This window comes from Oncorhynchus mykiss, chromosome Y, assembly GCF_013265735.2.
Source record: "Oncorhynchus mykiss isolate Arlee chromosome Y, USDA_OmykA_1.1, whole genome shotgun sequence".
NCBI classification, from domain to species: domain Eukaryota; kingdom Metazoa; phylum Chordata; class Actinopteri; order Salmoniformes; family Salmonidae; genus Oncorhynchus; species Oncorhynchus mykiss.
Window position 1 is genome coordinate 3,040,214 of NC_048593.1, and position 144,179 is coordinate 3,184,392.

General features: G+C 42.5%; 3 protein-coding genes across 6 annotated transcripts; 2 read left to right on the plus strand and 1 right to left on the minus strand.

The window, feature by feature from the left end:
* Nucleotides 1–25,381: 25,381 nt before the first annotated feature.
* LOC110509519 (TBC1 domain family member 13) lies at nucleotides 25,382–40,007 on the minus strand. Of its 3 annotated transcripts, none has more exons than XM_036967654.1 (12): nucleotides 39,941–40,007; nucleotides 37,023–37,096; nucleotides 36,895–36,935; nucleotides 31,678–31,739; nucleotides 30,886–30,985; nucleotides 30,634–30,716; nucleotides 30,239–30,398; nucleotides 29,563–29,773; nucleotides 28,075–28,238; nucleotides 27,681–27,838; nucleotides 26,629–26,686; nucleotides 25,382–26,517 (listed from the first exon to the last, which is right to left on the minus strand). In XM_036967654.1, exons 1-12 carry the CDS (start codon nucleotides 39,988–39,990, stop codon nucleotides 26,452–26,454), a joined length of 1,227 nt encoding a protein of 408 aa, XP_036823549.1. In that variant the 5' UTR covers nucleotides 39,991–40,007; the 3' UTR covers nucleotides 25,382–26,451. The 3 variants fall into 3 exon arrangements, with proteins under 3 accessions (XP_036823549.1, XP_021446109.1, XP_021446110.1); XM_021590434.2 differs by having other exon boundaries at nucleotides 27,681–27,841; XM_021590435.2 differs by lacking the exon at nucleotides 39,941–40,007 and adding an exon at nucleotides 39,499–39,827 and having other exon boundaries at nucleotides 27,681–27,841.
* Nucleotides 40,008–47,825: 7,818 nt separating this feature from the next.
* LOC110509521 (protein zer-1 homolog) lies at nucleotides 47,826–102,149 on the plus strand. 2 transcript variants are annotated; one of them, XM_021590437.2, is made up of 16 exons: nucleotides 47,826–48,034; nucleotides 49,153–49,494; nucleotides 49,812–49,962; nucleotides 72,984–73,429; nucleotides 73,800–73,967; nucleotides 76,789–76,903; nucleotides 79,124–79,270; nucleotides 79,590–79,763; nucleotides 85,922–86,137; nucleotides 86,266–86,307; nucleotides 86,608–86,727; nucleotides 86,929–87,044; nucleotides 87,366–87,554; nucleotides 99,263–99,360; nucleotides 99,667–99,769; nucleotides 100,019–102,149. In XM_021590437.2, exons 2-16 carry the CDS (start codon nucleotides 49,328–49,330, stop codon nucleotides 100,074–100,076), a joined length of 2,310 nt encoding a protein of 769 aa, XP_021446112.2. In that variant the 5' UTR covers nucleotides 47,826–48,034; nucleotides 49,153–49,327; the 3' UTR covers nucleotides 100,077–102,149. The 2 variants fall into 2 exon arrangements, with proteins under 2 accessions (XP_021446112.2, XP_021446111.2); XM_021590436.2 differs by having other exon boundaries at nucleotides 47,829–48,034; nucleotides 49,150–49,494.
* Nucleotides 102,150–125,097: 22,948 nt separating this feature from the next.
* On the plus strand, nucleotides 125,098–130,423 carry LOC110509522 (glutathione S-transferase theta-3). The gene is made up of 5 exons (XM_021590438.2): nucleotides 125,098–125,366; nucleotides 127,922–128,009; nucleotides 128,188–128,338; nucleotides 128,825–129,001; nucleotides 129,439–130,423. The coding sequence occupies exons 1-5, from the start codon at nucleotides 125,255–125,257 to the stop codon at nucleotides 129,634–129,636; spliced, it is 726 nt and encodes a 241-aa protein (XP_021446113.1). The 5' UTR covers nucleotides 125,098–125,254; the 3' UTR covers nucleotides 129,637–130,423.
* The last annotated feature ends 13,756 nt before the right edge of the window (nucleotides 130,424–144,179 follow it).

Here is a 144,179-nt window from a genome sequence, read left to right on the forward strand (position 1 = left end):
AGATCTGCCAGTCGTCCAGACTCTTCCAGATCTGCCAGTCGTCCAGACTCTTCCAGATCTGCCAGTCGTCCAGACTCTTCCAGATCTGCCAGTCGACCAGACTCTTCCAGATCTGCCAGTCGACCAGACTCTTCCAGATCTGCCAGTCGACCAGACTCTTCCAGATCTGCCAGTCGACCAGACTCTTCCAGATCTGCCAGTCGACCAGACTCTTCCAGATCTGCCAGTCGTCCAGACTCTTCCAGATCTGCCAGTCGTCCAGACTCTCTCAGATCTGCCAGTCGTCCAGACTCTCTCAGATCTGCCAGTCGTCCAGATTCTCCCAGATCTGCCAGTCGTCCAGATTCTCCCAGATCTGCCTGTCGACCAGATTCTCCCAGATCCGCCAGTCGACCAGATTCTCCCAGATCCGCCAGTCGACCAGATTCTCCCAGATCCGCCAGTCGACCAGATTCTCCCAGATCCGCCAGTCGACCAGATTCTCCCAGATCTGCCAGTCGACCAGATTCTTCCAGATCTGCTAGTCGACCAGGATCTGCTGAAACCGCCAGCCAGCCAGGTTCTGGTAGTTTCTACTACCTGCCTGGGCTTCCTCTCAGTGCTGAGCTTCTTCTCAGTGCTGAGCTTCCTCTCAGTGCTGAGCTACCCATCTGTCCCGAGTTACCTCTGTCCCGAGCTGTCCCTCTGTCCCATGTTATCATTGTGGTGGGTAACCTATTTTGGGACGTTTAGGAGGGGGATTAAAACTGTCATGGAGTGGGGTCCACGTCCAGCGCCAGAGCCGCCACCGCGGACAGATGCCCACCCAGACCCTCCCCTATAGGTTCAGGTTTTGCGGCCGGAGTCCGCACCTTGGGGGGGGGGGGTACTGTCACGCCCTGACCATAGTTTACTTTGTATTTTCTATGTTTTGATTGGTCAGGGTGTGATCTGAGTGGGTATTCTATGTTTCATGTCTTGTTTGTCTATTTCTATGTTCAGCCTGATATGGTTCTCAGTCAGAGGCAGGTGTTCGTCATTGTCTCTGATTGGGAACCATATTTAGGTAGCCTGGGTTTCACTGTGTGTTTGTGGGTGATTGTTCCTGTCTATGTGTTTTTCACCAGATAGGCTGTTTTAGGTTTTCGTTACGTTCATCACGTTCTTTATTTTGTAGTGTTTGCATTGATTCGTGTTTTACGTTTGTTCATTAAAACATGGATCGCAATCTACACGCTGCATTTTGGTCCGACTCTCCTTCACATACAGAAAACCGTTACACAATGCTACCAAATACTAATTGAGTGTATGTAAACTTCTGACCCACATGGAATGTGATGAAAGAAATAAAAGCTGAAATAAATCATTCTATTATTCTGACATTTCATATTCTTAAAATAAAGTGGTGGTCCTAACTGACCTAAGACAGATCATTTTTACTAGGATTAAATGTCAGGAATTGTGAAAAACTGAGTTTAAATGTATTTGGCTAAGGCGTATGTAAACTTCCGACTTCAACTATATATATATATATATATACACAAAGATTCTTTAAAGTGAACGGGGCTGCACAAAAATACATACACGATTACATAGATACAGACACATTACAGAAATGCTAAATTAAAGTACAATTTTTATAATTTTTTGGTGGGGGGCTACTTTCCTAAAACAATAATTGTCCACCTCACGGTTCAGCTGTCTGTCACGCCTGCTCCAGCTCCCCCTCTCTGGCACTCCAGGCTGCTCATCATTACGCACATCTGTCACCATCGTTACGCACACCAGCGCCTCAGCGGACTCACCTGGACTCCATCACGTCATTGATTGCCTCCCCTATATCTGTCACTTCCTCAGTTTCATCCCTGTGTCTGCATTGATGTTGTTTTTTTTCTCTTGTCCAGATTCTGTTTTTGCTTCTTTTCATGTCTATTTATTATTAAATCCTCACCCTGTACCTGTTTCCCGTCTCCCAGCGTCTGTCGTCTCAAGACCTTTACATTGTCAGCAATTAGGGCATTGCATGCAAAGGGCTATAGGCTTAGCTGTCCACTGTATGATATTCATATTTTAATAAATATATAAAGCCTATTTAAAGGAAGAGAAGCTTAGGCCTAACCCCAGAGAGACAGAGATATGCCAGTGGCATGCTATGAAGCATTTCTTTATGTCAGACGGCTATAAAGATGTAAACGTTCATACATTTTCGATCCTGCATTGCAGAGGCGGTTCCTCCTGCAGGCAGAGGAGGGTTGTTAGTGATTGGAGCCACCTGGGCTCATGGTATTTAAACTGCATCACTAACCACTCTTGTCTCTCTCTCTCTCTGCTCCTCCATGTATGATCCTGTTTTGTTTGTTCCTTTGTAGTTTTGCATAGTTTTCACTCAGTCATATTCACACACACAGATTCACGCATCCCTGCACTTTACATACACCCTACATTATGATACTTTCACACCTCATTCCTTTTTCTTTGTTTAAAGTTAATAGTTTTGGTTTATAATAAAGAACCTTTTTTGGCCTATACCTGTTCGTGTACCCTCATTTTTGCCACAGGCTATGAGCCGGCCTGTAACAATATGTATAATGATACGCATTATATTGTTTGACTATAGGAGTAACTCTGGTAGGCCTGAAACAGTCTTCCTCACGTTAAGTTCAACTGTCAGAGTCCGTTGGAGCACACGGGTGCACTGCCTTCATATCATAGGCCTGCAGTACTTAAAGCTTAATAATAGCCACACCATACCAAACCTTCACAAACGTTTCATAACTTTATTGGGGTAATATAAAAAGTAAGTCAAGCCATTGTTTATAGGGAAAATATGATCAGAAGAGTGATATAAACCAGGGAAAAAAATGCAATTCCCTCCCCTGTGCCCTCCCCCCAAAAAAACACACAACCCTCCCCACAGCACAAAGAAACGTTTGACAACTTTCCCCTATTTTGGACCACCCCTCCCCCCAGTAAATTTCAATCTGTCTTAGCTAGAGATGGAATGGATTCACTTTTCCAATGCTAGTTTAGGCTACTATAGGCATAGCAATCAGTTTCACATTGGATTTATTAACTACAAAAAGGTAAGAAGTGTTTTTAATTCTGGTGCCGGTCTGTACACACAAGCTTGTTAGCTAGCTAGCTCAAAGGACATTCAAAGTTCCTCCATAGTAGCCACTCCTCTTAGGTATAATTCTGTGGACCTAATTCAGATAATGCATGTCATTACAAGATGCCCAGCGATTCAAGCCTTCTCAAACCTCTCTTGCATCTCTCCCCACCTGCAAAATTTCAGTCGTATCTTGCGCCATAGGCTACACTCTTCTGTCAATCAGGCTTGTAAACAACTAGCTTGCCTGCTCTATCCTCATCGGTGAAGTAATTTAATGAGCTAAGTGTAAAAAACAGTTGATTCCACAGGTTAAAAAAGGAACAGAAAGGAAAAATATACAGTGCATTCGGAAATTATTCAGAACCCTTGACTTTTTCCACATTTTGTAACTTTACAGACTTATTCTAAAATAGATTAAATTGTTTACCCCCCCCCCCCCCCCCCCCCCCATCAATCTACACACAATACTCCATAATGACAAAGCAAAAACAGGTTTCTATACATTTTTGCAAAACGGAAATATCACATTTACATAAGTATTCAGCCCCTTTACTCAGTACTTTGTTGAAGCATCTTTGGCAGCGATTATAGCCTCGAGTCTTCTTGGGTATGATGCTACAAGCTTGGCACACCTGTATTTGGGGAGTTCTCTGCAGATCCTCTCAAGCTCTGTCAGGTTGAATGGGGAGCCACTCAAGGACATTCAAAGACATTCAGAGACTTGTCCCGAAGCCACTCCTGCGTTGTCTTGGCTGTGTGCTTCGGGTCGTTGTCCTTCTGGAAGGTTCTCCCATCTCCACAGAGGAGCTCTGGAGCTCTGTCAGAATGACTATTGGGTTCTTGGTTATCTCCCTTACCAAGGCCTTTCTCCCCCGATTGCTCATTTTGGCCGGGCGACCAGCTCTAGGAAAAGACTTGGTGGTTCCAAACATCTTCCATTTAAGAATGACGGATGCCACTGTGTTCTTGGGGACCGTCAATGCTTTTTTTGGTACCCTTCCCCAGATCTGTGCCTCAACGCAATCCTCAGACAATTCCTTTGACCTCATGGCTTGGTTTTTGCTCTCCCATGCAGTGTCAACTGTGTGACCTTATATAGACAGGTGCCTTTCCAAATCATGTCCATTACTGTTATAATCTCCACCCGGCACAGCCAGAAGAGGACTGGCCACCCCGCATAGCCTAGTTCCTCTCTAGGTTTCTTCCTAGGTTCTGGCCTTTCTAGGGAGTTTTTCCTAGCCACCGTGCTTCTACACCTGCATTGCTTGCTGTTTGGGGTTTTGTACAGCAATTTGAGATGCCAGCTGATGTAAGAAGGGGTTTATAAATATATTGATTTGATTAATAAGACTGAACTAGATAAAGGGATTTAAATAATACATTTTGAGTTGCACCTTTAATCAATAGCCTAAGAAATGAACAAATTGGACAAATATAAGACTTTTGATTGTCTTTATTAAATTTCAGCCAGACCGACCAGCCAGCCCGAGCCGCCCAACACAATTTCCTTCCCAGTTCACACCTTTCATTTTTTTATTCCCAAGGGAAAGGTTTGGAAACAACAACAAGAAAGACATACACCTCAAATATACATTAACACACAGAAACAGCAAATCCTCCATATAATTAATCTCATAGGCCTAATAGTACTGTGGAGCTCTTTTTCCTTGCACACAATATAGCTGGGTCGCCCTGTCCTGTCCCTAGGAGTCCACCACCCTGCAGAGCCCCAATCCAATACACCACACTCAGCTTTAGGATCTTAATGAATCATTCATTGGTTTTGAGTGTGTTAGGCCAAGGCCAGAGGGACAACCCACAGGACGTCAGATCCACCAGGGCCAGGACTGAGCAGCCCAGCAGCTAGAGACAGCCTAAATCTGTATCTCCACTGACATGGACATGTTTTCAATACAGACTCCTTTAGTCGTACTGTATTCCTTGTAAGGCATCCAGACTTTATGAAAGTCGACCAGTATACACTTAATCTTGTAATAAATCTAATCTAGTGATACATAACTTGACATTCTTGAAGGATAACCAATCTTCCAATTAATGGCAATGCATTTCTTAGCCGCTATACATGCTTGGTTACACAGTTTCTTCAGATAACATTTCCAAGCAAACAAAAACAGGGCGAAGGGAGAATCTGTAGACATACTCTTTACCAGAATTCAGCCAGTGTTCACAAGACAATAACATATTCAAATATGTCTCCTTTTGTGTTTTATGCCTCCTAATCCTCCTAAAATGAGGCATGACAAAGAATTACCTTGGTGTACAGTGGGGCAAAAAAGTATTTAGTCAGCCACCAATTGTGCAAGTTCTCCCACTTAAAAAGATGAGAGAGGCCTGTAATTTTCATCACACTTCAACTATGACAGACAAAATTAGAAAAAAAATTCCAGAAAATCACATTGTAGGATTTTTAATGAATTTATTTGCAAATTATGGGGGAAAATAAGTATTTGGTCAACTACAAACAAGCAAGATTTCTGGCTCTCACAGACCAGTAACTTCTTCTTTAAGAGGCTCCTCTGTCCTCCACTCGTTACCTGTATTAATGGCACCTGTTTGAGCTTGTTATCAGTATAAAAGACACCTGTCCACAACCTCAAACAGTCACACTCCAAACTCCACTATGGCCAAGACCAAAGAGCTGTCAAAGGACACCAGAAACAAAATTGTAGACCTGCACAAGGCTGGGAAGACTGAATCTGCAATAGGTAAGCAGCTTGGTTTGAAGAAATCAACTGTGGGAGCATTTATTAGGAAATGGAAGACATACAAGACCACTGATCTCCCTTGATCTGGGGCTCCACGCAAGATCTCACCCAGTAGGGTCAAAATGATCACAAGAACGGTGAATGTGAGTGACCTGCAAAAAGCTGGGACCAAAGTAACAAAGCCTACCATCAGTAACACACTACGCCGCCAGGGACTCAAATCCTGCAGTGCCAGACGTGTCCCCCTGCTTAAGCCAGTACATGTCCAGGCCCGTCTGAAGTTTGCTAGAGAGCATTTGGATGATCCAGAAGAAGATTTGGAGAATGTCATATGGTCAGATGAAACCAAAATAGAACTTCTTGGTAAAAACTCAGCACGTCGTGTTTGGAGGACAAAGAATGCTGAGTTGCATCCAAAGAACACCATACCTACTGTGAAGCATGGGGGTGGAAACATCATGCTTTGGGGCTGTTTTTCTGCAAAGGGACCAGGACGACTGATCCGTGTAAAGGAAAGAATGAATGGGGCCATGTGGCGTGAGATTTTGAGTGAAAACCTCCTTCCATCAGCAAGGGCATTGAAGATGAAACGTGGCTGGGTCTTTCAGCATGACAATGGTCCCAAACACACCGCTCGGGCAACGAAGGAGTGGCTTCGTAAGAAGCATTTCAAGGTCCTGGAGTGGCCTAGCCGGTCTTCAGATCTCAACCCCATAGAAAATCTTTGGAGGGAGTTGAAAGTCCATGTTGCCCATCAACAGCCCCAAAACATCACTGCTCTAGAGGAGATCTGCATGGAGGAATGGGCCAAAATACCAGCAACAGTGTGTGAAAACCTTGTGAAGACTTACAGAAAACGTTTGACCTCTGTCATTGCCAACAAAGGGTATATAACAAAGTATTGAGATAAACTTTTGTTATTGACCAAATACTTTTTTTCCACCATAATTTGCAAATAAATTCATAAAAAATCCTACAATGTGATTTTCTGGATTTTTTTTCTCATTGTGTCTGTGATAGTTGAAGTGTACCTATGATGAAAATTACAAGCCTCTCTCATCTTTTTAAGTGGGAGAACTTGCACAATTGGTGGCTGACCAAATACTTTTATATATTATATTATCCAAAAATATAATCCGTGGTTGAATAATTGAAATTACCATTATTCCCAGATCCCAGACTGTAGCTTTAAGCTGCTGTCCTGTAGCTACTGTAGCTCTATCTATCTTCTGTATCATTCACTGGTAGTGTTAATATTCTGCAAAATTCCCCTGAGCTCTGTAGACTGGTCTTCCCTGGCTGTCTGACCCTGCTGGAACCCCTGTCACCATCTTATCTTGCTAACACATGATGAGCGTAGTGTTGTGTACTGACTGCACTAGAGGGCTGCATTCCTGCGGGTCCCGACAGAGATCATTGCGGATCATTTTTCATGCTGCGGATGGTCAGACAGACAACTTTGGGATTCTAATATTTTTGTTGTCCCACAGATTATTTGGAAACAGTCCTCTTTCTGCTTTGTATGCGTAAACCTACCTATTGTATTAAAAGCACATATTTTTTGCATTATTCACACACTCAGAATTTGCTGCATCAACTTCAGTAGCCTACCTCTCCTAGATGGGCATGAGAGTTCAGGATTGCCTAGTATGTGTGGTCTCATTGAAATAGAGTAGGCTGCATACGTGGGTGGAGAATCAAGTGGCAGTTAACTTATAATACTTATATTAACTTACTAATACCAACATGTTTCAAGCAGACCACCATAGTCCCTGTGCCCAAGAACACTAAGGTAAATGACTACTGACCCATAGCACTCACGTCTGTAGCCATAAAGTGCTTTGAAAGGCTGGTCATGGCTCACATCAACACCATTATCACAGAAACCCTAGACCCACTCCAATCTGCATACAGCCCCAACAGATCCAAAGGTGATGCAATCTCTGTTGCACTCAACACTGCCCTTTCCCACCTGGACAAAAGGAACACCTACGTGAAAATGCTGTTTGTTGACGACAGCTCAGCGTTCAACACCATTGTCCCCTCAAAGCTAATTACTATGCTAAGGACCCTGGGACTAAACACCTCCTTCTGTAACTGGATCCTGGACCTCCTGACGGGCCGCCCCCAGATGGTAAGTAGGTAACAACACATCCGCCACACTGATCCTGTCACGCCCTGGTCTTAGTATTTTGTGTTTTCTTTATTTATTTATTTGGTCAGGCCAGGGTGTGACATGAGTTTTTTATGTGGTGTGTTTTGTCTTGGGGTTTTTCGTAGGTATTGGGATTGTGGCTTAGTGGGGTTTTCTAGAATAGTCTATGGCTGTCTGGAGTGGTTCTCAATCAGAGGCAGGTGTTTATCATTGTCTCTGATTGGGAACCATATTTAGGCAGCCATATTCTTTGAGTGTTTCGGGGGTGATTGTTCCTGTCTCTGTGTTTGTTTTGTACCAGTATAGGCTGTTCGGGTTTCGTTTATTGTTTTGTTAGTTTGTTCATGTGTAGAGTCTTTATTAGAGTACCATGAATAGAAACCACGCTGCATTTTGGTCCGCCTCTCCTTCACCGGAAAAAAACCCTAACAGATCCTCAAAACTGGGGCCCCTCAGGGGTGCGTGCTCAGTCTCCTCCTGTACTCCCTGTTCACTCATGACTCCGACACCATCATCAAGTTTGCTGATGACACAACAATGGTAGGCCTGATCACCGACAACGATGAGACAGCTAATAGGGAGGAGGTCAGAGACCTGGCCGTGTGGTGCCAGGACAACAACCTCTCCCTCAACGTGATCAAGACAAAGGAGTTGATTGTGGACTACAGGAAAAGGAGAACTGAGCACGCCCCCATTTTTATCAACAGGGCTGTAGTGGCGCAGGTTGAGAGCTTCAAGTTCCTTGGTGTCCACATCACCAACAAACTAACATGGTCCAAACACACCAAGACAGTCGTGAAGAGGGAACGACAAAACCTATTCCCCCTCAGGAGACTGAAAAGATTTGGCATGGGTCCTCAGATCCTCAAAAGGTTCTACAGCTGCACCATCGAGAGCCTGGTTACATCAATGCCTGGTATGGCAACTGACCGGAAGGCGCTACAGAGGGTAGTGCGTACGGCCCAGTACATCACTGGGGCCAAGCTTCCTGCCATCCTGGACCTCTATACCAGGCGGTGTCAGAGGAAGGCCCTGAAAATTGTCAAAGACTCCAGCCACCCTAGTCATAGACTGTTCTCTCTGCTACCGCACGGTAAGCGGTACCGGAGCGCCAAGTCTAGGTCCAAAATACTTCATAACAGCTTCTACCCCCAAGCCATAAGACTCGTGAACAGCTAATCAAAGGCCTACCCAGACCCCTCTTTTAAGCTGCTGCTACTCTCTGTTTATTATCTATGCATAGTCACTTTAACTCTACCTACATATACATATTACTTCAATTACCGCACATTGACTCTGTCATGACGTTGGCCTGTGGGTAAGGTTTATGACCCCCCCATAAATACCTTTCCCCCCCTCTCTCTCTTGACTCTACACAGTGACTCTTGAATAGCCCTTGTTAAACATAGAGAGTGGGAACATCAAACAAGTGGAGAGAAATTAACCATATTTCGGTAATAGAACCAGTTGAAAATATGCCTTGGTACTTAATGAATATGATGTCAGTTCGGTTGTCATCTGAGACATTAGGACTGATGACAGGATGACATAAACTGTATCTGGGAGTCTACACATTATAGTCTACACATTATAGTTATCAGATTCACATGGAATTGTTGTGCAATTCAAATGTTTAAATATACATTATTTGTGAAAATATTTAATTTAATTTTAGCTTCCAAATGAGAGATTTGGGTTTTCATAAGGTTAGGGCTCTGCTCAATCAGTGGCCTGCCCCTGTGAAGAGACATGGGTTATAAACTATGAAACACACCCTTTTCTCCCTCCACTATATAAGCCCTTGACGAAAATGTAACCTCCTGTTCCGAGGACGATAGAACGACAGTCCATACATTTAAAAGGACTAACATGTCAACTACAGATCTAAGCCAACCTCAGCGTGAGCTTTAGTTGCGAATGGTATGAACTTTGAACTCTTATTCACAACAGAAGTGATACCTCCTAGCCGTTGAGTTAGCAGAGGCCCCTGTAAACGTGGGCTAGGAAAGGACGGCCCGAGTATTCCATCTACCACACAACGACGACACTACAATGTTTCCCGTTCACCACCAGAGACACTCTTCAAAGGACAAAGGACTCTGTTGGGCAACACAGCATTCCATCTACCACCAACCTATTGAAACGCAGCTCAGAGTAAATATTTATTGCATTTTCCTTTTCCAAATGGGCGGTAATTTAGAATGCATAAGATTCTGTATTTTACGATAGAGTAGCTGCCTACAGCCTGATAGAGACATCGCTTCTCCCTTTGTTCTTCAGTCTTCCCGCTCTTTCACTCACACCCAGCCCCCTTTTCTTTGTGTAACCAGCTGTCATATCTGTTCCGTCCACTCGGGACGTATTCCTTTATGACGTCATTTGTAATCAAGGTATGATTCATTCTATGTATATGTAATTCTGTGTGATTAATTAGGTATGTAGTAAATAAATAATTAAACCCAATTTTGTATTGCTGATTCAGGGTTCGTGAAGATAACCAAGAATTTACAACTTTCAGATGAGACTGAAATAAGGTGACGATTAATATTGACTGCTATTGATGTAAAATATTACTAGGTCTTTAAGAGTTTATTCGGAAGATAACTGCTCTATAAATATTATTTTGTGGTGCCCCGACTTTCTAGTTAATTACATTTACATGATTAGCTCAATCAGGTAATATTAGTTACAGAGAAAGGATTTTATAGAATAGCATGTCATATCACTTCATCCGGCATAGCCAACTCTATACCGGTACCCCCTGTATATAGCCTCGCTATTGTTATTTTACTGCTGCTGTTGAATTATTTGTTAAATTTATTTTTTCACTTAACACTTCTTAAACCATTGTTGGTTAAGAGCTTGTAAGTAAGCATTTCACTGTAAGGTCTACACCGACTCTTTGTATCACATTGCAATGATAACATTTGTGAGGCGGGGGGGCATGCGCCATGCGCCCCCGTCTCCAGTGAAAGTTGCTTTCCAGTGAAAATTATTATTTGGTTCCAACCCCTGGTCTTGTTGCACTACATGCAATGAGGACATGAACAAGTGGTCCATATTGTATAGCTGACCATGATGAAGTTGACCAAATCTCTGGACACGTCTTTTAGGAATCATAGTTTTGTGACATCCACCACGCTGGCCATGACTAGCCATAATCTGCCTTGTCACAGGCCCTAATCTCTTTTGTAAAGTCCATACAAAGAGCATCCCCCTGCCTGGGGTGATTATTTGAATAGTGAATTATTATGATAAATCTATTCCAAAACATTCTAGCAACTACATCCAGGTTGTTTATATTCGTTTGTACTCTGAATGCTGTTTTTGCATTCATCGTGATAAAGCAAATAAATAGTGATTAAATAGCAAATCAGACCATACATTGATGTGTTTTGGTGACAAATGATATTTTCTCTTTAATGTCTGTCCAGATAGCCTAGATCTACAGATGAAAACACAATCACCTTTGTCATCAATAACTTCATGCAAACTATAATGTTTTTGTTACCTGTGTATCCAGCATCATCATCACCTTCTCGGATTCATCTCCCTTTCTTGTTCTTCTTCTGTTGCGAGGCACTCCTACAATACAACTCTCCACATTTTGAGCGAAACAGACAAAAACTTGAACTTGCACTTGAATTGTGTCGAATTTCCAGTGGTAGTGCTCCTGGCTTGTACCGTGCAATATCCTTGGAGTACAACAACGGTGTCAAGATATGTGTCATCAATTCCACCTCTGTTAATGTCACTCACAAAAAATCTGACTATAAGCATCAAAAAAGCTTATCGCACTTGACAGTAAGACTATTGTCTGCGTTTGAAAAACATGTTCAGCAATGGGAGAAAAAAAAACACTTGTTTCAAATCAAGTGGGCCACCTATGGTTTCCATTCAGGGTAATACATTTTGAATCCAGAAATTAGTGGAGGGTGTACAAATAACATTGGGAATAAAGACCATCATTCACTTGAGCATTGGGAGGCCATCTGTTCATATGACAGCTATAGACCTACTTATTTTCTGTGTGCCATGGGATGTTTCCTTGGATTGTAACATTAGTCTCAATTATATCGAGGTTGCTCCCTTTAATGTCAAATTCCAATGTCGATATTCATTTCATTTGACACTTGGAATGGATACGCCCCCAACAGACAATAATTCAACGTTTGCCTTGAAATAAATATGCAAAAGGAAGTTGTTACATTATGAAATAGGCCTAGTCTATGATAAAATCCCATATGCCTACAAATCGGCAATATTTATGTACAATTTAGTTTATATTCTCCGGCAGCCACTCCACATTATAACATGAAGCTGAAGGCACTGGTGGATGACAGGGTCATCACGATTTCTGGGTCATCTTTTCCTATTGTATTTTTCCCAACAAGATGGAATCAAATGTAATGATGTTTTATTGGATATGATCCAGCCATTATCATATAGCCCTAGTCATTGTAATCATACAATTAATAGGCCCAACATGTATTTTCACAGCTGGGTGCTCCCATGTCGATGAATGTATATTCAGAGGCTTCTGTTTCTATAATTATGCCTATCCCAGTGTCCCCTTCCTCAAAATCTTCTCCAGACACAAAATGGATGGTCTCTCCAATGTCTTGCTTTTTCATATTCTTCTCTGAGCAGCCCCCCTCCTTCGATGTGTGGAATCCGTGTCACATCTCTTTCATATGCCTCTGAGCTGTTGGTCTTTACGTGGAGAAGAAAATACAAATCGCATAAATAGCATGACGCGAAGCATGACGCGAATCCTGTCTCAGCCGAGACATTTAACTGCGCAACGAGAAGGGGGGAAATGTCAAAATAAACGACAAAAAAATAACTGATATCCTCAATGCACTATGGTAGAAAATGAAATTAGAATGGTTCGGTACCCACGAGCTGTTATTGACGAAGCTGGGATGCCAATTGTTTAAGCTTTAGCCTACATCAATTTCGCAGCCTACCCTGAACCCACAGCGCGCACCTCCGCGAGTGGATGGTCATTTCTGACCCCGAGGCCGGCATATAATCCATTCATTCTCAAAGATGTGTTGTTCCTTGGTGTATTCCCGGTCGGGGCAGAAACCATAGTCAGTCGTTCTCACCAGCGGGTTACGGAGGAGATGAAGAACAGAGGGAAACTGCCAGACCACACGACGCGCTCTGGTTGAATTCTGCGTGCGCAGCCAGCCAGGGCAGAGTTAAACTCAATCAGAAATTGCTACATTACAGACATGAATATAATCTATATTGGGTGCCTGGTTTAGTCTACTGTAGCTGTCACCAAAAGCTCAAAGGCGGTATTAAAAACAAATGGGATCACATAGCCTAGTGATTATAAAGCCTTGATAGGCTAGACTGGTAATTGTATTGTCATTAAATGTAGTCTATTTAGTAAAATACCACACTGAGCCACACATTGAACCATAGTGAAAATAACTAATTCATTTGAGGGAAATTAGACATTTTGGTATTCCTCTCTTTAGAGCTGTTAGATCGTGAGACGGGTAGGCTCTGAAATGGGCACGCTGGGCAGTGTGGCAAAACTCGAAAGACTAGCCTAATTTCACTTTCAACTCACACGGCATTACTACCATTGACATCCTCAGAGGTACATCATTAGACGAGATCAGTGGCACCCGTCATTCAGGGCACCTGTTTTGAGCCCCGTAATTTTGGCCTTGCCTGTTTTGCATGTTATTTAGGCACTAATACCTGGCGCATATCAGTTTGCAAACAATGTACAAATATATATAATTGACTTAATAAAGTTGCATACAAACATGGCCATATTGTGCTCATTGGCCATTGTACATAAACATTACACAAAATCGTAAATTCAACAATGAGTGGTTTGGAAGGAATCAGTGACAGTGGCTGTGTTGTCCCAAATCTGGGATTAAGGGGCTATTTTCCAAATTGAAAATGATGAGCATTCAACATTGGCCATGCTGTTAATGGAGCATGATTTGTGCCTTGCACAAAACAACTGTTAACTCTGAATGGAGAAAACTTGACTTCAGTGAGTTCAAGACAACTGGGAAGTCGGGAATAAACGAGCACCTACTGAGAAAATATGTTTTGAATGGTCATCCAACTCGGAATTGTAAATCCGGCCTCGTTATAGAGTTACAACCTGAAGATCAATGACGTCATCATGATTCAACTTTTTTTTTTGAGTTACCAGTTGTTTTGAAAGCACCATAAATTCAGAGAATGACAGACTTTGATGACAAAATTTGCCCACAAAGGACTGCTGCGCCAACTTCCTGTTCAAGTGAGCACAGCACAACAAGGTGAGTCCAAAAATGTCAAAAATGTATTGTATGCTGCTGCAAAGGCCAAAACCAAGGAAGAAACCTAGAGAGGAACCAGGCTATGAGGGGTGGCCAGTCCTCTTCTGGCTGTGCCGGGTGGAGATTATAACAGAATATGGCCAAGATGTTCAAATGTTCATAAATGACCAGCATGGTCAAATAATAGTAATCACAGTGAACAGGTCAGGGTTCCATAGCCGCAGGCAGAACAGTTGAAACTGGAGCAGCAGCACAGCCAGGTGGACTGAGGACAACAAGGAGTCATCATGCCAGGTACTCCTGACGCATGGTCCTATGGCTCAGGTCCCTCAATAGAGAGAGAGAAAGAAAGAAAGAGATAATTAAAGAGAGCATAGTTAATAAATTCACACAGGACACAGGAGAAATACTCTAGATATAACAGACTGACCCTGGCCCCCCGACACATAAACTACTGCAGCATAAATACTGGAGGTTGAGACAGGAGGGGTCAGGAGACACTGTGGCCCCGTCCGATGACACCCCCGGGGGTGTCATCGGACGGGGCCAGACAGGGCCAAACAGGCAGGATATAACCCAACCCACTTTGCCAAAGCACAGCCCCCACACCACTAGAGGGATATCTTCAACCACCAACTTACCATCCTGAGACAAGGCCGAGTATAGCCTACAAAGATCTCCGCCACGGCACAACCCAAGGGGGGGCGCCAACCCAGACAGGAAGACGACGTCACTGACTCAACCCACTCAAGTGACGCTCCCCTCCTAGGGACGGCATGGAAGAAAACCAGTAAGCCAATGATTCAGCCCATGTAATAGGGTTAGAGGCAGAGAATCCCAGTGGAGAGAGGGGAACCTGCCAGGCAGAGACAGCAAGGGCGGTTCGTTGTGCCAGTGTCTTTCCGTGTGAACTCCTGGGCAAGACTACACTTAATCATAGGACCTACAGAAGAGATGAGTCTTCAATAAAGACTTAAAGGTTGAGACCGAATCTGCGTCTCTCACATGTGTAGGCAGACCATTCCATAAAAATGGAGCTCTATAGGAGAAAGCCCTGCCTCCAGCTGAGGCCTGCGTCTTGTGACCGTAGCGTAAGTGTAGGTATGTACGGCAGGACCAAATCAGAGAGATAGGGAGGAGCAAGCCCATGTAATGCTTTGTGGGTTAGCAGTTAAACCTTGAAATCAGCCCTTGCCTTGACAGGAAGCCAGTGTAGGGAGGCTAGCACTGGAGTAATATGATCATATTTTTTGGTTCTAGTCAGGATTCTAGCAGCCGTATTTAGCACTAACTGAAGTTTATTTAGTGCTTTATCCGGGTAGCCGGAAAGTAGAGCATTGCAATAGTCTAACCTAGAAGTGACAAAAAGCATGGATTAATTTTTCTGCATCATTTTGGACAGAAAGTTTCTGATTTTTGCAATGTGACGTAGATGGAAAAAAGCTGTCCTTGAAACAGTCTTGATATGTTCTTCAAAAGAGAGATCAGGTTCCAGAGTAACGCCGAGGTCCTTCACAGTTTTATTTTAGACGAATGTACAGCCATTAAGATTAATTGTCAGATTCAACAGAAGATCACTTTGTTTCTTGGGACCTAGAACAAGCATCCCTGTTTTGTCTGAGTTTAAAAGTAGAAAGTTTGCAGCCATCCACTTCCTTATGTCTGAAACACAGGCTTCCAGCGAGGCAATTTTGGGGCTTCACCATGTTTCCATCATGTCGTCCCCTTATGCCATAGTTGGTACATTTCAATTGTCACCGTTATAGTGCAATTAAGGTATTGTTTAGTGTAGTGGCTTTGCTGGCATATATCCCACTTTGTTTTTTTTCCCTACCAAGATTTACATGCTAAAATCGCCATTGGGCTTGATGTAGGTTTGTAGGTCTGGCAGGATAGTTGGTACGCTTTATACCTATACACATGGCTGGAATTCAAGAGTCCCCTGCGCTTTGGGAAAGGTGACAGATGTGTCCATTGCGCACACAGCTACCTGCTCTGGCAGATGCTTGGGCAGATGCCACGCAATTTCTCGTAACACTCTACAACTACTGCTTGCCCAAGTCAAAACATAAGATTGCCAATTTTACAAAAATATCAAAGTCTACATGGGCCTACTCCTGAGGTGCGCTCAGTTCACTTGCACGTTTGCTACATTGTGAAACAGTTTGTAGCCTACTGAACAACAGCTTTCCCCAAAACGTTCTTGAACACGCTTTTAGGTACGTTGGTTCCCATTTGGTGGGTATGGCGAGGTGTGGCTTGAAGCAACAAGTGACATTTTTAATGGGCAGAGGCCATGCTTACATTGTTCCACAACCCAGCCCCTCCCTGTTTTTCAACTGGTCATTCAGAACAGCGTCGTTTCCTTTCAAATGAACGTACCAGGGTGTAAAAATGTACTGAACGCAGCCCTGGAGCAGCACTTATGGTGCTTTCACGATAATTGGGAACTCTGAAAAAAACTGTTCAAATCATGATGTCAGTGATTTGAGGAAAGTCTAATCTCTAGAAAGATACCAGAGTTTCAAACTTGGAATTATGAGTTGGATGACGGTTCTAAATGATTTGTCCCAGTCTGAACTCATTTTCTTCCGAGCTGCCAGTTGTCTCGAACACACTAAAGTCAGATATCAGAGATTTCTGAGTTCCCAGTTGTTTTGAACGCAGCATTAGGCACTACAAGGATGATGTGAAGGACAGTGGTGGAAAAAGTAACCCATTTTCACACTTGAATAAAGGTAAAGATACCTTAAAAGAAAATGCCTCAAGTGAAAGTAAATGTCACCTAGTCACCTATTACTTGAGTAAAAGTCTAAAAGTATTTGGTTTTAAATGTACTTACGTATCAAAAGTAAAATTATAAATAATTAAGCACAATTTTCTTGTTTTTTAAATTTAAGGATAGCCAGGGACACAGTTCAACACTCAGACATAATTTACAAACAAAGCATTTGTGTTTAGTGAGTCTACCAGATCAGAGGCAGTAGGGATGACCAGGGATGTACTCTTGATAAGTGTGTGAATTAGCCAATTTTTCCTGTCCTGCTAAGCATTCAAAATGTAACGAGTACTTTTATGGGTGTCAGGAAAATGTAAGAAGTAAAAAGTATATTATTTTCTTTAGGAATGTAGTGGGGTAAAAGTAAAAGTTGTCAAAAATATAAATAGTAAAGTAAAGATACCCCAGAAAACGACTTAATAGTACTTTAAAGTATTTTTACACTACTGGTTAAAGGTAATGACAACCATGACGATAATCTATCATCGACTACAGAGGAACAACAATCATGGGCACATCAAGACATCATATTGCGCTTTCAAAACAACTGGGAGCTTGGAATTCACAATTTGTACATCTCTGACTTCCGACTTCATTGCGTTCAAGAACAACTGGGAAATCGGATTGAGGCCTCTTTCTAGAGCTCAGACTTTCCGACCTGAAGATCATTGACATTTCCCAGTTGTTTTAAACACAGCATAAAGTAACAGATTATCCATTATATTGACCAGATACTAGTGGCTTCAAAAATGGAAGTCACTGGCGGTCGGGACGAGGCAAGATCAGGTGGGACCATTCTAGCCATTGAGAGGGCTAGTTATCACAGCCACAAAGTCAACATTGGCTATACAGTAAAACAATTCGCCAAAACAAAAACGTTATGTTTTTTAAGGTCAGGGTTAATGTTGGGTTTTAAATCAAATTGTAATAAGACAAACTGTATAAATAGGCAGGGTTTGTGACTTTGTGGCTTGCTAGTGAAGACCAGGCACAACTCCGATATAAAGTATTTTTTCTCAAAGTTGCAGGGATGTCACATCGTACCTATATTAGTACACTTGTAACAAACTAATAATTGCGAAACTTATATTTGATTAAATAAGCCACACGTAGAAAATAAGCCATTACATGATAACCAAATTCGACACTAATTGACCTCAATACAAAAACTCCTCACTTGATGAGCGAAAAAAACACCTGCTGGAGAAGACAGATTTTGGGCCCTTTTATCCTCTCGCTTTGTCTCTTCCTCTCTGCTATGGTGCAAGTGAGGGAGGGGTTCAGTCCCGGCGGCAGAACGAATCAATTGGACAGGCGGTTGATTTCCATAGAGAGGCACGTTTTTTCACGGGACCTCCTGTGTGCATGTGCTAGCCCAGTTTGCAATATTTTTAATGGCTGTAATAATAGCCTAAAGACCATAGGCAGCTCATGAATTTAAGGAAGCTTACAATTTATCCTACCATTTCTACCATCTGCGTGCCAGTTATTGTTTTTATATGCGCATTTTCGTGGAAAAGTTTAAATTCAATAATAACGTTTTGTTTCTCAAAATCATTGTCACGTGGTTAATCATAAAATCTGAAGTAAAATGATAAAAATCTAGGGTTTCGGTGACTTCATTGGCTGTGGTTGCTGATGCAATATGGTTGAATCATCAGCATACATGGATACACATTCTTTGTTTAATGCCATGTTAGCAAGTTATTGATTTCATGAACCTTATTTCTAAGGCTACATATATTATAATGGGCTATTTTCAGCCCTTTCCTGGGTAGCTTATCAGGGATAGATATCATATTGAAAAGAGCAGACAAAGCAAGAGAAAAAAATATATACATTCAGCAGTCCATTAATCAATTGGTGTGTGTGTGTGCTGCCGGGGGCTACGAACCCATAGGCTTGGCTCTCTCATCCCTTCCAGGCTTCTGGGAGGGAGGGTGGACAATGAGCCTGTCGTAGCGGATGTAAGCAATGTCCCCAGGTGCTCTGGCAGCTTTCATGGCTGGGAACAGTTCTTTCCTCTTCTGGCGCACAGCTTCAGAATAGTCCTCGTTGAGGAAGATATACGTTCCTCTCAAGTTCTTCAGTCTTTCCAGAACAGCTACCTTGCCCTTGAACCTCAGGAACTTTAGCACTATTGGCCTGGGCCGGTGGTGGGTTTTCCAGTCCTGTGGGCGCACTCCACTCCAATCTTCCTGTGGTCCATCTTCAATTTTTCGGCGATCATTTCCCTCACTTTGTCCTCAGACTCCATCCAGGTCTCATGTGGAGATTCTGCAATTCCGTCCACAACCATGTTGTTTCGCCTTGATTGTCCCTCGAGATAGCAATGACAGATACATCAGACTATCATGGATTCACACACAGAACTGATGTCCTCTCTCAGTGACTTACAGATTTCTGTCATCTTGTCGTTCTCCTGTTTCAACTCGTCGAGCGGACCCTGGGAGAACTGCAAACTGTTCTTCAGGTCCTGGACCTCTCTGGTCAGGTCGTCCATTCTTTTATTAGTAGAATCCACAAGCATTTGGGATCTAGAAAGCCACAAACCCGGAACAATCCGCGGTCCCAGCCACAACAGCTAACCCCGTTGCGGACTGCGTTCAAGAACACCTCACTAGCTTGATGTCCAACTAGCTAGCAGCTAGGCTAACTGCGATGCTAAATAGCTCCTCAGGATCACTGGAAAGATACAAGCAGTCCCAAGAACTGATGACAACTGCGTCGCGGGATCCAACATAAGAAGCTAGGTCATTGTATGGGCAGGCATAAGCTACGGACAACGAACACAATTTAATTTTAGCGATGGCAATTTGAAATGCACAGAGAAACCGTGATGAGATCCTGAGGCCCATTGTGAGGTCCATTCTTTTTTAAGGTATCTGTGACCAACAGATGCATATCTGTATTCCCAGTCATGTGAAATCCATAGATTAGGGCCTAGTGAATTTATTTAAATTGACTGATTTCCTTATATGAACTGTAACTCAGTCAAATATTTGAAATTGTTGCATGTTGTGTTTATATTTTTGTTCAGTGTGTGTGTGTGTGTGTGTATGTATATGTGTATATACAGTTGAAGTCGGAAGTTTACATACACTTAGGTTGGAGTCATTAAAAATAGTTTTCAACCACTTCACACATTTCTTGTTAACAAACTATAGTTTTGGCAAGTAGGTTAGGACATCTACTTCGTGCATGACACAAGTAATTTTTCAATTGGAGGTACACCTCCAATTTACTCAAATTATGTCAATTAGCCTACCAGAAGCTTCTAAAGCCATGACATCATTTTCTGGAATTTTCCAAACGGTTTAAAGGCATAGTCAATTTAGTGTATGGTAACTTCTGACGCACTGGAATTGTGATACAGTGAATTATAAGTGAAATAATCTGCCTGTAAACAATTGTTGGGAAAAATACTTGTGTCATGCACAAAGTAGATGTCCTAACCGACTTGTCAAAACTATAGTTTGTTAACAAGATTTAATGACTCCAACTTAAGTGTATGTAAACCTTCGACTTCAACTTTATGCATGCATTTATGCATGTATGTGTCACAGTGTAAATGTCAGGTACACCTCACAAATATTTTATTTAAACCGTAAATTAAACATTTATTGTGCATTTGCAAACACTGTAAAAACATATAGAATTTCCACACCCATACAAAAATGTATAATCATGCAATCATTTTTTTTGAGAACACACACACATGAAAAAGAACGCTTCTGATCCCTGCTTGAAAAAGCTACTTCAGTTTACGACATCCCTTCATCCAATGATGTCCAAGGCTCATATTTAATAACATGTCAGCAATAAAAAATAATTATTAGAAAGAGACAGAGTAAAGCTTGGCTTTAAGTAACCAGAGACGCTGGTGTTTTCCACCACACAAATACAAAACAATCAAGAAGAAAATGTATTTATATGCTAGAACATTCCTTCCGACTCACTTTCTCACTCATCCCACCCGCCTCCCTAAAAAAAAAAAGAAGAAAAGACTAAAATCATTCTCTTGCACTTTTTGTCCAGGCACATGTGAGATGAGCACCAAAAAAAAGCTACAAAAAAGTACTGCTACAAGTTTACAAGAGCCTGCATGCGTTTTTGAATTGAGTGAATTGAAATTCATGGTTTTGTCCTTTCAGCTCTGTGAACACAGACGAGGTAGGAGATAAGGACAGAAAATGAATAATGCTGAACCAAACATAATGGGTGTTGACTTGCTTTGCCCTTCAATAAATTCCTCTACAACAATTTGAGGGTCTTAAACCACTTCCTTTGTTCAGTTGCTTCCTTTATCTCATTTCCTTCATGTACACTGATCTGAGGACTTCTTAGAAGAAACAATATTGTGGAAACCTATCCGGTCTGTTCACCGATCAGCATAAGGAAAGAAGACATTACATGGCAAGGAAGGGATTCAACTCAGCCAATCCCTCCAGTTCGCCAGGGAAGATGTAGCTGGGATTAAGTCTCCCTTAGCTAAGAGCACTTCAAGCACAAATGATCAATCTAAACATGACATCCCTCTCTTCTCCAGTCTCTCCAATTTCACGAGCTATTAAACGGAAGGGGTGGGAGGAAGGAGTTTGTTTCAGAAACACTGGTTGTACCAGGACACCAACTCTTGTTGTTGGGTGAGAGAAGTGGCCATTTTGTCTGCATCACCCAGTTAGTCAACCAATCAGAATGATCATGACTGTAAACAAAAATAAAAGGTTGCTACGGTTTTTCACTGGACACCCTTTCGACTGGTAGCGCTTCTCTTAAATAAAGGATTTTAAAGTTAGCAGGAGAGCAGCTGAACTTTCTGACTGGTCAGTTGTCTGAAAATGGGCCATAATGTCATGATGCCCATCACCAAGAACCAGATGGACAAAGTTCACATGGCTTTTTTAAAGTCATTTTTATTGTGAAAGCAAATTACTCCCAAAAACCAAAACCAACTTTGAAAATGGTTGAACTACTAGTGTTCTACTTTTCCTAACCCACTTGTCTGCTATTCTTATACTTTGTATCGACTATGCATACTCTCCCTCTCTAGCCCTGTTATTCCACAATTATAGGAGCCTTTTGCCACATATAGGCTATACTGGCTCGCATCAAATGGTTGGCAGAGATGAGAGACCAGAGGCCGCGAGCTGCCTTCTGAAACTCGTCTCCATATTGCTGTAAAACAGATTTTGTTTGAAGTCCAGAAAGGCGAGAGCCATGGGAATGATGAAAGAAGGGGGGGAAACAGAAAAAAATAAATCACAATGGAGCAAGATAAGAATGAGAAAAAGATGGAGAACAATAAATCATTAAATCGTTGACAACAGACGTTTGTGAATTACAGGAAGATGAGACTATCCTTCTTTGTCATTCGTGAATCTCCAAGGGGGAATGTGTCACTGTTTATATACACAACGCCTTCAGAAAGTGTGCACAGCCCTTTACTTTTTCAACCTCGTATTGCTTGACAGCCTGATTTGAAAACAGATTCAATGTAGATTTTGTGTCACTGATCTACACACAACACCCCATCATTTCCAAGTGGATTTGTGTTAATAGAACACTCAATGAAAAGCTGAAATGTCTTGAGTCAATAAGTATTCAACCCCTTTGTTACACAAGCCTAAATAAGTCAGGAGTAAATGTGTGCTTAACAAATCACATAATAAGTGGCATGGACTCACTTTGTGCAATAATAGTGGTTAACATCATTTTTGAGTGACTACCTCATTTCTGTACCCCACACATACAATTAATTGTAAGGCCCCTCAAATCGAGTAGTTCATTTCAAGCACACACTCATCCACAAAGACCGGGGAGGTTTTTCAATGCCTCGCAAAAATGGTCTCCAATTGATAAAAAAAAAATCTAAATAAATACCCAGATGCTGAATTTCCCTTTAAGCATGGTGAAGTTATTAAGCTTTGGATGGTGTATCAATACACCCAGTCAATACAAAGATATAGGCGTCCTTCCTAGCTCAGTTGCCGGAGAGGAAGGAAACGGCTCAGGGATTTCACCATGAGGCCAATGGGGATTTTAAAACAGTTACAGAATGTAATAGCTGTGATAGGAGTAAACGGAGGATGGATCAACAACATTGTAGTTACTCCACAATACTAACCAAAATTACAGAGTGAAAAGAAAGAAGCCTGTACAGAATAAAAATATCCCAAAACATGCATCTTGTTTGCAACAAGGCACTTAAGTAATGTGGCAATAAATATGGTAAAGAAATTTACTCTTTGTATTCAGAACAAAAAGTTATGTTTGGGGAAAATCCAACACAACACTGAAAGCCACTCTCAGCAAAGGGTAAGCCAACTCCATATTAATAACCATGATTTTGGAATGAGATGACCAGGTGTCCACATACTTTTGGTCATGTAGTGTTGTATCCCTTAATAACTCACTTTAGTTCAATAATGCTACATTGAATTATAGTTAGTCACAGACTGTTAATTTGTACCAATTCCTGCCTAGGGGATTTGTCAGTTGGAGGATACCATCTTGCCAATTAAATAGTGTTAGAATGTATAGTGCCTTCAGAAAGTATTCAGATCCCTTGACTTTTTCCACATCTTGTTACGTTACAGCCTTATTCTAAAAATGGATTAAATAAAAATAAATCCTCAGCAATCTACACACAATACCCTATAATGACAAAGTCGAAAACAGTTTTTTAGAATTTTTTGCAAATGTATTACAAATAAAAAAACAAATACATTATTTACTTAAGTATTCAGCCACTTTGCTATGAGACTTGAAGTCCTGTTTCTATTGATCATCCTTGAGATGTTTCTACAATTTGATTGGAGTCCACCTGTTGGAAATTCAATTGATTGGATATGATTTGAAAACACACACACCTGTCTATATAAGGTCCCACAGTTGACAATGCACGTCAGAGCAAAGACCAAGCCATGAGGTCGAAGGAATTGTCCACAGAGCTCTGAGACAGGATTGATCTAGGGAAGGGTACCAAAAAAATGTATGCAGCATTGAAGGTCCCCAAGAACACAGTGGCCTCCATCATTCTGAAAACGGAAGAAATTTGACCACAGAGACTCTTCTTAAAGCCGTCCGCGCGGCCAAACTGAGCAATCGGGGGAGAAGGGACTTGGACAGGGAGATAACCAAGAACCCAATTGTCACTAACAGAGCTCCAAAGTTCCTCTCTGGAGATGGGAGAACCTTCCAAAAGGACAACCATCTCTGCAGCACTCCACCAATCAGGCCTTTATAGTAGAGAAACAAGACTCTCTGGTCTGATGAAACCAAGATTGAACTCTTTGGCCTAAATGCCAAGCGTAACATCTGGAGGAAACCTGGTACCATCCCTACGGTGAAGCATGATGGTGGCAGCATCATGCTGTGGGGATGTTTTTCAGCAGCAGGGACTGACTAGTCAGGATCGAGGCAAAGATGAACAGAGCAAAGTACAGAGAGATCCTTGATGAAAACATGCTCCAGAGTGCTCAGGACCACAGACTGGGCCGAACGTTCACCTTCCAACAGGACAACGACCCTAATCACACAGCCAAGACAACGCAGGAGTGGCTTCGGGACAAGTGTCTGAATGTCCTTGAGTGGCCCAGCCAGAGGCCAGACTTGACCAAGATCGAACATCTCTGGAGAGACCTGAAAATAGCTGTGCAGTGTCGCTCCCCATCCAAACTGACAGAGCTTGAGAGGATCTGCAGAGAAGAATGGGAGAAACTCCCCAAATACAAGTGTGCCAAGTTTGTAGCGTCATACCCAAGAAGACAAGGCTGTAATCGCTGCCAAAGGTGCTTCAATAAAGTACTGAGAAAAGGGTCTGAATAGTAATGTAAATGTGATTAAACAAATGTATTTGCAAACATGTCTAAAAACCTGTTTTTGCTTTGTCATTATGGGGTATTGTGTGTAGATTGAGGGGGAAAAACCTTTTAATCAATTTTAGAATAAGGCTGGAACGTAACAAAATGTGGAAAATGTTAAGGGGTCTGAATACTTTCCAAATGTACTGTAGACCGAAATGGATGGCGATACTAGGGAGTGCCAAAAAATCTGAAACGCAAACAGTAAAAAGGTAACTTTCGTGAGCTGTATCATAATCATAATGATTAAATTATCATTACAAAGCAAGAAAGCATTCTCTGTGTACTTAACAAAGTATCACATTATTATGTAGGTCCTACAGTTTGAAAAGGTACATTTCAATGGTGTATTAACTTTGTGGTAACTGGTAACTGAGACCAAAAAAACAATAACACATTAAATGTTAGTGATTTTCAGTTGTCAGCTCTGTTATCTGTCAATTCCATTATCTGAGTACAGAAATGTTATCATAGCATTTTAATGTCATTAATTATACATATTTAGTTATTATCATCAATAATTTGTTCTCTCTAATTATCCAACAGTATGCAGAGCAAAATGTGTTATTCTTCACTTAACATGCCATTAATGTTCAATTTATTATGCTTTACATGTGAACCACTTTTTTAATGCGACCAGAAATTACTCACAATATATTAAGAAATTACTCAAAATATATTAAAAACTTGAATGCCCAATTTAATCTGACTGTTTTGTTTGCAAAGTAATGCCCTTACAATAAAATAGACCATCATCATCATCACTGTATCAATTTCCCCCTAAGACTAGATTTAAGACAATCAAGGGTTCATTTGTTTTTTCATTAGCTTTTGGGCTAACGTATAAGCATGCACTTTGGGTTAGTGAGTAAGGTACAGGTTTCACACCCCATTCATTTGATACCAACATTTTGCAAACATACATTAATATTGGAGATTCAAGTGGCTGGCTTTAAACTGGCCAGACTGAGTTTAACCGAAAACAAACAGAGGACCTTCACGTTTCAATTGCCCATTACCAAAGGCATATGATCCTAGTTACAATCTATACTAATTTTTTGTTGTTGTTAGACTTTACACGATAGTATTACATTTCGTCTTTCGTAAGAGCTCCACAATAAAAAATAACCATGTTCAAAAATAAACAAAGTGAAAGAAAAAAAACATACTATTAAAATAACCTAGGAGTGTTATAATAGCACTGACAAACGTTATAATGACGCTGTTGTATGGGTAACTGGTTTCTCTGCTTCATATATGTAGATTGTCATTTTTTTCAAGTGTTCAGTGCAAAAATAAATAGCTTGAGCCCACACACCCTCTCTGAGAGAGTGGAAATACTGTCGGGCCGTGAGAGTGAGACAAGAAGACTAAGTATTACGTTTGGTTGCTTTGAGGAAACCGTGCACCACCACGGCACCAGGTGGCTTCCTCTCCCTCCCAGGGTGAAATGGGGCCTTGTTGTCACCTAGGGTTACCAGTTTCAATGGTGCATCCCCCAAATCCAGGAAAGGGAGATAGGGGGAGGGGTGGCTATGAGCCACCCTGAAGCTCCTTGGCCTTGGCCAGGATGGTGTGGACATCTGAGATGGGGTAGTCCTGAAAAAGAACATGGACAATCAGTCAAATGTAAAATAAAACCTCCTTAGTTGCCCAAGCATGACCTATATTGGCCCCACTACTTGGATAGAGCCTTTTAGATGGTCTTACCTGCAGCAGTCTCATGTTGACCGTGAAGTCTCCTGCCAGCAACTGATCTCGAATCAGTCTGAAACCACACAGGACAAGCATGCCAATCAGGACAGAAATAACAAACATAACACATTATATGGTAAGATCAAATTCCTATCCAAATCCATCCAAATTCAAGTCAATTCAGGAATTGCATTGCATTGCATTCCTAAATAAAATCAACAGACTTAGGGAATTGGGTATGGGGTCCATCTGGAGTTATGGACACGGGTTTGTCCAGGGGGTAGTGGTTCATTGCTGGGCAGGACAGAAGGGGGAACTGTTAGGAAATTTATGAATAATGACTAAACAATGTGTACATTTAAATAGAACTATAACTAACTCAACTCTACCCTGTTTTACAATATCTGATTAATAATGTTAGTTCATAAGAAAGAGGTTATGTAGCATGGATAAGGGGTAATTGGAAATGATAACCATTGTGGAAGAAGGAATGTATGTGTGTGTGTCTAAAGTAAGCAAAGAGGGTCATTAACCTATGTTTGAACCGACTCAGCTATAACTCTGTGGCGATAAAATAAGACAGCGAGAGCCCCTCCAGGTTTTCCCTATCTGGGGGGGGACTGGAACTGTCTGCTAAGAGGTAATAAACTATGGTGAGACTTCAGGAGTTAATCTAGGTATAGTGTGTCAGGTATGTGCGCTAGTGAGTTGGAATGAACTTTTGAACCTGCTTTGTCCTGGTCGAGAGGAGGAGAGACATTTTATAACCTATGACGTCATATGTGATATATAAACTGTTGTACATGGTTCTATGAGCAGCGCTCCGAGAATAAATACTATTGGCTAATTTTGATAGACCTATGACGTCATATGTGATATATAAGCTGTTGTACATGGTTCTATGAGCAGCGCTCCGAGAATAAATACTATTGGCTAATTTTGATAGACTCTGTCCATTTTATGCAAATAAGGATCTTACAAATTCTTAGAAACAGACAGAGTGATTTCAATTGAATTGGTTAATGAACACATTTGGGAATTATTAAATTCCTTTAACAGGAACTCACACGAGCATGGCGCAGCAGACCAGGATGAGGAAGTCGAAGCGGTCCTGGTCGGAGAAGAGCGTGTCCCAGATGCGGATGACGTCGGGCAGGAGGAACTCCTGGGACAGCAGCAGGGTCAGCCAGCGGAAGGTGAAGTACTGTGGCTTGATGTTCTGCTCCTGCTGTTAGAAAGAAGGGAGGAAGGGAGAGAGAGAGGTTGAAAAATTTAACTAGCCTCCATCATTATTACAAACAAAACATTATCCCACTAAATGAAGTCATTTAACTAAATCCAACACACTTTTTGTAATTACATGAGAAAAATAAATAAATGTGCACCTTATACAAAATCTACCCCCCTAGGGAAAGGGCCTAGGGATGGTTTTGGGACTGGGCCCAAGAGGCCTTTTCTCACCAGTTTCATATAGAGGTCCATGTCCTTCTCCTTGAGCATGGAGTAGACGCTCTCCATCTTGTAGGTGATGCCGCACTGCGAGTCGTCCAGGCTCTTGATGAACATGTCCCGGTTCTCTGACATCAGGTTGGTGAAACAAAAGAAGGTGTCTGCCTCGGCGTGCTCTGATTGGTTGGACAGGCAAATCAGTCAGTCGATCAATCATGCCCTACCTAGTGTCAATTGTGTCTGTCTGTTCAACGCCTGCCAGTCATTCAAATATACTATAGACAGTAACCATGTTTCCATCAACAGTTTTTTTGCAAGTAAAGTAATACCATATAAAAACAAATCAAGACAGCCGTGATGGAAATAGGAAGTGTCGGTACAATTTCAAAAATGTCAGTCCTCCCGAGTGGCGTAGTGGTCTAAGGCTTGGCTGGGTTTTGGAGGACGCATGGCTCTCGACCTTCACCTCTCCCGAGTCCGTATGGGAGTTGTAACGATGGGACAATTGGATACCACGAAATTGGGGAGAAAAAGGAGTAAAAAAGGACAGAAAATGTGTTCGTTTGACATTGTGGGATCGTTTTGTGTCTGTAAAATTAATTATGCGACAAATTGGGGTGAAAACAATTTCTTGTGCAATTGTTGATAGAATAGTTGAGGTAGATTTGCAGTCACGCGATGCTATGTTGTGTAGTGGTCCGACTACGACTTGAAAAAGCATGCCGTTTATTAGGCTACAGATGAAATAAGTTATGACGTACATAGAATGGTGAATGTACACAGTGATGAGCTCGATGCTCAATTCCAATAAATATCCCGGGTCTTAATTTGTATGTTAGTGACATGATGGTCGGTGATTAGCATCCAATTAACAAATAAGAATGATCTTGATCTTATCCATCTCATCATACACCCTAACCTGTCCACTTTATCAGTGAACTGTTGTCTAGAGAGAAGACTCGGCAAGTTTGCCGTTTAATTGCCAACAATTTGTAATAAAACCATAGATAGAGTGGAAAATGCCATGGAAACATACTGAACTTGTTTTTTATTCGTTGAGAACTTTAGAGCAAGTGGTTTTTATGTGCATTACGTCATCACACATAGCCTTTTTAAGAATATTTGCATGAAAATCTGATTGGACTGAAATCTAGCTAGTGTGCCACCTCAAAAAAAAAAACTTCTTTAGAGGTGGCACAATAAATATCTGTAGATGAGATGGGAAGCATATGAAATGTTGGCCATCCCTCATTTGTCCTGTAGGTGGCAGTGCTGACTCAGCTTGATCCATTGCGTCACAGAACATTCGAATTCTGTTGCAGAAACCAGGGGAATGGGACTAAAATAGGGAAGTAGATGCAGGCAGCAGCAGATTGGGCTGATGTTTGTGTTTAATACAATAGGAATTTATTTGTTCATCTGCACTAGAGATGAAAATGTGCCTTCTGCTATGCTCCCAAAATAATACACACGCACGAACACATCCCCTCCCGCACCCACCTTTCCACTCGTTGTTGGGGTCGGTGGCAAAGGTGTAGTAGATAGGGCCCACCACCTCGTTCATGCCCTGCACGTAGGCGATGCCCGGGTTGAGCTTGGCGTAGATGAACAGGATTCGCTCCACCACCTCCCAGTGTGCCTCGCAGCCGCTGGGCAGCACCTCGTACTCGTTGGACGGGTACAGGTTAAGGGCCTTGCCCGGGGAGCTCACCTGGAGATGGGGAGCGGAAAACAGAGGGAAGAATTAGGACCGGATGAGAAACCAGTCCTAGTTCTGAAAGCAGTTGAAGCACTACAGCTCTCGGCCATAGAAGACCATTGGAGGGGCATCCAGTCAATTGTTATGGGATGGAAGTGGACACAAACTTAAAACACCCATAAGTAAAATAAAGGTTATCGACCCATCATCGTCAAGCCAATACACTCACCTGGACCTTGCAGTACACACGCACCACTGCATGCACATCATGACTGCATTGCTTAAAGCAGGAGAGGGGCATTGAACATAACACAGGGTGGTAGAGTCAGCCCATCTGAATAGTGTTTCCCCTGGCATTACCGAAACAAGGTTACCCTGCTGCCTCCGGAAGTGGAGGCATTAACATTGACAGACCAATATGTCTGTTCATACACATAAAAACCAAAAACGCACACGACTCCCCCGCCTCTCACTCACATTGGTGACCCCGCTGCGGTTGCGGTCCACAGTTTGGGCCTTGAGGGTAGTCTGTTCCACACGGCGCCTGAGTGTCTCGTAGTCGTTCTGGGGGTCCAGGATCAGCTGGCAGGGGTAGCCTGTTGGCCGCTGGAAGAACGCCATGTCGGGGTACAAGCGCCTGCCGTCATGAAATACACTGGTTAGTGTATTCCTATGTGGAACATAAGGCTTCCACGAGAGAGCCACTGCTTCCAATCTTCTGCTTTTTTGGAGATGGTATTACATGACTGGGTACTGGAATACATGAATAGACTATAATCATCAGTTAAGATGCTCTAAAGGATGAGTGACTTAAAATACATGGAGATGCACCAAAGAACTACCTAGCTGGTTGCCCAGGCAGTCAGACCTACCGAACATCTTTATCAATCTGTAGCAGCACCTCATTGTCTCTGAAGTAGTTGTTCCACTTGCTGTCTGGGTTGGGGTTGAGAGGCTGAGAGAGCGGGACAGATAGAAATAGAGCATGTTTAATGAATGTATGGGAGACTGATCTGTGAAAAATCATATATCCATTGGCTCAGACAGTCCAGTAGTGTGTATCAGAGTAGGAAATGTTAATATGTTGAGGGCAAAAAAATAGGGAGAGGAGAAGGGAAACTCACGTGGTCCTCCATAGTCACGTCCTCTCTGGAGAGGCCCAGGTTGGCCTTAGCGATGCCTGGTTGGATGATCATCTCCTTTAGGAACTGGGAGTACACCTCCCTGTGGGTCACAAATACATACAATCATCTCTATGCCTGTGGGTAACCGCAAGAGACTGAAACGCCTAGTAGTTTCCTTTAAGGAGTTCAATTTGACTTGATTTTGACTTTGGGGTGAAAAGTCCTCAAAGATACAGCCATGATATCATGGAGACACCAACATATTTCTTATACTGACCCAATTCGCTCTGGTTTACATGAATTGACTAGGGGCTAGGCATTGTTTCTTGACAGGGCCAGTAAAGGCAGGATCAACCAAACACTTGAAGTATTTGAAGTATTTGAATAATGTCAGGGATGAGCCAATAGAAGCAGCAGACAAGCATGACTCATCATCACCATCACTGTTTCCCGGGCCGAGCAGACCTGATATAGCTGACCGGTGCTGGGTGTTGTGTTTTAGAGTGAGATTTTAAATCGGTCAGGTTCCATTATGACTCAGCTGTTTGTCTAGAAATACTCAAATCTGAGGGATTCAAAAGTAAACTCCAGTGGGACAGGAGGGATATACTTGACTAAGAACTGGTTAGCTACCAAGTTATAATTCAGGCAAAGATGGAAGGACACACACAGTGGCTAAGTCTTGAGCAGTAGATGTTTTCATGCACTTTATACACAGAGTACAAAACATGTCCATTAATCTCCTCCTGTTGATAAAGAGGAGTCCACCAGCACTGTTGGAGACATTTGTACCTCTGCTTTTTGAGGAAGGACTCCCATATCATCTGGTCCAAAGGCAGGTAATTGAGCAGGACCTGGAAACATTGAAGCAAGTCATTAGAAATGTGAATCCCAACCCTTCACAGAAACGGTTAGAACAACAGGCTTAAACTAATACTAAATCTAAGGCTAATGCAACATACTGTAGATCAGGTGTCAAACAAAAGGTCTGCGGGCTGAATCCTGCCCGTGACACATTTCCATCCAGCCCGTGCAATTACTTGGGTTGTCAATTCATTTTGGCCCGCCTCCATACCACCCCGATGCACTGCATTGCAAACGTGCTGCACGCCAAAAGGCGTTGGCCACAGACACACTCCTCCTCCCAGATCCACACACAAGCCAGTGCGCTGCATCATATCGTCACTAATGGCACTGACCAAAAAAAGTGATAAAATAAAGCATTCACACGTGGGTACACCTTACTACTAAAGGACAATGAGTCAACAGTTGAGTCAACTACTTCAGGAAATTACAGCCTGATGCACTCGCATCCGTGAATTCAATGTTAATAGAGCTACTTTTGTGTGTCCCGTTTACAGCGGGCAGCGGAGGGAAAGTGTACATAAACTGTACAGACACATGCCATGGTCCTAGGCTACTAAAATGTTGCAGTCTGGCTTCGGTTTTTAAAGCTTGACAATGAATTCCAGAAAACTAAACATGCAACACAACACCATGCAATGAGAAACATTACAGCAACATTTGAACAGTAGCCTAGACTCAATTACAAGAAGTCAATGTGCGGGGGTAAAGGTTAGTCAAGGTAATTTGTACATGTAGGTAGGGGTGAAGTGACTATGCATAGATAATAAACAGTGAGTAGCAGCAAGGTAAAAACAAATGGAGGGGGAGGGTGTCAATGTAAATAGTCTGGGTGGCCATCTGATTAATTGTTCAGCAGCCGTATGGCTTGGGGGTTGAAGCTGTTAAGGAGCCTTTTAGTCCTAGACTTGGCGCGCTGGTATTGCTTGCCGTGCGGTAGCAGAGAGAACAGTCTATGACTTGGTTGACTGGAGCCTTTGACAATTTTTTGGACCTTTCTCTGACACCACCTAGTATAGTCCCTGGATGGCAGGAAGCTCGGCCCCAGTGATGTACTGGGCTGTAGACACAACCCTCTGTACCGCCTTCCGGTCAGGATGCTTTCGATGGAGCAGCTGTGGGACTTTGAGGATCTGGGGACCATTGCCAAATCTTTTCAGTCTCCTGAGGGGGAAAATGTGTTGTTGTGCCCTCTTCACAACTGTCTTGGTGTGTTTGGACCAGGATAGTTTGTTGGTGATGTGGAATCCAAAGAACTTTAAACTCTCGACCCGTTCCACTTGAGTCCTGTCGATGTTAATGGCGGCATGTAGGGCCCTACTTTTCTTATAGTCCACAATCAGTCGGTGATCTGGCCTATGACTGTTGTGTCGTCAGCAAACTTAATGATTCGAATTTGGCCACGCAGTCGTGGGTGAACAGGGAGTACAGGTGGGGACTAAGCACGCACCCGAGGGGCCCGTGTTGAGGATCAGCGTGGCAGATGTGTTGTTGCCTACCCTTACCACCTGGGGGCGACCCGTCAGCAAGTCCAGGATCCAGTTGCAGAGGGAGGTGTTTAGTCCCAGGGTCCTTAGCATAGTGATGAGCCTTTTGGGCACTATGGTGTTGAACGCTGAGCTGTAGTCAACAAACAGCTTTCTCACATAGGTGTTCCTTTTGTCCAGGTGGGAAAGGGCTGTGTGGAGTGGAATTGAGACATCTGTGGATCTGTTGGGGCGGTATGCGAATTGGAGTGGGTCTAGGGTTTCTGGCATGATGGTGTTGATATGGGCCATGACAAGCCTTTCAAACCACTTCATGGCTACCGAAGTGAGTGCTACGGGGCGTTAATCATTTAGGCAGGTTACAGTCGCAATTTTGGGCACCTGGGACTATGGTGGTCTGTTTGAAAAGTAGGTATTGCAGACTCGGTCAGGGAGAGGTTGAAAATGTCAATGAAGACACTTGCCAGTTGGTCTGCGCATGCTTTGAGTACACATGGCTTGTTACGAACTGTGTGAAGACCATTTCTTCCTAACAAAGACCGTAATTCATTTGCCAGAATTTTACAAAATGATGACATAACATTGAAGGTTGTGCAATGTAACAGCAATATTTAGACTTAGGCTTGCCACCCGGAACGGTTCCGTATTTCACTGAAAGAATAAACGTCTTGTTTTCGAGATGAGAGTTTCCAGATTTGACCATATTAATGACCTAAGGCTTGTATTTCTGTGTTTATTCTAATTAAGTCTATGATTTGATAAAGCAGCCTGACTGAGCGGAGGTAGGCAGCAGCAGGCTCGTAAGTATTCATTCAAACAGCACTTCAATGCTTGAAGCACAGCGCTGTTTATGACTTCAAGCCTATCAACTCCAGAGATTAGGCTGTCAATACTATAATGCCTATAAGAACATCTAATAGTCAAAGGTATATGAAATACAAATGGTATTGAGAGAAATAGTCCTATAATAACTACAACCTAAAACGTCTTACCTGGGAATATTGAAGACTCGTGTTAAAAGGAACCACCAGCTTTCATATGTTCTCATGTTCTGAGCAACAAACTTAAATGTTAGCTTTTTTACATAGCACATTTTGCACTTTTACTTTCTTCTCCAACACTTTGTTTTTTCATTATTTAAACCATATTGAACATGTTTCATTATTTACTTGAGACTAAATAGATTTTGATGTATTATATTAAGTTAAAATAAAAGTGTTCATTCAGTATTGTTGTAATTGTCATTATTACATATATAAAATCGGTATCGGCTTGTTTTGGTCCTCCAATAATCGGTATCGGCGTTGAAAAATCATAATCGGTCGACCTCTAATCTGCGTCATCTGACCACTTCTGTATTGATCTAATCTGCGTCATCTGACCACTTCTGTATTGAGCGAGTCACTGGTACTTCCTTCTTTAGTTTTTGCTTGCAAGCAGGAATCAGGAGGTTAGAATTCTGGTCAGATTTGCCAAATGGAGGGCGAGGGAGAGCTTTGGATGCGTCTCTTGTGTGTGGAGAGTTGTATTTCTCCTCTGGTTACACATGACATGCTGGTAGAAATGAGGTCAAACGGATTTAAGTTTGACTGCATTAAAGTCCACGTCCACTAGGAGCGTTGCTTCTGGATTTATCTTTTTCTTGTTCGCTTATGGCCTTATACAGCTCGTTGAGTGGGGTCTTAGTGCCAGCATCGGTTTGTTGAGTGCCAGCATCGGTTTGTGGTGATAAATGGATGGCTACGAATAATATAGATATGAACTCTCTTGGTAGATAGTGTGGTCTAGAGCTTATCATGAGGTATTCTACCTCAGGCGAGCAATACCTCATGACTTCTTTAATATTAGACATGGGGCACCACCAGCAGTTACTGACAAATAGACACACACCCCCACCCCTCGTCTTACCAGACATAGCTGCACTGTCCTGCCAAGAAAAGGAGAAGCCAGCCAGCTCTGTATTGTCCATGTTATCATTCAGCCAAGTCTCGGTGAAACATAAGATACAGTTTATAATGTCCCGTTGGTAGGATAGTTTTAATCGTAGAGCGTCCAGTTTGTTTTCCAATGATTGCACGTTGGCCAATAATACGGAGGGTAGTGGTGGTTTACTCACTCGCCAATTAATTCTCACAAGGAACCCAGACCTCCGCCCCCTGTATTTCCATATTTTCTTCACATGAATGATGGGGATTTGGGCCTTGTCTTGACAAAGCAGTATATCCTTCGAGTCAGACTCATTAAAGAAAAATTCTTCGTCCAGTGTGAGGTGAGTAATCGCTGTTCTGATGTCCAGAAGCTCTTCTCGGTCACAAGAGACGGTAGCAGCAACATTATGTACAAAATAAGTTACAAAAAACTGGAAAAACAAACAAAATAGTAGTTTGTTAGGAGCCTGTAAAACAGCAGCCATCCCCTCCAGCGCCATTATCATCTACAAATTGAGCTCAGGTGCATCCTGTTTCCATTGATCATCCTTAAAATGTTGGACTTGGAGTCCTGTGGTAAATCCAATTGTTTGGACATGACCTGGAAAGGCACACACCTGTCTATTTAAAGCTTCACAGTTTACAGTGCATGTCAGAGTAAAAACCAAGCCAAAAAAAAAAACCAACCAAGAGGTCGAAGGAATTGTTTGTAGAGCTCCGAGACAGGATTGCGTCGAGGCACAGATCTGGGGAAGGGTACCAACATTTTTCTGCAGCATTGAAGGTCCCCAAAAGACAGTAGCCTCCATCATTCTTAAATGGAAGAAGTTTGGAATCACCAAGACTCTTCCTAGAGCTGGCCGCCCGGGCAAACTGAGGGGAGAAGGGCCTTGGTCAGGGAGGTGACCAAGAACCCAATTGTCACTAACAGAGTTCCAAAGTTCCTCTGTGGAGATGGGAGAACCTTCCAAAAGGACAACCATCTCTGCCGTACTCTAATCCGGCCTTTATGGTAGAGTGGCCAGAAGAAAGCCACTCCTCAGTGAAAGGCACATGACAGCCCGCTTGGAGTTGGCCAAAAGGCACCTAAAGGACTCTCAGACCATGAGAAACAAGATTATTTGGTCTGATGAAACCAAGATTGAACGTTTTGGGCTGAATGCCAAGCGCCACATCGAAGAAACCTGGCACCATCCCTACAGTGAAGCATGGTGGTGGCAGCATCCTGCTGTGGGGATGTTTTTCAGCGGCAGGGACTGCAAAGTACAGAGAGAGATTCTTGATGAAAACTTGCTCCAGAACGCTCAGGATCTCAGATTGGGGCGAAGGTTCACCTTCCAACAGGACAACGACCGTAAGCACACAGCCAAGACAACAAACAAGTGGCTTCGGGACAAGTCTCTGAATGTCCTTGAGTGACCCAGCCAGAGCCAGGAGAAACTCCCCAAATTCAGGTGTGTCAAGCTTGTAGCATCTTACCCAAGTAGACTCAAGGCTGTAATCACTTCCAAAGGTGCTTCAATAAAATACAGAATAAAGGGTCTGAACACTTATGCAAATTTGATATCAGTTTTGTTGCTTTGTCATTATGGGGTATTGTGTGTAGATTGATGAAAAATTATTTCATCAATTTTAAAATAAGGCTGTAGAGTAACAAAATGTGAAAAAAGTCAAGGGGTCTGAATACTTTCCGAATGCACTCTGTCTATTAAAGAGCTGGAGTAACTCACTTTCCAGCAAAGTGCACGGATGCCTCCTTCAAACGGGATACCTGGAGAGAGATAGGAAACATGAAAATGTGTTAAAAACAATGTAATTTTCCATATTTTATTATGGTGAAAGCAAAGTTCTTGCTTACCGCTGAAGCAAAGTTCCCGAAGCACCTTTAAGTCAAGCTTATCTTCACTCAAGGCCACCTTGAACTCCTGGATTCTTCATTTGCACAAGAAAGGGAAAAATAACATCTCAAAGTAGGTTGTGTTGAAAGAGGCATATTGTTTGTTGCATTCATGGTAGATCATAAAAGAATGTCTCCCATCGAGAATGAGGAAGGTAACATTCCTATAATGCCTTGTTCAGATTATTACACATGCAGCAGACAGACATAAACAATATAGGACTGGGTGTTCTGATTGGGTAGACTAATATGTTTACTGTGACAACCACAAATAAAGGAGGAGGAAATGTTTCAAAAGATTGCAAAACACATTATTTTGTGTCACAATCTACAAAGGGCTGCACGGTTCCATTTGTTTACCTTGTGCATTGACTGTGTGTGTGTGTGTGTGTGGGGGGGGGGGGGGGGGGGGGGGGGTCAAATCATGTGCCCAGAAAAGGGGGGGGGGGGTGATCAAAATACCCTCCCCCTAACTTGGTACCTATAGCCATAGACACCCATAGCAACATCGTTAAGTAGTTCAACTTCCACCCTAGACAACTGCTAAGTATACAATCTTTGACTTTCTGATTTACCAACACAACCTGCTCCAACTGTTCTTATGGTACAACATAACATACTCAATGGAGGGACTTGGTCAAAGTACCCCCTTATTGTTTTGTAACAGTGCTGAATTACTCGTTCAAACTGCAGTACTGCCACTAGCCTATTCACTGAAATATCCATCTTACAGCTGGACTGCATGGAGACAGTGACACCTATGTGCTCCCATGATCAATGTGGGCTGTCCTGCTGTTATGATCAGCTGACTATCCAGCCAAATAACAGGACCCATTGATGTGGTGGTTAGGCTACATTACCACTACCAGGAAAAGTATTGATTCTCCCAGAGGAACTCAAAATAGATCGGGCGGACTGATTGTGAATGATTTAGCCTTAAAAAACTCAAAGGCCTAGACTATACAGCAGACAGTAGGTTATAGGCTACAGCAGGTCTTATAGAAAGAAGTGTGTGTAGAACTTAAAGGATTGGCTATTCAGCGATTCAACATCAGAGAGTTGTGCCCATTCTTAAATACACCATATCTGTGATATTCAGATTTTGTTCTAAACTACAGAACCAAATAAAAAGTTACTTGATTTCAATCTAGTATGCCTTTCTCCTGTAATAGCAATTTCTCTTTCCTATTCTCTTTCCTTGACTTCACCGGCAGCTACATCCTGTTTGTCATGGCTCTCTGGAAAACTGCAGATGATCAGCAAAGTTACTCAGCTTGGAGCTATTCAAAGGGAAAACAGTTCATCTGTTTTTTTATCAAACACCAGTGCTCGCTCACGAGACACCAACCCTGACCTCAGATCATTAACAAACACCAGGCAAAAGTGCTTTGCTGTCACAGTTAAACCATAACTTTGATTGCCCTTCATAACATTGGATCCAGTCTTTTCCTGGAACAAGAAAGCCCAGAAGCATGAGTGAATAGTAGCCTAAACGCCAGGGAAGCTTTATAATGAGTAACCTTCAGCTTCTTGCAACTAAGCCTTGCAGCAAAATTTCAGCCATCAAAGAAAATAGGTTACTGTAGTAGGCATTTGAACCGTTTTATTTACAAAGATTCTGCATTTTCTTGGCTACTGTTTGATACTGCCAAATAGCGGAAGTGTAAATATATTTAATACAAGTGAATTAGTGCGTCCTGCTTTGAACTGCCCTTGTCTCTCAAGAATTTCAAAGGATGTCCTGTTAGTATGTCCATTGCATAGGCCAAATGTTATGCAATAGGCTATATAGCAACACTGCATCTTGAGTAGACTAGTTTGTACTTCTCCCTGTATTTGGGGCTTATAATTAACATGAAGTACAATACAACGCACAGGTTTGACTGTCTCCAGTTTGTTTTGATCATTTGATCAGTGGAGAATGTGTGCATGATGTTAGCAACATTGCTTAGTTGCATAATTGCATATGATGAATTAGGTAGCTAGCAGCAGTTCTGCATTATCTCTTAGTCCTTCATAATGTTTGCCACTACATCGTTCATTAACACCTCGAATGAAATGCTCCTTTAGGGAGTGGACTGCTTGAGCCTATGAATGAGCCAGCTAGCTTGAGCAGATAGCTAGGAAACATGTTTTCCATTCAAGCGGATTGGAATTTAAAAACATTGTCTGCAGTGTAGTACAGGTCAATGAAGCTGACATTTTCCTCGATGTTGCTAGCAGATGATTTCCCATTTCCTCGAAACAACGCAATGGGCAGAGGTGGCTAGTTAACGTCAGCCCACAGGGCTTTCAGAGTCCACCACCTCATAATCCACGACCAATTACAGTGAACGCATCGCATGACATTTACGGTAGACAAACATAGCTAGATCACATTTAATCGAATGTGTTATTATGGCCTACTTTCCACGTATAAATCAAATCTACAGCTCACCTGATTCTGTAAGAACTAGACATGTTGGATGAATCCAAAAGCAAGACCCGTGTGCCACAAGAAAAATACTCCGGTGGTGAAACATCCGCAACGAGACTTGGGAAAGATTACTTTGCTGTTTGCTTTCAGATCTCAACTGCCAATTTCATTTTTAAAAAAGCAGGTGTATTTCTCTTGCAATCAAACTTCTAAAAGTTTGACTGAAAATATGAACATTAATATTTGAAAACCACTATTTCCGACGGTTCTCTCACTGTAAACTACATCAGCATTTGGAAGCGAGGGATGATCTTAGTGTTTAAGGACGCAAGGGGGCTGGCTCCATGTGACCTACAATCCCGACGCTCTGTTTTGACGTTTAAAAACGTTAATAATCCTCGCTTGCGATACGGTTTTGGAACCCTTTGGAACTTAACTTTCACACTTACTTAGATACACTTACTGTACGCAGTTTAGCAAAGTTGCACCCAGGATGTATTTCAATTGGACCATTCCACATTTTCGGTCGGAAGTGTGAGTTACTCAAAACACAACCTGTTGCAACTTCGCTAAACTGCATATAGCGTGCAGAAAAGGGCTAGAGGGGCCCACATATATAAAAGTACTCATAATGTCTCTTATGCAGAGGCTGCAAGGCAGAATGGTGAACTATTAGGCAGAATGGTGGAGATAATAGGGTTACTCCTGGAATAAGTGGAATAATAGGGTTATTCCTGGAATAAGTGAAATAATAGGATTACTCCTGGAATAAGTGGAATAATAGGGTTACTCCTGGAATAAGTGGAACAATAGGGTTACTCCTGGAATACGTGGAATAATAGGGTTACTCCTGGAATAAGTGGAATAATAGGGTTACTCCTGGAATAAGTGGAATATTAGGGTTACTCCTGGAATAAATGGAATAATAGGATTACTCCTGGAATAAGTGGAATAATAGGGTTACTCCTGGAATAAGTGGGATAAAGAGTTACTCCTGGAATAAGTGGAATAAAAGAGTTACTCCTGGAATAAGTGGAATATTAGGGTTACTCCTGGAATAAGTGGAATAATAGGGTTACTCCTGGAATAAGTGGAATAATAGGGTTACTCCTGGAATAAGTGGAATAATAGGGTTACTCCTGGAATAAGTGGAATATTAGGGTTACTCCTGGAATAAGTGGAATAATAGGGTTACTCCTGAAATAAGTGGAATAATAGGGTTACTCCTGGAATAAGTGGAATAATAGGGTTACTCCTGGAATAAGTGGAATAATAGGGTTACTCCTGGAATAAGTGGAATAATAGGGTTACTCCTGGAATAAGTGGAATATTAGGGTTACTCCTGGAATAAGTGGAATAATAGGGTTACTCCTGAAATAAGTGGAATAATAGGGTTACTCCTGGAATAAGTGGAATAATAGGGTTACTCCTGGAATAAGTGGAATAATAGGGTTACTCCTGGAATAAGTGGAATAATAGGGTTACTCCTGGAATAAGTGGAATATTAGGGTTACTCCTGGAATAAGTGGAATAATAGGGTTACTCCTGGAATAAGTGGAATAATAGGGTTACTCCTGGAATAAGTGGAATAATAGGGTTACTCCTGGAATAAGTGGAATAATAGGGTTACTCCTGGAATAAGTGGAATAATAGGGTTACTCCTGGAATAAGTGGAATAATAGGGTTACTCCTGGAATAAGTGGAATAATAGGGTTACTCCTGGAATAAGTGGAATATTAGGGTTACTCCTGGAATAAGTGGAATAATAGGGTTACTCCTGGAATAAGTGGAATAATAGGGTTACTCCTGGAATAAGTGGAATAATAGGGTTACTCCTGGAATAAGTGGAATATTAGGGTTACTCCTGGAATAAGTGGAATAATAGGGTTACTCCTGGAATAAGTGGAATAATAGGGTTACTCCTGGAATAAGTGGAATAATAGGGTTACTCCTGGAATAAGTGGAATAATAGGGTTACTCCTGGAATACGTAGGAAATGTTGCTTATGTTGGTCCAGACACAGATACGCAGGTGTGAGATTTTAAATGCTCACGTTAATGTGTTTAAGAAAAGGGACACTGTTGACTCTTCTTTAGATGCTGTCTTTACCATACATGCGATGGGTTTAGCCTTAAAAGGCTGTGGATATACAGCCCCAGGTCATGATCGGTCGTGTAATGTTTAAGCATCTACCTGATGAGGTCATACATGTTCTCCTGGGATTATGTAATACAATTTGGAGTGAGGGGTTATACCTTCTGGTTGGAAACGTGTAGTAATATTACCTTTTGTAGCCTGGTAAGGACCTTTCATGTGTTGATAGTTATAGACCAATAGCACTGACCTCTAACTTGTGTAAAATTATGGAAAAGATATAGTCAATAGATTGTAATATTTCCTGGAACATAGAGGTTTATTGATTCAATGTCAAAGGGTATTCCGTAAAGGTAGATCTACTTTGGATACATTAGTAAAGGTGAGTAATGATGTTGAAAAACTCTGATCATAAAATAAATAATGGCTACTGTCTTTTTTGACATTGAAAATACTTCTGACAATATGTGGAGAGAAGGCCTACTGATTAAGATGGAAAGACGTGGTATTGGTGGGAGATTATTTAACTGGGTTTTGGCCTTATTTAATCACTCTTTTCGAGTTAAAATAGGATCCATTTTATCTGATGCCTATGGAGATGACAGTGGTATTCCTCAAGGCAGTGCTATCACTCCTATTTTGTTCAACATTATGATTAACGATGTGTATATGCTGATGATGGAGCTATTTGGAAGAGGGGAAGGAATGTCTCTCATGATCAAATCTATTCAACAAGCTATAGTGGATGTTGAAAGATGGTTGATTGACTGGGGTTTTAAATTGTTAGTGGCAAATTCTTGTTGAATGTTCTTCTCCATTTGATGTTTGCGATAAAAGTTGCCCTCCAGTGGGTGGAGGACATACAATCTGTTAGAATTATAGTATGCTCAGATTCTCTGTATGTATTAAATGTTTATAATATAGTAAATCTAATAGGAGTGACCTACTATTGGAGGTATTAATGTTATGGGTGTAGTAGTGAGATTCTGCAGGGTCTCAGCACATTCGGGTGTGGAAGGGAATGAAATTGTAGACCAGTTAACCAAAAGAGCTTTGAAATGAGATACAGTGCCTTGCGAAAGTATTCGGCCCCTTCGAACTTTGCGACCTTTTGCCACATTTCAGGCTTCAAACATAAAGATATAAAACTGTATTTTTTTGTGAAGAATCAACAACAAGTGGGACACAATCATGAAGTGGAACGACATTTATTGGATATTTCAAACTTTTTTAACAAATCAAAAACTGAAAAATTGGGCGTGCAAAATTATTCAGCCCCTTTACTTTCAGTGCAGCAAACTCTCTCCAGAAGTTCAGTGAGGATCTCTGAATGATCCAATGTTGACCTAAATGACTAATGATGATAAATACAATCCACCTGTGTGTAATCAAGTCTCCGTATAAATGCACCTGCACTGTGATAGTCTCAGAGGTCCGTTAAAAGCGCAGAGAGCATCATGAAGAACAAGGAACACACCAGGCAGGTCCGAGATACTGTTGTGAAGAAGTTTAAAGCCGGATTTGGATACAAAAAGATTTCCCAAGCTTTAAATATCCCAAGGAGCACTGTGCAAGCGATAATATTGAAATGGAAGGAGTATCAGACCACTGCAAATCTACCAAGACCTGGCCGTCCCTCTAAGCTTTCAGCTCATACAAGGAGAAGACTGATCAGAGATGCAGCCAAGAGGCCCATGATCACTCTGGATGAACTGCAGAGATCTACAGCTGAGGTGGGAGACTCTGTCCATAGGACAACAATCAGTCGTATATTGCACAAATCTGGCCTTTATGGAAGAGTGGCAAGAAGAAAGCCATTTCTTAAAGATATTCATAAAAAGTGTTGTTTAAAGTTTGCCACAAGCCACCTGGGAGACACACCAAACATGTGGAAGAAGGTGCTCTGGTCAGATGAAACCAAAATTGAACTTTTTGGCAACAATGCAAAACGTTATGTTTGGCGTAAAAGCAACACACCATCCCCACTGTCAAACATGGTGGTGGCAGCATCATGGTTTGGGCCTGCTTTTCTTCAGCAGGGACAGGGAAGATGGTTAAAATTGATGGGAAGATGGATGGAGCCAAATACAGGACCATTCTGGAAGAAAACCTGATGGAGTCTGCAAAAGACCTGAGACTGGGACGGAGATTTGTCTTCCAACAAGACAATGATCCAAAACATAAAGCAAAATCTACAATGGAATGGTTCAAAAATGAACATATCCAGGTGTTAGAATGGCCAAGTCAAAGTCCAGACCTGAATCCAATCGAGAATCTGTGGAAAGAACTGAAAACTGTTGTTCACAAATGCTCTCCATCCAACCTCACTGAGCTCGAGCTGTTTTGCAAGGAGGAATGGGAAAAAATGTCAGTCTCTTGATGTGCAAAACTGATAGAGACATACCCCAAGCGACTTACAGCTGTAATCGCAGCAAAAGGTGGCGCTACAAAGTATTAACTTAAGGGGGCTGAATAATTTTGCACGCCCAATTTTTCAGTTTTTGGTTTGTTAAAAAAGTTTGAAATATCCAATAAATGTCGTTCCACTTCATGATTGTGTCCCACTTGTTGTTGATTCTTCACAAAAAAATACAGTTTTATATCTTTATGTTTGAAGCCTGAAATGTGGCAAAAGGCCGCAAAGTTCAAGGGGGCCGAATACTTTCGCAAGGCACTGTATAATTGGTAGTAATGTTTCACTGGGTAGAGGTGAGGCTAAATGTAAGATCAGAGCCATTTTGATAGATGTGTGACAGAAGAGATAGGACTCTGAGCCCAAGGGCTGTCATTTATATGCCCTCCAAATAAAGGTTGGTGGACCAAGATTCAAAAGTCAAATTATGGAGGAAGAGGTGGTGTTTGTTCGATTGCACTTAGGACATTGTACATTGAACCTGTTATTACATCTGGTTGGCAAGTATGTGAATGGTTTGTGTCTGGATAATATGGTCGATGAAACGGTGGAGCATGTGTTGTTATATTGTTGTAAGTATGTTGAAGAGAGGTAAAGATTGAAGTGTAGGGTCATTGAAGTGGGACGGGGTTGGGGGCATTTGGAAGGGATTTGGGGGATGGGGCTATTAGAAGTTAGTTGGGCTCTTTTTGTTGAGTTGGGTAGGAGGATTTATAAATGTTGTAAACTGTGATTTACCACACACTCCACCACAGTAGGTGGCAGCATGCACCTTTAACGTTGGTTTGCGGACCGCCATTATATCATAGAAAAAGAAGAAAATGCATAAAGTTAGTAAGTGTATCTTTTTTTGTATTTGAAAAATAATTTATCCTTTAAATGAAAGTTATGATCCAAACCATTACAAAACTGTATACCGTGCAAGGCATATTTGCGTTTGGACAGAGCATTTGGGCATTGTTGAAGTGTCGGGGCAAACCTATATCCATCCTGCCCTGCCTTTCTAAAGTCTTCGAAAGCCAAGTGAACAAACAGATCACCGCCATCTCGAATCCCACCGTACCTTCTCCGCTATGCAATCCGGTTTCCAAGCTGGTCACGGGTGCACCTCAGCCACGCTCAAGGTCCTAAACGATATCATAACCATCATCGATAAAAAAACAGTACTGTGCAGCTGTATTCTTTGACGTGGCCAAGGCTTTCGACTCTGTCAATCACCGTATTCTTATCGGCAGACTCAACTACCAGACTGCCTCGCCTGGTTCACTAACTACTTCTCAGACAGAGTTCAGTGTTTCAAATCGGACAGCCTGTTGTCCACACCTCTGGCAGTCTCTATGGGGGTGCCACAGGGTTCAATTCTAGGGCTGACTCTTTTCTCTGTATATATCAATGATGTCGCTCTTGCTGCAGGTGATTCTTTGATCCACCTCTACGTAGACGACACCATTCTGTATACTTCTGGCACTTCTTTGGACACTGTGATAACAAACCTCCAAACAAGCTTCAATGCCATACACTTCTTCCGTGGCCTCCAACTGCCTTTAAATGCTAGTAAAACTAAATGCATGCTCTTCAACCAATTGCTGCCCGCGCCCGCCCGCCCGCCTAGCATCACTACTCTGGACGGTTCTGACTTAGAATATGTGGATAACTACAAATCCCTAGGTGTCTGGTTAGACTGTAAACTCTTCTTCCAGACTCACATTATGAATCTCCAATCCAAAATTAAATCTAGAATCGGCTTCCTATTTCGCTACAAAGCCTCCTTCACTCATGCTGCCAAACATACCCTCGTAAAACTGACTATCCTGACGATCCTCGACTTTGGCGATGTCATTTACAAAATAGCCTTCAACACTCTACTCAGCAAATTGGATGCAGTCTATCACAGTGCCATCCGTTTTGTCACCAAAGCCCCATATACTACCTACCATTGTGACCTGTATGCTCTCGTTGACTGGTCCTCGCTACATATTCGTCGCCAAACCCACTGGCTCTGGGTCATCTATAAGTCTTTGCTAGGTAAAGCTCCGCCTTATCTCAGCTCACTGGTCACCATAGCAACACCCACCCGTAGCACGCTTCAGCAGGCATATTTCACTGGTCATTCCCAAAGCCAACACCTGCTTTGGCCGCCTTTCCTTCCAGTTCTCTGCTGCCAATGATTGGAACGAATTGCAAAAATCAGTAATAAGTTGGAGACTTATATCTCCCTCACTAACTTCAAGCATCGGCTGTCAGAGCAGCTTACCGATCGCTGCAGCTGTACACAGCCCATCTATAAATAGCCCATCCAACCAACTACCTACCTCATCCCCATATTTTTTTTCTTTTTTTTTCTGCTCTTTTGCACAACGATATTTCTACTTGCACATCTTCATCTGCACATCTATCACTCCAGTGTTAATTGCTAAATTGTAATTACTTTGTCACTATGGCCTATGGCCTTACCTCCTTACTTAATTTGCACACACTGCATACAGATTTTCTATTGTGTTATTGACTGTACGTTTGTTTATCCCATCCTATGTTGTTGTTTTTGTCGCACTGCTTTGCTATTTCTTGGCCAGGTCGCAGTTGTAAATGAGAACTTGTTCACAACTAGCCTACCTGGTTAAATAAAGGTGAAATAAATAAAACATATATTTTAAAGTGTACCAATGGCCTAATGGAATTTGACTTATGAATTAGGGCTAGGGTCACCACTGCTATTTTTTTTGTTATGCCATCTCACCATAATCAATCGTTATTCTTCTACTTTGCATTATTTAATGTAAATAATAATTAGAATAGCTTATTGCAGTAACTATGCACATATTTTGTGTAGTGTATGCAATGCCAGACCTGGCTACAAGTTCATTAAAACTCATCAGTTTGAGATAGCTAATAAAAAAACATTAAACAAATTGTATTACCATGAAATGCTTACTTAGGAGCCTTTAACCAACAATGCAGAGTTTAAAAAAAAAGTTAGACAAATTTGCTAAATAAACTAAAGGCAAACTAGTAACACAATAAATATACATTCACGTAGATATTACCTCAATTAGCCCGACTACCAGTGCCCTCCACACATTGGCTTCCCGGACTATTTGTATTCTGTCCCCCCACCCGCCAACTCCCCCTTTTACGCTGCTGCTACTCTCTGTTTATCATCTATGCATAGTAATTTTAACTATATCTACATGTACATATTACCTCAATTAGTCCGACTAACCGGTGCCCCCGCACATTGACTCTGTACCGGTACCACCATGCTACTGTTATTTTCACTGTCTTTTTACAGTTTTTATTTATTTATTTTCTTTTCTTTTGTATTTCTTTACTCATCTATTGTTTACCTAATACCTATTTTTTTACTTAAAAATTGCACTGTTGGTTAGGGATTGTAAATAACAAATAAACTTTGATTTGAAGTAACAGTAACGAGTCTATATAGAAGTGGTACCTGTACCAAGTCAATGTGCAGGAGTACAGGGTAGTCGAGGTAATTGTACATGTAGTTAGGGGTAAATTGACTATGCATAGATAATAAACAGAGAGTGCGTGTGTCTGTGTTTCCGTGGAGGCTGCTGAGGGGAGGAATGGTATCAAACACATAAAAGATGTGGTTTCCATGTGGTTGATACCACTCCATTGACTCCATTCCAGCCATTACTATGAGCCGTCCTCCTCTCAGCAGCCTCCACTGGACAGTGTGTGAGCTTAGAGTCAAGTGACTGTACATCGAGTCAGCGTAACAAAATAAGAATAGATAAGAATAAAATAAGGGTGTCAATGCAAATAGTCCGCTACGTTCCTTATCCAAAATGTGGAGAGAATTTAACTAACAGTGATCATGCAACAATATGCTTTCTTAAAATTAAATGGGAAATAATTAACATAATCTTCCCCTGAAGCAGGAAGCAAATCATAACAACACAGATGAACCGGAAGAGGATGTTGTTTTGTTGACATCAGACGAACACGAAAAACAGAGGAAAATATAAATGATTAAACAATAAATGAATTGAATCAACCAAAGAACTACCCGTGTGCAAAGCTAAGGTATGACAGTGTCCGATAAACTGGAAATGAGCAATGTTGACAAATCCTGTCTAAAGCTAGCTAGATCGCCAAACATTTATTCACTAGCTAGCTAATGAATCTAATTAATGCGAGTTACAGTAGCTGACCTAGCCAGCAATGGATTTGATGTAGCTAACTAACGTTATTTAGCAAAATAGCTATATGTCATGGTTGAAATTCATACTTCTAATAAAATATGTTATCGAATACAAGCACCGACTTTTTTTCTAATTGGTTGAGACATAACGGCTTGAAAGTTACTATGTAAGCTGAGATTCAACAACACAAATGAGGATAAAGTCGGCGATTGTAGTATTCTATACATTTTTATTAAAAACCTGAATTTCAGGCCGCAGTTGTACAGGTAAGCGTTTACAAAATTGACGTTTTTACAAGTATCAACCGATGGCGACCCAATAATATCGCTAGTAAATCGCGCGGTCAGTTATCAACAAGGTTACTCAGCTCCGCCTCGACAGACGGGAATTGAGTTGAGCGTTCCTCAGTTAGTAAACACCTTCCATGGCGTGGCTAGCCACTAGCTACTTGACATACTCATTTGTACTTGATCGATTTGTCGAGGTGTTTGTAGTTCGGTAACTTAGTTAACTACTGCCATCAAATGTAGCTAGCTAACGTTAATGATTCAGAAGTAGCTAAGCAGTTAGCTATCTAGCTAAATATTTAAGCTAGTTTCCGCAAACATTCTTGATTGAAAGAACCACATTAATGTTATGGAAGCGAAGCCTGTCATTACATATTTTGCCATTTGGATTATCCTAAATCCATTTAGTTTGGCCATGTAGCAGACAAACTGGTACGGATTTCACCTGCCAAGTCCCACTTGTTTAGATCTCGCTCAAATGGAAACGCTTTCTTTATTTAGCCAATTAGCTAGCCAAATACTTTGTTTACAGTCTTAATCATACTTTTTTTCATGACGCGATTTACAGTGTTAACAATGAGTTTATGATAATAACTTGCATCATTAGACTGTAATTGTCATTTCCTTAAACATGAAGTATATAGATGTTGATATTTCTATCAAAGCAATGTCAAGTATCCTAATGACAACAACTTGTCTTTGTCTCCAGCAGCTTCTTGTAGACCTAACCCCGGAGTTAGGGAGGTCTTGAGCACACTGCCTCTTCTGTGACCACCTCATCTATCCCGATGCCTACCCTTTGAGAGCTTCCCGGCACCTACCTCCTGAGGCCACCTGCTTTGCCCTGTTGTTGTCAAACAGAGGGGAAGTGAGAAGCAGCAGCCGGCATGGAAGCCAAGGCAGGGGACAACCCCGACAGCCTCATGGCACTGACCACAGCCTTCTGCCTGAGGAACCTGAGGAGGACCATGTGCTACCTGGGAGAGAGGAACAAGCTCTGCCTGCGCTCAGACGTCTTCCTGCCCAGCGAGATCTGTGACAAGCTGGTCAACACGTACGTATAATTGGGATTTGTAATGGGTGCTAATCCTAATGTTCAATTAAGCACTGTCAGACTGGTTTTGCTTGTTGGTTTGTCTAATTTTTCACATTATATTGCAATGGTCTTATGAGGTGTCAAGGATGCTTTCATGATCAATCACTTTATTAGCAGCAGCTCATGAGCATTGATTTATGATTTGCTTCAAATCTCAATGTATAATGTATGTAAATTCATTGTCAAATGCCAACCATAGTTTGATACTGTATATCAATTTGATCTTATGTCTGGAATAATTATTTGTCTGCTGTTTTATGTATCCATCTTCACAGATACACGGAACTGGTCCATATGGACAGTAACTTTGAGCCGCAGGACGGCTTCTTCCAGCTGTTCTCGGACCCGCACAGCACCAGGCTCACCCGGGTACAGCTGAGGGAGGACTTTGTGCGTGACAGGGACCTGGAGGCCATTGGGAAACAGGTGGGACATTGTGGAGGCAGATTAGTCTGGTCCCAGTTCTGTTTGTGTTTTATAGCCCCTGTGGACCATAGGAGTTGGCTAGACAGTACAAACAGATCTGAGAGCAGGCTATAGGTAGACTCGAGTGGTAGACTCAACAGGACCAAAACAACAGCAAGACGCACTAATGCAAAAAAAGTATAATAATGTCCAATGGCAAAATTTTGCTAATTGAAAAAAAGCACATACAATGAGTGAACAAAGCATTAGGAACACCTGCTCTTTCTATGACATAGACTCACCAGGTGAATCCAGGTGAAAGCTATGATCCCTTATTGATGTCGCCTGTTAAATCCACTTTCATCTGTGTAGATGAAGAGGAGGAGACAGGTTAAAGACATGGTTTGTGTATTCATCCATTCAGAGGGTGAATGGGCAAGACAAAATATTTAAGTGCCTTTGAATGGGGTATGGTACAGTGGTTCCTCCTTTAAAAGCTGCGTCATACTGCGGCACACCTTGCGTGCTGCTGCAGAATTCTGTAGCACGTCATTAAATTTTCAGCCATTTTTTGTTACTGCAAGTTATTTCTAGTTTGAAGCATTTGATAGTATTCCGTATTGGCATTACCAGAGAATTTAAAACTTTTTTTGTGATAACATAGTATATGGGATTGATTTGAATAAATTTTGCTTAATTAATTTGATTAAACTACCCATCCCGGATCCGGGAGAATTGTCATCAACTAACACTAATTAGCATAACGCAACGGACAAAAAATATTACTAGAAAATATTAATATTCATGAAATCACAAGTGAAATATAGTGAAACACAGCTTAGCCTTTTGTTAATCACCCTGTCGTCTCAGATTTTGAAATTATGCTTTACAGCCAAAGCAAGACATGCGTTTGTGTAAGTGTATCAATGTCCAGCTAGCAGCAGGAAGCTTGGTCACGAAAATCAGAAAAGCAATCAAATTAACCGTATACCTTTGATGATCTTCGGATGTTTTCACTGACGAGACTCCCAGTTAGACAGCAAATGTTCATTTTGTTCCATAAAGATTATTTTTATAGCCGAAATACCTCCGTTTGTTCTTCACGTTTGGTTGAGAAATCCACCGGAAACTGCGGTCACGACAACGCCAAAAAATATTCTAAATTAGATCCATAATATCGACAGAAACATGGCAAACGTTTTTTATAATCAATCCTCAAGGTATTTTTCAAATATCTATTCGATAATATATCAACCGGGTCAGTTGGCTTCTTAGTAGGAGCGAGAGAAACAATGGCCGCATTTGTATATTACGCACAAATCGCTCTGAGAGCCACTAGCTGACCACTGACGCAATGTTGTCGCCCACGCTCATTTTTCAAAATAAAAGCCTGAAACTATGTCTTGTGATACTAGACACATTAGGGAAGCCATAGAAAAAGGAATCTGGTTGATATCCCTTTCACTGCTCAATAGGGACACAGAGGTTTCTAAATAAGAGTCACTTCCTGATTGGATTTTTCTCAGGCTTTTGCCTGCAATATCAGTTGTGTTATACTCACAGAAAATATTTTTACAGTTTTGGAAACTTTAGAGTGTTTTCTATCCTAAGCTGTCAATTAAATGCATATTCTATTATCTGGTCCTGAAAAATAGCCCGTTTACTTTGGGAACGTTATTTTTCCAAAAATGAAAATAGTGCCCCCTAGTTTCAAGATGTTAATATTATGGTGTTTCTATTCAGAGAAAAAATGAAACCCTCAGGGTTTCCGTTAGGATGGAATGGAAAATATCCCGCTGTACAATGTGACGGTAGGGAGTAGGCTACAGGATTGGAGGATTCTAAATTGTTTACCTTCAAGAGACAACTTTTTTCCAATATTTCTGTAAATCAGTTATATTTATTCCCATAGTAATTCGTTATGGATCCATAACTAAATCAACCTCTGCAATTTGAAAGAGTATTATTTTACGAAATGTGTTTATTTTTTTATCAGGCTACTGTGTAGTCTACAAAGCATACTGTAGTAAACATGGGAAAGTGCCTAATTCCTTACATAAGGGAGAGCAGGCTATGTCTGTACTACAGAATGCAGGGCACGCGGGAGATCGGTGTTATTTCGTAGTTGTGATGTCTTCACTATTATTTTACAATGTAGAAAATAGTAAAAATAACAATACTGGAATGAGTAGGCGTGTCCAAACTTCTGACTGGTACTTGCTTAATTAATATGATTAATATTACAGTGATTCTATTCTATGAAAAATGAAAAACCCTCTGGGTTTCCGTTAGGATAGAACAGAAAATATGGCACTGTACAACGGCCATAAATTCTGAGCATTGTCAGTTTGTAAATTCAGACTGTTGAGTACACTGGACGTTCAGGCCGATGAGTAGTGTTGATTTGAGCATTCTGGCCTTACAACGGCAGTCAAGCACTCAAGGTAACGTTGGCTAGCTACTTCCAGACACACATTTACTTGCTCAAGCAGAGCTAGTCAAGCAGTTTTCGTGTTACCCGGAGCATTGGTGACTGTGCTGCTGGAAACAATTTAATTACGCATTTTTGCCGACTTTACTGACACTGGCCATATTCAACCGGTGTTGAGTAAGTTCATTATTCTGTGCTCTGGTACACTCAGGCGAGAGTGCTCTGAAATCGGTGTAGATGGCCAGAGCGAATTTATGAAAGCACCCAAATGTCCATTGAGAACGCACAATGACTATACCATTTAGCTAAGCTAAGAATGATGGGAATAATCAAGTCAATAAACGTTGGGTAGTCAGATAGCCTATAGTTAATATTCTGGCAAGTTTGATGTATAACTACTAACATTAGGTAGATAGCTAACATACCAGTACGTACTGCTGTAATGATGTGCTATGTGGTTCGTAAGGACAGCGTAGCTAACAAATTGTCAGCCAACATAACGTGTAAGGTAACTTATTTGAAAAGTCATTACTTTATTACATTGAGTAGCAAGCTATCCCTTGGTCATTAGGGCAAATCTGTTTCGTTTTTTCACACCTACCTCGGAAATTAGACTATTCTTTAGTAAAGGTTGCATAGTCTATTGTTCAGCTATTAGCCCCCCTCCCCAACTTGCAACAAATTGTTGTTGTTCCCATCTCGTTCCTTTCCCTCTTCCACGCATCATCATTCTGCACCTGAGTGGCTCACTTGTGGGCGTGCTGGCAGGATATGGCAGCATCTTCAGTTGTGCGTGAAGAATTCTACATACAGTAGCAGGTTTATATGAAGGTGTAGTTATTCACAGGCAAACTGTTATATGCTATGGGGGTACATTTGTGTCTTAGTTTTGAGAGCAAAACTTTATTTTCAATAAAAAATAATTGTTCTGAAAGCAACTTTTTTCCGACACAAAGGAAGTCATAGCGGACACCTACGAAGGACTGTGTGATGAAGGCATCTCAGGTAAGCAGCACTGGGCGTTCTTCCATCCAACTTTTACATAGCTAGTAGTTAGCTCCTACGATTCAGTGTATGTTCATAACATTCTACTATATTACATACATGCATACCATAGAATGATAAATCATGCAATTATTATTCTCAAGCTAATCAAAAGCATTTAACTACGAATGTTGAATTATTCTAACTTTCTTTCATGGCAACTCATAAGCAGGCCATGTCATATTTGTTTCATAGTCGATATATTATCATATTTCATGACAGTGTAACGGTTAACTTTTTTTTACAGGAGGATGAAAGAATACAATATTTCTGTCACGAAGAGTTTTTGCAGCGTGTAGATGGTGCAGGTATCATTGCATATTTCCCATCACCTAATGAACAACCACAATACCAGTCTGGTGTTAAGCTTTCTGTGCTGTATTGACGTATCCTGAAATATGACATCTGCTGCTTTATATCTCAGTTATTGTTTTCATATCTACAAAAAATAAGACATTTTCTTTACTTTCAGAGAGCGAGCTGATCAAGGGGTCGAAAATGTAGATATTTCCAGATGTTCACGGTTCGAGGAACAGGCCGTGGAAGCTTTACTGTGGCAAAAGTGTCCATAACCAGAGGTAATTGAAATGTTCTGTGTTATTTTTCTCCATCTCTGCCTGTCTTGTTGTACATGGAACCTGTCTCACATGCATTAATTTAAAAACCCTTAAGATGTCAGCTGCTAATTTTCAGATTCACACCACATAAACACAGCCATTTTCACTGGACTATATGTGTTGCTGCCAAGTCATGATTTCCCTGGGGGTTAGCCTGGCAATAACCAAGTGGTGAGACACATAGGCCTCTATATTTAAATGTTTCAGGTACACTCCGATAGATGTCTGTCTGCATCACATACAGTATCTTCTATTGACATCATCTTCTATTGTTGTGTCTGTTTTTCAGCATAAAGTACTCTGTAGCCACTTAGTGTGGACACCAGGTGAGACAACACACGCACACGCCCTTCTCCCTAAATCCTCTAGGTAATATCAGCTGTCTTGATGAACCCCTGCCGCATCTGAACTGGCTGACACAGAGGGCACAGCATGATCCTAGGTGAGAGGTCACTTGGTCGGGTCAACAGGAAGTATTATTAAAAAGAGATGCTTTACATTGAAATACAGACAGAGATGTAGTAGTCCCAGAGTTAATGATCCCAGGTCAGTTTATATTATACAGGAAGTATTATTAAGGAGATGCTTTACATTGAAATACAGACAGAGATGTAGTAGTCCCAGAGTTAATGATCCCAGGTCAGTTTATATTATACAGGAAGTATTATTAAGGAGATGCTTTACATTGAAATACAGACAGAGATGTAGTAGTCCCAGAGTTAATGATCCCAGGTCAGTTTATATTATACAGGAAGTATTATTAAGGAGATGCTTTACATTGAAATACAGACAGAGATGTAGTAGTCCCAGAGTTAATGATCCCAGGTCAGTTTTGCATTTCACCTCCTGATGATTATGATGACTGGCCGTGTTAGAATAAAAACACAAGGCTTAATCATGCTCTCTCTCTATCCACCTGTCTCTCGTCTGCAGGGGTGATTTGATGTGAGAGAGGAAGCCAGTCCGGTCATCGACACCTCACCCGCTCTTAAGATAACCTTCGGGCTGACTGGGAGCCCAAGGCTGGTTATGAACTGAGAGAATATTAGGGTAGCACAGTAATTCATTAAACATATGCTGTCTGCCGCTGTTCTTATCTATTTCCCTTTCTGTCTTCTACACCTCTCTCTTCCTCGTTTTATAATGCACACCATATGTGCATTGAAGTACAGAATGAACTTGTATTTATAATATAATATTACAAATATCATAATTATAATGCATCTATGTATTTATAACACCTGGATAATGGACTTCTTTCAATAAAGCATTTCACACTCTCCACTGGTTGAAATTAAGTATTTAATTGAAATACTATCCTGTGTCCTCAGATCAATGAGGATGGAGTTAGATATGCATAGTTTTTTTTCTGTATATATGAATTACAAATCAATCATGTTTCTAGTCTATTACATAGTTACAATGTGTAATCATTGATGTCCCAGGAGCAGGAGTGGTAAACACTGTTGAAGTGTATAATTGTAATACATACAGTGCCTTGCGAAAGTATTTGGCCCCCTTGAACTTTGCGACCTTTTGCCACATTTCAGGCGTCAAACATAAAGATATAAAACTGTATTTTTTTGTGAAGAATCAACAACAAGTGGGACACAATCATGAAGTGGAACAACATTTATTGGATATTTCAAACTTTTTTAACAAATCAAAAACTGAAAAATTGGGCGTGCAAGTTTTGCACATCGAGAGACTGAACTTTTTTCACATTCCTCCTTGCAAAACAGCTCGAGCTCAGTGAGGTTGGATGGAGAGCATTTGTGAACAGCAGTTTTCAGTTCTTTCCACAGATTCTCGATTGGATTCAGGTCTGGACTTTGACTTGGCCATTCTAACACCTGGATATGTTTATTTTTGAACCATTCCATTGTAGATTTTGCTTTATGTTTTGGATCATTGTCTTGTTGGAAGACAAATCTCCGTCCCAGTCTCAGGTCTTTTGCAGACTCCATCAGGTTTTCTTCCAGAATGGTCCTGTATTTGGCTCCATCCATCTTCCCATCAATTTTAACCATCTTCCCTGTCCCAGCTGAAGAAAAGCAGGCCCAAACCATGATGCTGCCACCACCATGTTTGACAGTGGGGATGGTGTGTTCAGCTGCGTTGCTTTTACGCCAAACATAACGTTTTGCATTGTTGCCAAAAAGTTCAATTTTGGTTTCATCTGACCAGAGTACCTTCTTCCACATGTTTGGTGTGTCTCCCAGGTGGCTTGTGGCAAACTTTAAATGACACTTTTTATGGATATCTTTAAGAAATGGCTTTCTTCTTGCCACTCTTCCATAAAGGCCAGATTTGTGCAATATACGACTGATTGTTGTCCTATGGACAGAGTCTCCCACCTCAGCTGTAGATCTCTGCAGTTCATCCAGAGTGATAATGGGCCTCTTGGCTGCATCTCTGATCAGTCTTCTCCTTGTATGAGCTGAAAGTTTAGAGGGACGGCCAGGTCTTGGTAGATTTGCAGTGGTCTGATACTCCTTCCATTTCAATATTATCGCTTGCACAGTGCTCCTTGGGATGTTTAAAGCTTGGGAAATCTTTTTGTATCCAAATCCGGCTTTAAACTTCTTCACAACACTATCTCGGACCTGCCTGGTGTGTTCCTTGTTCTTCATGATGCTCTCTGCGCTTTTAACGGGCCTCTGAGACTATCACAGTGCAGGTGCATTTATACGGAGACTTGATTACACACAGGTGGATTGTATTTATCATCATTAGTCATTTAGGTCAACATTGGATCATTCAGAAATCCTCACTGAACTTCTGGAGAGAGTTTGCTGCACTGAAAGTAAAGGGGCTGAATAATTTTGCACGCCCAATTTTTCAGTTTTTGATTTGTTAAAAAAGTTTGAAATATCCAATAAATGTCGTTCCACTTCATGATTGTGTCCCACTTGTTGTTGATTCTTCATAAAAAAATACAGTTTTATATCTTTATGTTTGAAGCCTGAAATGTGGCAAAAGGTCGCAAAGTTCAAGGGGGCCGAATACTTTCGCAAGGCACTGTATGTGCAGTGAAAAAACATTACAAATGTATCATTCACATAAGATTCCACCTAAAATGACATGAACTTCCTCGCTACTCGCCTCCTTCTCAAAACCCATTGGAGGTCTGAGGGGAGGAACCTTGGGTCCTCTCCGATGGGGTTTTAGGAGAAGGCACAAAAAAAGGCAAGGAATCGAGGAAAGATAAAATGGCACAGAGCTGTTGCATGTTTGCCTCAATATGGAATGGCAGATGCCACTGTGTGTTAAGGCAGGTTGCTTATTTTAGAATGCACTGGGTGACGTAGGAGCTGATACAGGTTGCAGGTGTCCCTTTCAATAAGAGAACAAGGATAGGGAGAGAGACTTTAGGTTCCCCTTTAGAGAGATTTAGCTCCCATTTGTTTGATATTGGACACACAGATAAAGGGGTAAATGCTTGTTCTTCCAAGGCATGGCTTGTTTGACACGGAACTAAAAGACAAAGACCTTTGGTATTTATTAAGGGAATTGGCTGCAGGTGCGTTTAGAGCATGGAGATGTATAGAGGTCTCTAGTGCCCAAAAGCATATCTTAACATGGACAGCGTTGATACCATGCGTTCCCCACACATCTCTATGGCTCAGAGGTGCCTGCATTTTAAGGTAAAGTTAACCAAAAAGTTGAATTAAAGTGACAGTTCCCTAAAAAGTATAAGAAAAATTAGAGCCTTTTCTACAGCCGCCTCCAAAAAAAACGGTCTTTGCTGGTTTTGCCCTCAAAGACTCAAAGCGGCCTGGTTTAATGCGCGTCATCCTTGACCTCAGGCAAGGGAATCAGACAAGCCTCTGGTCTGAGGTGAGTATGAAGTTTAAAAGGAAAAAAATTGGCACCATCCAGTTCCTTATGTCTGAAACACAGGCTTCCAGGGAGGACAATTTTGGGGCATCACCATGTTTCATTGAAATGTACAGCTGTGTCGTCCGTCATAGCAGTGAAAGTTGGCTTTGTGTTTCCGAATGACATCACCAAGAGGTAGAATATATAGTGAAAACAATAGAGGTCCTAAAACGGAACCTTGATGAATGCCGACATTTACAATTGATTTGTCAGAGGACAAACCATCCACAGAGGCAAACTGATATCTTTCAGACAGATAAGATCTAAACCAGGTGAGAATTTGTCCATGTAGACCAATTAGGTTTTCCAACATCTCCAAAAGTATGTGGTGATTGATGGTTTCAAAAGCAGCACTAAGGTCTAGGAGCATGAGGACAGTTGCAGAGCCTTGGTCTGACTCCATTCAAATGTGATTTACCACCTTCGCGAGTGCAGTCTCAGTGCTATGATGGGTACTAAAACCAGACAAGTGTTTCATATACATTGTCTTCAGGAAGGCAGTGAGATGCTACGCAACAGCTTTTTAAAAAATGTTTTGAGAGGAATGGGAGATTCTAGTTGGAATAGGGTCCAGTATGCAGCTTGACGGTTTAGAGGCCATGACTATTTTGATGAATGTTTCAAGAGATACAGGATTAAAAAAAAACTTGAGTGTCTCCATTAATCCTAGGTCCTGGCAGTTCTCTTTTACTCGGGAAACCTGAGCTTTGGAGAAATATGCAGATTCAAAGTGGAGTCTGTAATTTGCTTTCTAATGATCATGATCTTTTCATCGAAGCAGTTCATGAATTTAGCACTGCTGAATTGAAAGCCATCCTCTCTTGTTGAATGCTGCTTTTAGTTAGCTTTGTGACAGTTTAAAAAATAATTTTAGGATTGTTCTTATTCTCCTCAATTAGGTTGGAAAAATAGGATGATCGAGCAGCAGTGAGGGCTCTTTGATATTGTGTGGTACTGTCTTTCCAAGCTAGTCGGAAGACTTCCAGTTTGGTGTGGCGCCATTTCCGTTCCAATTTTCTGGAGGCTTGCTTCAGGGGTCAGGTATTTTCTGTATACCAAGGAACAAATTTCTTGTGACAAATGTTTTTTGTTTTTAGGGGTGCGTCTGCATCTACTCTATTACGCAAGGTTACATTTAGATCCTCAGTTTGTGGTTAAACGATTTTCAGTGGGTGGAGGGAGTCTGGAAGGGCATCTAAGAATTCTTTGGGTGGTCTGATAGCACGACTTTTAATGATCCTTGGTTGGGGTCTGAGCAGATTATTTGTTGCGATTGCAGATGTAGTAAAATGGTGGACCGATAGTCCAGGATTATGAGGAAAAACATTTAGATCCACAATATTTATTCCACGGGACAAAACTAGATGCAAGGTATGACTGTGGCAATGAGTAGGTCCAGAGACATGTTGGACAAAACCCACTAAGTCGATGATGGCTCCGAAAGCCTTTTGGAGTGGGTCTGTGGACTTTTCCATGTTAATATTAAAGTCACCAAAAATTTGAATATCGTTTGCCATGACTACAAGGTCCGATAGGAATTCAGGGAACTCAGTGAGGAACGCTGTATACGACCCAGGATGCCTGTAAACAGTAGCTATAAAAAGTGATTGAGTAGGCTGCATAGATTTCTTGACTAGAAGCTCGAAAGATGAAAACAGTCATTTCTTTTTTTTGGTGTAAATTTTTATTTGCTGTCATAAATGTTAGCAATACCTCCACCTTTGCGGGATGCGCAGGGGATATGGTCACTAGTGTAACCAGGAGGAGAGGCCTCATTTAACACAGTAAATTCATCAGGCTTAAGCCATGTTTCAGTCAGGCCAATCACATCAAGATTATGATCAGTGATTAGTTAATTGACCATGACTGCCTTAGAAGTGAGGGATGTATCATTAAATAGCCCTATTTTGAGATATCACAATCTCTTCCAATAATGACAGGAATGGAGGAGGTCTTTATTCCAGTGAGATTTCTAAGGCGAACAACACCATGTTTTGTTTTGCTCAACCTAGATCGAAGCACAGTCACGGGTTCAACAGGGATAGCTGAGCTGACTACACTGACTGTGTTAGTGGCAGACTCCACTACGCTAACGCCCTGCTGCCTGCACCTTATCTCATTGTGGAGCTAGAGGAGTTAGAGTCCTGTCTATGTTCGTAGATAAGATGAGAGCACCCCTCCAGCTAGGATGGAATCTGTCACTCCTCAGCATGCAAGACTTGGTCCTGTTTGTAGGTGAGTCCCAGAAAGAGGACCAATTATATACAAATTCTATATTTTGGGAGGGGCAGAAAACAGTTTTCAACCAACGATTAAGTTGTGAAACTCTGCTGTAGAGCTCATCACTCCCCCTAACTGGGAGGGGGCTAGAGACAATTACTCGATGCAGACACCTTTCTAGCTGATTTACACGCTGAAGCTATGTTGCGCTTGGTGACCTCTGTCTTTTTCATCCTAACATCGTTGGTGCTAACGTGGATAACAATATCCCTCTACTCTCGCCAGTTTTAGCCTTAGCCAGGACCATCTTCAGATTAGCCTTAACGTCAGTAGCCCTGCTCCCTGGTAAACAGTGTATGATCGCTGTATGATTATTTTTAAGCAGCTCAGACCCCGTAACGGGTGGAGGAGAGACCTGAGAAAGCTAGGCCTCTGACTCCGATTCGTTGCTTAATGGGGAGAACCGGTTGAAAGTTTCTGTCGGCTGAATGAGCGACACCAGTTGAGCATGCTAAGCTTTCTTTCCAGAAGAGGCTGCGGGGACTGTGTGGGGGGATTTATACTACTATCTGTACTTACTGAGATGCAGTGCCTTAGACCACTGCACCACTTGGGAGCCCAGATAAAGTGTCCGGGGTGAGAAAGTTGAATGAAAAAAGTTTAGCGATGAAATAACGGAGATGTAGATGAATGTTTTAAAAGTAAAAAACGAAAAGTTTGGCAGATAGCCAAGTAACAACAGACAGAACGAAGACAAGTCTGGAACTAGTGATTTAAATCAAATCCCAAATAAAATTTTATTGGTCACATACACATGGTTAGCAGATGTTATTGCGAGTGTAGCGAAATGCTTGTACTTCTAGTTCCGACAGTGCAGCAATATCTAACATGTAATCTAACAATACCACAACAACTACCTAATACACACAAATCTAAGTAAAGGAATGGAATAAGAATATATAAATATAAATATATGGATGAGCAATGACAGAGCAGCATAGGCTAAGATGCAATAGATGGTATAAAATACGATATGTACATATGAGATGAGCAAATGCAAGATATGTAAACATTATTAAAGTGGCATGAAAGTGACTAGTGATCCATTTATTAAAGTGGCCATTGATTTCAAGTCTGTTTGTAGGCAGCAGCCTCTCTATGTTAGTGATGGCTGTTTAACAGTCTGATGGCCTTGAGATAGAAGCTTTTTTTCAGTCTCTCGGTCCCAGCTGTGATGCACCTGTACTGACCTCGCCTTCTGGATGGTAGCGGGGTGAACAGGCAGTGGCTCGAGTGGTTGTTGTCCTTGATGATCTTTTTGGCCTTCCTGTGACATCGGGTGCTGTAGGTGTCCTGGAGGGCAGGTAGTTTGCCCCCGGTGATGCGTTGTGCAGACCTCACTACCCTCTGGAGAGCCTTGCGGTTGAGGGCGGTGCAGTTGCCGTACCAGGCAGTGATACAGCCCGACAGGATGTTCTCGATTGTGCATCTGTAAAAGGTTGTAAGTGTTTTATGTAGCAAGCCAAATTTCTTCAGCCTCCTGAGGTTGAAGAGGCACTGTGATAATCAGCTAGCTAGCTATGTTGCTATGTTGGCGCGCTAGTCTCTTCCTCCCAATGAGTCTCTCGCGCCAGACGACTTACTTCTGCACGTGAGACTATATCTGCTTTATCAGGTACAGATGGCCCTAAAGTATAAAGATAATTGTAAGTAACTTGTAAATAAATAATCATAACAGCCATGAGAGCTTGGGACCTGATAAACGGATCAACTACATCCAACAAGAGTCCAAGGACAGAGGGATACACTAGCTAGAACCTTCTCATCGTGGATCTGGTAGAACAAAAAGTTGTCAATTAGCTCCTATCTAATATCTTAGCACCATGTTTATCTAGCCAGCTAGCTAGCTAACACAACAGATTAAGGGGTTAGTTATTGTAATCTTTACTAACAGGTCACATAGCTATCTGCTAAGCTAGCTTGCTTATTGTATGCATGTCCCGGGACGTCGACACGAGCCTTATTATTAGTGAAAAACTAAACTAATATTTTCAACAGGAGTTTGATTTAGGCCACTGTCAATTCATCCATTTCGCAATACTGCTCCTTTCTGTTGGAGAATGAGCTAGCTTGCCTCTGCTGATGAAGATCTTGTGCAGTGCTTGTGGCTCAGGGGTTGAGTGGCGGCTGTCATAGCAGCTTCTTCGCTATGTAGAGGGACTATCGGCTAAGCCGATAGAGAAGGGCCGATAGACTAGAAAAGGCCAATATCGGGCCTGATATATTGGCTTGGCCAATTTATCGGTCGTTCTCTATTCCAAATGTCTCTAACGGTCCCCCCAGAGTGAGGATTCTAATGCGTGTGATGATAGAAGTAATTTACTGGATGCAGACATTTGCACATCTCCAGTCAGAACAGATCCTGCCTAAACGTTTTCCCCCTGGTGCCCGCTTTGCCTCATTGTTGTTTTCCTTACTAATAATTCCTGTGTGCCAAAGTGTCAAAGTAAGTGCATTATTACCTTGTCATCCAATTTCTGTATATCGTGTTATGTCATTTCTACTGTAGCACACCGTATTTATGTGTGTTCCTTTATAACTGCGGCCACACAAGGTACTGATTTCATAACTTCTATGGTGTTATACTCATTTGCGCTTATATAGTTACGTTTTTCTATTAGTTCTGTAAAACAATGTTAATGCTAATGGCATCAAATAAGTATTAGCTTGTGTTGTATCCTGAAGCTGCCCAGGCTGACCTTATCATGACCATAGCATTGGCCTGTATTTGGCCTACATAGCTCTGCCCTGCCCCCTTGTGGAGCTCTTCAATTATTATGTTACTTATAATATTGTTTTATTGCTATATCCTGATATTGTATTCTAATTGCTAATAAGTCCTCTTTTATTCTGTACTTTCAGAAACCACACACACACAGTATTGAACATAACTTGCCATCATAAGTGGAACTGGACATATTTTGTGCCGAAGATTGAAGACATCTTTTGTATGCTAGCAACATACTGTTTGGAGAGGGAGTAGGGAGTGGAGAGGATGATTAGGGAGTGGGGAAGTGGATAAGATATTGTCCATATAATTGAATAATGGAACTGTATTTAATTTATGTGAACTGTCTGTCCAATTACAAAAAAGGGGGCTTTGAACTCCAGACTGGGACTCATCAAAGCCAACAGCAGGGCCAGGAGGGATGAAATGGCTAGAGGTCTTCCAGCTACCGCCAACCTACTGTACTTCACCGACTGTTGATCTGCCTACATCACCACCAGCATCTTCAGAGGGACCTGGGACTTTGTCAGTGGGCTATGTGTCACACCCTGGTCAAAGTATTTTGTGTTTATCTTTATTTATTTGGTCAGGCCAGGGTGTGGCATGGGTTTTTGTATGTGGTGTGTATGTGTGGGGATTGTAGCTAGTGGGGTGTTCTAGCTAAGTCTATGGCTGTCTGAAGTGGTTCTCAATCAGAGGCAGGTGTTTATCGTTGTCTCTGATTGGGAACCATATTTAGGCAGCCATATTCTTTGAGTTTGTCGTGGGTGATTGTCCTTAGTGTCCTGATGTCATTGTTCTGTGTTAGGATACACAAGTATAGGCTGTTTCGGGTTTTGTTAAGTTTATTGTTTTGGTAGTGTTTGTGTTTAGTGTGTTAATTCATTAAACATGGATTGCAATAGACACGCCGCATTTTGGTCCGACTCTCCTTCTCATCAAGAAAACCGTTACAGAATCACCCACCACAAAGGGACCAAGCAGCGTGTCAACAGGCAAGAACAGCCCAAAGTGGAGTACAGTATGGACTATACTTCTTGGGAGGAGATAGACAGGTGGGCGGTCGACCCAGGGAGAGTGCCGGAGCCCGCCTGGGATTCGATGGAGCAGTGCGCGGAAGGATATAGGAGAATGGAGTTTGCGAAGCAAGCAAGGCGGCGCGGACGGAGGCCCCATAGTCAGCCCCAAAAATTTCTTGGGGGGGGGCTCAGGGAGAGTGTGGCAGAGTCAGGAGCCAGACCTGAGCCAACTCTCCCTGTTTATCGTGAGGAGCCAAGGAGGAGACCAGAGCCGGTGTTGGAGGTGAGCGAAACAGAGACTGTGAAGGAGTTAATGGGGAAATTGGAGGAGAGAGAAATGAGGGAGTTGCTGTGTTTGTGTTTTAAACATGGAATTCGCCCGACGGAGCGTGTCGGGGATTTGATGGCACCTGGGTCAGCGCTCCATACTCGTCCTGAGGTGCGTGTTAGTCGGCTGGTTAAGATGGTGCCAGTCTCACGTACCAGGCCTCCTGTGCACCTCCCTAGCCTTGCACGTCCTGTGCCAGCACCGCTCTCAAGATCTCCAGTACGCCTTCACGGTCTAACCCATCCTGTGCCACCTCCACACCCCAGCCCTCCGGTAGCAGCTCCCCGCACCAGGCTTCCTGTGCGTGTCCTCGGCCCAGTACCACCAGTGCCAGCACCACGCATCAGGCCTATAGTGCGCCTCGCCTGTCCAGCGCTGTCGGAGCCCTCCTCCTCTCCAGCGCTGTCGGAGTCTCCCGCCTGTTTAGCGCTGTTAGAGCCTTCCTTCTCTACAGCGCTGCCGGAGTCTCCCGCCTGTTCAGAGCTGCCAGTTAGCATAGAGCTGCCAGTTAGCATAGAGCTGCCAGTTAGCATAGAGCTGCCAGTTAGCATAGAGCTGCCAGTCTGCAAGGAGCTGCCAGTCTGTAAGGAGCTGCCAGTCTGCAAGGAGCCGCCAGAGCTGCCTGTCTGCAGGATGCCGCCAAAGCTGCCAGTCTGCAAGGAGCCGCCAGAGCTGCCAGTCTGCAAGGAGCCGCCAGAGCTGCCAGTTAGCATGGAGCAGCCAGGGCCGCCAGTCAGCATGGAGCAGCCAGGGCCGCCAGTCAGCATGGAGCAGCCAGGGCCGCCAGTCAGCATGGAGCAGCCAGGGCCGCCAGTCAGCATGGAGCAGCCAGTCAGCATGGAGCAGCCAGTCAGCATGGAGCAGCCAGAGCAGCCAGTCAGCATGGAGCAGCCAGAGCTGCCAGTCAGCATGGAGCAGCCAGTCAGCATGGAGCAGCCAGAGCTGCCAGTCAGCATGGAGCAGCCAGTCAGCATGGAGCAGCCAGAGCTGCCAGTCAGCATGGAGCAGCCAGTCAGCATGGAGCAGCCAGAGCTGCCAGTCATCATGGAGCAGCCAGTCAGCATGGAGCAGCCAGATCTGCCAGTCGACCAGACTCTTCCAGATCTGCCAGTCGACCAGACTCTTCCAGATCTGCCAGTCGACCAGACTCTCCCAGATCTGCCAGTCGACCAGACTCTTCCAGATCTGCCAGTCGACCAGACTCTTCCAGATCTGCCAGTCGACCAGACTCTTCCAGATCTGCCAGTCGACCAGACTCTTCCAGATCTGCCAGTCGACCAGACTCTTCCAGATCTGCCAGTCGACCAGACTCTTCCAGATCTGCCAGTCGACCAGACTCTTCCAGATCTGCCAGTCGACCAGACTCTTCCAGATCTGCCAGTCGACCAGACTCTTCCAGATCTGCCAGTCGACCAGACTCTTCCAGATCTGCCAGTCGACCAGACTCTTCCAGATCTGCCAGTCAGCCAGGATCTGCCGAAACCACCAGCCAGCCAGGTAGATTCATCAACCTGCCTGAGCTTCCTCTCACTCCTGAGCTTCCTCTCACTCCTGAGCTTCCCCTCAGTCCCGAGCTGCCTCAGTCCCGAGCTGCCCCTCAGTCCCGATCTGCTCCTCAGTCCAGTGGGGTTCTGGGTGAGGACTACTAGGCCATGGTCGGCGGCGAGGGTGGACTATCCAGGGACGCGAGGAGAAGGGACTAAGACATTGATTGAGTGGGGTCCACGTCCCGCACCGGAGCCGCCACCATGGACAGACGCCCACCCAGACCCTCCCTATTGTTTTGAGGTGCGTTCGGGAGTCCGCACCTTAGGGGGGGGGTTCTGTCACACCCTGGTCAAAGTATTTTGTGTTTATCTTTATTTATTTGGTCAGGCCAGGGTGTGGCATGGGTTTTTGTATGTGGTGTGTATGTGTGGGGATTGTAGCTAGTGGGGTGTTCTAGCTAAGTCTATGGCTGTCTGAAGTGGTTCTCAATCAGAGGCAGGTGTTTATCGTTGTCTCTGATTGGGAACCATATTTAGGCAGCCATATTCTTTGAGTTTGTCGTGGGTGATTGTCCTTAGTGTCCTGATGTCATTGTGCTGTGTTAGGATACACAAGTATAGGCTGTTTCAGGTTTTGTTAAGTTTATTGTTTTGGTAGTGTTTGTGTTTAGTGTGTTAATTCATTAAACATGGATTGCAATAGACACGCCGCATTTTGGTCCGACTCTCCTTCTCACCAAGAAAACCGTTACACTATGGGTCCTCAAATTCAGGATGCTCAATGGCCACAAACTTGGGGGGCAACTCCTCACTGTCAGAATCTCCCAAATTGCCGCATTTATGAGTTGTCTCCTTTTGAAAGACCTTGCTAATGCTACAGCTTAGCCAACTAGCTACATACATAAACAACAACACTGAATGGCTCCAAGTGAGTGTCGGGTGACATGATTGGCAGTCGGTGTGGTGATTAGGGTTGTCCCCGACAAAAAAACAAAAATGGATTGATCAAAAAAAATATATATATAGACACGCCCTATGTTTTAATTATAGCAACTAAATGTGGGCTACTGAGCTTGTCTGATTTTTTATTTATTTAATTAAGACAAATTACTAAAGAGGGAGCCAGAGATCAATATAGCCTAACTAGAAGAAAAAAACCTGTTCCCGGTACCGGAGTGCCAAGTCTAGGTCCAAGACGCTTCTAAACAGCTTCTACCCCCAAGCCATAAGACTCCTGAACAGGTATTTGCATTGCCCCCCCCCCCCCCCCCCCCCCCCCCCCTCTACACTGCTGCTACTCTCTGTTATTATCTATGCATAGGCACTTTAATAGCTCTACCTACATGTACATATTACCTCAATTACTTCGACACCAGTGCTCCCGCACATTGACTCTGTACCGTTACCCCCTGTATATAGCCTCCACATTGACTCTGTACTGGTACCCCCTGTATATAGCCTCCACATTGACTCTGTACCGGTACCCCCTGTATATAGCCTCCACATTGTGCTCTTTAATTATTTGTTATTCTTATCTCTTACTTTTTTGGGGGGTATTTCCTTAAAACTGCGTTGTTGGTTAAGGGCTTGTAAGTAAACATTTCACTGTAAGGTCTACTACACCTGTTGTATTTGACGCATGTGACAAATACAATTTGATTTGATTTACACTTCAGCTATTACAGCAACTGAAATGACTGCAACACTTAACAAAGAGCATTGTATTTTTGGACAAATCATTCCCCAAACGCCAACTACATTTTGTAATAAATTATGTGGAAATTGAGCAAGTTGAGGTGACTAAACTGCTTGGTATAACCCTGGGTGTAAACTGTCATGGTCAAAACATATTGATACAACAGCAGCTAAGATGTGGAGAAGTCTGTCCATAATAAAGCGCTCCTCTGCCTTCTTAACAACACTATCAACAAGGCAGGTCCTACAGGCTCTAGTTTTGTCACACCTGGACTATCAGCCGTGTGGTCAGGTGCCAAAAAGAGAGACTTACAAAAATTGCAATTGGCTCAGAACAGTGCGGCACGGCTGTCGCTTGGATGAACACAGAGAGCTAACGTTAATATCAAATTTATTTATATAGCCCTTCGTACATCAGCTGATATCTCAAAGTGCTGTACAGAAACCCAGCCTAAAACCCCAAACAGCAAGCAATGCAGGTGTAGAAGCACGGTGGCTAGGAAAAACTCCCTAGAAAGGCCAAAACCTAGGAAGAAACCTAGAGAGGAACCAGGCTATGTGGGGTGGCCAGTCCTCTTCTGGCTGTGCCGGGTGGAGATTATAACAAAACATGGTCAAGATGTTCAAATGTTCATAAATGACCAACATGGTCGAATAATAATAAGGCAGAATAGTTGAAACTGGAGCAGCAGCACAGTCAGGTGGACTGGGGACAGCAAGGAGTCATCATGTCAGGTATTCCTGGGGCATGGTCCTAGGGCTCAGGTCCTCCGAGAGAGAGAAAGAAAGAGAGAATTAGAGAGAGCATATGTGGGATGGCCAGTCCTCTTCTGGCTGTGCCGGGTGGAGATTATAACAGAACATGGCCAAGATGTTCAAATGTTCATAAATGACCAGCATGGTTGAATAATACTAAGGCAGAACAGTTGAAACTGGAGCAGCAGCACAGCCAGGTGGACTGGGGACAGCAAGGAGTCATCATGTCAGGTAGTCCTGGGGCATGGTCCTAGGGCTCAGGTCCTCCGAGAGAGAGAAAGAGAGAAGGAGAGAATTAGAGAACGCACACTTAGATTCACACAGGACACCAAATAGGACAGGAGAAGTACTCCAGATATAACAAACTGACCCTAGCCCCCCGACACATAAACTACTGCAGCATAAATACTGGAGGCTGAGACAGGAGGGGTCAGGAGACACTGTGGCCCACTCCGAGGACACCCCCGGACAGGGCCAATAATAATAATATGCATGTCCATCTCTCCTGGCTCAAAGTGGAGGAGAGATTGATTTAATCACTACTTGTATTTGGGAGAGGTATTGACATGTTGAATGCACCGAGCTGTCTGTTTAAACGACTAGCACGCAGCTCAGACACCCATGCATACCCCATAAGACATGCCACCAGAAGTCTCTTCACAGTCCCCAAAGTCCAGAACAGACTATGGGAGGCGCACAGCACTACATAGAGCCATGACTACATGGAACTCTATTCCATATCAAGTAACTGTTGCAAGCAGTACAATTAGATTTAAAATCCAGATAAAAATACACCTTATGGAACAGCGGGGACTGTGAAGTAACACAAACATAGGCACAGACACATACATACATACACATACCATACGCTTGTAGATATACGGTAGTGGAGTATGTGTCTGAGGGCACACATTTAGTGTGTTGTGAATTATGTAATGAAGGTATTGTAATGTTTTAAAATGTTTATATTTGCCTGGTCTATGCGCTCGTTGCACTCATCCTCTGCTTGCGGGACCCATCCGCTGCGCTTTCTCAACAGTGTTTGCTTGCTCAATGATGCTTCATCTTGCTCGACAGCGCCATCTTGCTTCGGTTCGAGGCTGATTTGATGCCATAAAATAAAATATACACATTAAACGACACATCCATATATGTAGATACAGTGGGGCAAAAAAGTATTTAGTCAGCCACCAATTGTGCAAGTTCTCCCACTTAAAAAGATGAGATAGGCCTGTTATTTTCATCATAGGTACACTTCAACTATGACAGACAAAATGAGGGAAACAAATCCAGAAAATCACATTGTAGGATTTTGAATGAATTTATTTGCAAATTATGGTGGAAAATAAATATTTGGTCAATAACAAGTTTATCTCAATAAATCACCACCTTTGTGGAGAGGGAGGACATGGTCTGTCTTTCAAACCCTGGGGAAAGCACCCGAGATTATCGTCGGATAAAAAAATGTCAATGACTCTACAATCAGGGGAGCAGAAAGCTGCAGCATGAAAGGATCAAATAAAAAGTCTGCAGAGATAAAATGTTGACTAAAAGCATCACATTTTTCTCAGTAATGATGCGAGAGTCTGACACAACTTGCTTAGTCAGGAAAGGCATTTCCATGCCTCAGTGCGTTAACTGTTTTCCCAAATTTAGACGGATCATTTTCTTAAATGACGAAGTACATCTATTTCTCTGAAACACTGCCAATCAGCTATCGAGTCAGTTTTTCTAGCCTTGGCCCAGGCCTGATTTTTTGCATCATAATGAGATCTGAAAGTTCTATAGAGAACCAATGAATTGTTCTATTTTTAAATTCGAGGGTGTTTAAAGGTGGTGCGTTTGTCTGCCAGAGATCAAAACAGATTAAGTTCTAGAGCCAATTCAGGGTCCGGCATGCAGCTGATAAAGGAAAGCTCAGAGTAAAAAAATAAATAAATAAACATTATGCAAGGAACAATGTTTTTCTGTTTGGTATCTTGAATACATACAATAGGACAGTGATCACTGATGTCTTTAGCAAAGACACCACTCAATAAGTACTTGTGGAGGCAAATAAGTACTTGTTTGTCAAAATTAGTGAGGAGTTTGATGGGTTTCTTACATTCATCTAAGTTAGGTTAAAGCCAAGACGAACAAATATTCTTCAAATGATCAGAGGCTGGGGTAAAACAATCCAGGTTAAAATCTCCTAAAATAATGAATTCAGATGACAGAAATGCTTTAAATATTCAGAAATATTATCAACAGCATCTGTTAATGCAGCAGGGGGGTGGGAAATCCCTGCTACAAACACATGCGTATAACCTATAACCAAACACCCACACTTTTTGAGTAAAGAGACACTTATAGATCAGGATGCCACATCAAGCATCCAGACATCAAGAAGATCCATCTTTGACATCAAGCTTTGCACGTTTACGTTCAACAGCCTAAGCCCTCTACGTGTTTTGAAAACCTAGCTGGTCTCCATATTTGTGAAATTCACAATAGAACTAATAGCACTTGTTTAGAGAACCACTAGCTGCTGGATTGGCAAAGGTATTCTGGATTGACAAAGGTATTCTGGATTGACAAAGGTATTCTGGATTGGCAAAGGTATTCTGGATTGACAAAGGTATTCGAGATTGACAAAGGTATTCTGGATTGACAGACATTCAGGGGAGTTACAGAAACATAAATGAGGGAACTTTGCTGCACCTCTGCGGGACATAACGTGCTTTTCATATCTGCTGTTGCTAATTATAATAGGGAGGACTGGAGCACGAACAGACCCGGACCATCAGTGTCTAAAACAGTTTGCAATGTTGCTGGAACCCCTTTGGTTAGGTGAATCCTGTCTCTTTCTCCACTGTTGTCTTTATTTGGAAGTTCAGCTACAGGTGTTAACAGGCTAATGGAGTAGTGTTTCCACTGCTTAAATTGACAGTAGCACAACTGAGCAGGGTCAAGGCTGGAAGGTCTCGGTTCACAAACCCCTTAATGTCCGACAGCGTTAGTTCACCTGGTACTGTAAGGCTAGACTTGATAATTGATACCAAAGGGTTTTGTCTTGTACAGTACAGTTTTCTTGTACAGAAGGGAAATTCATAACATGACACAACTCAAAAAGGTCATAAGCCCATTTTCAAATTGCCCCTATATAATTAAACCAATCAAATTGCGGCCTTATAATTCAACCATTCTGGGACTTTCAAATCTTCGTGAGGGATCAAGTGGGGTTATGATCCTGAAATGCCATATTTACATAAGTATTCAGACCCTTTACTCACTACTTTGTTGAAGCACCATTGGCAGCGATTTACAGCCTTGAGTCTTCTTGGGTATGATGCTACAAGCTTGGCACACCTGTATTTGTGGACTTCCTCTCATTCTTCTCTGCAGATCCTCTCAAGCTCTGTCAGTATAGATGGGGAGCGACACTGCACAGCTATTTTTTGGTCTCTCCAGAGATGTTCAATCGGGTTCAAGTCCGGGCTCTGACTGGGCTTCTCAAGGATATTCAGAGACTTGTCCCGAAGCCACTCCTGCGTTGTCTTGGCTGTGTGATTAGGGTCGTTGTCCTGTTGGAAGGTGAACGTTCGGCCCAGTCTGAGGTCCTGAGCACTCTGGAGCAGGTTTTCATCAAGGATCTCTCTCTACTTTTCTCCGTTCATCTTTGCCTCGATCCTGACTAGTCTTTCAGTCCTTGCCGCTGAAAAACATATCCACAGCATGATGCTGCCACCACCATGCTTTACCGTAGGGATGGTACCAGGTTTCCTCCAGACATGGCGCTTGGCATTCCGGCCAAAGACTTCATCTTGGTTTCATCAGACCTTTTGTTTCTCGTTGTCTGAGAGTCTTTAGGTGCCTTTTGGCAAACTCCAAGTGGGCTGTCATGTACAGTACCTTTTACTGAGGAGTGACTTCCACCTGGCCACTCTACCATAAATCGCTGATTGGTGGAGTGCTGCAGAGATGGTTGTCCTTCCGGAAGGTTTTCTCATCTCCACAGAGGAACTCTGGAGCTCTGTTAGTGACCATTGGGTTCTTGGTCACCTCCCTGACCAAGGTCCTTCTCCCCCGATTGCTCAGTTTCCAAACTTCTTCCATTTAAGAATGATGGAGGCCACTGTGTTCTTGGGCACCTTCAGTGCTGCATACATTTTTGGTACCATTCTTCAGATCTGTGCCTCTACACAATCCTGTCTCAGAGCTCTACGCGCAATTCCTTTGACCTCATGGCTTGGTTTTTGATGACATGCGCTGCCAACTGTGGGACCTTATATAGACATTTGTGTGCCTTTCCAAATCTTGTCCAATCAATTGAATTTACAACAGGTAGACTCCAATCAAATTGTAGAAACATCTCAAGGATGATCAATGGAAACAGGATGCACCCGAGCTAAATTTAGAGTCTCGTAGCAAAGGGTCTGAATACTTATCTAAATAAGGTATTTCTGTTTTTATTTTAATATATTTGCAAAAAATGTCTAAACCTGTTTTCGCTTGTCATTATGGGGTATTGTGTGTAGATTGATGACACATTTTTTTTATTTAATCCATTTTAGAATAAAGCTGTAACGTAACAATGTGGAAAAAGTAAAGTGGTCTGAATGCTTTCCGAATGCACTGTATAAATAATTATACCTGCAGCCTTTAGGTAAAGTGTTACCAAAACAGGTCAATGTTGCCTTTCTACATGACCAATTCAGGAAACATAGGCTAAGCAATGAAACAGTGACATTCAACGTTTGTTTTGAACTAACACAGCCACTCTTCGCCCCAACCAGGACTTGATAGAGCTCCACCTCACCAACTGCAACAACCTATCAGCTCACAGCCTCAGGACTTTAACCAGATTCCGCCAGACCCTGGTCTCCCTCAGCCTGTTCGGCTGCAGCCGCATCTTCTATCGCAAGGGTGGTGCCCCACTGGCATGCGACGAAGAAGAGGAGGAAGAGAGGCCAGCCTCCAAACAGGCACCGGAGACAGACTTCAGCTTCCAGGGCTTCAACCGGCTGCGGCTGCTCAACCTCGGGGGTCTGCCTGAGGAGGTGGACGCTGAGGCTCTGCTCAAGCCCCTGCCGGCCCTCACCTCCCTAGACCTGTCCGGGGTGCCGCTGCCCAAGGCTGCCTTCCTGGCCCACTGGAAGGAGAGGCTGGCCTCGCTAGTGCTCTACAATGTGGACCTCTCCGAGGAGCTAATCAACACGGTGGTGGAGCTGGGACACCTCAGGTGAGCTGGGAAGGGTGAGGTAAAGGGTTTATTCTTGAGAACGGCCTCAAAATGGTTTATTTTTCGGGCACCTTGGTTCTGGGATAACCATCAGAATTTGCTTGATTTAGAGAGTTCAAGTTGAGAGTTCAAGATATGCTGCAGAATACTGTGTGTGTCATTGTTTGTTTTAAGTCCTAGATCATGGCTAGGTGATGATTATAGATGTAGGGTTTTGGTCAATAATTAATCAACAAGAACTGTTCATCATGATGAATTTATTATCTTGAACTCTCAGCTTCTCAAATTGAATGATCTAAATCAAGCAAAGATCACTAGTTGTGCAGTAGACTTGTAAAACATTTTGTACCCTTCTTTCTATGTTCCCTAGGCACCTGGATATCTCTAGAGAGCGCAATTCCAAGTTCAAGATGACCCGTAAGATCCTGACGGCCATTGTGCAGGGCCTAGTCAACCTGGTGTCACTGGACATCTCAGGTCATATCATGCTGGACAACTGCACAGTCCCACACTTCGAGGAGGCCATGGGACGTCCAAGGTGAGTTGCTTCTATGACACTAGCTTATAAACTCAACAAAAAAAGGAACATCCTCTCACTGTCAACTGCGTTTATTTTCAGCAAACTTAACATGTGTAAATATTTGTATGAACATAACAAGATTCAATAACTGAGACATAAACTGAACAAGTTCCACAGACATGTGACTAACAGAAATTGAATAATGTGTCCCTGAACAAAGGGGGGGTCAAAGTCAAAAGTAATGGTCAGTATCTGGTGTGGCCACCAGCTGCATTAAATACTGCAGTGCATCGCCTCCTCATGGACTGCACCAGATTTGCCAGTTCTTGTTGTGAGACGTTACCCCACTCTTCCACCAAGGCACCTGCAACTTCCCGGACATTTTTTGGGGGAATGGCTCTAGCCCTCACCCTCCGATCCAACAGGTTCCAGATGTGCTCAATGGGATTGAGATCTGTGCTCTTCACTGGCCATGGCAGAACACTGACATTCCTGTCTTGCAGGAAATCGCACACAGAACTAGCAGTATGGCTGGCGGCATTGTCATGCTGGAGGGTCATGTCAGGATGAGCCTGCAGGAAGGGTACCACATGAGGGAGGAGGATGTCTTCCCTGTAACACACAGCGTTGAGATTGCCTGCAATGACAACAAGCTCAGTCCGATGATGCTATGAATCACCACCCATACCATGACAGACCCTCGGTGTAATGCTCATTCCTTCAACGAAAAACTTGAATCCGACCTTCACCCCCGATGAGAAAGCCGCGACTCATCAGTGAAGAGCACTTTTTGCCAGTCCTGTCTGTTCCAGTGACGGTGGGTTTGTGCCCATAGGCAATGTTGTTGCTGTTGACGACCTGCCTTATAACAGGTGCATGTTCATTATTTGTTTATGGTTCTTTGATAAGCATGGGAAACAGTGTTTAAACCCTTTACAATGAAGATCTGGGAAGTTATTTGGATTTTTACTAATTATCTTTGAAAGACAGGGTTCTGAAAAAGGGATCTTAATTTTTTTGCTGAGTTTAGATGACTCGCAAAGCATCTACATTTGAAGTCTGAAGTTTACATACACCTTAGCCAAATACATTTAAACTCTGTTTTTCACAATTCCTGACATTTAATCCGAGTAAAAATTCCCTGTCTTAGGTCAGTTAGCTTTATTTTATCACCACTTCATTTAAAGAATGTGAAATGTCAGAAGAATAGTAGAGAGAGTGATTTATTTCAGCTTTTATTTATTTCATCACATTCCCAGTGGGTCAGAAGTTTACATACACTCAATTAGTATTTGGTAGCATTGCCTTTAAATTGTTGAACTTGGGTCAAACTTTTTGGGAAGCCTTCCACAAGCTTCCAATAATAAGTTGGGTGAATCTTGGCCCATTCCTCCTGACAGAGCTGGTGTAACTGACTCAGGTTTTTAGGCCTCCTTGCTTGCACATGCTTTTTCAGTTCTGCCCACAAATGTTCTATAGGATTGAGGTCAAGGCTTTGTGATGGCAACTCCAATACCTTAACTTTGTTGTCCTTAAGCCATTTTGCCACAACTTTGGAAGTATGCTTGGGGCATTGTCCATTTGGAAGACCCATTTGCGACCAAGCTTTAACTCCCTGACTGATGTCTTGAGATGTTGCTTCAATATACTCACATAATTTTCCTACCTCATGATGCCATCTATTTTGTGAAGTACATCAGTCCCTCCTGCAGCAAATCACCCCCACAACATGATGCTGTCACCCCCGTGCTTCACCGTTGGGATGGTGTTCTTCTGCTTGCAAGCCCCCCCTTTCTCCTCCAAACATAACGATGGTCATTATGGCCAAACAGTTCTATTTTTGTTTCATCAGACCAGAGGACATTTCCCCAAAAAGTACAATCTTTGTCCCCATGTGCAGTTGCAAACCGTAGTCTGGCTTTTTTATGGCGGTTTTAGAGCAGTGGCTTCTTCCTTTCTGAGCGGCCTTTCAGGTTATGTCGATATAGGACTCATTTTTACTGTGGATATAGATACTTTTGTACCTGTTTCCTCCAGCATCTTCACAAGGTCCTTTGCTGTTGTTCTGGGATTGATTTGCACTCTTCGCACCAAAATACGTTCATCTCTAGGAGACAGAACGCATCTCCTTCCTGAGCGGTATGATGGCTGCGTGGTCCCATGGTGGTAATACTTGTATACTATTGTTTGTACAGATGAACGTGCTCCCAAGGATGAACCAGACTTGTGGAGGCCTACAATTTTTTTTCTGAAGTCTTGGCTGATTTATTTTGATTTCCCCATGTCAAGCAAAGAGGCACTGAGTTTGAAGGTAGGCCTTGAAATACATCCACAGGTACACCTCCAATTGACTCAAATTATGTCAATTAGCCTATCAGAAGCTTCTAAAGCCATGACATAATTTTCTGGAATTTTCCAAGCTGTTTAAAGGCACAGTCAACTTAGTGTATGTAAACTTCTGACACACTGGAATTGTGATACAGTGAATTATAAGTGAAATAATCTGTCTGTAAACAGTTGTTGGAAAAATGACTTGTGTCATGCACAAAGTAGATGCACTAACCGACTTCCCAAAACTATAGTTTGTTAACAAGAAATTTGTGGAGTGGTTGAAAAACAAGTTTTAATGATCCCAGCCTAAGTGTATGTATGTAACTTCCGACTGCGTGCGTGCGTGTATGTATGAGTTTATGTATGAAGAGTTTATGTTTGCTCTATGGTCATGTGGATTTCAGCATCATCCTTTGTCATGTAAGTAGTAGGACTAGTTGATGTATTCTCTGTACGTTTTCCATGTTATGTAAGTGTGACAGACTCATGTATTTTTTTTCTTTTTTAGTATCGAGCCCTGCAAGAGCAGCATCTACCCTTTCCAGGAGCTAAAGAGGCCTCTGCAGTTTCTGGGGCTCTACAACACCACCCTTTGTAATGTGACACACATCCCTGCTTACAAGGTAAAGTTTGACCAACTCCGGTCCTGGAGAACTGCTGGGTGCGTAGGCTTTTGCTCCAGCTCATCACTAGCACCCCTAATTCAAATATTTTCTTATCAAGGTCTTTGTTCAGGTCCATGATTAGCCAAATTAGCTGTGTTACTACAGAGCTGGAACAAATGCTAGAGCAGGGTTGAACCAAAAACCTGCACATCCAGTCAGTCTCTAAGAGGCTACAACAGGGTGGGATTCATTCAGCATCAAACAGAAGACAACTGACTGAAATAGGAAACAACTACCTGATATTGCCCAATAAGAAACATTTTTTTTCTCTTTCCATTGCAAAACGTTTTTCCATAGTGTGCGCTAATGAATACCACCCTGGTGTATATGTATGTTTGTATGATCAGAGGAGGCTGGTGAGGGGAGAACGGCTCATAATAATGGCTGAAATGGAATGGTAAAACATGGAAACCATGTATGTATGTACGTACGTACGTACACTTGCCTCCGTATGTATTTGAGCCTAAAGTCTACCACAGAATGAGTCATAATACCCATAAAACCTAGTGGTCAAAGAAATGGTTCCAATTTGTTTTTCCACCATTCGTTTTTCCAATAGGGGATTGTAGAAACACTTCAAATATGGTCTGTGTTTCGTGTAGGTGTGACGTTTTGGTAACTGTGTACATCCCTCTTGGACAAGTTGACTTTTAGCAATATATTTACCCCCCAAAAATGAAATGCTAATTAGCTGCTAATGTGGCTATCATAAAGAACTACAAATGCCATGATGATATGGACTAGACTGCTGAATCAAGACAAAGGTAATAATCTCTTGATTAACTATCTGTTAGCTAAATGTTGTAAATAATAAATTGGCTACATTTCTTAAAATGGACAATTCTGTGAACTGTCTTGTGCAAGTTTTATGTGTTTTATATGCCAGGGTATGTCATGCCAGGGTAAGACTTCACAAAACACAGCCCTTATTTTAAGTGTTTCTAAAATAGGTATAGTATATAGGTCTATGGAGCAGGCAGCTACACTGTCAAACTAAAAAGTCTCCAAACACCATGACTGTGTAATGTATGGAATATTTGAGGGTGTTTTCATATACACTATATATACACAGAAGTATGTGGACATCCCTTCAAATTAGTGGATTCGGCAATTTCAAATAAAATCGAGCACACAACCATGCAATCTCCATAGACAAACATTGGCGTAGAATGGCCCGTACTGAAGAGCTCAGTGATTTTCACCTGGCACCGTCATAGGATGCCACCTTTCCAAGAAGTCAGTTCGTCAAGTTTCTGCCCTACTAAAGCTGCCCTGGTCAACTGTAAGTGCTGAGCTTCATGAAATGGGTTACCATGGCCGAGCAACCGCACACAAGCCTAAGATCACTATGAGCAATGCAAATGCAGGTCCATACAGAAATTGTTTGTCGAGATCGGTGTGGAAGAACTTGACTGACCTGCACCGGTCCCTGACCTCAAACCCATCAAACACCTTTGGGATGAATTAGAACGCCCACTAATCGCCCAGCATCAGTGCCTGACCTCACTAATGCTTTTGTGACTGAATGGAAGCAAGTCCCCGCAACAATGTTCCAACATCTAGTGGACAGCCTTCCCAGAAGTGTGGAGACTGTTATAGCAGCAAATGGAGGACCAATTCCATATCAACTTCATATTAACCCATGATTTTGGAATGAGATGTTTGACGAACAGATGTCCACATACATTTAGTCATGTGGTTTATTTAGCAGATGTTATTGCGGGTGTAGCAAAATCAACAATAACTCTTGAACCATTCAAGCTAGAGACACCAAACCAACTTTCTCATGTTCAGGCTATCCTAACATCAAATTCTAGAACGTGTATCAACTATAACGATATACATTTTATATACATTTGCATTACATAACCCACCAACATTGTCTGGAACCGTTCAAGCTATGGCACCAAACAAAGTTTCACATGTTCAGGCAATCCTATCAATCGATCCCTCACAAGCTAGCATGCGCACCAGATTTTATTCAGGAAATGTACTTCTAGTTTTAACCATGTTCATATTTTGGGTTCTGATGGGGTAGGACAGTTGAACAAGCTCATGAGGCATGCATAAGTTATATTCTTCAAGAATGAATGGGTATATATCATAAGCCCCCAAAAAATACGTAGCAGTTGCTGATTGCCCCTTAAATACATAATCTGTCTATCATGTCTGGTTCAGGTCACAGGCTCTAAGAATGAAGACCAGGTCCTGAATGCCATCGAGGTCTACACAGAGTTCCGCCCGGAGCTGGCCCACCGAGCCATCAACCAGCTGTTTGATATCGCCAGGATACAGCACTGCAGCCAGCTACTGCGGGCACTGCAGGTTAGGGACCTTTATGGTTTAAATTAAAGTAGAGTGTCTCAGCGTTTCTCTTCAAAGAAATGCTTCTTTAATGCTTTAGATAGCGTGAGAGCCCGGACATTTGTTTACTTATCACACCTCTGTGGTTTTCTGCTTTATAAATGAAAGTCGCACACTCCTTTATCATTTTGCAGTGAACTTCAAAGAATAATGGATTGTGCGGCTTTATTTTTATCTTTCTCAGTTACCTGTATTCCTATTCAGCACCTCAAGGGTCTGCGTTCTTTATTCCTATACCCCCCTTGTGCTATAACCCTTCTGTCTTGTCGTGATCCACCAGCTGGTGATCGCTGCACTGAAGTGCCACAAGTATGACAAGAGCATCCAGGTGACGGGCAGCGCGGCCCTGTTCTACTTGACCAACACAGAGTACCGCAGTGATCAGAGTGTGCGGTTGCGCCGGCAGGTCATCCAGGTGGTGCTCAACGGCATGGAGCAGTACCAGGAGGTCACGGTAAGGTCACAGGGAAGGGTCCAGACCTGGGTTCAGTTTGTTTTTTAATATATATACACAGCTCAAAACAAGTACATTTATTTGAGTATTTGAATGGTTATTTGTAAAAACCAAATAATCTGCCAAATTGTATTTCACAAAACCTTTGTTATAACTCAAGCAGAGTTTGAAGAAAAAAATGAATTGGCAAAGAAACTACAGGCCATGAGTAACTTGGTCAAAAGAATGGCACTGATTGGCCTATAGGTGGCGCTGTTATAAGCGGCCTCACTTAAACCCTCCTCCATCACCTGTTTGACCTAGAGACTTGACACTTTGTATGTAGGCGTCTCATCATGCTGAACAAATTAAATGTACCTCTGGTATATCTCTTAACTTATGAACCATAGGGCCAAAAGACACCAAATGTGGAATGTACAGTGCATTTGGAAAGAATTCAGACCCCTTCACTTTTTTTTTTCACATTTTGTTACGTTACAGCCTTATTCAAAAATGTATTTAAAAAAAAAAAAAGGAACTCATCAATCGACACACAATACCCCATAATGACAAAGCAATTTTTGGGGGCAAAAATACAATTTAAAAAATGAAATATCACATTTACATAAGTATTCAGACCCTTTACTTAGTACTTTGTTTAAGCACCTTTGGCACCAATTACAGCGTCAAGTCTTCTTGGGTATGACGCTACAAGATTGGCACACCTTTATTTGGGGAGTTTTTCTATTCTCTGCAGATCCTCTCAAGCTCTTGTCAGGTTGGATGGGGTGTGTCGCTGCACAGCTAATTCCAGGTCTCTCCAGAGATGTTCGATCAGGTTCAAGTCCGGGCTTTGGCTGGGCCGTCTAAGGATATTGTGACTTGTCGCGAAGCCACTCCTTTGTTGTCTTGGCTGTGTGCTTTGGGTTGTTGTCCTGTTGGAAGGTGAACTTTTGCCCCAGTCTGAGAACCATCTCCAGAGCGCTCAGGACTTCATCAAGGATCTCTCTGTATTTTGCTCCGTTCATCATTGCCTCAATCCTGACTAGTCTCACGGTCCCTGCCACTGAAAAACATCCCCACCATGCTTCACCGTAGGGATGGTGCCTGGTTTCCTCCAGACGTGACGCTTGGCTTTAGGCCAAAGAGTTCAATGTTGGTTTCATCAGAATCTTGTTTCTCATTGTCTGAGAGTCTTTAGGCGCCTTTTGGCAAATTCCAAGCGGGCTGTCATATGCCTTTTACTGAGGAGTGGCTTCCATCTGGCCACTCTACCATAAAGGCCTGATTTGGTGGAGTGCTGGAGAGATGGTTATCCTTCTGGAAGGTTCTCCCATCTCCACAGAGGAACTCTGGAGCTCTGTCAGAGTGACCGTCGGTTTCTTGGTCACCCTCCAGACCAAGGCCCTTCTCTCCCGACTGCTCAGTTTGGCTGGGCGGCCAGCTCTAGGAAGAGTCTTGGTGGATCCAAAAATAATGGAAGCCACTGTGTTCTTGGGGACCTTCAATGCTGCAGACATTTTTTGGTACTCTTCCCCCTGATCTGTGCCTCGACACAATTCTGTCTCGGAGCTCTACAGACAATTCCTTCGACCTCATGGCTTTGTTTTTGCTCTGACATTCACTGTCAACTGTGGGACCTTATATAGACAGTTGTGTGCCTTTCCAAATCATGTCCAATCAATTGAATTTATCACAGGTAGACTCCAAACAAGTAGTAGAAACATCTCAAGGAAGATCAATGGAAACAGGACACACCTGAGCTCAATGTTTCGTGTCTCATAGCAAAGTGGCTGAATACTTACTGTATGTAAATAAGGTATGTCTGTTTATGTTAAATAAATTTGCTAAAAATGTCTAAAAAACGTTTTTTGCTTTGTCATTATTTGGTATTGTTGATTAGGGGAAAAAACCATTTGAATCAAATTTAGAATAAGGCGTAATAAAAATGTGGAAAAAGTCCAGGGGTCTGAATACTTTCCGAAGGCACTGTATACATTCTACAGACCCTACTGAGTATTCCCTACAAGTATTTTATTTCTGCACCCAGAATAGTTCTTGCTCTAAGCCAATATTTATTCCATATACAATGATTTGCTTTGGGGCATTTATTTGGCATTGGAACGTGTTTTAAAACCCCAATTTAATTAAAATGTCACTTAAATATGAACAAATATGAATCATTGTTAATTTTTTTGACAATTATTTTTCAAATCATGAATGGTTGACACTTTTCTACTATTACTTGGGTAACTTTTATTTGGAAAATGTCCATAATTCCATGACCCGGAAGTTATTTTTTTGTGTTGCTGACGAGACATTGATCATGTGACGAGTTCGCAAATCAAATGACTCACTTGTGCTGCCACTGGACAGCGAAAAAACAAGTAAGTTAACTTTTATTTATTGCAATTTAAGTTAGTTTCTATTAGTTAGATTACATACTGTAGCTACCTCAATCGTTATTTCAATAATTTTGGTGACTTTACAGCAATTGATAGCTAGCTGAAATTGAGTTAGCTAGTAGGATCAGCTAAATACAAATCTCCCTACATACTCATTGTCACCTCATGAGATTTTAAATGAAAGAGGAATGGAATAATACGAATGGAATGCAGTTTCCCATATTCCCGTTTAGAGTTTCTGTCGCAGCATAGAAATGCCCTTATCCGGATGTTGTGACAAAGGCATTTCCTAACAGACTTTCTTTGTTGTTACTTTTAAGGTTGGAACCAACATGCAGTACCTCCAGCTGGAAGAGAGGCAAGAACCGTTTGTCCGCCAGCTCAGAGCTACACTATTCACAGCCCTGTCTAATGTTCAATGTAATTAATTGCATTGCTGGACTTTTTAAAACTTCATGTATTTGTGTTGTTTAAAAATTGTGCAAATTAAAGGAAATGTATGGTTAAACATGTATTTGATGTTTATTTGTTTTAGCTGTTAGTGATAATTCCCTAAATGTTAATGCATTTGTGTTTACATCATTAAGCCTTTGTGTATGTGTCATGAACGACCAAAGGTGTCTGACCTTATAGTAAGTACAGCGTCATATGATACAAGGCATTTAGGTATGTGTTATAAATGACCAAAGGGGTCTGACTTCAAATGAAGTACAGTGTCATGCCTTAGTCTTTGTGGATGTGTTATGAATGAATGAAGATGTCTCACTTCAAACTAAGTATGACATGACACTACGTAGTGTCAATAAATAGGTTATTAACGTTCTGCTGATTTATGAAGGTTCTCTCATGATCCACAGGTTACTGTAGGATGTGAGAGGTTTTTAAATGGGTTGATGGACCTGCAAAGCGTGTGTGTGTGCGTGCCAAATCAAGATGATTTGGAGTAGTCCAACCTGAGATTACCGCACCAGGTATTCATTCCTCTTCTGTTCCTCTTCTGTTCCCATGCTGGCGATTTCAACCTGTTACAATGGTGCCAACATTTTGTGGCTGGTCTTTCAGTGGGGGAGTGGGGTGATTGTGTCGAAGACCGCACATATAAGCCTGGGATATCAGAGTGACCTTACTGAGTAAATGATTTGTCACCGTCACTACTTAACACACTACTCAAAAAGTCATAATTATGGCTAGACCATGCCCATTTCCACAATTTTTCTTCTTAAAATGTGATTTTAACCCTAACTAATGAAGACCAAGTTTGATGTGTTGGTCCACCAGACCTTCCACGCATTGGGGCGGAAGTGTCTGGGAAAGGGATTAGGTGTAATGTGACTAACATGACTTTACTTTAGAGCATTTTCCATCCTTTAGCACAACATGTCACCCTTTATAAAGCACATGTTGATATCATATTCAACCTAGTGGGTTATGTCACATTTGACATTGGAGATTGTCACAGTTATGCCACATTTATGAAGCATGACATACAGTGGGGCAAAAAAGTATTTAGTCAGCCACCAATTGTGCAAGTTCTCCCACTTGAGAGAGGCCTGTAATTTTCATCATAGGTACACTTCAACTATGACAGGCAAAATGAGAAAAAGAAGTCCAGAAAATCACATTGTAGGATTTTTTATGAATTTATTTGCAAATTATGGTGGAAAATAAGTATTTGGTCACCTACAAACAAGCAAGATTTCTGGCTCTCACAGACCTGTAACTTCTTCTTTAAGAGGATCCTCTGTCCTCCACTCGTTACCTGTATTAATGGCACCTGTTTGAACTTATCAGTATAAAAGACCTGTCCACAACCTCAAACAGTCACACTCCAAACTCCACTATGGCCAAGACCAAAGAGCTGTCAAAGGACACCAGAAACAAAATTGTAGACCTGCACCAGGCTGGGAAGACTGAATCTGCAATAGGTAAGCAGCTTGGTTTGAAGAAATCAACTGTGGGAGCAATTATTAGGAAATGGAAGACATACAAGACCACTGATAATCTCCCTCGATCTGGGGCTCCACGCAAGATCTCACCCCGTGGGGTCAAAATGATCACAAGAACGGTGAGCAAAAATCCCAGAACCACATGGGGGGACCTAGTAAATGACCTGCAGAGAGCTGGGACCAAAGTAACAAAGCCTACCATCAGTAACACACTACGCCGCCAGGGACTCAAATCCTGCAGTGCCGGACGTGTCCCCCTGCTTAAGCCAGTACATGTCCAGGGCCGTCTGAAGTTTGCTAGAGAGCATTTGGATGATCCAGAAGAAGATTGGGAGAATGTCATATGGTCAGATGAAACCAAAATAGAACTTTTTGGTAAAAACTCAACTCGTTGTGTTTGGAGGACAAAGAATGCTGAGTTGCATCCAAAGAACACCATACCTACTGTGAAGCATGGGGGTGGAAACATCATGCTTTAGGGCTGTTTTTCTGCAAAGGGACCTGGACGACTGATCCGTGTAAAGGAAAGAATGAATGGGGCCAAACACACCGCCCGGGCAACGAAGGAGTGGCTTCGTAAGAAGCATTTCAAGGTCCTGGAGTTGCCTAGCCAGGCTCCAGATCAACCCCATAGAAAATCTTTGGAGGGAGTTGAAAGTCTGTGTTGCCCAGCAACAGCCCCAAAACATCACTGCTCTAGAGGAGATCTGCATGGAGGAATGGGCCAAAATACCAGCAACAGTGTGTGAAAACCTTGTGAAGACTTACAGAAAACGTTTGTGTAACGGTTCTCTTCGGGTGAAGTAGAGGCGGACCAAAATGCAGCGTGGTTTCTATTCATGGTTTTTTAATGAAGAAAACTAACAAAACAATAAATGTGAGAAAACCTAAACAGCCTATCTGGTGACAACAAACACAAAGACAGGAACAATCACCCACGAAACACTCAAAGAATATGGCTGCCTAAATATGGTTCCCAATCAGAGACAACGATAAACACCTGCCTCTGATTGAGAACCACTCCAGACAGCCATAGACTTACCTAGAAAACCCCACTAAGCCACAATCCCGATACGTACGAAAAAACCCCAAGACAAAACACACCACATAAATAACCCATGTCACACCCTGGCCTGACCAAATTAATAAAGAAAACACAAAATACTAAGACCAGGGCGTGACAGTTTGACCTCTGTCATTGCCAACAAAGGATATATAACAAAGTATTGAGATAAACTTTTGTTATTGACCAAATACTTATTTTCCACCATAATTTTCAAATGAATTAATAAAAAATCCTACAATGTTATTTTCTGGATTTTTTTTTCTCATTTTGTCTGTCATAGTTGAAGTGTACCTATGATGAAAATTACAGGCCTCTCATATTTTTAAGTGGGAGAACTTGAACAATTGGTGACTGACTAAATACTTTTTTGCCCCGCTGTATATGCTTTTTAACACATTTATGTAGTGCTTGTGAAGGGATTGTAAAGGCGTTATGAAGCCTTTATAAGGTGAACGTCATTTAAAGCAGGACCAAACATTCAACTACTTGTCTTTTCAAATAAAAGATATCTGAATACTTACTTCGAATGTACGTGAAATTGAGATATTTTAAAAAGTATCTGAACCCCGGTCTGGAGGGGTCAACTGAACCATCACGCCAACCAACATGTCACCCTAGTAGTCTCTTCCCTTCTCAAGTTAAAGCAAAGTTTATTCCCTTCACAAATTCTAAAGGGATGGATTGGTATAAACTAAGGCTGAAGGAGTTTCCACCATATCCCTCAACTCAGCTCCCCCTTTCCCCCCTCCTCACCAATCCCAGGTCCAGAGGAACTGCTGCCTGACGTTGTGTAACTTCAGCATCCCTGAGGAGCTGGAGTTCCAGTACGGCCGGGTCAACCTGCTGCTGCTGAAGATCCTGGAGCCGGCCCGGCAGGACGAGTCCATCCAGCGCATCGCCGTGCACCTCTGCAACGCCCTGGTCTGCCAGGTGGACAACCACCACAAGGAGGCTGTGGGCAAGATGGGATTCGTCAAGGTAGGGAAGACTGATGTATCCATATACTTATACACAGATTCATAGATTCTCTCTCTCAAACGCAGTAGGTCATTGATGCTTCGTGAAGTTGTCACATATGATTTTCATGCTCACTTTTTTTTTCTCAGACAATGTTGAATCTCATCCAGAAAAAGCTACAGGACAGGATGGTGAGTCTCATTTGGATTATTTATTGTGAATCAAAAATCCATATTTTGTACATCCCTACCATTCTACAAGTCTGAAATGACCTCGCAGAACCTGTAAAACTGGATTGAACCACATCACATTTGGATTGTGATGAGTCTTAGCTCATTCCAGACCTAATAGTATTTCTGCAATCCTTAAGGAAACATTGCGTGTTAAGCCAATTCATGTGTATTGTCTGGAATGGCATTGCCTGGCAGGCTACCTAGAGTTCACTTTGGATAAAAACAAATACCAACCACATTTTTTTGCTCTTTCTACAGTGTGACCAGGTAATGGAGTTCTCCTGGAGTGCTCTGTGGAACATCACTGACGAGACGCCAGACAACTGTCAGATGTTCCTTAACTGCAAGGGCATGAGCCTCTTCCTGGACTGCCTGAAGGTTAGCACACCTCAGGGATTTGTTTAAATCTACAACCTAAACTCAATCTCTCATCTCTCTTTTTTTTTTACCTGAAGGGTTCTGTTCTGTCAGGGAATGCTAGGTTTTGCCCCTCAAACAGTTTTTTCCACTGAAGATTCTCAGTCTCATCATCCTGTGTGTTGCTTTTGTATGTCCTCTTTGTCCTCCCCTGGCTCTCAGGAGTTTCCAGACAAGCAGGAGCTCCACCGTAACATGCTGGGGCTGCTGGGTAATGTAGCAGAAGTGAGGGCTCTGCGACCACAACTCCTCACACCACAGTTCATCTCTGTCTTCAGGTAAGAGAAGGTCCTTTGTCTATATTAAATGGTTAAATGCAGTCTTGTCTGATCCTGCTGCTATCTTGGACCAGGGACCATATGTATCAAGCATCTCAGAGTAGGGGTGCTGATTTAGAATCAGTTTTGCCTTTTGAATCACAGTGAATAAGATTACATGGATAGGGGGGACCTGATCCTAGATCAGCACATCTACTATGAGTCGCTTGATGCATACGGACCCAGGTTCGTCTTGCAATAGAGATTGCAATACTATTGACACTAACCTGGATAAATAAAGTTGGATTCTGCTTTGCTACTGTGACTGTTCTCTGGTGACAGTAACCTGCTGGACAGCAAGGCGGATGGGATCGAGGTATCCTATAATGCGTGCGGGGTGCTGTCCCACATCGTGTTCGATGGGCCAGATGCGTGGGCCATGGAAGAGCCACTGAGGGACATGGTCATGGACAAGATGATGGACGCTATCCAGAGCTGGGACGTCACCTCCCGCCGGAATATCAACTACAGGTAAACAGAGAGCTCAATCGAGATGGGTCTCTTGAGACACAGCGGTGGCCGCTGATTGGCTGAATACCCGAGGTGGTTGGAGTTGTCAACAAAGCAGCATGACAGAAATATGATGCCAAGTTTTCGAGCTACAGATCGTTTCTTTGAAAAGATATATAAAGCAATCTTTGCATTTGAATAACAGCATAAATACACCTATTTCAACGTTGCATGTTAAAAACCGAATGACCACTGCTGCACCTGCTGCCACTGTTTCGAACAGATTAGATTATTTAGAAAGAGCAGCCAGCTCACAAAAGAACGAATGCACCAGGATAGTTAGCTAACATAATGTCACAAAGCATAATGTGCTAGCCAGTTAACTTTCATTCTGAAATAACTTCTCATTTCCGAGTTAGTCAGATATTAGTTTTGAAAGACTTGAGTTTGACATGAGAGCTAACTAGCTAGGAGCTAGCTAGCTGCTTATAAAGAGTAGATAGCTAACTGGTTAATTTGACCAATAAATGAACCAAACTATTTCAAAAATGTTCTGTAGCTGGCTAATTAATTTGGTAATGCTTTGTGATACACCTGGTATATGCTGTTTTAGTCCACACAACATGTCGCCCTGTCACCTACAGTAAAACCTTATAAACAACATCAGGGGGAAACAATCAAATTGGCCATGCTTTTTGTTCTACCAGATCCACGATGAGAAGGTTCTAGCTAGTGTATCCCTCTGTCCTTGGACTCTTGTTGGATGTAGTTGATCCGTTTATCAGGTCCCAAGCTCTCATGGCTGTTATGATTATTTATTGACAAGTTACTTACAATTATCTTTATACTTTAGGGCCATCTGTACCTGATAAAGCAGATATAGTCTCACGTGCAGAAGTAAGTCATCTGGCGCGAGAGACTCATTGGGAGGAAGAGACTAGCGCAGACCCAGAAGTTCTGACTGAACAGACGCACATTTGAGCACCCCCGGACGGTCCATTTACTTTGTGCTGTTATAATTTATCCTATGATATCCTGCGATTTCATTGGGGCAGTTCCCCCTCATAGCAAATAGCTGGCAAAACAATGGAAGCAATGTTCGCATGACCTATGTGCCCACAGAGGTGGAGCTGGCTGTCACTGAGGGGCAGAGAGTAGTACAGTGTATTGGGAAAGTATTAAGACCCCTTCACTTTTTCCACCCGTTGCTTTGGGAATCGAAATTGAGCTCAGGTGCATCCTGTTTCCATTGATCTTCCTTGAGATGTTTCTACAACTTGGTTGGAGTCCACCTGTGGTAAATTCAATTGATTGGACATGATATGGAAAGGCACACACCTGTCTATACAGTACATTCAGTAAGGGAAGACCCCCATGAAATGGACAAAAATGAGTGGCATCTTATTGGCATTTGGCGATCCATATACAGTGCCTTGCGAAAGTATTCGGCCCCCTTGAACTTTGCGACCTTTTGCCACATTTCAGGCTTCAAACATAAAGATATAAAACTGTATTTTTTTGTGAAGAATCAACAACAAGTGGGACACAATCATGAAGTGGAACGACATTTATTGGATATTTCAAACTTTTTTAACAAATCAAAAACTGAAAAATTGGGCATGCAAAATTATTCAGCCCCTTTACTTTCAGTGCAGCAAACTCTCTCCAGAAGTTCAGTGAGGATCTCTGAATGATCCAATGTTGACCTAAATGACTAATGATGATAAATACAATCCACCTGTGTGTAATCAAGTCTCCGTATAAATGCACCTGCACTGTGATAGTCTCAGAGGTCCGTTAAAAGCGCAGAGAGCATCATGAAGAACAAGGAACACACCAGGCAGGTCCGGGATACTGTTGTGAAGAAGTTTAGATTTGGATACAAAAAGATTTCCCAAGCTTTAAACATCCCAAGGAGCACTGTGCAAGTGATAATATTGAAATGGAAGGAGTATCAGACCACTGCAAATCTACCAAGACCTGGCCGTCCCTCTAAACTTTCAGCTCATACAAGGAGAAGACTGATCAGAGATGCAGCCAAGAGGCCCATGATCACTCTGGATGAACTGCAGAGATCTACAGCTGAGGTGGGAGACTCTGTCCATAGGACAACAATCAGTCAGTATATATCAGTATATTGCACAAATCTGGCCTTTATGGAAGAGTGGCAAGAAGAAAGCCATTTCTTAAAGATATCCATAAAAAGTGTCGTTTAAAGTTTGCCACAAGCCACCTGGGAGACACACCAAACATGTGGAAGAAGGTGCTCTGGTCAGATGAAACCAAAATTGAACTTTTTGGCAACAATGCAAAACGTTATGTTTGGCGTAAAAGCAACACAGCTGAACACACCATCCCCATTGTCAAACATGGTGGTGGCAGCATCATGGTTTGGGCCTGCTTTTCTTCAGCAGGGACAGGGAAGATGGTTAAAATTGATGGGAAGATGGATGGAGCCAAATACAGGACCATTCTGGAAGAAAACCTGATGGAGTCTGCAAAAGACCTGAGACTGGGACGGAGATTTGTCTTCCAACAAGACAATGATCCAAAACATAAAGCAAAATCTACAATGGAATGGTTCAAAAATAAACATATCCAGGTGTTAGAATGGCCAAGTCAAAGTCCAGACCTGAATCCAATCGAGAATCTGTGGAAAGAACTGAAAACTGCTGTTCACAAATGCTCTCCATCCAACCTCACTGAGCTCGAGCTGTTTTGCAAGGAGGAATGGGAAAAAATGTCAGTCTCTCGATGTGCAAAACTGATAGAGACATACCCCAAGCGACTTACAGCTGTAATCGCAGCAAAAGGTGGCGCTACAAAGTATTAACTTAAGGGGGCTGAATAATTTTGCACGCCCAATTTTTCAGTTTTTGATTTGTTAAAAAAGTTTGAAATATCCAATAAATGTTGTTCCACTTCATGATTGTGTCCCACTTGTTGTTGATTCTTCACAAAAAAATACAGTTTTATATCTTTATGTTTGAAGCCTGAAATGTGGCAAAAGGTCACAAAGTTCAAGGGTGCCGAATACTTTCGCAAGGCACTGTACATGTAACAGTACTCTTCTTGCGTTGTGTACAATCAGTCATCGACACGGAACTCCAACATGTAGCACCAGTCATGTAGATTTATTCTGTTAGGAACGGCACAAAATTGCCTCACCATCCAACTCTGCACTCACGCACGCTGGTTTGGTGCTTGTTCACTGGGCTAGTTACCAAAATAAAACAATTACAATATACAATATATCTTTAACAATGTACCTGTTAGGAACGGCACAAAATTGCACGTCATGCAATGCACGTCTCACCATCCAACTCTGCACTCACGCACTGTACAAAATATATGAACCCCCCCCCCCCCCCCACCAGACACAGTAAGTTGCTAGCTAGTACTGGCGGGAATTCTCTACAACAAAATGCACAACAAATATTCTCCAAAAACCGCTGCATCTTATGTGTGATGTTCGAATAACATTTACAAACAATTTGATATACATTTTACATTTAAATCATCACTTGAGAGTATAAAAATCACTTTTGATGTACAGTGCTTTGCAACCAACAACTTACCGCTGCTTTGGTGCTTGTTCACTGGGACGATTCTAACTGGAACATCCCCCCTTGTAAGCAAGCTACGCAAACCAGCCAATAAGATGCCATGTTGAGTAGGTGAAGGCAAGACAAACTCAAACCAAAAACCCATTGGCTTAACAATAAAGTGGCAAGGGGAATCACCAATATAATCCTGTTACATACATACTCGCAAATATCACTCAAATGGACGGCAGTTCATCAAAACCATATTGTAAGCGGAACATGGCAAATGCCAAGTGTCATACTCCAAAAATCCCAAAGATGGCGAGCGTGTTCCACCATAGATTTTCATATGGGAAATGGTCACAAAGTCAGGTCCCAAGGGTGAAATTTTCAAAATCTAAATTTTTTTCCAACATTTTTAAACCTCATAAAAAGTGTTTTTGGACCATTTTTTTTACATTTTTTATTTTAATTTTATGGATATACATTGGCAATGGACACTGTCAACTTGCAGAAGAGCATGTTCACATTGACAATATAGTGTATGTGTAATGGACACTGTCCATTTGGTGATGTTAAATCCCTCCTTAAATACATTGCAAATGTACAATTTTACACTGTCCATTTGCAATGTCTTACAATGGGCATTTACCATCACGAATTGGACATGCTCTAATATACTGCAGAAATGCCCAATTGACTGGCTCGTTGAACTCGGGGTGGCCGAGCAGTGATAATGGTTCCTCTCCATTGCTCGTTGGTGTTGATTTCAGCCTGTGGAAAATCCATCATTAAATCCATTGGAAATGTACATTGTCCATTTGCAATATAAAATGTGCAATTCCAATATATTATATTGCCATCAAGTCAACCATCAATAGGATATCGTACTGACACCAAACTCACTTTGTCCAACTCTTTTAGAAGCCAACTATCACATATTTCAGAGCCGGCCCACAATTCATAGCACCTGTTAAAACCTGTTGCAACTCTAGGGGCAGTATTTTCATTTTTGGAAAAAAAATGTTCTGTCTGTTTTGTCAGGACAAGATGCTAGAATATGCATATAATTGACAGCTTTGGATAGAAAACACTCTAACGTTTCCAAAACTGTAAAGATATTGTCTGTGAGTATAACAGAACTGATGTTGCAGGCGAAAGCCTGAGAAAAATCCAATCCGGAAGTGCCCCATATTTTATAAGGGAACACCCCCCTGAAATGGACAAAAATGAATGGGAAGTCAGTGGCACTGGACAAACCATATCCACGGTGTCAATTTGGCGTCATTTCGTTCAAAGTTGATTGCAAATGCCATATGGCAAATGCCAGGTGTAACACTTTGAAAATCCAACAGGTGGCGAGCGCGCTCCACCGTGGTTTTTCATATTGCAAATGCAACACAAGTCAACAATTATTTTTTTACTTGCGCATAAGGCATATGTTTTGTCCATTTGCAATATGATTTCATAGGAAGTCAAAAGTCAAAAATAGCAGAAATTTTGAAAAACTTCACACACCCTTAAAAAGTGTTTTACGCATTTATGTTGAAGAATACCCGTAGGGGGCTACATTACGCAAGTGGTCACATGATGCTCCCGGAGAAAATCTTGCGCAAAGTACAGAGGTAGCCATTATTCCAATCGCTTCTACTGAGAAACCAATTGTCCCGGTAGATATATTATCGAATAGATATTTGAAAAACACCTTGAGGATTGATTCTAAACAACGTTTGCCATGTTTCTGTCGATATTATGGAGCTAATTTGGAATATTTTTCGGCATTGTCGTGACCGCAATTTCCGGTCGATTTCTCAGCCAAACGTGAAGAACAAACGGAGCTATTTCGCCTACAAAAATACCTGGGAGTCTCGTGAGTGAAAACATCCGAAGTTCATCAAAGGTAAACGATTTCATTTGATTGCTTTTCTGATTTTTGTGACAAGGATGCCTGCTGCTAGCAAGGCATAATTATATTTATGTCCGTTGCGTTATGCTAATTAGTGTCAGATGATGACAACGGTCCCGTTCACGGGATGGGGTGTCACTAGAGGAACCTGTTGATGCCACCCCCCCCCCCCCCCCCCCCGTTCAGCTCAAACCGTGGCGCATGGAACGCAAAAATATTCTTAGAAATATTTAACCTCCACACATTAACAAGTCCAATATCTCAAATGAAAGATAATCACCTTGTTCATCTACCCAGCATGTCAGATTTTTTAAATGTTTTACGGCGAAAACACACCACATATTTATATTAGATCACCACCGAAACCAAGACAAGAGGCAGCCATTTTGTCCCAGAAAATATAAAATTATAAAAGCAGGATTAAAAAATAAATCATTCACTAACCTTTTGAAAATCTTCATCAGATGACAGTAATAGGACATGTTACACAGTACATTTTTTTTTCAATAATATGCCATTTATATCCATAAATGTCCATTTACATTGAGTTCATGTTCAGAAATTACTCAAAAATGTCCGCAGGAAATCTAGGTAGCGCGGCAAGATAACGTAAATAGACATCATAAACTTTGACTAAATAAACATGTTCTACATATAGTTAGAAAGATACACTGCTTCTTTATGCAATCGCTTTGTTACATTTATTTTGAACGTTACAGAAATCGCACACTATTCAATATTCTGAGACGGCTCTCAGATATAAGCTACATTTCTCCGTAATGTTGGAGTCAACAGAAACACAGATTTCAGCATAAATATTCCCTTACCTTCGATGGTCTTCGTTCAGAATGTTCTGGATGGCTTCATACTTACCCAATACATCGTTTGGTTTCAAGTCTTGCGTCTTTGTATTAGCTACTGCTAATAACATCAGCTGAAATGCACCCAAAATGTCCTCTGGTCCGGAAAAGTTGCGCATCAAAACTTCAAAATTACATATTATATATTGACTAAACAGGTCAAACTAAGTGCAGAAGCAAGCTTTATGATGTTTTAAACACACAAAACAAATTTCAATTCAACCGGTCATCGTTTGTCCTTCTTCTGAGTACTGGAACAAAGGAATGGCTGTGACCAATTCGCGCCCTAACGCACAGGTTTTTTCTCGCGGCACTTACTCAAATCACTCCCATAGGGCCAATTATCGCGGGATTTGAACGATTAAATGCTCTACAGAATGAGGACATCTAGTGGAAGACATAGAAAGTGTCCCCAGATCCATAAGTGGTTGGGAAGGGTGGGGGCGATGACGTCAAAGTTGCTCCAACTTTCATGACCACAAAACTAGTTTGGAAGAATGCCTGCCCTGTGAGTTCTGCTATACTTACAGACATAATTCCAACGGTTTTAGAAGCTTTAGAGTGTTTTCTATCCAATAATAATTATTATATGCATATATTAGCAATTTTTGACACATTTTGTTTTCAGTTTACTAGGGGTACCCAATTCCTCCAAAGGGGGCATAAGTCAGCCATATCCTCAACAGGTTTTAAAACCATTAAAAAACCTTCAATAACATAGTTACATTCGAGCTGCGGGTCCAGTTCTGACATTATGTGTAGATCTAGCTGAGGCGACCCCGAATCCTGAGTCAATAGGTCATTTGGAGACCGAGCAGTGACCTTAATTAGTGCTGAAAATGTACTTTTTCCCGGCATTGCTACGGGGTCCCTGAAAGCATTATCAGACAGACACTTTAGGGACTGTTTCTATGGGCCGAGGCGGTTTCAATGCACCCAATCTTGTGGTTCTGGGACTTTTCTAAATGTTGTAATTTTTTCACGACGTTCAAAATTAATTTAAGTTATTGCAAATGGACGAGGCTGTTTCTCGGCCTGAGAACCTTCTAAAGCCACAAAACTCACCCTGTTAGAAGGAAAACCCTGTTTTCACTGTTAAGGGTTAATTCCACACAGCCAAGGTTAGGGTTGCACAGATCGGGAGGACCTTAGGAATGTTCCTGTGGTTGAATTGTGCTTCTAGCCTTAACAGTTCTGCCACTGTTGCCCAAAAGCACCTCAAATGTAGGTCAGGCTTAATTTTGGGCCTCCATGCTAAGACCTTTCTGGATGTCAATATCTTACCCCAAAAACATCAGAGACAGCTAGCTGCTCTTCACATATGCAGCTCTTTATATGCCCCCCAACCATACTGGAAATATATTAAATTCAGACTATACATGGATACATAGCACTACCTAGATGGAACTTGAAAGTATTCCAAAAAGGGAAACAAAAAAAACAGATAATGGTTTTCTAATATGTACCGGTTCATGAGGGTTGTCTAATCACACATGACATTTTTTGAAAGATGTGACCTTTTTAACCCTTCGAAACAGCCCCTATGACACCAATTTAAGGCACTTCCAGTTGTCACAGGAAGCTGAAAGTAAACACATATCCTCATTGGGGCAGGCTTTTACAGAATCAGCATTTTCAATGTTTAAGTTAAGAACGGACTGATTTATAGAGGGTTGAATGCTGTGTTTCTCCACTAACTGCAGGTTGTGAAATCAAAACCACTGTTAGGGTCAATTACACCACTTCCGGTTGCTCCAGGAAGCTTAGAATCAACATAGGTAGTTCTCATAGTGGCCTGGTGGATTGTCATCAAAGACAGTGTGATATGGCAATCATAACCTACATAGGCATCAGGTTGTAGTTAGGACAGCAGGCAATGTATTACATTGGGGAGAGATGTCATTGTAAACTGTTAGAAGAAAACACCCTGTTTTTACTGTTAAGGGTTAATTCCACACGGTCAAGGTTAAACTTGCATAGATCGGGAGGACCTTAAGAATGTTCCTGTGTTTGAATTGTGTTTCTAGCCTCAAAGGTTCTGCCGCTGTCACCGAAAACCACCTCAAATTTAGGTCAGGCTTAATTTTGGGCCTAGGTTTTTGAACAGTCGCTGCGGTCATACCAAGCGAGCTACAGTCAAGTGGGGCGTCTCGTTGAACTTGGCACGGCCTAGAGACTATGGTGATGCCGTTTGTTTCTCTTTCTTTGATGATTTAAGCCTCTCCATTTTGGGATTTCAGCCCTATTTGATGGTAAAGTTCACATTTCCCCTTTAGGATATGATGGGAACCATTCAATCTTTTCGTGTTGATATCTGTAGAGGTACAGGTGACCCTGAACATGTGGCAAAAGGGATTTTGAAAATTACTTGCACTGACGCAGAGTTAGAGCATAAATAACCTGTAAATCCATGCTATCTTTAGGGAGAAACTCGTGTTGTGTCTTTACTATGGATTAAATGATATGACATGCTATTTTATCAAATCAATTCTCTGTAATTAAACCTGATTGAAATAATCATCTAAATGTAATTAACTAGGAAGTCGGGGCACCACGGAAGAATGTTTATAGAGCTGTTGTCTTCCGAATAAACTCTTAAAGACCTGGTAATCTTTTATATCAATAGCAGTCGATTATTAATTGTCACCTTATTGAGTCTCATCTGAACGTCGTAAAATTTGTAAAATCTTCACAAACCCTGGCTAACAAGTTGAATCAGCAATACAAAATGTTGTTTAATTATTTATTTACTAAATGCCTAAATAATCACACAGAATTACATATACACAGGATGGATCATACATTGATTACTAATGTCATAAAAGAAAACGGCCCTAGTGGACGAAACCGATATGACGGCTGGTTACACAAAGAAAGAGGGTTGGGTTTGAATGAAAGAGCGGGAAGACTGAGGAACAAAAGGATTGGGTCTCGGACCTTATGAAGGTTCGATATGAAATACTTTTTGAGAGGTCGCGGCGGTCAGACCGAGCGAGCTACGGTCAAATGGGGCACCTCGTTGAACTCGGCACGGCCTAGAGACTACAGTGATGCCATTTGCCAACACTCTCCGTGTTGTTTTCAGCCTGTCCATTTGGTGATGGTTTATCACTGTTTAAACTTATTGGAAATGGACAAAAGTCAGCCGTCTAGTCAGCGTCCATCAGTCAATAAGATATCATTCTGACACCAAACTGATACATACTGACACCAAACCCACGTTTTCCAACTCGTTTAGAAGCCAACGATCAAAATTCACAGCGTCTTCTGTTAAAACCATAAAAAAAATTCTACACGTAGTTACGTTCTAGCTGCGGGTCCAGATCTGACATTATGTGTAGGCCTAGCTTAGGCGACCCCGAGTTTTGGCTCGATAGGTCATTCGGAGCCCGAGCAGCGACCTTAATTAGTGCTGAAAATGAACTTTTTCCGGACGTTGCTACGTTGCTGAAAGAGCTAACGGACAAACATTAGGGTCCGTCTCTATGGGCCGAGGCGGTTTCAATGTACCTAGTCATGTGATTCTGGGACTTTTCTTATGTCGTTATTTTCGCGATGTTCAAAATGAAGTGAAGTTATTGCAAATGGACAAAGATTTTTCTCGGCCTGAGAACCTTCTAGAGCCATATAACTCACCGCTCACTACCGACCACATTGACTACGTGTGTGTGTGTGAGTACAGAAAATCACAGAAATAATGTAGAGCTCCGAAACCCGCCTTAACGGATTGGCCTTAACACGCCGCAACTGGATCTATAACTTTTTTGGGGGAAAAACACATTTGTTTAACCATCATCAAACGGACATTGTACGATTTCACGTAAATTACAATAGATACATGTCTGGTTCTATTTCTCCTTACACCGTAGGATTATGTACTTGACGTGAAGTGGTCAAATTAGCTCTGTATTACCATTTTTGACCTTTAATCCCAGAAAATGGGCATTAACTCAAAGAGCGAGAGGCCTCGACGCCATCTTGTTTCTGGGCTAAAAGTACATTTGGCCAAACCTGTGCTCACCGAGTTTCGTCTTCGAAGTCTTTTCCATTTATAAGAAACGGCCATGTCCATTTGGTGATGTTTTGTCCATTTGCAATAAGCAGCCTGTCTCCATCTGGTGGAATTTTCCAGTACAGCTGAAAAATTGTGAAAAACTGGGTTTAAATGGTGTATGGTATGTAAACTTTCAACTTCATCTGTATATATGAAATGAGAAAAGCAGTATGTAAACATTGACCAGTGATACCATGTCTATGTATATAGGGCATCAGCCTCGACGGTGCAGGGTTGAGTAACCGGGTGGTAGCCGGGTAGTGATGGCTATTTAACAGTCTGATTGAAGCTGTTTTTCAGTCTCTGTCCCAGCTTTGATGCACCTGTATTGACATCTTCTGGATGGTAGCGGGGTGAACAGGCAGTGGCTCGGGTGGTTGATGTCCTTGATGATCTTTTTGGCCTTCCTGTGACATCGGGTGCTGTAGGTGTCCTGGAGGGCAGGCAGTGTGCTCCTGGTGATGCGTTGGGCAGACCACACTAGCCTCTGGAGAGCCTTGCGGTTGCGGGCAGTGCAGTTGCCGTACCAGGCGGTGATACAGCCCAACAGGATGCTCTCAATTGTGCATCTGTAAAAGTTTGTGAGGCTCTTAGGGGTCAAGCCAAATTTCTTTAGCCTTGGGTATGAAGCTACAAGCTTGTTACACCTTTATTTGGGGAGTTTCTCCCATTATTCTCTGAAGATCCTCTCAAGCTCTGTTAGGTTGGGTAGGGAGCGTCGGTGCACAGCTATTTTCAGGTCGTTCTTTTCGATCGGTTTCAGGTCTGGGCTAAGGCTGGGCCACTCAAGGACATTTAGAGACGTGTCCCGAAGCCTGTTGGAAGTTGAAACTTAGACCGACGCCATCTGAGGTCCTTTCCATTAAGGATCTCACTCTACTTTTCTCTGTTCATCTTTCCCTCAATCCTGACAAGTCTGCCAGTCCTTGCTGAAAAACATCCCCGCAGCATGATGATGCTGCCACCACCATGCTTCACCGTAGGGATGGTGCCAGGTTTCCTCCAGGCATGTCTACAAAGTGTTGACTCAGGGGTGTGAATACTTATGTAAATAGATATTATATTTAATCAATTTTTCCATTATAGAAAATTAAACTTAATCCATTTTGATTTTAGGATGTAACATGAAAATGAGGAATAAGTCAAGAGGTATGAACACTTTTTGAAGGCCCTATGTATTTTTAATACAGTTACTTTCTTGATCACAATCTCTATAAAATGCCTGTATAGGCAAGCCGCCGCTGTTAAGGTTACAAATATCACCCTGATTCCAACTACAAGATGTGCGAGTGGATTTCATTTTTCTGAATTATTTTTCTGAATGAACACTTACCTGGCTTTCTCCCTCCCTTTTTTCTGTTCAGATCCTTTGAACCCATCTTGCGCCTGCTGCCTCAGAGCATCGCCCCAGTCAGTCAGCACTGGGCCACGTGGGCACTCTTCAACCTGGTGTCAGTCTACCGTGAGTATTGATACAAAGACTGATCCCACTTCTGACACCACTAAGCAAGTTGCTGGGTAAACTTGCTTATTGGTGTCAGTGGTGGGATCCATCTTTGCCTCACTGTATCAATTTGAGAGACCTCTAGCCTGGGGTCAGTTCTTTCTTTATATTGTTATATTATTAATAAAATAAGTGTGGATTGACTTTTGGAGTATAAATTTTAAGAGAATACAGCCCAGTGCCCACACTTTGTCACTCATCGGGGAAATATGTCTGCTTTCGAGAAATTTTTTTCTCACTCATTTTCTTCCTCTCTTCCCTCAGCGAGTAAGTACTGCCCTCTGCTGATAAAAGAAGGAGGGATTGTTCTCCTGGAGAAGGTGCTGGAGCTCCAGACATCACATGAAGAGACCAAGGACATGGCGCGGTATGAACTCACCTATTAACCCATCAAACTTTTAGAACCAATGCGATATTTATGGAGTGGTTGTTGATCAATTTGGGGTCTATTGCATTGCATTTACTTTCATTTCAAGCAATGAGTTGAAATTTTGTTCATAAATTGAGGACTGCCATAATCCCCCTTAATGTATGTATTAACTTGAATTTGAATAGAATGGAGCCCAACCCTGGTGAATGAAATGAAAATGCTTAAGCCTCCCTCTCTCTCTTTCAGGAAGGTGATGGAGCAGTGTGAGAACTTCAAAGAAGACCCCATGGAAACGACGAGGTAGACAACGGCCAACGGAGGACAACGGCCAACGGAGGACAACGGCCAACGGAGGACAACGGCCAACGGAGGACAACGGCCAACGGAGGACAACGGCCAACGGAGGACGACGTCAGGGGAGCAATACCGCTAGACGAACAAAAAGGCAGAACTTCATAGGAACCCTTCACTATCTTCTCACCACAAGTGTCAACTGTCTGCATCAAGTTACTGGACAGAGCCTTGTTATGTGACGCTATTAGGAAGTTGAGATGTGGTGCACCGACTTGGTGTGTGTGTGTGCGCGCTCCCGCGTGTGTGTGTTATTTGTGTTGCACATGATAAGCAGAATTTGTATAATGTATTTGTGTTCATTTATTGATGGTGTGAGTGCTTGTCCTCGTTTGGGTGTGAGTGTGCTAGACTGTGTTTGCGTGTGTAATGAGTGTGTGTAATAAGAGTGTGTGTGTGTGTGTGTGTGTGTGTGTGTGTGTGTGGAAGGACGTATGTGTGTTATAATAAGGATCAAAACACCAGGGAGATCTTTGTCTCTGGAAAATAGGAAACAAAAATGGAGGTTGTTATGGTATTTTTCCCATTTTCTGATGCAGAAATTTCAAATGGATGACGCCATGAGGTGTGGACAGTCAACTAGTTTTATCCCAGACAGCACTGATCTGTGGACAGTTGTTATTGAGCAGTGAAGTTGCCATGTCTGTGGATGCATCTCTATCCCACACTGATCGAGAGCGTAACCGTGGAAGTTTGTAGCCGTGACAATGACCCCAGTAGAAGTTTTCCTAGATCCTGTGGCATGGGGAAGGACTTTTTGTTTTTTGTTGTACTTATTTGGAGTTGCCATCTGTCCCGTCATTGTTTGTCAGTTTTTTTATTTATATGATTATAAACATTCCTATGATTTCATCTGTAAATCTAGGCTTTGTTCCCCATTCCTTACATATATGCAAGTTCAAACCCCCGAGCTGACAAGGTACAAATCTGTCGTTCTGCCCCTGAACAGGCAGTTAACCCACTGTTCCTAGGCCATCATTGAAAATAAGAATTTGTTCTTAACTGACTTTAACTGACTTAGTTAAATAAAGGTAATATATATATATATAACCCACAAAGAAGCTGAATGATGAGAAACAAATCAGGAAGGACTATACTGTTAGGGTTTTTGGAATCTCAACAAAAATATGCCCATGTTCTTAAATGTTAAGGAAAATCTGAAGGTGGATGATTTTAACTTTGTGTCTTTCATGTATATGGATACAACCATAAAGTCTTAGCATCATATATTTAGATTTGACACATTTAGGAAAGCCTGTATCTCATTTCTGAACATTTAGTTGCCATGTAAGAAATATTTAGCCTAACATTTGCACATGATTTGGTAAGGTAGTGGAGTGATACAGTGGTATACTTGGTCAACAAAAGCTAAAATCAAATGTGAAGATTAGTTCATAAAATGCTGACCTCAGATTTTTACGCAACATTAATTCAAGAATTCATGCTGTATTGTAACAATCAGTGGGGTCGGAAATTATTGACACCCTTGATAAAGATGAGCATAAATGACTGTAAAATAAATACAAATATTGAGCTATATTTTATTCAAAAAAAAGGGAAATTATATTTTATACCAACACAATTACTCAGAGAAATAGATATTGTTTAACAAGTAATACTTTTTTTCTCAAAGGTAGGGGTCAAGATTGACACCCCTGTTTTCAATACCTTGCGAGGATGACGGCGCAGAGACTTTTTCTAAAATGTTTTATGAGTTGGAGAACACAATGGGAGGGATCTTATCCCCATCCTAAATACAGAATCCTTCCAGATCCTTGATATCCTTCATCTGCGCTGATCAGGACTGCCCTCTTCAATGCAAACCACAGGTTTGGCCCTCTGGGCCATTAGATATAGAATTAATTGATCTTTGCTTTTCCATGTACATTGTCTTAATTCTTTTTGATGTGATTTTGTATGTTTGTATAGTGCATTAGGAAAGTATTCATACCCCTTAAATTTTTCCACATTTTGTTACGTTACAGCCTTATTCTAAAATGAATTAAATCATTTTTTCCCCTCATCAATTGACACACACTACCCCATAATGACAAAGCAAACACAGGTTTTTAGAAATTGTTGCAAATTTATTTAACATAAAAAAATTAAATACCTTATTTACATAAGTACATAAGTATTCAGCCCCTTTGCTATGAGACTCCAAATTGAGCTCAGGTGCATCCTGTTTCCATCGATCGTCCTTGAGATGTTTCTTCAACTTGATTGGAGTCCACCTGTGGTAAATTCAATTGACTGGATATGATTTGGAAAGGCACACACCTGTCTCTATAAGGTATTGTGTGTAGTTTGATGAGGTGGAACAAAACAATTGAATCCATTTTAGAATAAGGCTGTAAAGATTTTTTTTTTTTTTTGGGGGGGGGGGGGGTCTTGGGGTCTGAATACTTTCCGAATGCACTGTATGCCTCATTCAACCATATTTATATTGTTATTTTACAATTATGGTGGGAGGTTATTTCCAAATGGGAGGCTGAATTGGGAAAGGCCTGTAGAAATGGAAAACATATTATTGTTGTTAGAACCTCACTTCATAAGAATTCTGCTGATGTTGGATTCTCTAATATTCAATAAATGGGTAGAGTTACATAGCACCAAAGGGAGGTTGGGTCTTGGTTGATTTGTGTAGGTCTTTCAGGCTGCACCATCAGCTCTTTAGCACTTAATGAACATATCACATACTGTAAGTTCATAAAAAGGAGATGATTCAGTTGTAAATGTGGGGCATCTGAGTAAAATGTAGGTAACCCTTACTTGACATCACTCTTCTAAGTCTTCATAAGAGCTATGTATTCAGAAAAATAGTGAAATTAGGGCTATATTATGTTCCGTGCTTTCAGAAAGTATTCACACCCCTTGACTTTTCCCACATTTTGTTGTTTCAAAGTGGGATTAAAATGGATTTCATTGAAATGTTTTTTGTCAACGATCTACACAAAATACGAATGTCCAAGCAAAGTGAAAAGAAATTCAATAAAATAAATAATTATGGAAAATGAAACACTATCTTGGTTAGGTAAGTGTTCAACCCCCTGAGTCAATAGATGTTAGAATCACCTTTGGCAGTGATTACAGCTGTGAGTCTTTCTGGGTAAAAGGCTCTGCATGGTCAAGCCAATGACTGCAATGCGGCCTCCACAGAAGTCATGGCATTCATACTTCTGGGAGCTGTCAAATGCATCCAGTAAATGGCTCTGCACCACACCACTCCGTGTTTCAGGGCTTGTTCCTCAACAATCTACACACAATTCCCCATAATGACAAAGCAAAAACAGGTTTTTAGAAATGTTTGATAATTTATTAACATTTAAATTTTTGTCATTTACCAGACGCTCTTATCCAGAGCGATTTACAGTAGTGACTGCATGCATTTTTGTCCTTTTTCATACTAATATTAGGTAGGTGTTAATGTTTTGTACCCTCGTCTGATTAAATGACATATATTTAGCCTAGTTGTCAACCATGCATGTCTTTGCACTGATGATGACAGAGGAGTTGTTCAGTTGCTGATAAACAGGCAAGAGAAGGAAGAGGGGGAAGGTTTTATTAAACTAAATTGAAAAAAAATATATTTTCTAAAAAATATTTTAAAATAGCATTTTGCTTAAAGTTTGGAAGTCCTCCATATGGATGGACATCCTTTGGTACTCCGGCAAGCATTTGATCTCTGTGTGCATGATAGGGTTGACTTCCACAACCTTATATGGGAAACCATAGTAGTCGAGGAATGCTCACCTTTTGCTGCAGTTTGAACAGGTCTTGTACTGATACATACAGTAAACTTCAAGTCATTGGCAAACGCCAGATCAGAGCCCAAGTTTGAGGGGATGCCCTATTGGGGAGCTGTGCGTAAATATGAGAGTGCCCAAAGTGGTTGTCCCCATGTATCTTTATTTCTAAACCGTTGCATTAAAACACGAGACATTGTTTAAAAAGTGTGGCAGCAAGTTGTTTTGTGCTCACCCAGGGAAATGCTGATGACTGTTACAGAGAGAGACACATACTGTAGCCATAAAAGAATGGATGTCCCACAATGAATGATGTGACATCAGTGGCGGTCGGTGCCCTTTAAGATGAGGGAGGGCGATTCATTTTTAATGAGCACGACCTTATTTCTATTACAGCATATTGGGATGGCTGTCATTCATGTTCCATTCACCCAGATCAATATAGCATCGATAGGTTTAGGCTACGACATGATACTAAAATGTTCCTTATACACATCACAAGGTTGCTACAACCTAACCTACGAATTAAAGTTACGACGTACACTACCGTTCAAAAGTTTTGGGTCACTTAGATATGTCCTTGTTTTGAAAGAAGGGAAAAAATGTTGTCTATTAAAATAACGTCAAATTGATCAGAAATACAATGTAGACATTATTAATGTTGTAAATTACTATTGTAGCTGGAAACGGCATGTTTGCCTTCTAGGCAGAGTTGCAAAGAAAAAGCCATATCTCAGACTGGCCAATAAAAAGAAAAGATTAAGATGGGCAAAAGAACACAGACACTGGACAGAGGAACTCTGCCTAGAAGGCCAGCATCCCGGAGTCGCCTCTTCACTGTTGACGTTGAGGCTGGTGTTTTGCGGGTACTATTTAATGAAGCTGCCAGTTGAGGACATGTGAGGCATCTGTTTCTCAAACTAGATACTCTGATGTACTGATGTTCTCTTGCTCAGTTGTGCACCGTGGCCTCCCACTCCCCTTTCTATTCTGATTAGGGACAGTTTGTGCGTGTTCTGTGTAGGGAGTAGTACACAGCGTTGTATGAGATCTTCAGTTTCTTGGAAATTTCTCGCATGGAATAGCCTTCATTTCTCAGAACAAGAATAGACTGACGAATTTGAGAAGAAAGTCTTTGTTTCTGGCCATTTTGACCCTGTAATCGAACCCACAAATGCTGATTGTCCAAAGAAGGCCAGTTGTATTGCTTCTTTAATCAGAACAACAGTTTTCAGCTGTGCTAACATAATTGCAAAAGGGTTTTCTAATGATCAATCAGCCTTTTAAAATTATAAACTTGGATTACCTAACACAAATTTGTCACGGCCGTCCTCCTCTTCGTCTGAAGAGGAGAGGCGAGAAGGATCAGAGGACCAATATGCGGCGTGGTAAGTGTCCATGGTAAAATCTTTAATAAAGAAAGACTGAACACTATACAAACGAGTAACAAAAACAATAAACCAAATTCGACCGTGAAGCTACAAAATGAGACCTGTGCTGAAACAAGCCATCAACATAGACAATCACCCACAAACAAACAGTGCAACCCAGGCTACCTAAGTATGATTCTCAATCAGAGACAACTAATGACACCTGCCTCTGATTGAGAACCATACTAGGCCGAAAACATAGAAATGCCCCAAAACATAGAAAAACAAACATAGACTGCCCACCCAACTCACGCCCTGACCATACTAAATAAATACAAAACAACGGAAATAAAGGTCAGAACGTGACAGTACCCCCCCCCAAAGGTGCGGACTCCGGCCGCAAAACCTTGACCTATAGGGGAGGGTCTGGGTGGGCGTCTGTCCGCGGTGGCGGCTCTGGCGCGGGACGCGGACCCCATCTCATCATTGTCTTAGTCCGCCTTATTGTCCGCCTCCGTGGCTCTCTCAGCATGACCACCCCTCTCAATGACCCCACTGGACAGAGGGGCAGCTCGGGACAGAGGGACAGCTGCTCGGGACAGAGGGACAGCTGCTCGGGACAGAGAGACAGCTGCTCGGGACAGAGAGACAGCTGCTCGGGACAGAGAGACAGCTGCTCGGGACAGAGAGACAGCTGCTCGGGACAGAGAGACAGCTGCTCGGGACAGAGAGACAGCTGCTCGGGACAGAGAGACAGCTGCTCGGGACAGAGAGACAGCTGCTCTGGGCAGAGGGGCTCCGGCAGCGGCGCCGGACAGGCGGGAGGCTCCGGCAGCGGCGCCGGACAGGCGGGAGGCTCCGGCAGCGGCGCCGGACAGGCGGGAGGCTCCGGCAGCGGCGCCGGACAGGCGGGAGGCTCCGGCAGCGGCGCCGGACAGGCGGGAGGCTCCGGCAGCGGCGCCGGACAGGCGGGAGGCTCCGGCAGCGGCGCCGGACAGGCGGGAGGCTCCGGCAGAGGCGCCGGACAGGCGGGAGGCTCCGGCAGAGGCGCCGGACAGGCGGGAGGCTCCGGCAGAGGCGCCGGACAGGCGGGAGGCTCCGGCAGAGGCGCCGGACAGGCGGGAGACTCCGGCAGAGGCGCCGGACAGGCGGGAGACTCCGGCAGAGGCGCCGGACAGGCGGGAGACTCCGGCAGAGGCGCCGGACAGGCGGGAGACTCCGGCAGAGGCGCCGGACAGGCGGGAGACTCCGGCAGAGGCGCCGGACAGGCGGGAGACTCCGGCAGAGGCGCCGGACAGGCGGGAGACTCCGGCAGAGGCGCCGGACAGGCGGGAGACTCCGGCAGAGGCGCCGGACAGGCGGGAGACTCCGGCAGAGGCGCCGGACAGGCGGGAGACTCCGGCAGAGGCGCCGGACAGGCGGGAGACTCCGGCAGAGGCGCCGGACAGGCGGGAGACTCCGGCAGCAGCGCCGGACAGACAGGACCACCTGCAGGGAGGAGACAGAGAGACAGCCTGGTGCGTGGGGCTGCCACAGGAACCACCAGGCTGGGAAGACCTTCAGGAGGCTTGGGGTTAAGAGGAGGCACCTGAAAGACCGGGCTGTGGGGGAGCACTGGAGCTCTGGTGCGCAACCTTGGCACCACTTCCCCAGGCTGGATAACCACTCTAGCCCGGACCGTCCAGAGTGCAGGCACAGGTTGAACCGGGCTGTGGGTAAGCACGGGAGATCTAATGCTTACTACACGCACCTCTCCCTTCGGCTCCATTCCCACAGTCGCCCGGTACGAGCGGAGCGCGGGCAGAGGACGCACTGCACCCTCCCAGCGCCCCGGAGACACAGCACGCAGAGCCGGCGCAGGATACCCTGGGCCAAAACTGCGTACCGGCGACCAGACCCGCTGAGCAGGCACCATACGCCCTGGCTCGATGCCCGCACTCGCATGACACTCTCGGGGGGCTGTCCTATAGCGCACCGGGCTATGGACACGTACTGGCGACACCGTGCGCTTAACCGCATAACACGGTGCCTGCCCAGTATCGCGCTGCTTATAATAAGCACGAGGGGTGAGCGCAGGTCTGCTACCTGGCCTAGCTCCACCCCTCGTGTGCCCCCCCCCAAAAAAAATTTGGGGCTGTCTCTCGTACCTGTCGCACTGCCGTGCTGCCTCCTCATATCGCCGCCGCTCAGCTTTCGCTGCCTCCAGCTCTGCTTTGGGGCGGCGATATTCCCCAGCCTGTGCCCAGGGTCCCTCTCCGTTCAGTATCTCCTCCCATGTCCAGGAGTCCTGTGATACCGGCCGCTGTTGTTGTTGCTGCTGCTGCTGCTGTCGTCGCTGTTTTCTACCACGCCGCTTGGTCCTTGGTTGGTGGGTGATTCTGTCACGGCCGTCCTCCTCTTCGTCTGAAGAGGAGAGGCGAGAAGGATCAGAGGACCAATATGCGGCGTGGTAAGTGTCCATGGTAAAATCTTTAATAAAGAAAGACTGAACACTATACAAACGAGTAACAAAAACAATAAACCAAATTCGACCGTGAAGCTACAAAATGAGACCTGTGCTGAAACAAGCCATCAACATAGACAATCACCCACAAACAAACAGTGCAACCCAGGCTACCTAAGTATGATTCTCAATCAGAGACAACTAATGACACCTGCCTCTGATTGAGAACCATACTAGGCCGAAAACATAGAAATGCCCCAAAACATAGAAAAACAAACATAGACTGCCCACCCAACTCACGCCCTGACCATACTAAATAAATACAAAACAACGGAAATAAAGGTCAGAACGTGACAAAATTGCCATTGGAACACAGGAGTGATGGTTGCTGATAATGGGCCTCTGTACACCTACTGTATGTAGATATATCATAAAAAAATCAGCTGTTTCCAGCTGCAATTGTCATTTACAACATTAACAATGTCTTCACTGTGTTTCTGATCAATTTGATGTTATTTTAATGGACAAAAAATGGCTTTTCTTTCAAAAACAAGGGCATTTCTAAGTGACCCCAAACTTTTGAATGGTAGTGTAGGTGCACAGGTCGAGAGATGATTTGAGTTATCAAGGTGACAGTAACACATTCAATACTGCCTTGCACACTCTTGAATACTAGCTGATCAGGTATGTTTATCCCTGTTTCATTCCGTTTGCTTCTATTTAAGAAAAGTTTTTCAACAGAATTTGGCGGAATGAGTACACACCTGATCACCCACAAGAACAGTTCACTTTTAAAGCAGCCACATACAAACAGCATGATCACTTTGCTCATTGTATAATTCCTTCTTGCATCTTTGCTCTCTACAATCACCTTTTCCCTTCGCTGGTGGACTTTTTCCCCCTTTGTTTTAAACTATTTTCTACATTATGCAATCATAGTGAAGACATCAAAACTATGAAATAACACATATGGAATCAGGTAGTAACCAAAAAAAGTGTTAACAAATTAGCATTAACAAGTGTTAACGAATCAAAATATATTTTATATTTCATAATCTTCATAGTAGCCACCCTTTGCCTTGATGACAGCTTTGAACACTCTTGGCATTTTCTTAACCAGCTTAAAACCTCTTATGGCTGCAATCCCCGTACAGGGATCAACATCAGGGGAAATTTCAGAGTGAAAACTAAAAATACGATGTCGTAACATTAAACATTCTTGAAAATGCAAGTGTCTTACACCCTTCAAAAGATTAGAATCTTGCTAATCAAACTACGTTTTCCGATTTAAAATAGCTATTACAGAGAACAAATCCAATGCTTTTGTTTGAGAAGAGCATTCAACAACAAAAACATTTTCCGCCATTACATTTTTTACACTTTCACATCTGAAGGTAGAATTATGACTTACATTCTGATATCTTGCTCTTATTTCTCTTCCTGAGGGTCCCAGTGATCAAATGAAGTGCCATTTTCTTTGATAAAATACATTTTTATAGCCTAAATCGAAACATTTTGTAACCCGTTTGTGCCGTGAATTCCATCTCTATCAATTTTTTACAGAGCATTCGACGTAATTACACACGGTAAACCATTGTTTATCTAGTCATGGTGGGTTTCAGTGCATTCCCCTGGATGTTTGCAACACAGCCAAACGTCATTGTTTTTTTGTGGGGAGTATTGACCGAAGTGAACTGATTTGAAGACAACGAGCAATGACTACCTTGCGCACCAATAATTTTACCGAAGCTTCGTTGATTGACTATTTCTGCCCAATGACCACTGATCTTCTTGAAATCTAGCTGGGTAGATAGCCAATGAACTGAGGTCAACACCAGTATGTAATGGTTTTGGGTTGGACCACCATTCCTTGTTTGTAAATGCACGCGTAAGGAACTCCATTCTCGCCTTGACTATCAGAGGAGTTGCTGTGACGCTTGTTACGCACAGCAGTATTTTTGAAAGTTGTATTTTCAACGATTTCATTGAAGACATCAAGGCGAATAAATCAGGAAAAGTGAAGTCAAAGTCTAAGTATACAGATTTGCACCAGATTATAGAGGAGATTGATCTGGAAAGTGAGACAGATTTTTGTTTGAGGAATCTGTGAGTGTTATGATTCAAACAGAAGCTGAGGAGCTGTTTCTGCAAGGACAGGACGTACTTCTGGACGGGTAAGTGCGAATGCCGTTTTATGAAATATATATATTTTTGGCAAAAAAATATATGTATATTTTGCAATTTGCAATATAATGTGTGGTTTGTTTGTTTGTGTGTGTGTGTGTGTGTGTGTGTGTGTGTGTGTGTGTGTGTGTGTGTGTGTGTGTGTGTGTGTGTGTGTGTGTGTGTCTGTGTGTGTGTGTGTGTGTGTGTGTGTTTGTTGGTTTGTTTGGGTGTGTGTGTGTGTGTGTGTGTGTGTGTATATATATGTATGTGTGTATGTATATATATATATATATATATATATATATATATATATATTCCATGTCAGATATATTTTCCATTTTTTTATTCAAATGGAATGGAGTAGAACAGCAAACACACACATGGCCACTGCGCCTGCTACTCCTCTCCATTTCCATATGAAATAGCCATTGGGTGCTTTCCAGGGGAGGGCAGGCCCACAACAATGGCCGGAGTTGAATGGAACAGCACTTCACCTTAGTGACTGTTCCCTCTGCTCTATACAATACATATCTGTTTATTTTATGTGACGCGAAAAGGCTCATACAATACAAATCTTTTTTTAAATGTTTTCTTTCACAGTGATAGCGACTCCGACTGGGAGCCCCCGGTGCCAAGCTGCCCACTCTACCTCTGCCCCCTCTACTCCTGCCTCCAGTGGTGTTCATATGCCACAGTTCATTACTGCAGGCCTCAGGGCCAAAAGGGCACAGCATGGAGGCGTCGTTGTGTTCTGTGTCGCATGACCTGCACCACTTGTTCAGTTTGCCTCTGCTTTACATCAGAAAGAGACTGCTATGGGACATGGCACAGGCAGCAAAATATTGTGTAGAGGACTTCCAAAGGGTGTACTGTTTTTTTAATATTTATTTTCTAATATTTAAAAAAATAAAAATAATTGTGTGTGTTAGAATTGCTTTTTGAGATGTTGTATATAGTTATTTGCACTGTTGCATATAGTTATAGGTCATTTAAAAAACAGAAAACGTATGCACTTTCTTTCTCTTTTCTTCCACCAGATCTACTGTGTTATATTCTCCTACATTCAATTAACATTTCCACAAACTTCAGAATGTTTCCATTCAAATGATACCAAGAATATGCATATCCTTGCCTCTGGGGCTGAGCTACAGGCAGTTAGATTAGGGTATGTCTTCAGGCGGAAATTGAGAACAAGGGATGCAGCCATAAGAGGTTATTAATGAGGAATGCTTTTCCAACTGTCTTGAAGGAGTTCCCTCATATGCTGAGCACTTGTTGGCTGCTTTTCCTTCACTCTGCGGTCCAACTCGACCCAAACTATCTCAATTCAGTTGAGCTCAGTTGATTGAGGAGGCTAGGTCATCTGATACAGCACTCCATCACTCTCTTTGGTCAAATAGCCCTTACACAGCCTGGAGGTGTGTTAGGTCATTGTCCTGTAGAAAAACAAATAATAGCCCCACTAAGCGCAAACCAGGTGGGATCGTGTATCGCTGCAGAATGTTGAGGTAGCCATGCTGGTTAAGTGTGCCTTGAATTCTAAATAAATCACTGACAGTGTCACCAGCATAGCACCATCACACCTCCTCCTCCATGCTTCACGGTGGGAACCACACATGCGGAGATCATCCGTTCACCTACTCTGCGTCTAATAAAGACACGGTGGTTGGAATCCAAATCTCAAATTTGGACTCATCAGAATAAAGGACAGATTTCCACTGGTCTAATGTCCATTGTTCGTGTTTCTTGGCTCAAGCAAGCCTCTTCTTCTTATTGGTCCTTTAGTAATGGTTTCTTTGCAGCAATTTGACCATGAAGACCTGATTCACGCAGTCTCCTCTGAACAGTTGATTTGAGATGTGTCTGTTACTTGAACTCTGAAGCATTTATTTGTGCTGCAATCTGAGGCTGGTAACTCTAATGAACTTATCACATAGGTAACTCTGGGTCTTCTTTTCCTGTGGCGGTCATCATTGCACTTGATGGTTTTTGTGACTGCACTTGAAGAAACTTACACATTTCCATTCATTTTCCGGATTGACTGGCCTTCATGTCTTAAAGTAATGATGGACTGTCGTTTCTCTTTGCTTATTTGAGCTGTTCTTGCCTTGCCATGGACTGTTCTTGTTCTTACCATGGACTTGGTCTTTTACCAAATAGGGCTATCTAATGTTTACCAGCCCTACCTTGTCACAACACAACAGATTGGCTCAAATGCATAAAGAAGGAAAGAAATTCCACAAATTAACTTTTAACAAGACACACCTGTTAATTTAAATGCATTCCAGGAGACTACCTCAAGAAGCTGGTTGAGAGAATGCCAAGAGTGTGCAAAGCTATCATCAAGGCAAAGGGTAGCTACTTTTAAGAATCTCAAATATTGAATAGATTTTGTTTTGTTTAATACTTTTTTGGTTACTACTTGATTCCATATGTGTTATTTCATAGTTTTGATGTCTCCATTATTACTCTACTACATTGAAAATAGTAACAATAAAGAAAAACCTTGGAATGAGTAGGTGTCCAATCTTTTGACTGGTACTGCACACACACACTCACTCACACACACACACACACACACACACACACACACACACATACAGTGACTTCCGGCGCCGACAGAGATGGCCGCCTCGCTTCGCGTTCCTAGGAAACTATGCAGTTTTTTGTTTTTTTACGTGTTATTTCTTACATTAGTACCCCAGGTCATCTTAGGTTTCATTACATACAGTCGAGAAGAACTACTGAATATAAGATCAGCGTCAACTCACCATCAGTACGACCAAGAATATGTTTTTCGCGACGCGGATCCTGTGTTCTGCCTTACAAACAGGACAACGGAGTGGATCCTATGCAGCGACCCAAAAAAACGACTCCGAAAGAGAGGGAAACGAGGCGGTCTTCTGGTCAGACTCCGGAGACGGGCACACCGTGCACCACTCCCTAGCATTCTTCTTGCCAATGTCCAGTCTCTTGACAACAAGGTTGATGAAATCCGAGCAAGGGTAGCATTCCAGAGGGACATCAGAGACTGTAACGTCCTTTGCTTCACTGAAACATGGCTCACTGGAGAGACTCTATCCGAAGCGGTGCAGCCAACGGGTTTCTCCACGCATCGCGCTGACAGAAACAAACATCTTTCTGGTAAGAAGAGGGGCGGGGGCGTATGCCTCATGGCCAACGTGACATGGTGTGATGAAAGAAACATACAGGAACTCAAATCCTTCTGTTCACCTGATTTAGAATTCCTCACAATCAAATGTAGACCGCATTATCTACCAAGAGAATTCTCTTCGATTATAATCACAGCCGTATATATCCCCCCCCAAGCAGACACATCGATGGCTCTGAACGAACTTTATTTAACTCTCTGCAAACTGGAAACGATTTATCCGGAGGCTGCATTCATTGTAGCTGGGGATTTTAACAAGGCTAATCTGAAAACAAGACTCCCTAAATTTTATCAGCATATCGATTGCGCAACCAGGGGTGGAAAGACCTTGGATCATTGTTACTCTAACTTCCGCGACGCATATAAGGCCCTGCCCCGCCCCCCTTTTGGAAAAGCTGACCACGACTCCATTTTGTTGATCCCTGCCTACAGACAGAAACTAAAACAAGAGGCTCCCACGCTGAGGTCTGTCCAACGCTGGTCCGACCAAGCTGACTCCACACTCCAAGACTGCTTCCATCACGTGGACTGGGAGATGTTTCGTATTGCGTCAGATAACAACATTGACGAATACGCTGATTCGGTGTGCGAGTTCATTAGAACGTGCGTTGAAGATGTCGTTCCCATAGCAACGATTAAAACATTCCCTAACCAGAAACCGTGGATTGATGGCAGCATTCGTGTGAAACTGAAAGCGCAAACCACTGCTTTTAATCAGGGCAAGGTGTCTGGTAACATGACCGAATAAAAACAGTGCAGCTATTCCCTCCGCAAGGCTATCAAACAAGCTAAGCGCCAGTACAGAGACAAAGTAGAATCTCAATTCAACGGCTCAGACACAAGAGGCATGTGGCAGGGTCTACAGTCAATCACGGACTACAGGAAGAAATCCAGCCCAGTCACGGACCAGGATGTCTTGCTCCCAGGCAGACTAAATAACTTTTTTGCCCGCTTTGAGGACAATACAGTGCCACTGACATGGCCTGCAACGAAAACATGCGGTCTCTCCTTCACTGCAGCCGAGGTGAGTAAGACATTTAAACGTGTTAACCCTCGCAAGGCTGCAGGCCCAGACGGCATCCCCAGCCGCGCCCTCAGAGCATGCGCAGCCCAGCTGGCCGGTGTGTTTACGGACATATTCAATCAATCCCTATACCAGTCTGCTGTTCCCACATGCTTCAAGAGGGCCACCATTGTTCCTGTTCCCAAGAAAGCTAAGGTAACTGAGCTAAACGACTACCGCCCCATAGCACTCACATCCGTCATCATGAAGTGCTTTGAGAGACTAGTCAAGGACCATATCACCTCCACCCTACCTGACACCCTAGACCCACTCCAATTTGCTTACCGCCCAAATAGGTCCACAGACGATGCAATCTCAACCACACTGCACACTGCCCTAACCCATCTGGACAAGAGGAATACCTATGTGAGAATGCTGTTCATCGACTACAGCTCGGCATTCGACACCATAGTACCTTCCAAGCTCGTCATCAAGCTCGAGACCCTGGGTCTCGACCCCGCCCTGTGCAACTGGGTACTGGACTTCCTGACGGGCCGCCCCCAGGTGGTGAGGGTAGGCAACAACATCTCCTCCCCGTTGATCCTCAACACTGGGGCCCCACAAGGGTGAGTTCTGAGCCCTCTCCTGTACTCCCTGTTCACCCACGACTGCGTGGCCACGCACGCCTCCAACTCAATCATCAAGTTTGCGGACGACACAACAGTGGTAGGCTTGATTACCAACAACGACGAGACGGCCTACAGGGAGGAGGTGAGGGCCCTCGGAGTGTGGTGTCAGGAAAATAACCTCACACTCAACGTCAACAAAACTAAGGAGATGATTGTGGACTTCAGGAAACAGCAGAGGGAACACCCCCCTATCCACATCGATGGAACAGTAGTGGAGAGGGTAGCAAGTTTTAAGTTCCTCGGCATACACATCACAGACAAACTGAATTGGTCCACTCACACAGACAGCATCGTGAAGAAGGCACAGCAGCGCCTCTTCAACCTCAGGAGGCTGAAGAAATTCGGCTTGTCACCAAAAGCACTCACAAACTTCTACAGATGCACAATCGAGAGCATCCTGGCGGGCTGTATCACCGCCTGGTATGGCAACTGCACCGCCCTCAACCGTAAGGCTCTCCAGAGGGTAGTGAGGTCTGCACAACGCATCACCGGGGGCAAACTACCTGCCCTCCAGGACACCTACACCACCCGATGTCACAGGAAGGCCATAAAGATCATCAAGGACATCAACCACCCGAGCCACTGCCTGTTCACCCCGCTATCATCCAGAAGGCGAGGTCAGTACAGGTGCATCAAAGCTGGGACCGAGAGACTGAAAAACAGCTTCTATCTCAAGGCCATCAGACTGTTAAACAGCCACCACTAACACTGAGTGGCTGCTGCCAACACACTGACACTGACTCAACTCCAGCCACTTTAATAATGGGAATTGATGGGAAATGATGTAAATATATCACTAGCCACTTTAAACAATGCTACCTTATATAATGTTACTTACCCTACATTATTCATCTCATATGCATACGTATATACTGTACTCTATATCATCGACTGTATCCTTATGTAATACATGTATCACTAGCCACTTTAAACTATGCCACTTTGTTTACATACTCATCTCATTTGTACATACTGTACTCGATACCATCTACTGTATCTTGCCTATGTTGCTCTGTACCATCACTCATTCATATATCCTTATGTACATATTCTTTATCCCCTTACACTGTGTACAAGACAGTAGTTTTGGAATTGTTAGTTAGATTACGTGTTATTACTGCATTGTCGGAACTAGAAGCACAAGCATTTCGCTACACTCGCATTAACATCTGCTAACCATGTGTATGTGACAAATAAAATTTGATTTGATTTGATTTTATTTGATTTGAAGTCGGAAGTTTACATACACTTAGGTTGGCGTCATTAAAACTTGTTTTTCAACCACTCCACAAATTTATTGTTAACAATTATAGTTTTGGCAAGTCGGGTAGGACATCTACTTTGTGCATGACACAAGTAATTTTTCCAACAATTGTTTACAGACAGATTATTTTACTTATAATTCACTGTATCACAATTCCAATGGATCAGAAGTTCACATACACTAAGTTGACTTTGTCTTTAAAAAGCTTGGAAAATTCCAGAAAATTATGTCATAGCTTTAGAAGCTTCTGATAGGCTTATTGACATCATTTGAGTCAATTGGAGTTGTACCTGTGGATGTATTTCAAGGCCTACCTTCAAACTCAGTGCCTCTTTGCTTGACATCATGGGAAAATCAAAATAAATCAGCCTTGACCTCAGAAAAACAATTGTAAACCTCCACAAGTCTGGTTCATCCTTGGGAGCAATTTCCCGAACGCCTGAAGGTACCACGTTCATCTGTACAAACAATAGTACGCAAGTATAAACACCATGGGACCAGGCAGACATAATACCGCTCAGGAGGAGACGTGTTCTGTCTCCTAGAGATGAACGTACTTTGGTGAGAAAAGTGTGAATCAATCCCAGAACAACAGCAAAGAACCTTGTGAAGATGCTGGAGGAAACAGGTACAGAAGTATCTATATCCACAGTAAAACGAGTCCTATATCGACATAACCTGAAGGGCCGCTCAGCAAGGAAGAAGCCACTGCTCTAAAACCGCCATAAAAAAGCCAGACTACGATTTGCAACTGCACATGGGGACAAAGATTGTACTTTTTTGAGAAATGTCCTCTTGTCTCATGAAACAAAAATAGAACTGTTTGGCCATAATGGCTATTGTTATGTTTGTAGGAAAAAGGGGGAGGCTTGCAAGCCAAAGAACACCATTCCACGGGGGTGGAAGCATTATGTTGTGGGGGTGCTTTGCTGCAGGAGAAACCATTGCACTTCACAAAATAGATTGCATCATGAAGAAGGAAAATTATGTGGAGAAATTGAAGCAACATCTCAAGACATCAGTCAGGAAGTTATAGCTTGGTCTATAGCAAATGGGTCTTCCAAATCGACAATGACCCCAAGCATCAAATCAAATCAAAGTTTATTCGTCACGTGCGCCGGATACAACAGGTGTAGAGCTTACAGTGAAATGCTTACTTACAGGCTCTAACCAATAGTGCAAAAAAATGTATTAGGTGAACAATAGGTAAGTAAAGAAATAAAACAACAGCATACTTCCAAAGTTGTGGCAAAATGGCCTGTTATGGCATTTAGCTGAAAAGGTGGCGCAGGGAATTCAAAAATATTCTTTAGAAATATTTAACTTTCACACATTAACAAGTCCAATAACTCAAATGAAAGATAAACATCTTGTTCATCTACCCATCATATCCGATTTTTTAAATGTTTTACAGCGAAAACACAACATATATTTATGTTAGACCACCACCAAATCAAAGGGAAAACGCAGCCATTTTTCCCAGCCAAAGATAGAGTCACAAAAGCAGGATTAGAGATAAAATGAATCACTAACCTTTTGAAAATCTTCATCAGATGACACTCATATAACATGTTACACAATACATTGCATATGTATATCCACAAATCTCGGTTTACATTGACGCCATGTTCAGAACTGCCTCCAAAATATCCGGAGGACTTATAGAAAGCTACGCCAGATAACAGAAATACTCATCATAAACTTTGACTAAAGATACATATAATTAAAGATACACTGGTTCTTAATGCAACCACTGTGTCAGATTTTTTAAAAACGTTACGGAAAAAGCCTAACATTGCAATAATCTGAGACGGCGCTCAGACGTAAAAGTATTTCTCCGCCATGTTGGAGTCAACAGAAATACGAAATTACAACATAAATATTCTCTTACCTTTGATGATCTTTCATCAGAATGTAGTGCAAGGAGTCCTAGTTCCACAATAAATCGTTGTTTTGTTCCATAATGTCCAATACTAGTGTCCAAGTAGCTGCATTTGCTATCACTTTCAGCTCACGTGCCCAAAAACTGACTGCTGGTCCAGGATAACTCGCACGAAAACTTCCAAAAGATATATTCCAGGTCGAATAAATTGGTCAAACTAAGTAGAGAATCAATCTTCAGGATGTTATTATCATATATATGCAATAACGTTCCAACCATCATACGTTTTCAGCTGGAGCCAAATGGAACAGCGGTAGCACCCACAGAGAAATGCGCCACAGGAAAATTACATTCTGTCGGGACACTGACTATTTCCCCTCCCATTCGGTCAAAGTTCACAGCAAATGCTCCATTCCACTTTCTACTGAATGAGGACATCTAGTGGAAGGCGTGGGAAGTGCTACCAGATCCATATCTTGTTGGGAAAGGAGGGGGCGATGACGTCAAAGTTGCCCCACATTCAGAATTTCACTTCTTGTTTGGAAGATTGCCTGCCCTATGAGTTCTGTTATACTCACAGACATAATTCAAACAGTTTTAGAAACTTGAGTGTTTTCTATCCAATAGTAATAATAATATGCATATATTCGCAATCTAGGACAGAGTAGGCTGCAGTTCACTATGGGCACGCAATTCATCCAAAGTGAAAATACTGCCCCCTATCCGGACAACAAAGTCAAGGTATTGGAGTGGCCATCACAAAGCCCTGACTCCAATCCTATAGAAAATGTGTGGGCAGAACTGAAAAAGCGTGTGCGAGCAAGGAGGCCTACAAACCTGATTCATTTACACCAGCTCTGTCAGGAGGAATGGACCAAAATTCATGTGGAAAGCTTGTGGAAGGCTACCCAAAACGTTTGACCCAAGTTAAATAATTTAAAGGCAATGCTCCCAAATACTATTTGAGTGTATGTAAACTTCTGACTGACTGGGAATGTGATGAAAGAAATACAAGCTGAAATAAATCATTCTCTCTACTATTATTCTGACATTTCACATTCTTAAAATAAAGTGGTGCTCCTCACTTAATTGTTTACTCCATGTGTAACTCTGTGTTGTCTGTTCACACTGCTATGCTTTATCTTGGCCAGGTCGCAGTTGCAAATGAGAACTTGTTCTCAACTAGCCTACCTGGTTAAATAAAGGTGAAATAAAAAAAATAAAAAAATAACTGGCCTAAACAGGGCATTTTTATTAGGATTAAATGTCAGGAATTGTGAAAAACTGAGTTTAAATGTATTTGGCTAAGGTGTACGTAAACTTCCGACTTCAACTGTATATGTATTTGTATATATATAGTATGGACTACATTAGGCTACAAAATAAACTTTCCAGGCTATTTGCTCATTGGCCAATGGCTTGTGCCAATATCTGAAGATAAACTACTTTGAAAAACAGTACTGTTCGCTGAGAATCTCTCAAAAGTTTAAATTTTCTAATACAGACAGAGAAGTCTTCTCTTTTCAGCAATAGGCATTTTCTTTCTAAATGGTAGGCCTATGTTTTTCTCATAATTGTATTTTGAAATTTGTAAAAGGCAAAGTGGCAGCCGCAACCAAACATAGAAATATAATCCATAGATCAAATTTTATTTGTCACTTGCGCCGAATACAACAGGTGAAATGCTTACTTACAAGCCCTTAAGCAACAATTCAGTTTTTAAGAAAAATAAGTGTTAGGTAAAAAATAGGTAAGTTAAAAATAACATAGATAGAGAGCAGCAGTAAAACATAACAATAGCGAGGCAATATACAGGGGGTACCGGTACAGAGTCAATGTGCAGGGGCACAGGTTGGTCAAGGTAATTGATGTAATATGTACATGTAGTTAGAGTGCTCGGTCTTCCTTTTCCTGTAGTCCACAATCATCTCCTTTGTCTTGATCACGTTGAGGGAGAGGTTGTTATCCTGGCATTACACGACCAGGTCTCTGACCTCCTCCCTATAGGCTATCTCATCATTGTCGGTGATCAGGCCTACCACTGTTGTGTCGTCGGAAAACTTAATGATGATATTGGAGTCGTGCCTGGCCATGCAGTCATGTGTGAATAGGGAGTACAGAAGGGGACTGAGCACGCACCGCTGAGGGGACCCAGTATTCAGGATCAGCATGGCAGATGTTGTTACCTACCCTTACCACCTGGGGGCGGCCCGTCAGGAAGTCCAGGATCCAGTTGCAGAGGGAAGTGTTTTGTCCCTGAGTCCTTAACTTAGCGATGAGCTGTGAGGGCACTATGGTGTTGAACGGTGAGCTGTAGTCAATGAATAGCATTCTCACATAGGTTTTCATTTTGTCCAGGTGGGAAAGGGCAGTGTGGATTGTATCATCTGTACACTTCCTGGTAATCTGTCTGGCCCCGCGGCCTTATTCACATCTGCTATGGAGTGCGTGATCATACAGTCATCCGGAACAGCTGATGCTCATGCATGCTTCAGTGTTGCTTACAATTTAGCTCGTCTGGTAGGCTCGGGCAGACACTGGGCAGCTCACGGCTGTGCTCCCCTTTGTAGTCTGTAATAGTTTGCAAGCCCTGCCAAATCCGACGAGCGTCGGAGCCGGTGTAGTACGATTCAATCTTAGACCTGTATTGATGCTTTGCCTGTTTGATGGTTCGTCTGATTTCTTGTAAGCGTCCGGATTAGAGTCCCACTCCTTGAAAGCGGCGGCTCTACCCTTTAGCGCAGTACTGATGTTGTCTGTAATCCATTGCTTCTGGTTGGGTTATGTACGTACGGTCACTGTGGGGACGACGTTATTGCTGAAGCCAGTGCCTGATGTGGTGTACTCCTCAATGTCATTGGAAGAATCCCAGAACACATTCCAGTCTCTGCTAGCAAAACAGTCCTGTAGCTTAGCATCTGTGTCATTTGACCACATCGTCATTGACACAGAGTCACTTGTGCTTCCTGCTTTGGTTTTTGCTTGTAAGCAGGAATCAGGAGGATAGAGTTATGGTCAGATTTGCCAAATGGAGGGTGAGGGAGACCTTTGTAGGTGTCTGTGTGTGTAATAAAGGTGGCCTAGAGTTTTTTTTCCACTCTGGTTGCACATTTAACATGCTGATAGAAATGAGGTAAAACGGATTTAAGTTTGACTGCATTAAAGTCCCCGGCCACTAGGAGTGCCTCTGGATGAACGTTTTCCTGTTTGTTTATGGCCTTATACAGCTCATTGAGTGCGGACTTAGTGTCAGCATCGGTTTGTGGTGGTAACTAAACAGCTACGAAAAATATAGATAAAACTCTCTTGGTAAATAGGGTGGTCTACAGCTTATCATGAGATACTCTACCTCAGATGAGCAAAACCTCAAGACTTCCTTAATATTAGATTTCGTACACCAGCTGTTGTTTACAAAAATACACAGACCGCCACCCCTTGCTGGAGGCAGCTGTTCTGTCTTGCTGTTGAAGCGTAAACTACGCCAGCTTTATTTTATCCATGTTGTTGTTCAGCCACGACTCGGTGAAACATAAGATATCACAGTTTTTAACGTCCTGTTGGTAGGATATTCGAGATTGTAGCTCGTCTATTTTTTGTTATCCAATGATTGCACGTTGGCTAATAGGACTAATGGTAGAGGCAGATTATCCACTCGCTGTCGGATCCTTACAAGGCACCCCGACCTACATCCCCGATATTGTGCCACCCAGAAGCAATGATGAAGATGGTACATGACAGCTATTTGACAAGTCCAAAATCCTCTTCAACATTTTTTTTGTATGATGTATAATAAACTGAAATGTTGTATAGACCTTTATCTTTTGTTCGGTAAAAGTACATGAACGTGTGAGAAACGGATGAGCAAAAAATTTGGGATTTTATCATATATGCAAAACTTGCCTTTTTGAATTTTGTCTAACGTTAGTAGCTAGTAGCGTAGTCAAGGATGCATCATGCAATATTGCCACTCTACACTTGAGACAGACCAAGCGGAACAAAAGTAAACCTTGAATTTGGAGGTTTGAAATATCCTTCTGGTGGCCAAGTTTACATATTTTAAGAAATGCCATTCATTGGTGGTTTTAAAGTTTAAGATTTTTGATAGGCTGATGCAGAATTTGTTACAGGAAATAATCACTGTCACCTGCTCAGGTTAACAGGGCATAATGTGCCAGGTTATGTAATGAAAACAGCTAACATGTAGCATTTCATCATGTGCAACGACGTCAACAATTTTAATTGGCACATTTTAAGACTGAGAAAAAATAAGTATGGGCCCTTAGTGTCATCCTCAGTGGTGTAAAGAAAAAAAAAGAAAAATACTTCTTGAGTTGTTTTTCGGGGTATCTGTATTTTACTTGACTATTTATATTTTTACATTTACATTCCTTAAGAAAATTATGTGCTTTTTATTCCATACATTATTCCATACATCCAAAAGTACTTGTTACATTTTGAATGCTTAGCAAGACAGGAAAATTGTCAAATTCACACACTTATCAAGAAAACATCCCTGGTCATCCCTACTGCCTCTGATCTGATCTGGTGGACTCACTAAACACAAATGCTTTGTTTGTAAATTATATCTGAAGGTTGGAGTGTGCCCCTGGCTATCTCTAAATAAAAAAGCAAGAAAATGGTGCCATCTGGGTAATCTGAGTAAACGAGCGAGTGGGTAATCTGCCTCAACCATTAGTCCTATTAGCCAACAAGATCCTATAAGATACCAGGAGTATCTTAAGAAACAAAAAGTAAGATAACACAAGTGAAACCAAAGTGATGAACTGAAATCCATCTCACAACTTTCCCAGTGAGAAAAAATGAAAAAGGAGGCCATAGAAAATAAACCAAAGAAACAGGTCAGCTGTCCAGAAATGTGTGGTTATGGAGTCATACCTGTAAAGGAACACACCACCACACTCACCTGCAGTCTTACAGCTACAGAATGATGACCTAACTGCCCCTCACATGACTCTACATCTATGTTAATGTTTTGGCCCAAGCACAAACCGTGATAATTCAACAGAGGCAGGCAAACCCCAACCTTCCACCTGTACAGCACCACAGCCATCTCCTATGCAATAGAGCCCATTGTAGACATATATGAGGGACTGATTGGAAAGTGTTGTGTTGTGGAATATAATGAAGACCCTTACCCTGGTATTATACAATATGTTGATGCAGAGAGCTGCAATCTAGTCAAGAAGATGAGTTGTGTGGGAGCCAACTGATTATTTTGGCCAATGAGAGAATGTGCTTGGGTTTGTCCCTGAGCCTCATCCAGCTACAAAATGGCATATGATGCTTGATAGCGCAGTCTGGGTGGAAATTTGCTCTCTCGTTAAGCAATAGAGTGCATTAAGGGCAAAACCTAATCTTGACACCTGTCTCGTTTATTTTATGTAACCTTTATTTAACTATTGATGTATTATTATTATTATTATCTATTTAACTTTATTTAACTAGGCAAGTCAATTAAGAACAAATTATTATTTACAATGACAGCCTACCAAAAATATAGGACAAAACACACATCATGACGAGAGACAACACTACATAAAGAGAGACCTAAAGACAACAACATAGCATGGCAGCAACACATGACAACAACATGGTGGCAACACAACTTGGCAGCAGCACAACATGGTAGAAGCAGAAAACATGGTACAAACATTACTGGGCACAGACAACAGCACAAAGGGAAAGAAGGTAGAAACAACAATAAATCACGCAAAGCAGTAAGTGTGTCCATGATTGAGTCTTTGAATGAAGGGATTGAGATAAAACTGTCCAGTTTGAGTGTTTGCTGCAGCTCGTTCCAGTCGCTCATGAGTCTGACTCAATAGACTGCAGCCAGTGAACAATAATGTGTTTAATGTCAACCAGTATTTCCAACTCTATACATGTATTTCTGCCTAATGCATTGAAATTGTTCTAAAAGACGCTTAAGTTATTGAGGCATGTATCTTTGTTTTTTAAAGGTTTTGAATGGTGTCACGCCCTGACCTTAGAGAGCCGTTTTATGTCTCTATTTGGTTAGGTCAGGGTGTGATGTGGGGTGGGCATTCTATGTTTCTTTATTTCAATGTTTTGGCTGGTTATGGTTCTCAATCAGGGACAGCTGTCTATCGTTGTCTCTGATTGGGAATCATACTTAGGTAGCCCTTTTCCCCTCCTTTCAGTGTGGGTAGTTAACTTTGTTTGAGGCATCATAGTCCTGTTAAGCGTCACGGTTGTTTTGGATTGGTTATTGTTGGCGACATTCTAATAAAGAGGAATATGTACGCTCACCACACTGCACCTTGGTCCGCTTCTTACGACGCCCGTGTACAACTGTGACATTAAACTAATGAATGGTATTTTTCATCAGTTGTTTTATACGAAATGTAATTTCACCACACTCTGTCGTTATCACAACGCTAAGTAATTACCATCACGGTACATAGTTTTTATATTGATGATTTTTCCCATATGTGAACCTTTGATATGCTTGTTATTAAGATAATTCCTAAAATAATATATCACCAAGGCATATATGGACATTTAGACAGGACAAATACATATAATTAAGAAAACTACAAAATAGTAAAAGAAATATATAAAAAAAACATGATTTAAAAAATAATGTGAAATGTTATATAAAATACCTTCGACACTTTCTGTAATTTCCTTTTCAACTAAAATAGCACATTTTATGACTTGGAGGTAATGACATTTCCCCTCGGGTATTTGTGGAAAACGATATTTTAGTTTAAATAGCATTTTCAATAACATTCAATATCCAAAAGTGCCCGTATTTGCGAAATCAACCATACATATCCTGATGTTGTGCAGAGAAGAGGCAGCAGGGAAGTCATGGCTATTGCTCCCCTAGTTGTCAAGCAGATGTAGCCAACAAGCAGCCACACTATTTTAGGGCAACCCCAACTAAAAAGGCTAACCGAACAATTGTATTTTAGTTTAATTCATGTAACGTTATTCATAGTAGGTCACACAATAAATCACACATCACCTTGAAATGCATTTGTTGCAAGAAATGTTCTAAAGAAATAAAGTTAGATTTGATCAATGTTACATAGATCATGAGCTAACTGTCTGCATGTAGCCTACTTAAGTTATACGGAAGTCCATGCAACATTACAAGTATGCAATCATTACAATTTATGAAAATCGTTTCGTGTTACGTGTGCATTTTTAACCACTCAGACACACATGATCCTTTTCTATGCGCTGTGGAAAGTGGGCGTGCGCGCGAGTTCCAGTGAGAAGGCTCGGGGATCCTCCTCGCGCTCCAGGGGTGTGGTATATAGTTCCCAAAGAGAAGTAGAAGGCTTCCAGAAATTCTAGAAGTCATTCGGGGTTTGACCGTGAAGACTATCTTTGCTTTGTATTAAAGATGACGTTGGAAATGTATTTAGACCTTTTCTCACAGCCATGTCGCTCGGTGTATATCTTTGCCAAGAAGAACAACATTTCTTTTGATTTTATGAAGGTTTCGCTTTTGGAAGGTAGGTTGTTTTTATTTTGGAGACTGTGCTTTTAGACTAGCCAACTTCATTCTAGAATTTTCACCGTTAATAGAAGGTTATCTAAAGTTCAGTAAAAAGTAATTTACAGAAGTAGCCTGAAAAGGTATTTTGTAAGTTTAAGTCTGATAGGCATCTATTGTTGCTTGCACGCAAGTAGCCTAGTCTACCCTAACCCTGTCCTGGGTTTCTCAACTCCACGATACAGCTTCTACTCCCAAGCCATAAGACTGCTGAACAATGAATCAAATGGCTACCTGCACTATTTACATTGACCCCCCCCCCCCCATCCCCTTTTGTTTTTGCACTGCTGCTACTTGCTGTTTTATTATCTATGGGTAGTCACTTTACTCCTACCTATACAGTACCAGTCAGAAGTTTGGACACAGCTACTCATTCAAGGGTTTTTCTTTATTTGTATTATTTTCTACATTGTAGAATAATAGTGAAGACATCAACTCTATGAAATAACACATATGGAATCATGTAGTAACCAAAAAAGGGTGAAACAAATGAAAAAATATTTTTGAGATTCTTCAAAGTAGCCCCCCTTTGCCTTGACAGCTTTGCACACTATTGGCATTCTTTCAACCAGCTTCACCTGGAATGCTTTTCCAACAGTCTTGAAGGAGTTCCCACATAGGCTTGAGCACTTGTTGGCTGCTTTTCCTTCACTCTGCGGTCCAACTCATCCCAAACCATCTCAATTGGGTTGAAGTCAGGGGTGATTGTGGAGGTCAGGTCATCTGATGCAGCACTCCATCACTCTCCTTCTTGGTCAAATGGCCCTTACACAACCTGGAGGTGTTTTAGGTCATTGTCCTATTGAAAAACAAATAATAACCCCACTAAGCACAACAGATGGGATGGTGTATCGCGGCAGAATGCGGTTGTAGCCATGCTGGTTAAGTGTGCCTTGAATTCGAAACAAATCACTGACAGTGTCAGCAGCAAAGCACCATAACACCTGCTCCTCCATGCTTCACCATGGGAATCACACATGCAGAGATCATCCGTTCATCTACTCTGCGTCTCACAAAGATAGTGGTTAAATCTCAAATTTTCAGATTTCCAACGGTCTAATGTTCATGTTTCTTGGCCCAAGTGTAACGGATGTGAAACGGCTAGCTTAGTTAGCGGTGCGCGCTAAATAGCGTTTCAATCGGTGACGTCACTTGCTCTGAGACCTTGAAGTAGTAGTTCCCCTTGCTCTGCAAGGGCCGCGGCTTTTGTGGAGCGATGGGTAACGATGCTTTGTGGGTGACTGTTGTTGATGTGTGCAGAGGGTCCCTGGTTCGCGCCCGGGTATGGGCGAGGGGAGACGGTCTAAAGTTATACTGTTACACAAGCAAGTCTCTTCTTATTATTGGTGTCCTTTAGTAGTGGTTTCTTTGTAGCAATTTGACCATGAATGCCTTATTCACGCAGTCTCCTCTGAACAGTTGATGTTGAGATGTGTCTGTTACTTGAACTCTATGAAGCATTTATTTGGGCTGTAATTTCTGAGGCTGGTAACTCTAATGAACGTATCCTCTGCAGCAGAGGTAACTAGGTCTTCCTTTCCTGTGGGGGCCTCATGAGAGCCAGTTTCATCATAGCACTTGATGTTTTTGCGACTGCACTTGAAGAAACTATGTAATGATGGACTGTTTCTCTGCTTATTTGAGCTGTTCTTTCCATAATATGGTCTTTTACCAAATAGGGCAATCTTCTGTATACCACTCCTACCTCACACCCACTACACAACTGATTGGCTCAATCGCATTAAGAAGGAAAGAAATTCCACAAATGAACTTTTAACAAGGTACACCTGTTAATTGAAATGCATTCATGAAATAAGCTGGTTGAGAGGATGCCAACAGTGTGCAAAGCTGGTACCCCCTATATATAGCCTCGTTATTGTTACTTTATTGTGTTACTCTTTACATTTTTTACTTTAGTTTATTTAGTCAATATTTTCTTAACTTTGTTGTTGGTTAAGGGCTTGTAAGTAATCATTTCACGGTAAGGTCTACCTACACTTGTTGTATTTTGCGCATGTGAGAAACAATTTGATTTGATTTGTTTAAGGGGAAGAGACAGGTTAAAGAATGATTTTTAAGCCTTGAGACAACTGAGACATGGATTGTGTATGTGTACCATTAAGCGGGTGAATGGGCAAGACAAAAGATTTAAGTGCCTTTGAACAGTGTATGGTAGTAGGTGGCAGGTGCACCGGTTTGTGTCAAGAACTGCAACACGTATGGGTTTTTCATGCTCAACAGTTTCCCGTATGTATTAAGAATGGTCCAACCTCCAAAGGACATCCAGCCAACTGGACACAACTGTTGGAGTCAACATGGGCCAGCATCCCTGTGGAATGCTTTCGACACCTTGTAGAGTCCATGCCCCTACAAACTGAGGCTGATCTGAGGGCAAAAGGGGGTGACACTTAATATCAGGAAGGTGTTCCTAATGGTTTGTACAGTACACTCGGTGTAGGTGGCTTATTACAGGAGTAAGTCTGTCATGTATCTCTGTAATTTACTACATTTCAGGAGAGCAGTATGGAGAAGAGTTTGGGAAGATCAACATGATCAGGAAAGCTCCTGCAATCCGAGATGGAGACTTCTGCTTGGCTGAAAGGTTGGAATGACAACATTGAGTTGATCAACCATCTTATCTGATGAGGCAATGTAATAAGACAAATCCTTTGTGATCCCTGGAGTAGCTAAACATATCCTCATTCTGATTTTAGTAATGATTCTAATACAGTGGCGAGGTAAAGTGTTTCAATGACTAAACGGGACAATCATCTCTACAGCATTGCCATCATGAAGTATCTGGCAGAAAAGTACCAGACCTCAGACCACTGGTATCCAGCCGATCTGCAAAAGCGTGCCCGTGTCAATGAATACCTGTCCTGGCAGCACATGGGCATACGTATGCATGGCTCAAAAATGTTTTGGCTCAGGGTAAGTGATGCTACTACATGATTGGATTTAGAATTGTTTTCAAATTGTTCTTTGGACTTTGTTCAGTCCAACCCAGATAGCAATGTTTACTCAGTAGCATAATAACATCCTTTTTTCCTGTGGTCAAATAAAGTCACACACTAAGAAGATTTAGGTAATAATAATGGTATTATAAACCGCTAAATGTTTCCAGTTTTCCATGTTCGATGTGTGTGCGCGGGCAGTAGTTTGTGAGGAAATAGACTACAGCCTACACATTGCCAAAGCATGTGACTGTGGCCCTTTGAGTTTCACTGACAAAAACAAAAAATCCTTCTACATGCATTGTTATAAGAATTTGATGCAGAGCTGTTTTGTACCTGTTATGTTAGATTTTGAGAGATGAGGTTGATCTCATACCTCCTCGTTTTTTCATGGCATAATATAAAGTTTCGGGAATTCAACACGTTTGTGTTTTACATTATAAAAAGGCTGCCTGTGTTGTAGCTCTTGATTCCAAAGATCATGGGTGTGGAGGTCCCCAAGGACAAGATGGATGGAGCCCTGGAGGACCTGGAAGGCTCTCTGAAACTCATTGAAGAAAAGTTCATTGGGGACAAGCCCTTTATCGCAGGAGAGCAGATCTCCTTGGCCGACCTGGTGGCCATTGTTGAGATCATGCAGGTGAATGTTTTGCAGATCTTGTCTCTTTCTGCTTCAGTAGTAGATGAGACCAAGTACGTTTTACATTTACATTTACCAGACACTCTAATCTAGAGCAATTTACAGGCAAAATTAGGGTTTAGTGCCTTGCTCAGGGGAACATTGACAGATTTTTCAACCAGTCGTCTCGGGGATTCGAACCAGTGAACATTTTGGTTCCTGGAAAAACGCTCTTAAACCCCTTAGCTACCTGCAGTGACATGTCCAAATCAATTACTAAATCTGTGTCTTAGGTCTTTGGTTTGGAGCTCCTTGTTTCCACAAGTGTTAACTAGAACAATTATTGATATATGAAACAAGTGTTAATCATCACAAACCTAACAACAATCAATTTTGTTGTAATATATTGTTATATTGTGGGCCTTCTGAGTGTATTTCTGCGTTTTGGTATCCCACAGCCTGTCGGTTCCGGTTTGGATGTGTTTGAGGGGAGACTTAAGCTAAGTGCCTGGCGAGACAGGGTTCAGGCGGAGATCGGGAAGGAGCTGTTCGATGAGGCTCACCAGGGGATTCTTGCGTCCCAGGAAATGGTCAAGAATATGGACAGCAGCAAGATGCAGATCTTCAAACCCAAGATCTTGAGATTATTCCTCTGAATGCTCCAATGACAGTGCAGAGGAATTCAAATTAAGCTTGTCATCAGAGAAATAATCAATCTGTTATTTAGCCACTATGCAGCATGTAACATAACAGTGTAGCATAATACCAAAAACATCTACATTTCCTCTATGGAAAACATTTCCTGTTAGTGCCAATTACATGCATACATGATTTTTTATTCTAATGTTCTAAGAAGCTGTATTAACCTTTCACTGTTTTTGACTGAATAACATATTGAATTCAGACAACCAGGTTTAATGTTTGCAAACAATATATTATCTGTTTCAAAGTTGACTGGGTGGGTGTCCATTTTTTGCTGTCTACATTCTTATGAATCTGTCTGCAACTTTCTCATACTGGCTCTTCTTTCACAACAATCGACCATAGTCTAGAGAAGTCTGGCACGCAATAGTGCCTTGTTAGCTATTGCGTAAAACTATCATGCACCCCAATGGGGAGCTGAAATATGAGATACCTTTTCCTCTCACTCTCTGTGTGGAATTCCTGAAAGTTACAGGCCGTTCTGTAAAATGTTGGCAGGGATACTTCCTTATCTCATGGGAGAGAGGGAAAGAATCAACAGCTGGTATTTACCTTCTCCTGACCTCATGAAGTCGTACCCAAAGCCCTATAGCATATGCATTTGTGTTAGGGGAAGAGTTAAATATTGTGTCTTATGTGTCTTCTAAACAATGTTCTGTGTGTTGATACTCCACTACCTTTAAGACCAGAAGGCCAATGTGGTTGGTCTTTTATAATTAAACAGTGTGATTGTTTCCTTGCTATGCTGTGAAATGTGCTTATGATTGTGTAGTTTTCCAGAGTGGGGATTGCCCTATCTGTGCCAAAACGGTCAATATTTCTTGGTATGTCTTGGTATAGCACATGAGTTTTGTCACTGACACTATACTTCTGACCTGGGACATGAACCCAAGGCTATTCCCTTTCTTTCAATAAATTCCCCATGCAAAAGCCAGCCTTAGACTGGGGGGATTATCCCACCGCTACCACCAGTGTTGCAGTTGAGGTGGAGTAACTTGAGTGGGGCTTGACCTTGCAAATTCCACTTATGGGTGATCATCATGTACCATAAGGTTCAGATATCTTGGTAGAGGTGGTACACTTTCCCCTTATATCTGAAAAGCGCCTTGTGTCCATTCTGAAAAAAAAATATTATTTGATTCTAAGAGTCTGGCATAATGTGATGTAGCAACCATGGCACATTGTATGTCTACTAACTAGACAGATGTAATTCAGTAAATTGTAATTTGTATGTAACAGATTGGTATGCAGTAAGCCTACTCACCTACCACCACCCACAGTTTGTCCAAACCAAATTGGTTATTGCCTATACCAAATCTTTGACGGACCTGTCATTCTTTGAGTCAGACTTTTACAGCGCTGTGACATTTGCCATGCTAGATGGTATGCCATATGAAACATTGTGTCTGCTCAAAGAAGCCAGTTTCATTATTGGGAAATAAAACTGAGCCGCTACAATCAAATAAAATGTATTTAAATAGCCCTTCGTACATCAGCTGATATCTCAAAGTGCTGTACAGAAACCCAGCCTAAAACCCCAAACAGCAATGCAGGTGTAGAAGCACGGTGGCTAGGAAAAACTCCCTAGAAAGGCCAAAACCTAGGAAGAAACCTAGAGAGAAACCAGGCTATGAGGGGTGGCCAGTACTCTTCTGGCTGTGCCGGGTGGAGATTATAACAGAACATGGCCAAGATGTTCAAATGTTCAGAAATGACCAGCATGGTCAAATAATAATAATCATAGGCAGAACAGTTGAAACTGGAGCAGCAGCACGGCCAGGTGGACCCCCGACACAAACTACTGCAGCATAAATACTGGAGGCTGAGACAGGAGGGGTCAGGAGACACTGTGGCCCCATCCGATGATACCCCTGGACAGGGCCAAACAGGAAGGATATAACCCCACCCACTTTGCCAAATCACAGCCCCCACACCACTAGAGGGTGGAACAGTCTTCAACCACCAACTTACCATCCTGAGACAAGGCCAAGTATTAGCCCACAAAGACCTCCACCACAGCACAACCCAAAGGGGGGCGCCAACCCAGACAGGAAGATCACATCAGTGACTCAACCCACTCAAGTGACGTACACCTCCTAGGGAGGGCATGAAAGAGCACCAGTAAGCCAGTGACTCAGCTGCTGTAACAGGGTTAGATGCAGAGAATCCCAGTGGAAAGAGGGGAACCGGCCAGGCAGAGACCGCAAGGGCGGTTCGTTGCTCCAGAGCCTTTCCCTTCACCTTTACACTCCTGGGCCAGACTACACTCAATCATATGACCCACTGAAGAGATGAGTCTTCAGTAAAGACCTATCGGTTGAGACCAAGTTTGCGTCTCTCACATGGGTAGGCAGACCATTCCATAAAAATGGAGCTCTATAGGAGAAAGCCCTGCCTCCAGCTGTTTGCTTAGAAATTCTAGGGACAATTAGGAGGCCTGCGTCTTGTGACCGTAGCGTATGTGTAGGTATGTACGGCAGGATCAAATCAGAGAGATAGGTAGGAGCAAACCCATGTAATACCTTCTAGGTTAGCAGTAAAACCTTGAAATCAGCCCTTGCCTTGACAGGAAGCCAGTGTAGGGAGGCTAGCACTGGAGTAATATGATCAAATATTTTGGTTCTAGTCAGGATTCTAGCAGCAGTATTTAGCACTAACTGAAGTTTATTTAGTGCTTTATCCGGGTAGCCGGAAAGTAGAGCATTGCAGTAGTCTAAACTAGAAGTAACAAAAGCATGGATACATTTTTCTGCATCATTTTTGGGCAGAAAGTCTCTGATTTTTGCAATGTTACGTAGATGGAAAAAAGTTGTCCTTGAAACAGTTTTGATATGTTTGTCAAAAGAGAGATCAGGGTCCAGAGTAACGCCGAGGTCCTTCACAGTTTTATTTGAGACGACTGTACAACCATTAAGATTAATTGTCAGATTCAACAGAAGATCTCTTTGTTTCTCGGGACCTAGAACAAGCGTCTCTGTTTTGTCTGAGTTTAAAAGTAGAACGTTTGCAGCCATCCACTTCCTTATGTCTGAAACACAGGCTTCTAGCGAGGGCAATTTTGGGGCTTCACCATGTTTCATTGAAATGTACAGATGTGTGTCATCCTCATAGCAGTGAAAGTTAACATTATGTTTTCGAATGACATCCCCAAGAGGTAAAATATATAGTGAAAACAATAGTGGTCCTAAAACGGAACCTTGAGGAACACCGAAATTTACAGTTGATTTGTCAGAGGACAAACCATTCACAGAGACAAACTGATATCTTTCCGACAGATAAGATCTAAACCAGGCCAGAACTTGTCCGTGTAGACCAATTTGGGTTTCCAATCTCTCTAAAAGAATGTGGTGATCGATGGTATCAAAAGCAGCACTAAGGTCTAGGAGCACGAGGACAGGTGCAAAGCCTTGGTCTGATGCCATTAAAAGGTAATTTGCCACATTGTGCAGTCACAAGTGCAGTCTCAGTACTATGATGGGGTCTAAAACCAGACTGAAGCATTTTGTATACATTGTTTGTCTTCAGGAAGGCAGTGAGTTGCTGCGCAACAGCCTTTTCTAAAAATGTTGAGAGGAATGGAAGATTCGATATAGGCCAATAGTTTTTTTTATATTTTCTGGGTCAAGGTTTGGCTTTTTCAAGAGAGGCTTTATTACTGCCACTTTTAGTGAGTTTGGTACACATCTGGTGGATAGAGAGCCATTTATTATGTTATAGGAGGGCCAATTACAGGAAGCAGCTCTTTCAGTAGTTTAGTTGGAATAGGGTCCAGTATGCAGCTTGAAGATTTAGAGGCCATGATTATTTTCATCATTGTGTCAAGAGATATAGTACTAAAACACTTGAGTGTCTCTCTTGATCCTAGGTCCTGGCAGAGTTGTCCAGACTCAGGACAACTGAGCTTTGAAGGAATACGCAGATTTAAAGAGGAGTTCGTAATTTGCTTTCTAATAATCATCTTTTCCTCAAAGAAATTCATGAATTTATTACTGCTGAAGTGAAAGCCATCCTCACTTGGGGAATGCTGCTTTTTAGTTAGCTTTGCGACAGTATCAAAAATACATTGATGCTCCTTGGTTGGGGTCTGAGCAGATTATTTGTTGCAATTGCAAACGTAATAAATTGGTGGTCCGATAGTCCAGGATTATGAGGAAAAACATTAAGATCCACAACATTTATTCCATGGGACAAAACTAGATCCAGAGTATGACTGTGACAGTGAGTAGGTCCAGAGACATGTTGGACAAAACCCACTGAGTCGACGATGGCTCCGAAAGCCTTTTGGAGTGGGTCTGTGGACTTTTCCATGTGAATATTAAAGTCAGCAAAAATTAGAATATTATCTGCTATGACTACAAGGTCCACTAGGAATTCAGGGAACTCAATGAGGAACGCTGTATAAGGCCCAGGAGGCCTGTAAACAGTAGCTATAAAAAGTGATTGAGTAGGCTGCATAGATTTCATGACTAGAAGCTCAAAAGATGAAAACGTCTTTTCTTTTTTGTAAATTGGAATTTGCTATCGTAAATGTTAGCAACACCTCCACCTTTGCGGGATGCACGGGGGATATGGTCACTAGTGTAGCCAGGAGGTGAGGCCTCATTTAACACAGTAAATTCATCAGGCTTAAGCCATGTTTCAGTCAGGCCAATCACATCAAGATTATGATCAGTGATTAGTTCATAGACAATAATTGCTTTTTAAGTAAGGGATCTAACATTAAGTAGCCCTATTTTGAGATGCGAGGTATCACGATCTCTTTCAATAATGACAGGAATGGAGGAGTTCTTTATCCTAGTGAGATTGCTTAGGCGAACACCGCCATGTTTAGTTTTGCCCAACCCAGGTCGAGGCACAGACACGGTCTCAATATGGATAGCTGAGCTGATTACACTGGCTGTGCTATTGGCAGACTCCACTAAGCTGGCAGGCTGGCTAACAGCCTGCTGCCTGGCCTGTACCCTGTTTCATTGTGGAGCTAGAGTTAGAGCCCTGTCTATGTTGGTAGATAAGATGAGAGCACCCCATCCGTCACTCCTCAGCAGGTCAGGCTTGGTCCTGTTTGTGGGTGAGTCCCAGAAAGAGGGCCAATTATCTACAAATTCTAGCTTTTGGGAGCGGCAGAAAACAGTTTTCAACCAGCGATTGAGTTGTGAGACTCAGATGCTGTAGAGCTCATCACTCCCCCTAACTGGGAGGGGGCCAGAGACAATTACTCGATGCCGACACATCTTTCTAGCTGATTTACACGCTGAAGCTATGTTGCGCTTGGTGACCTCTGACTGTTTCATCCTAACATCGTTGGTGCCGACGTAGATAACAATATCTCTATACTCTCTACACTCGCAAGTTTTAGCTTTAGCCAGCACCATCTTCAGATTAGCCTTCATGTCGGTAGCCCTGCCCCCTGGTAAACAGTGTATGATTGCTGGATGATTCGTTTTAAGTCTAATACTGCGGGTAATGGAGTCGCCAATGACTAGGGTTTTCAATTTGTCAGAGCTAATGGTGGGAAGCTTCGGCATCTCAGACCCCGTAACGGGAGGAGTAGAGACAAGAGAAGGCTCGGCCTCAGACTCCGACTTTCTGCTTAATGGGGAAAACCGGTTGAAAGTTTCTGTCGGCTGAATGAGCTACACCGGTTGAGCATTCCTACAGCATTTCCCTCCAGAAACCATGAGATAGTTGTCCGGCTGCGGGGACCGTGCCAGGGGATTTATACTAACGTTACTATCTGTACTTACTGGTGGCACAGACTCTGTTTCATCCTTTCCTACACTGAAATGACCCTTGCCTAACGATTGCGTCTGAAGCTGGGCTTGCAGCACAGCTATCCTCGCCGTAAGGCGATTGTTCTCCTGTATATTATGAGTACAGCGACTTTAATTAGAAGGCATCATGTTAATGTTACTACTTAGCGTCGGCTGTTGGAGGTCCTGACGAACCGCGTCCGGGGTGAAAAAGTTGAATGAAAAAAAGTTGAGTAAGGGAAAAAATAAATATATAAACGGTAATTAAAAAGTAAAAACCGTAAAGTTGTCAGGTCCAAATGTATGTACAATCCAAATGTATGTGGAAGACAAAGGCACTGGGAACTTCCAGTGGGAGTGAAAGTTCAGCTGAATGTTCATTTGTTCCAAAACATCTGACATGCAGAAAATATATAAAAAATGGGCGGGCTATCTGGTTCTGTCTAAGGATTCAAAATAGCGTTTTGAATCCTAATGAGGCAGAAAACATGACGAAGAGAGGGGATGTTGTGTGTCCCTCTGTCAATGTTTTTATTTTAAATATTCAACGCTGAGAATGATTGTCATAAGGAGCTTCAAGGTTGGAACCTGTAGTGGTAATTTCCTGTATTATTAAATGAGGAGAGTTTACAAACCACACACAAGTCAGAGTTATATTTTAAACTTCATATTTTAATAATATGAGCTTCACCATAGCCCTTTGACTCTCAGATCAATTCAGTGTCTATAAAATAATTCTGAGAGTACTTACAAAAGAATACTTCATATTTTATTGCCAAGATACACCCCTCTCAAATGACGAACCACAGATCTCAAAAACTTCACAAAGGGCCTTTTACTTAAAAAAGGAGTATCCCATAGCCAGATAGCATTAGCTATAAATTATCGTTCAGTTTGCTCTCTAAGACGAGGTTCTAATCTCGTTCTTGGTACTTCATAGTACCAAAACATTACCTCAAGATCTGGAATGCTCTTTAGGCTTTATTGGCCAAAGACATGGTAAATCTCCTCTGTCAGTGCTATCTCATAGAGGCCCATCCTCAGTGGAACATTCTAATGCTGTAACGGTCGTCGTCGGTGGAAGAAGGTGAGGACCAAGGTGCAGCATGGTATGTGTCCATATTTATTAGAATGAACACGGAAATAACAAAGCGAAACAACCGAAAACAATTCTGGCTGGTGGAGACACACAACAGAAAATAATCACCCACGAAACACAATAGACAGGCTAATAAACAGGCTACCTAAATAGGGTTCTTAATCAGGGACAACGATTGACAGCTGCCTCTGATTGAGAACCATACCAGGCCAAACACAGAGATAGTTTTTCTATGATTTGCTAACATAGACAACCCACCCAACTCACACCCTGACCATACTAAAACTAAGACATAATAAAAGAACTAAGATCAGAACATGACAAATGCAATACAAAGATTATAAAATAATCTTACAAGCACTATAACATAAACTTGCAATTTTCCTCATTTTTCCAGGAAGGCCGAGCAAAAAAAAGTTATTTCTTTGAAATATTTATTTTCTGTCTTAAGTTGTTTTTCTGACTAAAGCCTCCCTGTCTATGTGTCAATCTCTGCACGCTCAACCCAACACCCCACGGTTTACCACATATGGTGGAGAATGCAGGTGAAGTCGTATCTGTGCACCTTCGAGAGGACGGCACAGCGGGAAGGATGGCCCAAGCCCCAGTGGGCCAGCCTGTTGGCACCCTACCTGTCTGAGAAGGCCCAGAAGGCCTACTTTGATTTGAACACTGACCAGGCCGTAAATTATGAGGGACTCAAACGGGAGATACTAAGCCTTTATGGGTTCAATCTCGCACGCCGTGCACAACTGGTCCACAACTGAGCCTTTGACCCCACCCTGTCCCCCCGTGCGCAGATGAGCGACCTAGTGCGGCTGACCAAGGGCTGGCTACTGACGGAAGTACCGTCCCTCCCTATGCTTGACAAACTTGTCCTGGATAAATACCTTCGGGCCCTGCCTTACGAGATGAAGAAGACTGAGCATTGTGGTGGTTAATTTCTGTCTTATTAAATGAGGAGAGACAAACCTTTCACACAAGTCAGAGTTATATTTAAACTACATCTTTAATAATAAGAGCTTTGCAATAGCAATGACTTTCACCGATTCCCTATTTCTAATGAACCACTGAGAGTGACAACACAATGGCTACTGAGATATTTTATAGCAAAGATCAACCCCCTAGTCGACATGACAAACCACAGATATTAGGAACAGTTCCCAAAGGAAGACTTTATAAATGAGAGAGGAGTATCCCGTAGCCAGATAGCATTCACTATAAATTATCGTTCAGTTTGGCCCCTAAGACGAGGTTCTAATCTCGTTCCTGGTACGGTATAGCATAAACATTACATTTTGCTCTTTAGGTTTAATCACCCAAAGACATCGTAAATCTCCTCTGTCAGTGTTATCTCATAGAGGCCCATCCTCAGTAGAACACATACACAATAGTTAACAGCATACTCTATTCTGTAGCATAAAACAACCATTATAATTCATTATGACATAATCTTGCAATTTCCATGACAGCATGCAGAACCCTCAGAGCCTGGAGGAATTGCTGACAACGGTGGAAATTCACCAGAACACCCAGGGCCTGCTGAGAGGGGCCCGAGCGGAGAGAGGAGACATGGCGAGAGGGGTGACCAACACAAAGAGAGACGAGGAGATGAAGGGGGCCCAGACGGAACCAGCCGAGGCTGTGAAGCAGGAGGGTGACCCAAACCGACGACGCTGGCGGCTGCTGGACCCCAATCAGAGACGCTGCTATGAGTACGGTGACCCGGGGAAACTCACGGAAGCTGTCCCGGCCGGGGGGAGGCCATGCCCTCCACACCCCCCAGCTCGGGGATAACCCGGATGGCGAGTTACGTCACATCCTGTTGGGCGCACACCGAGACGGCCCCTCCGATGGTTCTGGTACGAATCGATGGCATTGACACCAGCGCCCTGCTGGACTCCGGCAGCATGGTGACCCTGGCCCACCCGCAGTGGCTCACACGAGAGGGGAAGGAGGAACCGGGGGACGAGGAGGTGACAGTGTCCTGTGTACACAGGGACACGAAGAGGGACCTAACAGTGCCCGTGAGGATAACCACCCCAATGGGGGAGTGCCAGATGCACGTGGGAGCTGTGCCTAACGTACCTGTGTCCATTATCCTCGGTCAAGACTGCCCTCTCTTTCAGGCACTGTGGAGGAGGGACCTGGGGCGGTGAGCACGGGAGGTAGGAAGAAACGCAAAAAGGACGGTGGCCCGACCCCCGCCACGAGGTGTCCACTGGGCTAGAGTCAGACCCGGAGGAGGGAGATGACCCCGCACTGGCTAGCGAGCCACCGTGCGAGGAAGACCTCAGGCTCCCCTTTATGGAGGTGGAGACCCTAGACGGACCTCCCGACACGGGAATCCTCACGGGTCAGTTCGGAACGGCCCAATTAGACCCAAATCTCCAGAAAGCTAGGGCCCAGGTGATGGCGGTGGATGGCGTACTGTTACCTGGGGTAAGTGATTGGCGCTACCTCGACTTCGCAATTAAGCATAATTGATTGTATCAAGTAGTAAAGCATAATGGGGAGACAAAAGGCTATACCACTACCGGGTTATGCCTTTCGGGCTCCACGGGACACCAGCAACATTTCAGCGACTCATGGACTGAGTCCTGCGGCCACACAGTGAGTACGCAGCGGCTTATCTAGATTACATAATTGTGCACAGCGACAATTGGGAGTCACATCTGTGTAAGTTACAGGCCTGGTTGATGCGCTAAGGGATGCAGGTTTTTGACATATTCCACATTTTTTAACAGCCTGAATTTAAAATGGATTAAATATATTTTTGTTTTCACCAATCTACACACAATACCCCCTAATGACAAAGTTAAAAAATGTGTTTACATTTCTTTGCTAATTTATTGAAAAAGAAATACAGAAAGATCTAATTTACATAAGTATTCATACCCAGAATCAATACTTTGTAGAAGCACCTTTGGCAGTGATTACAGCTGTGACTCTTTCTGGACAAGTCTCTAATAGCTTTCCACACCTGGATTGTGCAACATTTTTAACTAACCTCCAGACGAGCTTCAATGCCATACAACTCTCCTTCTGTGGCCTCCAACTGCTCTTAAATGCAAGTAAAACTAAATGCATGCTCTTCAACCAATCGCTGCACCCACCTGCCTGCCTGTCCAGCATCACTACTCTGGACGGTTCTGACTATATGGACAATTACAAATACATAGGTGTCTGGCTAGACTGTAAACTCTCCTTCCAGACTCACATTAAGCATCTCCAATCCAAAGTTAAATCTAGAATCGGCTTCCTATTTCGCAAACAAAGTATCCTTCACTCATGCCAAACATACTGTCACGGCCGTCGTTGGAAGTAGACCAAAGTGCTGCGTGGTGCGCGTATGCCAACAAAACAAGAAACAAACGTGAAGCTTACGAGGGCAAAGTGCCACTAACACAAGTCAACTTCCCACAAATAACAAAGGGAAAAAGGCTACCTAAGTATGATTCCCAATCAGAGACAATGAATGGCAGCTGTCCCTGATTGAGAACCATATCCGGCCAAAATAAAGAAATACAAAAACATAGAAAATAGAACATAGAATGCCCACTGGACAGGGTGTGATTTGGGGTGGGCATTCTGTGTTTCATTTTCGATGATTTGCCGTTTCGGGTATGGCTTTCAATCAGGGACAGATGTCTATCGTTGTCTCTGATTGGGAACCATACTTAGGTAGCCCTTTTTCCCTCCTTTCCTTGTGGGAAGTTGACTTTGTTTAGGGCACATAGCCTTTAGCGTCACGGTTTGTTTTGTAGTGTTTATTGTTTTGTTCGCCGTTTTTTCTAAATAAAATAATATGTACGCTCACCACACTGCACCTTGGTCCTCTCCCTTCAACAGTTGTGACACCATCCAACTACCTCATCCCAATACTGTATTTATTTATCTTGCTCCTTTGCACCCCAGTATCTCTACTTGCACATTCATCTTCTGCACATCTACCATTCCAGTGTTTAATTGGTATATTGTAATTACTTCGCCACCATGGCCTATTTATTGCCTTACCTCCCTTATCTTACCTCATTTGCACACACTGTATATAGACTTTTTCTACTGTATTATTAACTGTATGTTTGTTTATTCCATGTGTAACTCTGTGTTGTTGTATGTGTCGAACTGCTTTGCTTTATCTTAGCCAGGTCGCAGTTGTAAATGAGAACTTGTCCTCAACTAGCCCACCTGATTAAATAAAGGTGTTCTCAACTAGCCCACCTGGTTAAATAAAGGTGTTCTCAACTAGCCCACCTGGTTAAATAAAGGTGAAATAAAATAATAAAAAATTAAAGGCAAGGTAGAAGAATGTACAGCTGGAATGTATATTGTTTTGACAATTTGCTTAGAAAAAATTGAACAATTCTAAGTAGCCAATGTCGCAGGGTGAGTGGATGGTAGAAAAAGTACTTTTTCATTACGCACCTCAAACTTAGCAGAAGTGGTTACTTGAATGAATGTTGATCTGTTGAGTTGGCTGTATTAATCCTATCTTGATTAGGTTTTCTTGCATTTGTTTGACTGTGGTAAGAACCGTGAGCTCTCCCACCATCTACACACACCTTATAGTTCAAACAACTCAGTCTTTATAGATCACCTAGCCTCTGCCCAGTCCCCAACAGTGGTGGAGGCTCCTCAGAGGAGGAAGGGAAGGACCAGTGAATTTAATATTTTCCTCGATCCTGACTAGTCTCCCAGTCCCTGCCGCTGAAAACATCCCCACAGCATGGGGATGGTGCCAGGTTTCCTTCAGACGTGACACTTGGCATTCAGGCCAAAGAGTTCAATCTTTGTTTTATCAGACCAGAGAATCTTGTTTCTTATAGTCTGAGAGTATTTAGCTGACTTTTGGCAAACTCCAAGCGGGATATCATGTGCCTTTTACTGAGTGGCTTCCGTCTGGCCACTCTACCATGAAGGCCTGATTGGGGGAGTGCTGCAGAGATGGTTGTCATTCTGGAAGGTTCTCCCATCTCCACAGAGGAACTCTGGAGCTCTGTCAGAGTGACCATCGGGTTCTTGGTCACCTCCCTGACCAAGGCCCTTCTCCCCCAATTGCTCAGTTTGGCTGCGTGACCAGTTCTAGGAAGAGTCTTGGGGGTTGCAAACTTCTTCCATTTAAGAATGATGGAGGCCACTGTGTTCTTGGGGACCTTCAATGCTGCAGAAATATTTTGGTACCCTTCCTCAGATCTCTGCCTCGACACAATCCTGTCTCAGAGCTCTACGGACAAGCTCTACGCACAATTCCTTTGACCTCATGGCTTGATTTTTGCTCGGTCTGAATACTTGGGTAAATAAGGTATTACTGTTTTTATTTTTAATACATTTGCAAGAATTTCTAAAAACTTTGTCATTATGGGGTATTGTGTGTAGATTGCTGAGGATTTTTTAAACATTTTTTATAATAAGGCTGTAATGTAATAAAATATGGAAAAGGTTAAGGGGTCTGAATACTTTCCGAAGGCACCGTATGTCTGCCATTGGAGTTACAAAGGAGCCGGATAAACGTAAAGTTGCTCTCTTTCTTACTATAGCGGTACCACAGACAATCAATATATTCAATACCTTCATGTCTGCAAATGAGGAGAATAAAGACGAGTTTACGGAGGTACTGAATCGGTTTGATGCAGATAGTTCACCTGAGAGGTACATGATATATGAACGTTATGTGTGTCGCTTTTGTGTACAACAGCAAGGTGAAAAGATTGATGTCTTTCTTACGGACTTGAAATTAACAAGCAGTGTGACTTTGACCAAAGGAGCAACAAGCAATATGATTTTGACCAAAGGAGTCACAAGCAATATCACTGTAATAGGTGTGGCACCAGGCCAGGAAGTGCCAAGCCTTTGGAAAGTGCAAGGGAAAAAAATCTTTCTGGAAAAATGTGTTTTGCAAAGGACAAGTATGGGAGACAAAATGTTCACACCATTGAAATGGAGGAGAAAGAACAAAGTGATTTGTTTGTGGGCACTGTGGATTGCATGGAGGATGGACAAGAACCCTCACAGCTCCATACTGTAGCTAGTGACCACTGGGTTTTAGTACTTGTGGTCAATGAGAGGGATTTTCATGTGGCTCTGAAAGCGTACTATTGGCCAAGCAATTGAAACTAAAGGTTTATGTCGGCTGACTGTACAGGGGAAAACAAGAAGCCACACACTTAATGTTTGTGATTGTACCAGAGGAGCATGATTCTCTTTTGGGGGATACAGCATGTGAGTCATTGGGACTGGTTAAGCGAGTGTACACCATTAATAAAACTATACTAAATATATTCACGTCACCAAATCATTTATTAAAACACACTGTTTTGCAATGATGGTCTACAGTAGCCTCAGCAGCACTCTGTAGGGTAGCACCATGGTGTAACTGGAGGACAGCTAGTTTCTGTCCTCCTCTGGGTACATTGACTTCAATACAAAACCTAGGAGGCTCTTGGTTATCACCCCCTTCCATAGTCTAACACAGTAAATGTGACAACTTCCGGAGCATGTCCTCCAACCTATCAGAGCTCTTGCAGCATGAACTGACATGTTGTTCACCAAATCAAAGGATCAGATAATTAATCTAGTACTGAAAGTATAAGCTACAACTAGCTAGCACTGCAGTGCATAACAAGTGGTGAGTAGTTGACTCAAAGAGAAAGAAAGACAGTAGTTGAACAGTTTTGAACAAATTAATTTCTTACAAATTAAGGAGAAGCAAGAAAGAGAGAGATAGCTATATTTCATACAGTACCAGTCAAAAGTTTGGACACACCTACATCCAGGTAGTCACCTGGAATGCATTTTAATTAACAGGTGTGCATTGTTAAAAGTTCATTTGTGGAATTTCTTTCCTTCTTAATGCGTTTGAGCCCATCAGTTGAGTTGTGACAAGGTAGTGGTGGTATACAGAAGACAGCCCGATTTGGTAAAATACCAAGTCTATATTATGGCAAGAACAGCTCAAATAAGCAAAGAGAAACGACAGTCCATCATTACTTTAGGACATGAAGGTCAGTCAATCTGGAAAATATCAAGAATTTTGAATGTTGCAAAAACCATCAAGCGCTTTGATGAAACTGGCTCTCATGAGGACCGCCACAGGAATGGAAGACCCAGAGTTACCTCTGCTGCAGAGGATAACTTCATTAGAGTTACAAGCCTCAGAAATTGCAGCTCAAATAAATGGTTCACAGAGTTCAAGTAACAGATTAATTTCAACATCAACTGTTCAGAGGAGAATCTGTGTGAATCATGCATTCATGGTCGAATTCCTGCAAAGAAACCACTACTAAAGGACACCAATAAGAAGAATATACTTTATTGTGCCAAGAAACACGAGCAATGGACCTTAGACTGTTGGAAATCTGTCCTTTGGTCTGATGAGTCCAAATTTGAGATTTTTGGTTCCAACCGCTGTGTCTTTGTGAGACGCAGAGTAGGTGAACAGATGATCTCTGCATGTGTGGCTACCAACGTGAAGCATGGAGGAGGAGGTGTGATGGTGTGGGGGTGCTTTTCTGGTGTCACTGTCAGTGATTTATTTTGAATTCAAGGCACACTTAACCAGCATGGCTACAGCAACATTTTGCAGTGATACGCCATCCTATCTGGTTTGTGCTTAGTGGGACTATCATTTGTTTTTCAACAGGACACC

What these genes read in the sequence shown, in the direction of transcription:
- LOC110509521 (XM_021590437.2), top strand. Translation starts at nt 49,328, where the DNA reads ATGGAAGCCAAGGCAGGGGACAACCCCGACAGCCTCATGGCACTGACC. An exon ending in GTGGAGCTGGGACACCTCAG is followed by an intron (nt 73,430 to 73,799) that starts GTGAGCTGGGAA and finishes TATGTTCCCTAG; the next exon opens with GCACCTGGATATCTCTAGAG. An exon ending in CAACCTGGTGTCAGTCTACC is followed by an intron (nt 99,361 to 99,666) that starts GTGAGTATTGAT and finishes CTCTTCCCTCAG; the next exon opens with CGAGTAAGTACTGCCCTCTG.
- LOC110509519 (XM_021590434.2), bottom strand. Translation starts at nt 39,990, where the DNA reads ATGGTCCAATTGAAATACATCCTGGGTGCAACTTTGCTAAACTGCGTA. An exon ending in TGGACCTCTATATGAAACTG is followed by an intron (nt 27,842 to 28,074) that starts GTGAGAAAAGGC and finishes TCTTTCTAACAG; the next exon opens with CAGGAGCAGAACATCAAGCC. An exon ending in TCAACATGAGACTGCTGCAG is followed by an intron (nt 26,518 to 26,628) that starts GTAAGACCATCT and finishes GTTCTTTTTCAG; the next exon opens with GACTACCCCATCTCAGATGT.
- LOC110509522 (XM_021590438.2), top strand. Translation starts at nt 125,255, where the DNA reads ATGACGTTGGAAATGTATTTAGACCTTTTCTCACAGCCATGTCGCTCG. An exon ending in GACTTCTGCTTGGCTGAAAG is followed by an intron (nt 128,010 to 128,187) that starts GTTGGAATGACA and finishes TCATCTCTACAG; the next exon opens with CATTGCCATCATGAAGTATC. An exon ending in CAAAAATGTTTTGGCTCAGG is followed by an intron (nt 128,339 to 128,824) that starts GTAAGTGATGCT and finishes CCTGTGTTGTAG; the next exon opens with CTCTTGATTCCAAAGATCAT.